At 43.2% G+C, this 121,517-nt stretch overlaps 1 protein-coding gene across 1 annotated transcript; it reads left to right on the plus strand.

Annotated features, from left to right (window-relative positions):
• The first annotated feature begins 15,203 nt into the window (after nt 1-15,203).
• MKLN1 (muskelin 1) lies at nt 15,204-114,265 on the plus strand. The gene is made up of 18 exons (XM_054292435.1): nt 15,204-15,306; nt 30,983-31,052; nt 38,865-39,007; nt 40,354-40,442; nt 46,203-46,312; nt 50,036-50,228; nt 57,409-57,486; nt 58,638-58,703; nt 66,163-66,275; nt 82,132-82,344; nt 84,779-85,000; nt 86,508-86,637; nt 94,539-94,686; nt 95,710-95,824; nt 97,441-97,580; nt 99,777-99,879; nt 108,133-108,187; nt 110,086-114,265. The coding sequence occupies exons 1-18, from the start codon at nt 15,212-15,214 to the stop codon at nt 110,205-110,207; spliced, it is 2,205 nt and encodes a 734-aa protein (XP_054148410.1). The 5' UTR covers nt 15,204-15,211; the 3' UTR covers nt 110,208-114,265.
• The last annotated feature ends 7,252 nt before the right edge of the window (nt 114,266-121,517 follow it).

A 121,517-nucleotide genomic window follows, 5' to 3' on the forward strand; every position in this document is an offset into this window, starting at 1 on the left:
CCCAGAGAAGGTGTGGATGCCCCATCTCTGCAAGTGTCTGAGGCCAGGCTGGACAGGAGTTGGAGGAACGTGGTATAGTGGAAGGTGTCCCTGACCATGGCAGGGGTATGGAACAAGATGATCTTTAAAGTCCCTTCCAACCCAGGCCATTCTATGATTCTCTGAGAGCTTTCCCCAAAAGAGCATTAAATCCTCATCCTACCTCCACAGTCTTTCCTGCTGCCCTGTGCAAGCTGGAGTCTCTTTGTGAGTCAGAAATGCTGACACCTTGTCACTGAGCAGCACGAGGGTGCAGGAAGGAGAAGATTGCTTAGCAGCACTGAATCCAACCGTGTTCCTATTATTGCTGGATTTCTGAGCCTGCTTCTCTTTTGCCCGCTTTGTCAACTTATTCACAGTTGCTGTTTATGCTGGAATTATTTAGCAGCAAAAGCTTTTCTAGTGGTACTTTGACATCCACCTCTTCTCCAAGAGGTTTGCATCTGAGATGCAGATGTGCCAGCTCCAACTGGCTGCCTGCTGCCCTGGAATTGTTGGAGGAGGTTCAGATGGAGCAGCATTGATCTGTAGAGCCCTAGGGTCCAGTGTACCCCACCTGTATCACCCAGGCTGGAACAACACAATTATTTCTACTGAAGTCAGCAGTAAAGTTTTCATCCACTCTCACTACACTGAATCAAGACCCTTGGATGGCACTGAGCTGAAACATGATTAATGGTTTTCCAAGTGCAAGCCAAAGGTGGGTGGAAAATACATCTTGGAAACCAGCTTGGGAGCACTTTGATGCCTTCTGAAGTATTACCAGGATGTAAAAATGTACCTGGCATTTTGCAACTGTAAATATGGGCTTCACAGCCACATGCAGCACTTCCAGCTGCACAGATGCTACTTATTTTTGTGTTCTCCTGGAACAAAACCTTGCTTTGTTTTTCTCACTTCCAAAACAAACTTCCTTTTCTGCACTCCCACAGAGAATCGCCACCAGGAAGAAAAGCTGCGCAGAGTTCTCTGTCCAGCAGATTGCCTCTCTGCTCCCTCCACCCTGAGAACCTGAAAGCAGAGCTGGGCTACTGTTTACAGAGCTCTGAAGCGAATTCAAAGATGTCTTGTTTCTAAATCCATCCATTTCTGATTGAAAGAACTAGACTAGAACTGAGCTAGTCACATTCGAGGAGCTCATTAAAATGTAAACAGCATTGCTTTTAATTGCCAGCGCTAAAAATTGTCATTATTTATTTTAAATGTCGAGGTGCATAAGAATATGTGTTTAATTGCAAAAAGAAGGAGGAGGTGAATTTTAAATGCACTTTGGAGATGCTGCAGCTTGAGGCCTGGCTGGGTGTTTCCATGAGGAATTGCAGTCAGCCGTTTCACCCTGCAATTCCTTCCACACAGACACACTTTTTGTACAATTTTCTTTTCTCTTTTAATACATCTGTTTGTTTGGCCTTTCTTTTTCAAAACCCTATTTCTCACCTTCTGCACATTTTCTTTCTTGAAGAAATCTGGAAATCAGTCCAACCCTTCCAGATCAGTTGTTATTGGATGTTTTTCCGCTCACGCTGGTAAATGGTTCGAATGTGTGTAATTAGTTAAAGATGCGAAGTGCTGACTGAGTGCTAGGAAATGTTACATAAGTGCAATGTATGGCAGACACAGTGTGCCATGAAAGCCATGGCACTGTTCTGCACCGAACCAGCGCCTTTCCCCCAGGTTGGCAGAGCTCCTTGCTGTCACTGCCAGAGGTTGTCAGCATCCAACAAATTAGTAAATTGTTTTAATACACATTTACAGCTGAGAAAACTGAGGCACAGAACAGTGAAGTGCCTTTTCCCTGGGGACTCAGCAGCAAAGCCAGGCATCCCAAATTCCACTGCCAATTCCAACTCCATAACCCTTGGCTGCATGGATGCTGCCACACACTGTTGGCAAAACCCTGGGGTCACAGCCCAGGGATCAGCTGGGAGCAGAGGAGAAGGATGTTGTGGATGGGATCTGGAGATGCTGCAGCTCACCAGAGTTTGGGGAAAGGCCCGCAGAGTCAGTGCACAGCCATAGGAACTGGTTCTAGGTGTGCTGACATGAACAGTTTGTGTCCTCAGAAAGGCTTCTATCCTAGTGAAGGATGGAGACCCCATCTCTTCTCTTTCCACAGTCAAGCTCTTCTGAGAAACTCCAATTTCCTTGCAAAGTGGCAGGGTTTGCTTCCCACAATGCATTTTTGTAGGGCTTGCTACACTGAGGAGGGAGAGGAAGAGCAGCTTCATCTCCTGCTGGCCAGCTCATGTAATTTCCCATCTCTTGCCCATTCCATGGGTACATGCTGGACTCAAGGACTTTCCCTGTGAAACCTGTGTGGTTTCACCTGTGTGGTGAAACTCACCTGTGTGGTGAGTACGGAGAGTTGGGACATAGTTGAGCCACAACAGGCCACTGCTCTGTGCCTAAAGTCCCCAGCCAGCAGCTGGGACATGCCACATCCACGGGATGCAGACCCAGACAGATTGTCCCTGGAGGGCCTTGGACAGGATATGCATCATCCTCCTGCCTGGCACCTTGGCTCTGTCCTTCTTCAGCAGCATCATTATGTTCCCCTCACTTCCTCCTCCTTGCAGCCTCTCCCTCCCTCTCCAAAGTGTTTTTCTTCAATCGCTTTTATAACTGTGCTCTCTTTGGATTTGCAATGTCCTCTGGAAAATCTGATTTCACACCATATTTGTATGTTTAACAAAAATAATTCCAAACACCAAAAACAAGCCATGCCCTGACTGGCGTTACGTAGCGTTTGTGATAATTGGATTCTCAGAAAGCCAAGCACTTTCTGGGTTTTAATGAGATTCAGACTTTAATTACTGCGGCCCTTTCCCAGGCATGCAGTGGAAGCAGGGAGGAAAATGACCATAATCAGGACTTGGGCATGTTGCAAGAGACAGCCTTGATGGATCGTGTTTTGGTTCCTTAATGAGGGACCATTCTTGCCACACAGTTGGAAAGCCACTTTCTCTTGCAGTGTGGCCTATATTTACACCCCGTAGGATTTTGGCCACAAACCACTGCTGCAGCCTCTCTGAAGACACTTCTTCCCGGGTGGAAAACCAGCAGAGATGGCTTCTGGTCCTGCAGGAGAAGAGAGGGAGACAAGGACATGGTGGTGACTGGCACATGGTTTTGCTGAGTTCTGCATGCAGCACAGGAAGGACATGGACTTGTTGGAGCAAGTCCAGAGGAGGGACACTAAGCTGATTAGAGGGATGAAGGTCTTCTCCCCTGAGAAAAGGCTGAGAGGGTTGGGATTGTTCAGCCTGGAAAAGAGAAGGCTTTGGGGTCACCTAATTGTGTCCTTCCAATACCTGAAGGAGCCAATGAGGAAGATGGAGAGAGACTGTTTACACCGACCTGCAGTGACAGGGCAAGAGGGCTTGGATTCAAATTGTCAGGGAGTGGGTTTAAATTAGATATCAGAAATAAATTCTTCCCTGTGAGGGTGGGGAGGCTCCAGCACAGGTTACCCAGAGAAGCTGTGGCTGCCCAGGATGCTGGAAGTGTTCAGGACCAGATTGGATGGAACTGTGAGCAACCTGGGAGAGTGGAAGGTGTCCCTGTCCACAGCAGCAGGGTTGGAACTAGATGATCTTTAAGATCCCTTCCAACCCAGGCCATTCTATGATTCTATGATTAATTCTCTGATTTTACTTGATGATGATGCTAGCACAGAGTGATCCTTGGGAAGAGTCCAGGATTCCTGCAGGACCCACAGCAGCTTCCTGCAAGCCCCTAGCACAGCTCTCCTCCTGCACAGCGCAGATCCCAGGCAGCTTCTGCCCGTAAGGCTGGGATGAGTCACTCGCTGCCTTTCTCGCTTCCCGCCTCCATCCTGCAGGATGCGGTGTTTGTCGAGTCTTATCTGCACTGAGGTTGGAGGAAGCAGATGAATGCAGTGGTTTCAAGTCTGCAGAGCGCCAGCCTCAGCAGAGGGGTGGGGTCTTTAACAGAAACACACAAACTTTATCTGGGAGGAATCAAGATTCCGCGTGGCCACCCGAGAGGACCTTCAGATTGCAATGTTCAGCCTGCATGATGATGTTCAGACGCAAGCCAAGAGAAATTAATTAAAAATAAATAAAAAATAAAAAGGCTTTGTTAGATGCTACATCAAACTCTTCACTGATGGGTTGATTTATTGCCTTATGGTGTTCCCATATCTACTCATTTTACAAAATTATAAGAAATCTCTCCATTTCTGCATTCTCAATAGCCCTACTCCTTAACTTTTGTTATCCCATCATCTTTCCGCTGGTCAGAGATTGATGTCACTCCCTGCCTTCCCCCTTGCTGTGTTCAGGACCGAAGTCAGGATTGCCAGGTAAAAATTTCCAAGACTGCTCTTCTTTCCGTTTCCTTTTCCAAGTTCCCAGCTATCTGCCTGGTTTTCCATCACTTCTGAAAGGTCACTCTCTCAGCAGTCTGGAGTACACATTGTCCTTGCTTACCACACACAAGCATATTCTTGGAATTACCTTCTTTTCTAACCACTCGCTGCTTCCGCATTCAGCCGCGCACTCTGGATGCCCACGCAGCCGCGACTGCTGCTCGCAGGCAGCAGAGGAAGCCGAGGTCTAAGCAGGCAGCAGCAGCAGTGGGTGGCTTGAATGACTCTTGACATGAGGTACTTCAGCCACCATGGGCAGGTTTGGCACCTCCATTCTGCCCAGTGCTGTGATGTTCATCATTTCATGGCATGGGGCAGTGCTGAAGGGCACATGTAGGAGCTGGGGAGGAGCTCGGTGGGGCTGGTGCTGTGAGGGGAAAGCTTTGCACAGGGCTCAGAGCATGCCTGGGAATGTGGTTTTTTGTGGCCATCCCCTCCAGCACTGTCCAGGCAATGTGACAGAGCAGGGACACATCTGCCAGTCCTTGTCCTCCTGAGGCAGATCTGTGTCTTTGATAGCTCAGAATTGTCTTGTTGCTCATCTCCCCACCTTCCCTTTTCTCCAGAAAACCTGCTTGCTTTGCCCTTTTCCATTTCCAGACCTGTTATTTTTACCCTCAGAGCTGTGTATTCCCAGGGGGAGCCATGCCTGCTGCTGCTGCTGTCCTGCTGGAGGAAGCAGGGCTGTTCTGCCTTTCCAGGGCTCATTTTCAGAGCTCTGCAGCTCTCATGTGTGGTAGGTGCTCCCCACACATCCAGAACAAACAGCAAGCTAGGAATCACAAGCAAATCTGTAGCTTTGGGGTGTGTGTAGGGACATACTCCATGAGGTTACAACATGCTCTTGAGCTTCCTTCACTTTTTCATGGAGCCAAATTTCTCATCCTTGCCAAAGATGACTGGATTCAAGGCCAAGGGCAGATCTAAGGGCCTCAGGGAAGATAAAGAGGGTGAACTGGAGGGCTCCCATGGGATCAAGGCCTCACCTTGCAGAAGGACACAGCCAGACTTAGGGCCCATTGAGACAAATCCCAGGAACAAGGTGTCTGCACAAAGGCTCTTAACCTGGGGCTTATGCAGAGCAAACTCCTTCACCCCCTGCAGGTGGCCAAGGAGCTTGAATTTCCACACCTAAGTCTGGGCAAACAGGAACACACTTGCAAGTGATGTGGAATGACCTGTGCAGGAAGAGAAGTCTCTTTCTAAGTGCCAAGACTGGAGAAGGGAAAGCTGCCTTTTGGTGTCCCTCCTGTTACAGCAGAACCAGGAGACACTGGGATTTGCCTGGCTTGCAGCACCACTTCAGGACACAACTCGAATGTTGTTCTGTGTCCCAGGCTAAACCAGCAAAGGAAAACTTGTGCTGGATGGGATTAGGAGGGAGCTTGTTTTATTTCAGCACATGTTGGGCTGATACTCCCTGGACTGTGCTTTTCCAGGTGCTCATGTTGAAGGATGTGGTGATTTGGGTCATACTCCTGTCTCTCTTCTCTGACTTTGTGTCGTGTATCCTCTTCTGGCATCTCTGTAGAGGGAGTCCTCCTTTTCAGCAATGTGGGGAGGCCCCTGAGCCTCACAGTCAATCCATGGATTGGAAAGCAGCAGGGATGGCCCTCCCACATCCCACAAACCTCTGAGCTCCACCTGCCAAACCCACACAGATGATGCCTGTGAGCACGAATCCATCCCAAGCCTCCAGCACTCACAGGACCATTGCCTCCCTCCTTTTCCCAGGAAGCAAACAGCAAACCCTGTAACCACAGGGACCAGCAGAGCATGGAGGGCTCAGGCATCAGTCCATGCCTGTCTGTGGCTCCTGGGAAATTGCTTCTGATGAGGCAGGAGAAGCTGAGCCTGGGATAAAACAAGCCTCCTGCTGGGTCTGTGGCTCTCCTCTCTTCTCAAAAAAAATGGAAGCACTGTCCTGCAATGGACTGAGAACTTCTGGATCTGTAGATAAAAAACAGCCCCGGACCATGTGTCACCCCAGCCCCTCCCAAAAAGCCTTTTGGTGGGAGTGGGGTTGGGCTCTGGACAGAACAGAGGAGTCTGTTTGGGTGGATTTGCTTCTGGGGCAACAGTAAAATGCAGCTTGAGATCCCTGAATGACCTGTACTGAGTGAAAATGCTTATTCCTCCATAGAGCATTATTTCTCTCTTAAGTGGAAGAAAAATTCCTCTCTCTTCATGGGAGCAGTATGTTCCCCTTATTTTGCACTTGTGCCTGAGTGCTAAAGAGGGCCTTAAGTGGAGCATCTATGGCCATGGAGGTGACCTTGGTGAACAGGCATATCCTTCCCCAAGCCCTGCCCTTCCCAGAACTGCTGCCAGTATTTCCACCTACAAAACCAGGAACAGACACAACAGGAAGCAATGCTCTGGAATAAAGCAGCTTTTCAGAGACTGGAGACCGGGCACAACCTCTCACCAGGAAGTGCTGGGATGGGTTGGTGGGTTTGGCATGTGGATGTTTCATGTGCGTGGCCATTTAATTGCATTTTGTCAGCCTGGGAAGTGAAAGGAAAGTGAAGGCTTTCCTTTTCCAGAGGCATTACTGCTCCTTATGGATCTCTGTGTGAAAGATCAGAGAACCACCGCGGTGGAGACGATCAGTTCCAGGTTATCCATGGTTTTTCCTCTCCTTATTCCTGGCTGTGGAGATTCCAAGTGAGAAGTTTGTACAGGATGCAGAGCATTGGCAGAAGGTGCTGAGATGGTCTGCAGCTGGCTAAGCCACTCCAAGGAGAAGGGATGGGAGCTGGCATCATCTCCATGTGGTCTGTGGCTGGACACTCCACAGGAAACAGGGACAGCCCAACAGCCTCACTGGAAAAGTCATCTTCTGCACAGATCAAAGCATGAGACTGTCCTCAAGAGGAGAAAATAACTAAAGAGAATGAGAAACCTTGGGCTGTTTAGAAGAGAGGCAGAGGGAGAATGTGCCTCCCTGGATTGGCCTGGAAAGAGTCAGGTTTGCAGAGGTGGCCCAGAACATCCTAAGAGAGCAGTGGGAGAGCACTGAATTTCATAATTTTCATATGAAATCAGAACAGGTTAAAAACCTTTGTTTGCAAATCCAGAGCTTAATTAGCAGTGAGTCATGGAAAGTGTTGTTCCAGCTATTGTAAAAAAAACAAGCTGGCACTGAAGGGTCTGCTGGTCATTTGAAAGCACCGAGAGCTTCAGCCCAAGATTCCTCCTTCCTTAATTGCACCACTCTTGGCCACTCGCTCTAAATTAGGCAGACAGGAGCACAAGAGAACTAATGCACTGCTCTGAAAGGCAAACTATTAACCAAAGTGTCTCTCAGATGTTTAACTTCAAGGAGGTGAGATTGAAATCTCATCAATTATGATCAGCGGACATGAGGAGGGCTTGAAGTTCATCCGTAACACAATTTGCACAGTAATAAAAATTAAAGATGTGAAATCTCTGCTGGGTTGAGTCTGCTTCAATCTAAGGGTGAGTTAGATGGGTCCTTGTACCATAATTCCCACTGTGTTGCCTGTGTGCAATAAGCAGTGCAAGAAAAGTTTCTTTGATGCACTTTTTTCACTCAGAGGATATTGCTGTTGAATATTTACACCACACTTATAAATGTAAGGATTTTCTGTGCAGTCTCAGGCATATTTCCTGCTTTTGGCTTCATTGGCAGTTTTCTCTTTCCAAAATTCACCCAGTTTTTCTGACTGTTCTTCTGGACTACAAACAGCTCTCTGCTGTCCCCTCACATCCTCTTCCTTTAAACACTTTGCCCAAGTTCCCTGCCCTCAGCAAACCAGTCAAGAGGAACAATGGACTTGGGGGGGACCGTGACATTCGCGGCTGAAAAACAGGATTGAGTCCTTCACTTTCCCACTGTGCTGCTGACAGAACACTACTTAGCACTCCTACCCTATGACACATTACCCAAACATTAGTTAATTATCCTGCCTGACTCCTTAGAAAGTAGGCAATTAAGTACTTAGGTTCCGTTCTCCTTGTGAAGAAAACCAGGTACAAAAAGAGGTTAACAGGGGACAGACCAGTCCTGTCCTATAGGGTGGAGAACATCCCTGTGCCTGTATCAGAGAATGGTTTGGGATGGAAGAGATGCTGAAGATCATCTCATTCCAGCTCCCCTGCCGTGGGCAGGGACACCTTCCACTGGGCTGCTCCAAGCCCTGTCCTGAAGATCATCTCATTCCAGCTCCCTACACCTTCCACTGGGCTGCTCCAAGCCCTGTCCAACCTCTTCTTGAACAATGACAAAGACGGGGCAGCCACAGCTTCTCCGAGCAACCTGTGCTGGGGCCTCCCCACCCTCATAAGGAAGAATTTATTCCCAATATCCCATCTGACCCTGCCTGCTGGCAGTGGGAAGCCATTCTCCCTTGTTCTGTCACCCCATGCTTTTGTTCCAAGCCCTCTCCAGCTCTCCTGGAGCCCTTTTGTGCACTGGAAGGAGATCTCATGTCTCCCCAGAGCCTTGTCTTCTTCAGATGTACACCGCCAGCTCTCCCGGCCTGGCTCCAGAGCAGAGTTGTTCCAGCCCTTGGAGCATCTTTATGGCTTCCTCTGGACTTGCTCCAACAGCTCCATGTTCTTCTTACATTGGGGGCTCCAGAGATGAACATAGTACCTTAGGTGGGGTGTGACCTTCCAGTCAATTCCAATTTAATTCCTCCAGTTTACAGGAGGAATGCAGAGCATGGGGCTTGTCTTACCCATCTCAGCCATCTGCAATAAAGCTGAGCCCTTCCAGAATGTGCTTAGACAGACCAGCACCTCAGGAGTGATTCAGCTTCACACAGGACGTGTCCTACTTTGATGGGCTGAATCATCCCCTGGGAAGAGGAGTCCACCTTCTCTGTAAGCCCCCAGGAGAAGGTGTGGATGCCCCAAGCAGACAGTGTGACTTGTCTCCAAACCACAGACAGCAGTGCTGCCAGGACCAGTGCTCAAGAGCTCCTGGATCCTGGGAAATGTTTTACTGCTGTCATTTGAGCTGACTTTGGTGAGCATTGGGGAGCACCACAGACAGAAAGAGGGCTGCAAGCTCGCTACTATCAATTTGATGACCAGTGCTCCATGAATTTGGGATATTTTTGGAGTGAAAAAACGCTGCAATACACTGTTTCTAATGCAGAGAGAAAACATTTAGCAAAAAGAGGAGCTTTTTAGCAACAGAAGGAGCTCAAGTCTAGTAACAAGAGCTCTAGCCATTGTGACTAAGTACGCCATAAAATGTGTAATTAGGCACTATAGCAACTATTGAATTCCAAGGCACATTTTGCATCTGAAACACAGGACAGAGCTCTCTTTGGGTGATTCAGAGGAATCATCACAACACCCCAGCACTCTGCAGTGTACAATGAGCAGCGAGTGCTTGCCGTGGAGGAGCATCCCTGTGGGAGCAGTCCTGCCTGGGATGAACACACCTGCCTGGGGGGGAAGAGATGAGTAAATATTTTTAGCCTGAGGCACAGCTGGGAGTGTCTAGTCTGCTTCCTACGAGTGCTGAATTGTGGAGTGGAGCTAAGCGTGGTGGCGCATCACACCGGTGGGCACAGAGGGAGTGGCACGGGGGTGACGTCGGAAAATGGCATTTTCCAAAAAAGAAGGACATAGAATTGTTTAAGCAAAGTCCAGAGGAGGGCCACAAAACTGGCAAGAAGACAGGAATATCTCCCTCACAAAGACAGGCTGAGGAAGTTGGGGCAGTTCAGCCTGGAGAAGAGAAGGTTGTGTGGAGATCTCATAGCAGTCTTTCAGTATCCAAAAGGGCCTACAGGGAAGTCAGAGAGGGATTCTTCATCAGGAGCTGTAGTGATAGGACAAGGAGTAATGGGTACAAAGTGAAAGAGGGGAAATTTAGGCTAGATATTAGGAAAAAATTCTTTGCTGTAATGGTGGTGAGGCGCTGGAGCACCAGTGGGAGGATGTGGATGACCCAACCCTGGCAGTGTCCAAGGCCAGGCTGGATAAGGCCTTGAGCAATGTGACCTAGTAGAAGATATCCCTGTTCATGGCAGGTGAGGTTGGGACTAGATCATCTTTAGGTTCCTTCCAACCCAAACCATTCTGTGATTTTACCAAAGGATGGAGAGTATCAGCGTGATTTGTGCCACCATTCCCATCTCACTGTCTTTCCCTGCCCTCGGGTGCCCTATTTCAGTTCAGACAGGGCTGAGCATGCCAGGGTACCAAGGAGATCCTCTTTCCCCAGTGTGGCTCAGAGCCACTTGCATCCCTTAAAAGGCATCTTCTGACTCAGATACACTTTCCTCCATTGTCTGGGGCATGTTGTTTTGCAGCTGGAGACTAGTGAATGAAGCTGAGTTACTGACCTTGATTCGACAAAAATGCACACTTGTGCTTTGCAAAACAAGCCTTTTAAAGCTGGCTTTTATGCAGAGAATTATGCCAATGTGTTCATGGAGGCGCTGGCATTTCGGGCCCTTTTCAATCTTCTGGATTGTCAGTGAGTCTTTCACTGATTTAAGCCTTCAACCAAAGGACGGATGCTGCAAGAGGCAGTGAAGAGGACTCAAGCAGGTACTGGAGTGTTTAGCCCAGGAGCAGATGCTTGGATCAGGGCCTAGATCAGAAGAGGTATTTTATTATGCTGAAGGAGGTGTTGTTTTACTGCATTGTAAGGAGGCACAGATGATCCCTCTTTTTAAGGGGAGAAATAAAACATCATCTGGTTTTAAGGCTTGTTCTCATCCCTTTTTGGTGTGGATGTGCATGGCAGCCCCACAGGAACTGGGTCTCAATGAGCTTTGCCACTTTTTTCCATCATGTCATTAAATTGAGAGGTGAAGATGAGTGAGGCCAGCTTGAGGAGTTTTGGAATTCCCTCTGGTCCTCTTTCAGCCTTGCCCACAGGTTAGGAACATTTTTCTTTGAAGGTTCTGTGAGAGGCAGCAGGGGTTTTGTTTGGGAGGAAGCTCTTGGTCCGGGTCTGGTGCAGGCAGGAGGTTTTATTCCCTTTGCACCATGAGTTAAATGAGGCCCTGGCCTTGCAGGAGGAGCTCGGTTTGGTGAGCATCGCCAAAATCTGGTAGGACAATACCCCGCCGGGCCAGCGCCCCGCTTCCGCTCCCCGAACAATGGGAGTTTACACAACTGCAGCCCACTTGAGGTTTCTGCCTCGCTTCATGGCTGAGCAACGAGACCCCAAATGTTACAGCTCTGCCTAATGTCCTTGGCTCTGTCCTGCTTTGGAAGGAAACATGCAGAGGCCTGTGCTGCCAATGCTATTTCCTCTCTCGCTTGTCTTTAAAGGTCTCTTTTTCCAACAGCTGATCGGCTCCGCAGCTCCGGGGAGGACGTGATATCCGGCTGGCCCACGAGCTGGCTGGTATGGCCGCGTGCCATGTTGTTGTTTGTATTGCTTTCATTTTTCTGGCGTTACTTGGCTCTTCCACGAAACTTGTTTTCATCCTGAACTATGTGCTCATTACATATCCAAACGCCCACGCGAGGTTTTGCATGAGGAAACTCGAAACACACGCGCGGTAGAGAAGCAAGTTTCTGATGGGGGGGGGGGGGGGGGGGATGAGATATTTGTCTCAAGGCTGACAAACAATTGTAAAATCCCCGAGTTTCCTGCAGTTGGGGTTCCAGCTCGCTGATGACAAGCATGTGAATGCTGTCTGTGCATCCTCCTGGCAAGGAGACGTGGGGAACATCTCTTGTGGTCACCTTGGCCTTTCCCAGCAACTCCAGCTACTGTCCAAGGCACACGTCCAGGGACCTCCGAGCTCTCTGGCAGGCTGGTCCCTGAACGCCAAAGGGACCTTCTGCTGCTGGGAAAGCTCTCTCTTCCCCTCTGCGGCCCCATCCTCAGAGAGCAGCCAGCCACAGGCAGCACAGATCCACCCAGCCAGCTCTGGGCTGGGAGGCACCAAAATGTGCTGGAGGGTTTCAGTGAGGTCCCAAGTGAGGGGGGCAGAAGGAGGAAAACCCTGCACAGGGTTTGCTTCATAAGGACAAGGGACCTTGTGAAGGGCCAGGAGCACAAGTCTGATGAGGAGCAGCTGTGGGGGAGCTGGAGGGGATCAGCCTGGAGAAAAGGAGACTCAGGGGGAAATTACTCACTCTCTACAGCTCCCTGACAGGAGGGTGCAGCCAGGTGAGGGTCGGTGTCTGTTTCCAGCAATGGGATGAGAGGAAACGTCCTCAGAAAATTTCTTCACTGAAAGTGTTGTCAAGCACTGAAACAGGCTGTTCTGGGTAGTGGTGAAATCACCATCTCTATAAGTATTCAAAAATCACGGAGATGTTGCACTTGGGAACATAGTTTAGTGGTGGGTTTGGCAATGCTGGGCTAATGGTTGGACTTGATCATTTTAGAGGTCTTTTCCAACCTCAATGATCCTGTGATTCTATGTGTAATGCCCCCTTTGTGGTACTTTCCTGGAGCAATGGGTCTCAGTCACTGCTGGAGGTAGGATGAGGCATCTTGGTGCCACTGGGCTCCCCACATTCCTCAGATCCAGTGTTACATTGGCAAACACAGCACAGGCCTGGACCAGCACAGTGGGGTTCAGATTTTCTGTGTTTTCTGAGTTTTCTCCCACTCTTCTATGGCCCCACCACCAGCTGGGCTCCAGCAGCTGCCCTGGTTGGGATACAGGGAGCTCATCTGGAGGCTGCAGGCTGTCCAAATCTGCAGCACAACACCGCCCTGCACATCACCCTCCTCCCCACCGTGCTCTGTCCACTCAGAGTGTGGAGAACTCCTCTTCTCCAGCAGCCACTGGTGACTGCAGAGGACTGGGCAGGCTGTGCTGGAGGGACCACAGGGCTCAGCTTGCAGCTTTGGATTGCTCTGCTTCCTCACAGCCTTCCCCGCTGCCTGTGCTGCAGATGAATAAAGATTTTCCAGGGCTGTCAGTACTGCGTATTTCACCAGCATTCCCTTCGCTTTAAGTCCAAAATGTGCTAAAAATACGCTGGCTTGGCATCCAGGTCTTGATTCAAGTGGTAACAGGATATTGGGCAGAGAAATCCTGGGGTGGTTTCAGTGTGTAGCAGCGAGCTGCTGGCTCTTCCTCCTTTTCCTCCTTCTCCTGGTTGCTATCCCCACTCTCAATCCCCTAAATTTCACATTCAGAGGTCACAGGTTTCACATGGCATCGCTCCCCTAGCAAGGCTCCGAACACTGAGGTGGCATCTCTTCCTCTGGGATTGAGAATTTATCATCAGCAAAGTATTTATTTTATTACTCCTGTGGTAATTTTGGGAGGGGAATGCCTGCAAGCTGGAGCTGGCATAAGTGAAGTCTGAAATGCCACAGGAAGGCCACAAACTTCAAAAGGCCTCGTTAGTGAAGCAGCAGAAGGAGATGCGGATGTTTGTGCCTCATCCATGGATTTTGTTGTGTTGTTGCTGAGCCCTGTGGCTTTGATACCAGTGAAAACACAGCGAACCCCCTCTGGGAAAGGGTCTTGAGATGAAGTGCTTTCTGCTCCCCCTCACTTTTGAAACACCCAGTTGATGTTCAGCCTTCAAGGCTGCTGAGCGAGTTTTTCATCCGCAGGCAGATTTTGCTGCCACATTCTCACTCACTTTCCTAAAATAAAGGGGGAAAAAAATAAAAGAATCCTTGTGCTAATTTAATCTAGCCAGGCATCCTGCTGTCCTGCCTCATAATATCTCTCCAATCTGCCATTTCCAACAGACAGTGGTTTATTGGTTTGGCTTTTTTTTTTTTCCTCCCCCTGCTCTTGAAATATCTCCCCTTCTTTCTCAAGTAGCCCAGAGCTCCCCCAGGGGTGTCCCAAGTTTCCCCCTTGCTTTGGTGGGAGCTCTGGGCGAAAACATCTCCCTTCTCCGGGAAAAACCCTGCAACAACCTCAGACAGAAAAAAGCTTGTTAAAGAATGCCCAGCTTATGTGCTGGTCCTGTCAGTGCTTCATTGATGGAGGGACTCAATGGTCTTAAAGGTCTTTTCCAACCTTAACAATTTTATAAATCCAGGAGTCAGTGCAGGATCAAACCTCACTGGGTTTCTCTTGATCTCTTTCTAAGTCACCCACCCACGAAGAGTTAGGGAAGGAACATTTGGTAATTAAGACTCCTCAGCCTCCTGAGGCACCCCCTGAGCCCCCCATCCCCACAGTGCACTTCCCAAACTTCTCAGCTCACCCCAAATCCTTGAGGCACCCCTTGAGCCCCTCAGAGCATTCCCTCAAACCCACAGCCCCTCTGAGCTCCTCAGGCCACCTCAGCTCCATTGGGGATCCCCCGAGACCCAGAGTCCCCCTCAGCTCCTCAGGGCACCTCAGCTCCATGGGGCATTCCTTGAGTCCCTCAGAATATCCCCTCAGACCCAGAACCCCTCAGACCACCTCAGCTCCATAGCAGATCCCCTGAGACCCACAGCCCCTCTGAGCCTCCAGGCCACCTCAGCTTCATAGGGCATCCCCCTCAGACTCACAGCCCCCTCTGAGCCCCTCAGCTCCATGGGACATCCTCTGAGTCCCTCAGGGAACCCCCTCAGACCCACAGCCCCTCTGAGCTCCTCAGGCCACCTCAGCTCCATGGGACATCCTCTGAGTCCCTCAGGGCATCTCCTCAGCCCCTCTGAGCACCCCCTGAACGCCTCACGGCCCCTGATCCCCGAGTGGCAGCGTGTGAACCCCTCAGTCCCACGGAGCACCCCCTCCGCCGCCCCCGAACCCCCTCAGACCGTCCCCACCCCCACCGGCGCGGCCCCTTTAAGAGCGCGGCCCCTTTAAGAGCTTGGCCCCGCCCCCCGCGGTCGCTGCCGGGGCCGCTGCTGACAACAAGATGGCGGCGGCGGCGGGTCCGGCGGGCGCTGAGAGTCGCGTGTTGGGCTACAGCCTGCACCGCTGGAGCAGCTTCTCCTCCACCTACCTGCCCGAGTGAGTGCCGGGCTCGGCGGCGCGCCTGGAACGCGCTCCGGGCTCGGGTGTGGGGGTGGCCGGGCGGCTGGGCCTGTGTGCGGCCTGTGCGGGCCCCGCGCTGAGGCCCGCGCGAGGAGGCCGCGGCCGGGGAAGTGGGAGCGGAGCTGTGTGTGAGCGGCGTTCTGTGTGTGAGGGGGCTCTGGGCAGCAGGTTTAGGGGAGCTGTGTGTGAGCAGGGTCTCTACAGGAGAGTTTGGGTGGCTGTGTGTAAGAGAGTTCTCTACGGCAGGGTTTGGGGGCTGCGTTTGGCGGAGATCTGTGCTGCGGGATTTGGGGGTTTTAGCGGGGCAGGAGGTGCTCAGCAGGGCTGGAGCTTCAGGGACAAGGCCACCATCACTCAGGGCTGTGTTTGGAGCAGTGGTTCATGAAGAGGTTTGGGAGGAGTTGCGTGGGGCAGAGGGTCTGGGCTTGCAGGTTTTTGAGTTAAAGGGCAGGGCCTGGAGAGTCACGTTTGGGGGTAGCTTTAGCACGAGATATGGGCAAAGGAAAGTTGCAGCTAAAGCTGACCCCAGATTTGGGGGAAGAACAGGCGCCGGTGTGGGAGAGGCTGGGCAGTTACTGGGTGAAACGAGAAGGATCAGTGCCCCCCCTGCCCTGGCCTGCCTCTGTCAGGTGCTTGTGGGCTCTGTGTTTTTTGGCAGCTGGGCGTCCTGTCCTGCCCCTGACCTGTGCAGTGCTGGGCTGTGTCCCCTGCTGTGTGTGGCTTTAGGGGAGAGGGGTCACCTGCTGCTCTAATGGCCTGCCTCTAGGAATTTGGGGGCTGGCAGGAGCTGTTGGAGCCATCGGTTTGCGCTGCTGTACCGAGTGATCCCATCCTCTGTTGGCATCCAGCTGCAGCCTGTGGGATTTCTCTAGTCACTGACAGGTTTGGAGTGACCACAGCGTGGTTTAGGTGTGATGTTTTTGGTTCACCTTTGGGATGAGCCGTCCTTGGTGCTGGGTTTGGGAGGACTGCTGGGGTCACAGCACAACGAGGTCATTATAGGCTGTCCAGACTCATCCCACCATCGATTGTGCTGCTTTTGCTGACCTTTGATTGATGTATCCTCCACTCACCCGCTATCAACAAGTGACGGAGTTGCCTTAGTTGTTAATTATTAATATCCTCAATTATCTCCACTTTGCAAAATGAAGTAAACCTCTAAATCCAGGTTTTTAACTGAACTCTGAATTGTTTGGTTTTTCTGTATATTTTCTGTGTTAGATGTGAAAAAGAACTGCTTTCTTCTCTTAATTTGTAATCTTTGGTGGTAATGAAGCCATCCCTTTACCTTTCCTTTTAAACAGCTTGCCCTTAGGGTGCCTCTTTGAGCTCTCTGATGAGCTTGTAGTTATTTCTACTGGCATTTCTGGCTTTTAAAATCTTGTTAAAGTGTTGGTCCCTGAGGAGAGGGGTGACAGTCCATTATTGATCTCAGTGATGCTGTACAAACACAGAGTATTGTCTTTGTCCTTGATATTCCTTTCCAAGGCTCCCATTAGTCCCTTTTGCTACAGACTCGTGTCAGGAATTAAGTTTCACGTGGCATCTGCAGTGCTGCCCAAAGTCCTTAATGCCTTCCCTGATACAAATTCCCGTTCCTGTAGCTGGGATAGTATTTTATATTTTACAGACCTGTGACCTTGCATTTGGCTGCTTTTAAGATGTTGTTTAAAAGTGCTTGTCATCAGTGCAAACAATTTTATTATCTGCTTTTAAGCACTGTAATCCCAGCAATGGGCTTGGGCTCTGGTGTGCTGACCTTGGTCTGAGGGATTCTGGTTTTGCTATGGAAGTTTTGGTTTTTGCTTGCTAACTTTTTATTCCCATGGCCTGGGAGAGAGCTGGAATACAGCCTGGATTGGAAGGGAGAGGCTTTGACCTGTGGTTTAAGGTCAGCATCTCAAAAAGAGAAAGTTTAATAAGAAATATATGGGAGAGTGGATTTTTGGGGATGGACTGAAGATGGAAATCTTAAAAATTGCTGGGACAAGACCATAACATCCTGTGGGATCAGCATGCACACACAGCTAAAGGTTCTCTTCATATTTAATATGGAGAACAAGATGATGCTTGTCTGGAAAAACTTGATCTTAGAGGATGTTTTCCATCCTGCATGACTCTGTGACATTGGGAATTCTGGTTATGCTCTAGTTTAAATAAATTTGCTGGCATAGCTAGAAAGAAACCACTTTAACCTTTAAGGAGAAAAGGGGCTCTGCCCTCATGTATGTAGGAGTGAATATACAACTTATTAAATATTATTGATTGTTGTTGGGAGCTGTGGTATTGCAGGCAGAGTGCTCAGGGAGGAGCAGCAGAGGAGTTAAGGGTGATTTAAACCCTTGCTTTAAGTAGTTGTATGGTTTTAAATGTAAAACAGAGTTCTGGAATGTAAAACTTCCATCACTGCTGACCAGGGAGGAAATTAAATGTCTAGTGACACCTCACCTGCTTATGTGATGCTGAACTGACATTGAGACTTTTCAGAACACTGAAATCATCTGATAACCTCTCTTTTAATTAAAAAAGCCTAAACAAAGGCAAACAAAAAGTGTTTTTCAAAGGCCTTTCTGGTCATGCTCTAGCTGAGGATCAGTAGCCTATTGAAAAGCACTCGTTTCTTTCAGGGACAGAGAACCTTCCCCTGCTCAATGCCAGTGCCTTTTCTCTGCACTGGGTGGTGGTGCTGGAGGATTTGTTAGTGCTGGATCCACTTTCTGGCAGCTTTACCAGAGCTGCAGCAGCCTGCATGTCTGCAAGGACCTTTCCAGACATTGAGGATTGTCTTAATGAAAAAGAAATACTTCTGTTTTTCAAATCATTGGAGATGTCTATTGGTTTGTACCTGAGTGACTTGGATATTTATTTTAGAAACTGTGGGTAGAAATCAAAGATTTGGTCTGGTAATAGTGACTGTGTTGTAGGAGAGGTTGTGCTTTTGGGAAGAGAATTGATCCAGGAGGAAATTTGGTGTTGAAACATGTGATGCTTCCAGAGATGCTCTGCCTGTGCTGGAGTGTGACGGTGCTCACAGGGGTCTCAGGCTGAGGGAAGAGATGAGAATGTTGACTCCGTGTTTCAGAAGGCTGATTAATTATTTTATGATATATATTACATTAAAACTATACTAAAAGAATAGAAGGAAGGGTTTCATCAGAAGGCCAGCTAAGAATAGAACAGGAAAGAATGATAACAAAGGTTTGTGGCTCTGGCCAGCTGGGCTGTGATTGGCCAATAATTAGAAACAACCACATGAGACCAATCCCAGATGCACCTGTTGCATTCCACAGCAGCAGATAACCATTGTTTACATTTTGTTCCTGAGGTATCTCAGCTTCTCAGGAGGAGAAATCCTAAGGAAAGGATTTTCCATAAAAGATCTCTGTGACACAGAAGCACCAGTTCAGCATTGAGAGGCTTCAGCTTATCCAGCCTGGAAAATGCTCAGCCCAGCCCATTGCCTGAGACTGCTCTGTCAGATCCACCCCTTGTCTCTCCAGGGTTCCTCCCTGGAGGAATGGAGCCTCAGGGGGAGGAATGGAGCCCCAGGGGAGGCTGCTCCCTGGTGCCTCACATGGAGCTGGCCTAGGGATTGTCCCAGCATGGCAGTGGCTTCACTCCAGTGACACAAACGAGTGCTGGTGTCTTTAGACATGCACAGAGCCAGGGAGATGGACTCAGTCCTCTCCCTTCTCTGCCCTCCTGCAGGAGTGATGAGCTCCGTCACTTTGTTTCTTTCTGGACAAGGAGGGAATGACGAGTTTCAGAAGGTAATGCAGGTTGCTCCAATTTGGCTTTTTGTTTTTTTTTTTTTTTTCTTTTCCTTTGGTGAGCAATAGAACCAGAAGCTCTAGCTCTTCACTGAGAGAAGCACTTAATATCCTGACTTTTTAGTGGCTTGTTTTCGTACCTGCTCCAGTTTGAACTTGCTCCTCAGGTGAATGAGAGGTGAAGTGCTGTGCTCTGTGTGATGGCAGCTTTGTGCCCGTTTTTACTGCCAGATTGCTGCATCCTGGGGCTGTGGGTTCTAGTGGCTGCCTCAGCCTCATGACTGATGGCATTTTGTGTTTGATAATGCACTCAGGTCCTTCTGTCACTGCTTTATGTGGCTGAAATCCCACTTCAGAGACCAACAAGAGCTTTTTGCTGTGTTCCTCTATTCACACACTTCAGTAAGGAATGTTCATCCTGTTTCTGTTGCTCAGATTTTCAGTCCTTCAAGTTTTCCAGCATGGAATCTCCGTAGAGGAAGATCAGTATATTTCCTGTGTTTGACTCCAGGATTTTTAATTAGTGCTTTGTTTATTTCTTGTGCTAAGGCTGTTATTAAGAATATAAATTGAGATTGGTTTCTTAGCTGATAATTAAATGCCATCAACAACATCTTAGCTGGTGTCACTTTTTCATTGCAACTCACATTTATCTATTATCTAACTTCAGTTGTTCAGAGGATTCCAGTCTTCTCCAGTTTGATGCCTTGAGTGGTGTCATATGCTGAAGGCTGAATAACTTTGTTGTCCCTTTGCTAGGAAGTATCTAGTTGATTTGTTAAAATACACTCAAAATAATTTTATTTTTTCATCAGTTTGCTGTATTTCCATCAAACCAGGGGAAGAAAACTTAGTGTAAGGTATTTTGATAGTAAAATATGAGTGACTCATAGGCTTTTAAAGTGAGAATGCAAATTTAACTTTTGCTTTCTAGTTATGAGGATGTAACAGCAAATTCCTGGCCAAACTAAAATGTACTGCTGTAGTGGTCTGCTCTCAAAAAAATGCACTCTAATGATTTCAAATCTTGCAAAACCTGATCCAGAAGGTGAAGAGAACACATGCAGCAAACTTTTTGGGGTAAAGTCCATAAGGATTAAAAACAACAGAGCTAAACAAACAAACAAAAAGCCCCAGGTGAAAAATAACCTGAATTCCAGCTCCTGTGCTCGCTGAGATTTTTGTAACAGGAAAAAACATATGTTTGTGGCCAGTGAGATGTGGTTCTCAGTTTCTCCTCCAACCACATGAAAATGATGACTCAGATCTGTACCACAGAGGTTCATAAATCTCCTTGTAGATGCATCCAGCTCTTGAAGAATCTCTGTTCAAGCTGAGAGCAGTCATGACTAATGAAAGGTTTATTTTTAATATTATGTTCCCTGAACCCAAGCTCTGTTCCCTTTACAAGGCAAGGATACCTTCTGCTGAGCTCTAAGCACTTTAAAGCCACCTAAACCAGACCCAAATGGTGGAAGAGTTGTAGAATTGTAACTGTGGAGGTTTTTTGCACTAATAATAAGCATTAATGTACTTTTTCTAAATTATCAGCATTTCTAGCTTTATTTCAGTATTTTGACATAGTTAATTCACTTTCCTGTTGTAGTTGCTTTGCCTTTAGATTGGGGAAGGCACAGGGGCTGGCTCTGTAGCTGCTGATGAATTTCAATATTGATCAATCCTTCCAGCATTTATTAAAATGAGCAGGGGATGCAAACCCTGGCTAACCAGAGCTGCCCCACTGCTTGTCTCTCTGAGCCCTGGGTACAGAAATGCTCTCAGTTCTGCTTTTCATCCTTCCAGTGGCCTGTGGGAAATATTTTTTCCTCTCTGCTTGTCTGTGTGGACTTTCTGGATGTTTCTAGACAACCTCATGTTCTGACAGGCATTTTCCCTCTTGTTTACATCGCTTCTGTAGCCTGTAGGATTTTTCTGTGAGTGCTGAAATTCAGCATTACAGAGCAAAATGTGTAGAAAATAAAGTTGCCTACACATTGAATGCACAACTATAAAACACTTCTTTGGTGTCTGATAAAGTTAATTAGTGAGAAAGAAAAATGTCAGAGGTGGAGGGAGTGAAAAAAACCACAAAATGATGAAGTTATGAGGGATTATGAGTTATGATACCTCTTGCTCCCCAGGTAAAAGCACAAGTGCTGAAGTATCAGGAGAAAGCTCTTTAGGTAAAATAGAGATGTTATTTAAGAGATGGGACAGGTTTATTCACTGGCAGGAGCAGCAAGGTGAAATGCTCATTGCTCAGGGTCCCTGGTGTGCCCAACCTGGCAGAACCTGCAGTGCTCTGATGTTCAGCCTGTTCTGGGATGGCATTTCACAGAACATTAACAATGTAAAATTTTCATGGGAGGTGTTAACATCATCAGATCGTGGATCATTTGCTGTGTGTGTTGCTGTATAGCCTGGGAGTTTAATAAAAGTTTTGCAGCCTTTAATTACTAATTACTGATTTAAAGACTAGTTATTAAACAGAGTTTTCCTTGGGATAAATGTTATTGTTCAGGCATCACATACAGTCTGCTTGGTTTTTTTTTTCATGGCAAAGAATATGGCTTTTAATTCTGTACATTCATTATGTTCTTATCAGATTGCTGATAGAATGATCAGGTTTATCACCACCACTGATTTTGTGATCTGATCCTGATTTTTTTGCTGAGATTAAGTGGTGTGGGTAGCACTGATTCCATCACTTACATAGAGGTGGCTTGTTCCAAAGCAAGCCAGTACTTGACTTTATTGCATGTTAATATAAACTTTATATAAACTTTATTGCATGTTAATGTAAACCCAGATGTAATTTTGCTTTTTTTATGCAATGTTATGCATAAAATTTGCTTTTTTTAATGCAATGCATTTTTTGCATGTTAATGTAAACCCAGTTTATATAAACTTTATTGCATGTTAATGTAAACCCAGATGCAATTTTGCTTTTTTTGCCTGTTGAATTCTGTGGGAAGAGTGAGCTGTAAGTTCAGTGGGTTTGAATTCCATATACACCAATTCCTGGAAGGGGAGGAGCAGCACTGAAGGTGCAGAGTGGTTTGTTGCTTTAGGTAGTTGCTATTTCAGTCATTACTTCCAACTCAGTGTGCATAATCCTTGAGAAATCATTTCCTGAATCAGTTTAAATCAGGGAGCACAACCATTTATTGAAGTTGAGGACAGCATGCCTGAATTTCAGCTGCAGGAGCAGTCTGGCTGATAGCACTTTGTCTTCCTTTGCTGGCACCTCCTGCTGCTCCTGGAGGAGGACAGGATCTTCATCATGGACAAAAATTGTGCTCTGGTCAGGTTGAATTTGGTGTTTTCCTTGGTCTTCCCTCCTGAGACTGCCTGGGTTCATAATGTCATGCTCAAGCTTTGGGAAGGTGCCTGAAAAAACATTGAAACTCCCTTTAGTACATGACCTGTGTTTTTCTGGAATCCTTTTCTGTCAGTACATAGTTTAAACAGCATTTGGCTATTATGGTAATTATATTTAAACAGCAATTTCCCAGCTTGTTCTGCACTTGAAAGTTTTATTAGTAAAGAGATGCTCTTAACACAGAATGTTAAATTGGAGGTAAAAATTTGGGTTAGGTAAATTGACCCATGAATTAGGAATTGATGAATGAGTTCCCACTCCACTCTTCTGTGACAGTGTACTATTGCTAACTTCAATTTTGTCTTCTAAAAATCCTCATTTCTGCTACAGGGTTTGGAAACTGTCAAACATGAAAGTAATTTTGGCCTGGGAACTGCTGTAGCCTTTAACATGAATTATGTATATTGATCCAAAATAAGGAATTATTCCCTAATGTCATCCAGGGTTAAATGTTTGACCTGTGCTGTGTTTTCTCCACATAACCAGCACTTAACAGGCTGAAACTTCCCAGATCTGTATTTTGTCTTCTGCATTCCCTGAGCTGCGCTGTCAGTGAGAGAAGCTTAATTTTGAAAGGAAAACTGGGAAAGTTTTCCCACCTGGAACCAGGAGGCATTTTCCATAGAGTTTTGGTGGAAAAATTTCCAAACCTGACATCAGTTTGGGCATGAGGGCACTTCAGTCTGTTTTGTTGAACACAGTCTGCTTTAAATTCTTTTACAGGCATCATTTTTTTGAGTGAGCTTTTACTGGGTGTGAGGTTACAGTGCTGATGAGTATTAAAGATGTGTTTAATATTAATAATAGTATTAAAGATGTGTTTATGGCTTACATTTAGCAATGTATATCTTTACATATCATCGCTCACTCTGGGTTTGTGTCTTCCCCTGGGTGGAATTATTACAGATATTGTGGAATAGAAGAGCATCCTTGCACTGTTGTGAAATCACGGAAGGCCTTGATTTACTTGCTGGCCTTTGTTAAGTTTTTCCATATGTGCATTAGTCAAGCAGAAATATTTTACTGAGGTTGTGATGCTTCCAAAACACAGCACAGGGAATTTACATAGATGTGTGCTAGACATTGCTTTCCTCTAATCTCCTTAAAAAGGATCTGTCCCATCCCAAGAAAATGCTTTTGGAAAGGAGAAGTGAGCAGTGCTGAAGTGTGCTGCTCCACCAGAATTTTGGAACATTTCTAAAGTCCAAGTTTTTGTGGTGATTGCTGCCTGTAGAAATCCCTATGTTCAAACACAATCCAAACTATTTTCAAGCCAGATAGGAGATTTTCTCAGAATGAAAACTGAACGTTGTTATCCAGTGGTTGTGGGTGGTGATGTTTTAAATTCTGGAGGATTTTACTCCAGTATTTTATCTATTGGCTACAAATTCAGTCAACTGAAGAGTGTAATCTCTTCATCTTTATCCTTGAGTCTTGAAGGGCAGAATTCATGCTATTCTTGGGCTTTTTATTAAGCCAGGGATTTATTTCTACTCAGGGAGTCTTCTGGTATCTCACCTAAGCTTGGTATTCAGATATCCTTGTGTGCTCAAATATCCTTACTGAGGATAATAATAATATGTACAAGTGGGTATGTGTGATGTATGTACAGGTAATAAAATGTCCTGAGTATGAAATGAGTAAAGGAAACTGCATCAGATGATCTTATAATCACTGAGTTCACTAATATCACTGGCATTTTAAGTTATTTTCTTATTAAAGAGACATTAATCAAAAAAAAATAGAAAATATCTGTTTTAGTGATCTAACAATTCTTAAATTCAAAGTTAGTGCAGAGAGAGAACAAACCTTGGTAATTTTTCGAGCTTAGGAGATTCTCAGCATCACTTAGCAGTGAAATTGCATCTAAACTCTAATCCCTAAATGTTGGGACAATTAGGCTGGTAATCATCTGTGGTGCATGAAGTTACTGTGGGTACCAACTCCAGTAAATAAGCCTGACTTGATTGTTTCTCCTGTTTTTCCTCTGTGCTAATACTGATATTCCCAGCCTGGAGCTTTTGTCACCAAGGATTTGAATCTCTCAGTGATACAGTCAAAAGTTTAATCCATGATTTAGGGTTGCTGAGTGTCACTGGAATAGAAGTTATTTATGGGCTCTGGTCACTTGGGAATGACCTGAAGTTGTGCCAGGGGAGGGTCAGATGGGATATCAGGAAGGAATTCTCTACCAAAAGGGTTTTCCAGCCTTGGCTCAGCTGCCCAGAGCTGTGCTGGATTCACCATTCCTGGAGGGATTTTAGGGATGTGTGGATGTGGCACCTGGGATGGGGTTTAGTGGTGGCCTTGGCAGCGCTGGTTTAAGGGTTGGACTTGGTGATCTTTGGGATTTCCCAACCCCAGGTGATTCTGTAACTTCCTGCACTGCCCTGCTGCAGTTTTAGTCACTATTGTTACTATTTCATTCCTGTCATGTCTCTAGAAAGAACTGATGAATCAAAATCAAACAAGTCTTGTTTTAGTCTTAGCTAGATGAGGGGAGTGATTAAAAAAATACTTCTTAACTTGCCTCACTGGAAATGTCTACAGCAGGGTCATTTACCATTTAAGGTTGGTCTGGCTGTGATGATAGGAGATTAAAAACAAAAATAAACTTTTCATTGAAAAAATTGAGAACCTGATTTTAATTGGGCTGTTTCTAGGCCAGAACTAAGTAATCCCAGGTTTGTTGTCCAGTGTGTTTTAGTCTTAACTAGATGAGGGGAGTGATAAAAAAGTACATCTTAACTTGCCTCACTGGAAGTGTCTACAACAGGGTCATTTAGCATTTAAGAAACAGTTTGATTGGTCTGACAGTGATGATAGGCAGCTTAAAAAACAAAAGCAAACTTTTCATTGAAAAAATTGAGAAGCTGATTTTAATGGGGCTGTTTCTAGGCCAGAACTAAGTAATCCCAGGTTTGTTGTCCGTTGTGATCTGATGAATATATTTCTGTGAGATTTCTAAATTCTTCAGTTTAGTTTTGTAATGCTGTATTTACTAAGCTGTTTTATTTTTTATAGAAATAAGTTTACAATATACTGGATGACAGTCTTAGACTGCTGAGGACATGAAGCAAAATTGAGCAGAAAGTTGGCCAATCTCGTGACATTATAATATTTAAAGCTGTGCTCCTGTGCATGTTCTATTCAAACTTTGTTTTGCTATGCAAGAGGTTAAGAATCCTATATTGTAAAAAAAGTAACCCCAAAACCCCCCACTTTTTTTTTTCCTGAATGGATCTGCATAACTTCCCATTTTTACTGTTTTTCAATCAAGATGTTTCCATGTCTTTACATCCTTCTGCCACTCTGAGCAGAGAACTTTTCCAGTGAGAAGGAGAGAAACTGTAGCAGAACCTAAAAAGTGTTTTTTGACTTGCTTTAGGGGACAGCTATAGGTTCATGCAGGTTTTCAAACATTGCAGCCAGGTGGTTTGAAACCAGCATGGCTTTTAGTGAGTTGTGGGAGTTGCAGGAGGAAAAAACCACCTGTATTTCTTTCCAGATCCATTGGGTTTTTAGGTGGTAAGTCATTTTTTTCCCCCTGTTTTTCTTGGTTAAGGCTGTGTGTACATTCCAGTGTCTAGGCTGGGCAGGATTATCTCTGTGGATGCTTTCTGCTGGCTGCTGTGAGGGCTCTGCATGTTTGGAATAGTTCAATCCACCACGTCTTCCAGTGGATTTAGTGGAAATTCTAGTCCATGTATTCCAGTTGCTGTATTCTTCCCAATCTCTTTTGGGATGGTTGTAGGAAAAACTGAAAGAATCATCACGTGGACAACCCTGGAGCAAGTATTTAGTCCATTTCTAGCCAGTCTGTGCTTTCCCAGCACTCTGAGGGCCTTTTTGCAGTGTAATGGTGTGGTAGCTCTGTGGTTTTGAAGAAGAGAGTCTGAGTTCCAAGTCCTCTTAGTGGAGCCTGTGCCCTTTCCTGCTCAGCTGCTGTGAATGTGCCAAGCAAAGAGAGTGTTTGGGATTTGTTTATTCTTGAAGACTTGTTCCTAAAGTCATGGATTTCCCTAATAGCAGCTCCATGAAAATATTTAGGTTAGATGCAAATTATAGCAGCCTTAAAGCTCATTTGCAGCATATTCTGCAAAGTCATCTTATTTCTCCCTTTCCCACTGGAGCAAAGGAAAACTCTCCCTTAGTGGTTGTCGTGCCTGAACCCACAGAGCATGGGGACATCTCTGTCATTCCAGCAGAGATCAGCCAACAGCTGGCACAAAGGATATTACAGTTTCTGGATTGGTAAAAGGAAAAATTATCTCCTTCCAGCAGTTGTGAGAGCAGTGCCTGCCTGGGTAATGAAAGAAACTTGCACCGTGCCCTGCCAAGAGCTTTCTGCATGGAACCATCCACTCTTCAGTGGTGGGAATGCTGACAGGGAGGTTTGGCTGCTGGGAGCTGTGCAGGTATTACAGCGACCTGATGAAGGTCTCCAGGGTGAGAGAAGGACGAGAATCTTGTTTCATGATCAGAAGGCTGGATTTATTGATATATGATATATAATACATTATAACTATACTAAAAAGAATAAAGAGAGAAGTTGCAGAGGCTGCTAAGATAAGAACAGAATAGAAAAGAATCTAAAAACAAGAGAGTTCTCTGTCACTGTGTTCCAGAGAGCTTGCCCTGTGATTGGCCCTTAATTGCACACATGGAACATGAACCAATCACAGGTGCATCCTATTGCATTTCACAGCAGCTGATCATCATTGTTTACATTCTCTTTCTGGGGCCTCTGCTTCCCAGAAGATGAACAAGTCCCAAAAAAAGGATTTCTATGAAAAAATGTCTGCAACATGCAGGCAGCCAGGTTAGGAAATAAGGCACCCAGGGCTGCCTCTGGAATTGCTTGTGTTAATAAAATGGCCCCTCCTGCTTTGCTTTTCATAGCAGAGGTGCTGCAATTCTAAAAGCAAAGCGTCCAAAATTCTCGGCATCCAGAGTTCCAGCATCACATAATCTCATTTTTTCTTTTCAGCAGAAAGGGGGGATTGGGAGCTCACTCCAGTGGAACCCCTTATCCCAATCCAGCTGTTTGTATTTTAATCTCAGTTTGTGCTGGTGCTGGTATGAGCTGAGCTGGGAACTGCTCTGATGCAATAAGTTATTTATGCAAATCTTTATTATAGCTGCTGGTGTAGGGAGGGGGAGGATCCTCTGCGAGTGGGTGGGCTGGTCCCTTTGGCAGTGTTGTAAATTTGTGCTAGACTTGATCTTGTACCCACAGCTGATGATGGGAAGCTCTCTCAAACCACGTTTCATGGGTTGCTTTTTTCACAGGAAAAGCTTTCATAAAACCTTGGTACGTGTGGTAGCTCGAGGGCTTACAAATACCTTTGTGAATGTCTTGTGAAAATGACGTGGAAAGTCGTCGTGTTAATGGAATTTTCACTTCTGAAGTTTCTCAGATTTTAATCTAAGTGTCCTATCTGCAAAGCCTCCCTCTGGGTACTGTGTAGGAGTTTTGTGATGTCCAGAAAAAGGGTTTTACATGGAAAAAGGCATCTGCTGTTAGGACATGCATTTGTTTGTTTCTTATTGCCTCACGGCTGCTGCAGTGCTTGAATTCCTCTGAGTCCATAAATTTTCCTAAACTGTTATGGTAAATTTGCTTTGTGCATATGGACTTCTGTCTTCAATGTTTGTTTAATCTTAATAAATGAATACCCCATGTATTTTAAACATTTCTGACCCCATTGATACTGCTATCTTTATCTTTCACATTTCTTTTTAGCCTTTATTTTGTGTGAGCTGCCTGTCCCTTTTCTCTCACTCTGTGGAAGGGTTTTTATCGTGTCTAGCTGTGCTGATTGAGATCTTCCTTGGTTGTGGCAAAACTGATCTTTGACCTGGAGAAGCAAACAAATCTGCTTCTAAAAATATGGTATTTGGGATCTGTCCCAGGTACAAAATGCCTCTTTCCAGCTGGGCATAATCTGACCATGCAGCAGTGCCAATTCCTGTGAGTGTGGCTCAGTGTGTGAAGAATTTATTGTCTAATGTTTAAACAAATGTAATGGAATCATAAATAAAATTTATTCCGTAGGGTAACTTGTCTTCTTTTGTTCCAGGATTAGAATAAAGTTCCATAAAGGAGAAAAGCCACACAGCATTATCTAGTTTTATCTGCCTTTGTATCCCTAAAGTATTTAATATAAGATACATATCTTTAAGTTTAGCATTTTTTTTCTCTTCAGATGTTGAGGTGTTAAGAATTTATTAAATACCATGTCTTGCCTGTGGCATGGTACAGGAGACTTCAGGTGATTCTTCTCAAAAGCAAGTGTCTTGTGGTTTCTAATGGCTAATTAGCTTTCAGACTGGCAGTTTTTATTAGAAATTTGTGTCTCAGTTCCCAAATTCTTGCCTTGGCTTAGATTGTTTTGTTTTGTCCCAGTTGTTATTAAAGGCAGGGCCAGGTTTTCTCTTGTAATTGAGCCTCTTTGCAGTGCAGATGATGTTGTTAGCTGGATGTTTGTCCCGTTCTCGGCTGTTTTGATGGCCTGGAAAGGCTCGGGATGGCCTTGGGGCAGCCCGCGCTCCAAAGGATGAAAGGAGTCTTCAGGTTTTTCGGTCTTCAGTGTTTATTAATTCTTATCTACAATATTTTCTCTCGGCCCGACAGAGGTCCGCACAGCACGTCAGCCATGAGCACACCGAGAGCCCTCGGGGCGGTCACTTATCTTAATACCCAAAACTACGTGTAAGATATTTATCTATTCTCCCCAATACCTTTCACCCTTATTGACAAGTGCACATTCAGTAAGAACCAATCCCAAAGTGCCACCACCACCACAGAAGATGGACGACAAGAAGAAGAAGGAGGACAGGACGCGCCCTAATTCCTCCATCTTGTCTCCCTAGAACCCCCCTGTACCGAGATTCTAAAACCTGTGTTTCACACTATAATTAATCTATCTCTTCACCATTTATCCCCATGTGATCCTCCCATCCTCATACAGGTGTCGTCTCCCTTGCAGGATCAAAGTCCAACCACCAGACACTTCTGGCAACGTTCCAGGACCTCGGAGCCCCCCAAGGGTTGTCTCGGTGACTCTGCACATCAGGACTGCTGTGCTGAGATCCCACAGATGTTGAATGATGTAGAGCCATGATTTTTGTGTTGGATGGGGTTGGAGCAGAGGGCAGTGCTGTTCCATTGCATTTCCCCAGTGGGGATGGGTGAATAAAGCAGCCACAGACCTGGCTCGGTGCTGGCATCGCTGTGTTAATAAATGCTGTGCTGTGAGGGGAATCAGCTGAAGGGAGGGGGAGCTTCAGTTTTATTCCTGCACTGTGTGAAAATCCGGAGGTGTTTCCAAGCCTATGGATAGACACAGGCACTTGGCCAGCTCTCAGAAGTGCTCAGATTGAGGAGGCCACCCTGGAGTGGCTCCTGGCCGTGTCCCTTGTCCCACCATGGGCCTGCCTGGATACCGCGGCTGCTGCGGTGACTTGGGGCTGCCCGGTGTGCAGAGAGCCAGCTGATTTCTGTCTGTAATGCTCAACCTCTGACTTCACCTCTTTCCCTTTGGAGCTTTCATTGGAGTGCTTTTTCCTCCAGCCCTTTGTAGTAATCCAGATGCTCGTGTTCTTTTCCTCCTACACAGCAGATGGAGATGGCAGAAGCCTTTTGATGACTGTTTCCTTCTTTTTACAGAAGTTTTATGAGCTGAGTTCGTTAGTTGGAAGTGGTGAAGCTCACAAGCCCTGTCCAGCAGGTGGTGCATTGTCACCTTGCCAATAATTATATATATTTTAGGGATTTATAGGGCTTTTTTTTAGTTTAATCTGGGGTGTGAGCTTTACTGCGTGGTTATAGAAGAGAAAGCAGATGTGTCATGTAACTGTCATAATGAATCTGTTTCATTTTAGCCAGAAAATAGCTATTTTGAATTTAATAATTACCTAAGTATTGTACTGTTTCAAAGTGAAGAAAGCAACTCAGTTTTGCTAGTTGAAGACTTGAACTTGTACTTTTTTGTGTGTTGTTCAGGGCTTATAGCTCGTGAAAAATACTTGTTAAAATTTGGCATGGCTCTGCTGGTCATCTTTCTGTGCTCCAGGAAAACTTAAGTGGGTTAGCAGCCCTTTGTCTCCCTTCCTTACTAACCCTCCAACTGCTCATTTTACCTTATTGAAAAGTTCTTACCCTACTGAGTTGTATAAGCCCATTTTTTTCCACTTCATTACAGACTTAGGCCTATGTAAATTCATCTGTTTTACATTTATGTCACAATTTGAATTTTTTTTTATTTCGCAACTTGCAGCTCTGTTTCACAACCACAAAGCTCGAAGGCGTGTTTTGATGGGTCCTGTAAAATAGCAATTTAGAAAATCTTTAATAAAAAAGGGGGAGAACCTGAGTCTGTACCTAATGATTTAGTAGTTGCATGAGAATGTTACTGATCTGAATGTACAGCACATTTATTGGAGATGTAAAATATGCAGCTGTTACTTACATTACTTTTGGCTTCTCGTTTCTTAGGAATATCTTGGTGGATAGACCAAATGATCAGTCCTCAAGATGGTCTTCAGAAAGCAATTATCCTCCCCAGGTAAGCTCCTGAATCTCTGCTGCTCTATGTAATGAGTGCTGGGTTTTATTTTAAATGTGGGCTGCTGCTATTGACATGGACATATTTATAGGCTTCCTTCCCTGAGTAAAATGCAGGTTGTTGGTACATGAGATATTTACATTTCTGGCAATTTGTGATCCTTCTAGAAGCGCTTCATTGCGGGGGAAGTTTCAGATTTCCTCCTTGGCAGTCGTGGTCATGCTGGAAATAATCAAACCTTCTGGTGAGATGAAGCTGCTAATGAGGCGTGCAGGTCCCCCTTTGTCAGCACTACTGGAGGCTGCTGGAGGTTCTTGGCCTTGAGTCCCACATCTAAGGAGCTGCTGTTTGTTTCTCCTTATAGCACGTTCAGAAGTGTGGCCTCTGCTTAGAGACACAAATGTCACCTCTTCTGCTGGTTAAGCATCTTATTAAAATAAGATTTGTATTGATTTTAGCATTTAATTTGCTTTCTCTCTATTATTAAGGTTGTTAGATTATCCAGAATAGTCTTTTCCACTTTTTTTTTTTTCCCAGTGAATATTCTCCTTCTCTCTGTGTTAGATCTGTACCTTATTACTCTGGCATGTTTGATCAGCTTCTGTGTCTCTTATGCTGCTTGTTTTCAATTCTTTGCTTAAAGCACTGATACACAGCAAAGTGACTTGCACAGTGTCCCTGTCATGCAAAGTTCTGCTTATCTACTTATTTAATCCAAGTATTCCTCTTGAGTGAAGTCTCACAGGTAAATCTTCCTGCTTTGTCTTGGAATTGTGTTGAAGATCCAGAGGCTGCCACTGAAGAGCTTTCGCCTGGATTTTCTGATCAATCCTCCTCTGTCATTGTGCCTGTAAAATTAGGTTTTGGGGTTTTTTAGAGGAGAAGGAAAGGTATCCTTTGTATTCCTTAAACCTGATTGTGAAGACTGATATTGATCCTCTTGATGCCTCTGTGCATCTACTGCTCTTTGAATTTGATTATTTTATTTATTTATATTTTGATAAAGAATGCAGAATTTTAATCCATAGCCTGAGGCAGTTTAGTCTATCTAGGAACTATGGATTGCAGAGTAATGAGTATTGAGCATGGATTGTGTCCCAGCCTGTGCCATCCTTTTACTTTCTTTTATGCAGGAAGCACATGTGTTTTTGGGGTGCTTTTGTTCCCAAGACAGGGTTGGCTCATGATTTGTCTTTGGATTGGGTTTTTCATCTGAAATGCTCTTAATTGTTGCTTAAATTCACTCTTTAATTTTCTGAGCCATCATGAACATTCAGCCCTTTCAAAAATCTGATTCTGGAATGGAAACACACCTCCTGTAAGTGGATGCTTTAGAATATTCCCAATTTATACTTAGGCTGACAAGGAGTGATGCAGGTTGTACTCAGACATGTAGATTAAGCAGGGATTAATTAGAGTGGCAGACTTCTGTACAAACCACACGAGCTTGTTAAAGAGATGTCTTCCAAAAATTTCATGTGTACAAGTTGTGACCTGAATGGAGATACTGCAGAATGACTTGAATCCAGCCCTGGAGAGTTGGGCACTGCTCTGCATGCTAAGCAAGGCATTTAACCCAAACTTCTTGGTGGGAGAGAGATGAATTAACCCTGGCATTGCCTACCTGTGTGTCACATACCAAGACATATATTGGGTATCCAGAATTAAGGCCTGGCTTGCAAAAAAAATCCTCATGTGTCAACTGAAATTGGCAGACAGTATTTGAGTTTTATTCTCTTACTTAAAGACAAAACTAACAGAAAACCTGGCTGCCTGGCTGGAAAGGACCATGTTGCTGTATCCTCTTGCCTGAATTTTTGTATCTAATAATGAGAATATAAATTACTGTGTAGTTGCTCATGTGTTCAGCAAGCCCAATCCTAAGCACTGAGTAAGAGAGAGGATGTGTTTGCAGTGCCTTTATGCTATATAAAGTACTATATACTGCAGCTAATTCTCATGTTTCTAATCTGAGTGTTTAATCATTCATGTAAAGCATTTTTTATGGTTTAATTTTCTGTAGAAAAATCAGCTGGAAAGAGGAAATAGGGAATTGAAATCTGCAGAAGAGTCCTGTGTGCAAAGAGTGCATTTTTTGTTATTTCTGTGTGTACAGAAGCAGTTCCCATTTGTGTTGTCTCATATTTGACAGATGAAAGAACTCCAGATTTGGTTGCATTTTGATTGAAATAGTTCTTGCACCTTGTCCATTGAAAGACTGCCAAATTAAATGTAGGAAAAACATTTGTATAGGTGTTCTGCTTTCTTGTTTTTTTTCCAGTGGCTTAAGTTGTTACAGCAAAATTTTAGCTTGGAAAACTTCAGTTGAAACAGTGGATGAGTGAATTATAAATGTGGTGAGGAGAGAATTTGGGGGAAAATCAAGCTGAATAGTTCATATTCCAAAAAAATGTTGATTTATACACATGACTTTTAATCTCTGGAATAAACATCATGGAACTGATAGAAAATGAAGCCTGAAGGCATTTTCTAGGTGTTGTGTTGGCAGCTCTCCATTTACAAACTGGTCACTCGTGCGGTGACGCACTTGCTCAAGTGTGTGGGTGGCCATAATGGTCTGGACAGGAAGAGAACTAAAACTCAGGGAAATAAAGCTCTCCTTGTTCCCAGCTTTATTAGCTGAAACCAGGGCTCAGGCACAACACAAGGATGATGTCCAGCATGCTCAATGTGAGATATTTTAATAAGCTCTGCAGCCCTGATCGCTCGTGTTTGTCTCCTCAGTGCCTCACCTTAATGCCAGAGTTTAGCAATTCCCTGCTGTGGTGATGATGCTGTGCTGGCTTAAGGGTAAAAATATGAGTGAGTCTGTTACAGACATCTTTTGTGAAAAATCCCTTTCTTTAGGATTTTTCCCTCTTCTGGGAAGCTGAGGCCCCAGAAAGAGAATGTAAACAATGCTTATCTGCTGCTGTGCAATGCAACAGGTGCACCTGTGATTGTTGCATGTTTACAATTAAGGGCCAATCAGAGACAAGCTCTCTCTGGGACAGAATCGGGGAGAGCTCCTTTGTTGATTCATTCCTTTTCTATTCTTAGCTTAGCAGCTTCTGAACTTTTCTCTCTATTCCTATTAGCATAGTCCTAATGTAACTTACAGCATAAAATAATAAATCCAGCCTTCTGATCATGGAGTCAAGATTCTCGTCTATCTCTTCACCCCTGAGGAACCCTTGCAAGCCCGGTAACATGAGTCCCTAAACATTGGTTTATTCCCTTCCCTCATTGACTGAAACAAAACTTTTCCAGGCAGCTTTTCTTTCAGAGCACAAATCAGAAGAACATAGGCAAAAACATCAAGATGTGTTCACAAGCTCAATGAAAATGCAGTAAATGTGCTAAAGTCCATACCAAACCTTTTTAAAAGCAGAAAGAAAATGAAAGTGGAAGTGCAGGCACTTGAAATGCTGCCACGTGACTATATTTAGTAAAGGGTTTTCCTGGCTTTGTGGGTATGGTAGAGTTAAATAATTCTCATGGCCATGAAAGCCATCAGTTGGTTATGAATGAGTGCCAGTGAAAGGAAACACATCTGACAGCTGTTTTTCTGTTTATTACACTAGATATCTTGCTTGAGTCTTGAAATAGATGACCCAGAAATTGTATATTTAATAACAAACCTGTTGTGTAGTAACCTATTCAGGCAGGAGAGGGCTGATGGGTCTATTTTTAATTCTGTTCTCGGCTTACATTGGATGTGTGAAGCAATGAGGCTGGTGATGCTGGAGACCATGGCCCTGTCAGAAAGGCTCATTCTGATGATTCCAGTGATGGTCTGATGTGGAAGACTGTGCAGAGCACTTAATTCCCCTGAGTGGTTTGATTAATAACATGTAGAACAAGAGCATAGATTTTCATTTAGCCACTAACTTAATTGCAAGAGCAATGGAGATTTTTGTGTTGTGGACAAGGGCAGCCCTTGTTATTTTGTTATTTTGTGGGTTTTATTTTTACATGCAATGCAAGTTTCACTGTTGCCTAATCAAAAAATATGCTTGAGCAGAACTGGTTAAAGAAAAAGAAATTGGTAAAAGATTGTGTGACTCTAATTGCACAGGCAGCTTGTGTAGTGCAGTTTGGAATCTAGTTCTGCATATTTGATCACAGAATCAATTAGGTTGGAATAGACCTCTGAGATCAGAGCACAACCCTTTACCAATCACCACCTTCCCAGTGCCAGGGTCCAGTTAAATGCCACATCCACTTGTTTCTTAGACACCTCCAGGGATGGTGACTGTCACCTGCTCCCTGGGCAGCCAATTCCAGTCTTGTGGAATTGTGAATTTTGAACAGTTGAAGATCATATGTTAGTGGCATTGTCCAAACAATTGGTTTCAGTTTTGTATCTGAAGAGCAGTTATCCTCTGATTTCCATGCTGCTGTGTAGGTTGTATCAGGAATTAATTTAGAGTACATTAATAAAATTTACACTCTGTTGTTTGATGCAGCAGCCTGCATATGGTTGTCATTAAATGGTAGCACAGACCAGAGCTTCAGAAAAGTTTGGAATTTGCTGCAGCTCCCAGTGTGACAAGGCTGGACTTGCTTTTTGTTGGGGGATGCACTGTAAGCAGCTGTTGGGTGCTGAAGTGCCATATGTGACTTACTCTGCATTTTGTGCATATTTACAAATGTGTTGGTTCAGAAACCAGAAGTTTTCCTCTTCTGGTGTTTTGTAGCATCTTTTTTGTTAGTGTTGTGATCTGAGGCCTAACAACTGGGCTGAGGTTTTTGCTCAGTCATGCCAATGAGTTTCTGTGTGCCATGTTGTAATGGACAAACACTTCAGTTATAATTTGGATTTTTGGAATACTGCATGAATACATGGACATTAAATGTACTGATGTTACTCACAGCAATAAAATGGAAAAGTGTCAAATATCTTGATGTATTTGCCTGAAATCTCATAGACTTGTTCTCTCTCCAGGTTGAATAAATCACTTGATCCTACAGACACTTCTGTCACATCTTTTAGAGCTACAGAGAATAGTCTGTCACAGCTAAAATCCTGGTAGCAGTCCAAAAATATTCCTGCAGCCAGCTGCTAGCAGCTCTTGAGGCAGTGTGTTTTTTCAACATTACTGAGGTTCATAGCTGGTACCCACACAGTGCCAGTGGTGTGTGTACAGAATCCCAAAAAGTACATCTCTATTTTTACATGTATCATTGAATTACAGAATAGTTTGTGTTAGAAGGGTCCTTAAACATCTCATTCCAAGCCATGGGCAGGGACACTTTCCACTAGACCAGGTTGCTCCAAGTCCTGTCCAACCTGGCCTTGGACACTTCCAGGGGTGGGGAATGCACAGGGTCTCACCACCCTCACAGTAAACAATTGATTCCTAATGTATTCCTAATGTATCTTTTATTATCCTAATAATATTCCTAATTTATTCCTAATGTATTTTCTAGTTTGAAAGTCTTTCAGTTTGACACGTGTGTATATCCATTATAAACCAGAAAAACACATACTTAGGCACAGGAATTTATAGCAAATCTCTTGTTTCCATATCAATCAGCAGATAATTCACAAAACAAGGTTGAGTTTAGCTTTTGTGCTTCTGTTTTCTGTAAGGTCTGCATGACTCAGCAGGTGGTGGGATGTGTGGAAGTGGGAAGGAGGGGGGCAGAGTTCTCTCTCCTGTCTGTAGAGTTAAGAAATCACTGCTGCCCATGTGGAGTAATTGCTGTGCCTTGCTCCCTTCCAGGCATAAAGGATTTAACTGCAGTCCTGGTTTTCTCTCCCTTAATTTAGGGTAGGAATTGAATAATGCAGGATGACGTTTGTGCCAAGTTTTTGCAAATCTTGCGTGGTACTTGAGAAAGTGTGTGTTCATGGCCCAGGCATTAGGTTTGGGATTCCAGCAGGATTAAGAATTGCAATTGCTGGTAGTGCTGGCTTCACTTTTCCAGCTTTGGGAGAAATGTGCAGTGAAGATATGATGGTGTAGGAGGAGTTCTTAGACATTGTGTACTGTCTGTTCTGTATGGGAATTTTGGCAGCGGGCTGTGCCATGTATCAAGTGCTGCCTTGCTCATTAAAGGACCATCCTTTTGCTTATTCTTCCCTTTTTTCTCTTTAGAAAATCAGTTTTCTCTATAGAATTTTTGTGGGTTTTTCCTCCTGAAGTTTGGGAAGTACTTTGAGACAACAGCGTGGCTTGCTGCTGCATAAATGGTGGATTCTGACATTTAGGTGGATGGTGTTCTTCACAAAAGTAGAAATTTGTCATTAAAAGTATTTGGAAAAGCACTAAAGCATTCTGTTGTACCCCCACAGTGCTGCTTCTGGTTTATTTTCCTAATTCTGAAAAAATTTGAGATACTTGAAGCATCTTTGACAGTAAATGTGCTGTTTGTACCTGTCCAGTCTGCACCCTGATCTGTAACTGCTCTGTGTACAAGTATTTCTCTGAATCTAAGCTTTTTGTAAGAATAGTAGGAACCAGCCATTGAGGTGAAACTTTTATCGTGGTGCTCTCCAGAACAACATCAGTGCTGCTACTAGATTGAGAATTATTTGCTTTATAGGGCTGAGAGAAAAAAAAAAAATACTGAGAACTAAATGGATGAGCAAGTTTATCTTTCTAGGGTGAGATTTCCCTACTGATGGACTTGTCTAGGAGAGTAGATACTTTCCTGAGATGTTTAGCATAGGAGGTGCTGCTCAGGATCTCCAGAAAGCAGCCACACAGATGCAGATATCTGTACTTGATGCTGATGAAAGACCAAAACTCAGGCATCATGCCTGGCTTGGCAGTGCTGCTGCTTGGAGGACAGGGCCACCAGCAGAGCCTGTGGTGGGAGGTGTCCTACAAAGTGCTGATCTGCTTGTGCTGGAGCCCTGATGACAGGGCTTTGTAACAAAATGCAGCAGGATGAGTAATTGTCATTCTGTGCTTTGCCTCTCTGGTGCACTGCTTATTTCTGAGAAATCAGGGAAGAGAGTGAAACACATTATTTTCCGATATAAAACTTGATGTGTTCTGCAAGGTGAAAAAAACCCAAGGTGTCTCCAGATTCCATCCAAGAGCTGTTTGGTGGTCCCTGATGAGTGGTGTAAGTGCTTCCCCTGCTTTTCCATGGGAACAGATCTCTTCCTCCAGCAGTGCTGGTGAAGCTGGTAGCTGTGGCCTGAGTGAAAATAATCTGACTACTCATACACAAATTGTGTCTACCCAGTGTGAGAGGGGAGCAAATGTTCACAAGGGAGAGAACATTTTCATCATTTCCCATGTAAAGCTCCTTTTCTGTAATTAAGTGGCTGAGTTTTATTTGGGATGGTTAATAAGCAGTTGGTTCTGCTGTTTGCCACACACCAAACTTTGTGTTAGTGGTTAAACAGCATCAGCCCAGGGAGGAAAAGTAATTTGATGTTCTCTTAGCATGTGGAACATACTGTATTTATCTAATTGTGTATTCAGTTTAGGTTTCATTTCAGGCTGTAGTGGGCGTTTGAATCTTCACTCTCTGGAGTTGGATCCCATTTGCCAGATTTCAGGAAGTCTTGAGTCCAACTCAAAGGAATGTATGTAAGCTCTGAATAGAATTGCTTGGCATAAGTAATTCAACCAAATCTTTTTCCTAGGTAAACTGATTTAAAAATAGTGTTTTTAAAAACCTTTCCTTCATTCCAGGACCAATGAAAAAAATCCCATAATGGGGAGGTTTCATCTTTACTTTTATTCTCTGGCTTTGTAAACTGAGTATTTGGAGGCCATAAAGCTTCTCCCTTAGCTTGTTTTGTAGCCTTGGCTTTAATATTCAAACTCACTGTTTTCTCTTCCACAGTATTTGATTTTGAAGCTTGAAAGACCTGCCATAGTCCAGAGCATCACATTTGGCAAATATGAGAAAACACATGTCTGCAATTTAAAGAAGTTTAAAGTCTTTGGTGGGATGAACGAGGAGAATATGACAGATCTCTTATCCAGGTAAGATGTGATTCCATCAGCTCTGGGAATCAGAAAGGCTGGACCAAATCCCCCTTGGTTCCCCAGCAGACACTTGGCCAGCAGAGGGGCAGAGCTGTGGCTGTGACCCTGCCATGTTTGTGGTCAGCTCAGAGAGTCAGCAATCCCAACCCTTGCTCCAGGAGCCTTCCTTACCCTGCTCTAACCACAGAGTTTGTGGAGACCAAGCTCTTGGGGATTTGGAAGAGCTGAGTGCAGCGTTGCTGGATTGCAGTTCCTTCCTTCCATGTGCTTCAGGCATAGTAAAAATGTTCCCCCAGGTAACTGAAGTAACTTTTAAAAGCCCAATCCTCTTGTCAAAACCCTGGTTGCAGCCATAAAGATCTGAACTAGTCAGCTGATCTGCCTTTGTCACATGGGTAAATAAATCAAACAGGCAAGGGGAAACCTGCATTTTCCTTTGTTTAGTTGGATTTCATAGAGTTGTACTGATAGGTAGTAAAAAAAGAGCCTCGGGGCTGTTCAGGTTATCCAGAACTTCTGAGTAGTTCCAAATGTAAATTTGCAAGGGCCTTTTAAGGAGTGTGCTGTTTCAGAAAGGGAAATGAGAGTTAAAATCCAGGAGTACAAGAGAAAAGAGTGGCAAGAACAGGTGTATTTTGGGGGGTCTATAGACAAGAAATCCATCTCTGGGGTACATCATCTGTAGTCAAGCAGAGTAGCCATGGACAAACATGGGAAATTCTGTGTTGCAGGTATCATTCATATATAGAATCTATCTACAACCCTTCCCACACTTTTACCCTCTTTATATAGATCTGTCTTGAAATTTGAATTTATTGCTGTTACAGTTGTGGGGGGAAAAGTCTTTTAGAGCCATAGTAATTATTGGCATTTAATATTGTTCCACTTCTGCTGAGGTTTAATGAAAATCCTCATTTTGGGACCTGTACTTGTATTTTCAATAAATATGGACTTAAGTTTTTTTATAAATTATACTAAGTATTTGATATTTTTAGAAAGCAATGCCCATAAATGAATCACAAAGCACTTTGTCAGGGTGATCATTTTGACACCTGATGCATCTCCCTCTTGAGAATGGAAGAGTGCAGTTCAGCACATCAGGAGCTGAAGTCTCAGGGTTCCAGGTGCAGAGGAGCAGCACTGATCCAAAGCCAGTTCCCTCCCAAAATGGCAGTGCTGCCTCCCAGGGAGGCACAGGTAGGTGGAGAGCAGCCCAGGCTGGGTCCAGCACGTGTACTGATGGTTCAGGGTGGTGTGAAACAAGGTGTGACCTAGATTGCATTTATTAGCTAGTCCTTAAATACAAGGTAAGATTTAGTAACCTTATCTATTTTTTCCCACAGTGGCTTAAAGAATGATTATAACAAAGAAACATTCACCTTGAAGCATAAAATTGATGAACAGATGTTCCCCTGTCGATTCATTAAGATAGGTAAATGCATTTTTTCAGCATTCTGAGTAGAAAATAATCTCTTCTGATACTTGTGCCTGTCTTGGCACTTGTGACTTCATTGTACTCAGGCACAGTATCCACAATAGCTGTTCCATTTCATCATCTTTTAGGCTGGTTAGATTGGAACACAGTGAAGTCCTGTTAATAAGAAATAGTAGCTTCATAATTTAGATCCTGGGGAGTGAAAGCAAAATAGAGCAATTTTCAGAAATCCAGCTGTTGAGTCAACTAATTGTGGGAGAAGCTGCTTACTGTCCTCCTATGAATTGCTGTATAGAGCTCTAAAGAAATAACTAAGCTAAATACCAGTAAAAGTTTCTATATTGACAGCCCTCTATTCTTGAAAAGTTTTGTTCTCAAACACAGTTGTAACACATAAAGCAACAGCAGAAGCCTCCCTTGTTCTCTCCCTGCTGCTCCTGTCACAATGTCTCACTCACCCCTGGCCAAGGGTGACACCCGGGGGTAGGGGAGGGTTGTACCCCTGATTTCTGGCTTGGCTGGGGTTGAGGGGTGCTCCCCAAGGCCAGGTACTGGATTTGTGATAGGAGCAGGTCAGGATATCTCTTCCTTGCTGTCTGCAGGCCTGAGAGAGCAAGAGCCTTAGAGCTATTGGATTTAATCCAAGCATTTGGAGCTTTTCGGCTTGCTCAGTAAATTTATCTTTCCCTTCCTACCTACTGAGATAGTACAAGAATGACTGGGTTTAAACTGGCTGTTTAAGGTTAAAAATAGAGCAAGGAGGTAGTTGCTGAAAAATGAGATAAGATCCTGTTGGCTAATTTAGATGAATTTAGGAGTGTTTTGATGTGTTGGGTAATTCCTTTGCCAGGACTCTGATGATAGTGGCTGTGTAGGGGCTCCCCTCTGAGCCCTTTGCTCCAGTGTGTTCTTTCTGAATCTCCTCATGTTTGTCAGGAGCTGAAAGCTTCAGGCTGGGAATCCAGTAATCATTTGTGGGGTTTCCTGTTCTTAGAGAAGCAGAGGATTTGGTTCTTCACTGGGCTGGTTTCTGGCTGCTGCTTTTGGAAGCAACTGTAGTGCTTGGCTTTAGGAAACCTCAAGAGTAGCAGAGGAATCAAGTTAAAGGTTGACTACATCAGGAAAGTTAAATGAATTTTTAAAAGATTTTTATTTTTTTATTCTGAAGCTTCCAACATTAAGTTTTTGGAAAATGTTATTTTTCAGTGGCTGAAAACTAGCAAGTAGTTCCTGGAGGGCTGAAGGGCCCAGTGGAAAGATTTTTGGCTGCTTCTTTGGATGTGTAAATTGTATTCTAGGAAAGTGTGTTCTGATGAAATGAAGTGTAGCCATGAGTTGAAACTTGTTATGAAAGTGAAATGCTGATTAATTCCCATTACCAGGATGTTTTCCTCTGCAATTACATCAGTACCTTGTTTTATTGGGATGGGATCTTCATGTAGCACTTTTCTCAAGGGCATGTACTGATAGGACAAGAGGAAATGGCCTTATCTGAAGGAGGGTAGATTTAGATTAGATATTAGCAGGAAATTCCTGATTGTGAGCGTGGTGAGGCCCTGGCACAGGGTGCCCTGAGCAACTGTGGCTGCCCCTGGATCCCTGCAAGTGTCCCAGACCAGGTTGGACAGAGCTTGGAGCAGCCTGGGATAGTGAAAGGTGTCAGGGGGATGAAGTTGGATGCTCTTTCAGTTGCCTTGCAACCCAAACCATTCCATGAATAAACATTATTATCTCCATTAATATTAGGTTTGCATTGAGCTGCCACTTCCTCACTGGTTATAGTTTGAGATGAGTTTTCCTTTATCTGTAGCCTTTCATTTCCTGAAGCTGTCTTTCATGAAGAAATTCCTGTGCTAAGACAGACCTGGAAATGGTCTTTTCACCTAAACCTATGAAAGCCTCTGGTTGATGGCTGGTGTCATTTTGTTGATGAAGTTGTGAGAGCATTTGTTGCTTTGAAACAACAGCAAAACACTGTTACGAAATTCTGTTATTTTTCAGATTCACAGCTTGAAAATGTTTTGAGTTTGTTAAAATTTCCAAGCTGCTAGCCAAAGTAACTCAAAATTTCAAGCACCGTGCTGTGTTCCTTGTACCAGTGCCAGGAAACAAGGCCAAAATCTGCCCTTTTGGACTCTCAGGGACTGACAGGGTGAAATCCAGCTATCAGTGAGGTTTGGGGGTTCACAGCACTTGCATCAGGAATGGGCTTTATGATTCCACAGAGCAGCACACGGACCTACAAGAGCACAGCAGTGGGGTTTGTATGGGGGCACGGGGCAGGAGAAACCACGGGCAGATCTGGGAGAGGGGGAAGTTCCTGCTCCAGCCCCCATTGCTCACATAGCAGAGGAGTTTCCAGGCTCATAAAACACAGAAAGAATAACCTCTCTCCTTTGGTCAGGGAAAGCCTTGCACTTGTGTTAGTTTAATTACTTCAGCTGCAGTTCCTGAGTACTGAAATGCCCACTTGTGCAGGCTTTTTGACTTACTTGACAGGTAATTTTTACATTTCATGTAGTACCTCATTAAAGAGCTGGAGAGAGAGAGAAGAAAGTCTTTATCTGGACAAAATATCGAAGAATTATCTTTTTCATGTCTGTGAGCTTTGTTTCTGGCTCTGTTCTCGTGATTCCTCCAAGCAGAGATTTCTCTGTGCTGTGTCCTTGAAAGCAGAAGGTGTAAAGACTGATTGCCATGAAAGAACTTGAAAAATGGCAGGTGTAATTCTCATTGCATGGGATTTGGTAACTTAGCTTAAAGATTTTTAGGCTTTGCTGGAACAAAAAAGAGGGATACTTTTTAATGGATATTTTCTTAATTTTGCAAGTGTACCTGTTTGTATGTCTGCCTGTAGATGAGGGACACAGAAATTAGCTTGAGAGAGATATTTAAAATTACTGTGTTTAATGCCTTTGCTATTAGTTTCTGTACAATAGAGTTGCAGTCCTTGTCTAGGCATAGCTATTATTCAGAAGTATCCCCTAAAATCATCCTTGTATGGATTAAGAAGTTTTTAAGTGACTCAAATGCCTTCTGTTTCTCAGAAGAATATTGATTTTTTTTAAATTTTTTTTTCCTTTGCTGAACTCCTCTCACTGTGGAGTGACAATTGAACTGTTCTGAGCAGTTACACCTTTTGGGATGGATTGCTGTGGTACCTGCAGGAACAAACAAAGTGAGGTGGCTTTTTGATAAAAAGTGGAGGAATTATATACCTTTAGGCCTTCAGCATCTTTGACTGTAGCACATTTCCATCTCAAAGGTGTGCAGGAAAAAGTGCTTCCATGCTGCACTTAGTGCCTCCTCTTTCCAGGTATAAGTCAGATTGTGGGTGCTCTAAAAGGAGATTTTTCTGAAGATCTGAGAGCTCCTGTGGAGGCCTCAAAAGAGAGAGGGCAGAAGGAAGGGTGAGAGGTGTCTCCTGGGAGTCAGGAGAGAAGTTCAGAAATGGGGAGATGATCCAGCAGAACACTTCAGCTTTCCTAACTGGAATAGAAATCACATTTCACTGTCAACCTTCAGCTTTGTTTCTTTTTCTGCTCCTATGGAGTCAGGTTCAGTTTCCTCTACCTGTGCAGTTCTGGGGAAGTGTTTTCCTTCCCTTCCCTGTACATCTTAATGTGCTTTCCTTAGAAAAGATTGCACCCTGAAAATCTTGTTGTTAAAAATCACCATTTCTGGTGTTTTGTTTTTTCCTTTTTGTACAAAAGGCTGTTGGAAGCTCTGAGTTAACTGGGGAGGACAAATGTCAGCAAGTTGATGGCTTTGCTTTTTCTTGTGGTGGGAGCTGCCCCAGATTCTTGTGTACATCCCAATAACTTCTTAGGGGTTGTAGTTAGCATCAAAGACAGGAGAGTGAATTGTTAATTTGTTTTCTGAGAGAAGCTCATAGAAGTTTTGAGGAGAATGGCTGAAAAGAAATGGAGGTGGATAGAGAAGGTGACAATATTTCAGTTTGGAAGTTGGTCTCACTCAGGTTTACCATCAGGAAATGGAGGGTGTTGGCCCATTTTGAGATGGTCTGTGGTTTAGTTGAGTGTTTCAGTTCAGTGAGCTGTTGGATAGACTTTGATGTTTATAGCTGACCAAATACCAAATTTAACCTCAGTTTGGCCTGCTCTGAGTGTTCAGGTCTGAGGACAGACCAAAGGTGCTGCCCTTAGATGTGGTATTGTGCCAGACTGCTGCAGTGATGGGTAGGATATCCAGGACCCAACTTGAATTCAGCAGCAGTCATGTTTTATGTGTTAGGTTGCCCTATTGGCAGCACTCGGCCTGTGCAGGGGATGAAAGTCAGCAAGAGGGAAATTTCCTGGGCAGAGAGGGTGCAGTGTGGATGGGAGACAGGTGACTCTTGGTTTTTCTGACCACCTCACTTCTCTCTCCACAAACATGCACCTACAAGGAACTGCTCTGAAAGCATCACGCTGTGTGCTAAATAATCAAGTTGAAAAAAACCTGTTTGAAAAGATGTTTTGAGAGCTGTACAATAGAAAGTACCTTCTTAGGGATATTAAAATCAGTTAAGAGTTGCATATACAAAGTCTCTCTGGATCTTGATTGTTCCCAGAAGTTACTGTGCATCTTTAGCAATAGGTTTGTAAATACACTCTCTAAAACTTAGAAAATCATGTGTTTGAACATGTGCCTTGTGCCCAAACACATTGCAGACAATCATAGATGTAGCTTCTTTGAGGTATAAATACTTAAGAACCTATAAGAGCTCAGGAACAGCTTTATGATGAGTTTGGGGTTTTTATTTCCTCAAGGAGTAGGTCAGAAAAACGTGAGTTCAGCAGGTTAATCTCAGTGGTATTTCATGGTGCCTGTTTCAACAGGCAATTTCTTAGTGGCAGAAATAGTGGAAGGGAGGAGGTGGTGGACTCCTTGCTGTTGCTGGTAACTGCTCATTCAACTTCAATGCTGTCTTTTCCTGTTTATCAGTTAGAGTCAAATAAAAAGGAAACAAAAGTATTTGAAATGAAACCACTCCATTTCACTGCAGTTTTAATGAGTCAGAGTTCACACACAAGTTTTCTGGGGGTTGGAGTTGCTTCAAAAAGCAGAACCAGGTCTTAACCTGCAGATTAACCACAAAATCAGTGCAAGGCCACAGATACTAACCCAGAGTGGTAGAGAAGCCATAGGTGAGGGGCTGTAGTGTATTTCATGGGTCTTTTAGTATTTCAAGTCCATTTGTTCCAATATTCAGATAAAATAGTACCAGCAAAAAAACTGCACAAATTAAATAAAGCTTTTTTAAAAAATAGAGTTTTTAAGTTAGAAACTGACAGTTATCCCTCCCTTGCTCCTCCACAACTTGCAGATGTTACTAATTTTGTAAAATTTCAACTACCCAAGCTTCTTGTCTTCACCATTAGGGAAAATAATTGTTGCTGACAAATGGGGAAATAAATGTACTTTGAGGAGCAAATACTGTCTCTAGTATGCTCGTGATTCCCATCCTTGTCAAAGCTTGTTGCCTCTTGGAGCTGTTTTTAATGATAATGTTTTTGCTCTTCTGCTTAAAGCAAGCTTCTGCTTTGTAATGATCTGTTGTGTTAATGTTGCTCAGCACAGGTTGCTTTAAATGACAAACTTGAACATGATGTATTTGGTAATTTTCCTAAGCTAAGTTAAATGAGCTAGAACTTAAGTCAGAAAGACTGAATTTTGTGTAAACTTTAAAATCATTCTGTTGCAATAGTGACTGATGTTTATGCATAGTTTTTCTCCTTTTCCTTTCTTCTCCAGTTCCACTCTTATCGTGGGGACCTAGCTTCAATTTTAGTATCTGGTATGTTGAACTAAATGGCATTGATGATCCAGATGTGGTCCAGCCGTGCCTCAACTGGTACAGCAAGGTAGGCCTGCATTTTATAGATGCCTGTTTGTTTGAAGATTCCCAGTCTCAGAATCTTGTGAAACTTCTCTCACTGGAGTGATGTGACCTTTTCATTCCTTGAACATCAGCTATTAAAACAGCAAACATGCAGAGTTGGAACCATGTGGCTGACTTTGACTCTAAGGGAAATTTTCTGAATTTTATCTGTTTGTTCTCTTTGAAAAACCAACGAAACAGCCCCAAGAAACCCCAAAACCACCGGCATCACCCAAAAAACCCCACAGGTAGACACCACAAGAAGGGAACACTGAGCCAGAGGGGACAATATTAGTCAAGTATTGCTATTTGTATTGGAAGTGAAATGAATCTTAAAACCAGATTCTTTTTTGCCCTCTTCTTGCCTTCTGATTCTTCTAACTCCAGTCCATGGAGTCCAGAACCTTTTGGGTTACAGATGCACCTTTTGTTACAGGGTATAAAAATGACATTTTTTAAAGAGAATCCTTGTTGGTGTCTGGTACTTTAGATGTTTCCCTCTTACTGTCTTTTTGCTGAATATCCTGGAACAGAGTGGGACTGGTGCCACTGGACTGTGAGATGAGATGATTTTTGTCATTTGTCATTAGATAGACAGAAAGTTCAAGGGTTCCCAAACTTTATTTTTATAACTTGTATTTAATTGAGTATTAGAGATGCCTCTCCTGTGGGAGGGAAGTGCACACTGACAAGCAGAACACATTTTATTGGTACATTTTGTGCTTTGGTTTCTCTGGAACAATTAATGAAACTCATATTGTGTTGCAGAGAAGACATCCCTTCCCAGCTGAGTAGGACTGAGTAGTGGAGCAGTGTGTCCTGCTTCCAGAAGGAGGAACTTAGAAGGGGATAGAGGTTGTGTGTGATTAGTTCAGGGTGCTCTGGTGTCTGGCTCCTGCCCATTTGCACCAGCATCATGAGCTGCTTTGTGGAGGATTTAAATAACCAGCACAGTGGAAGTTGTCTGGAGCTGCTTTATGGTCCAAGTGGTGTTGTGGTCATGAGTCAGCTGATGATGGAAGTTCACTTGACAGAAGCTGCTGAATTTCCTTTTGCTGGCTCTGCACGTGGTGGCGTGTCTGGCAGTTTGGACCAGTTGCTGCAAGCAGGAAGTTCTGATTTTGATTTGCTTTTTTGGTCAGGAATCATGCAGTGACAATGTCTGCATCTGTTTTGTTCCATCTTCTCCCATGGAATGGGCACTTTTCCTGGTCAGCATTGTGTGTAGGGACAGCTTCTTCAAGGGCTGCCAGCATTGTTCTCCTGGAGCTTGGAGCCCCAGAGCAGCAGTGCAGAGACTGAGTCATGGTGGTGTGAGCTCTGCTGGGATCCACTGCCAAGTTGTTGGTGATGAGTGCATGTGCCACTGATGTTCTCCTGTCTCGCAGAAGAGAGGCCACTGTTGCTGGATCCATGGAGAGGGATGTGCTGTCCCATATTTAGGGAAAGGCAGAAAGGTTGACCTGTTTCTTCCAGTTCTTGGAGATGTGGGAATATTTTCACGTGTGTTTTTGGAAATCTCGGAGTCTTTGAAGTGCAATAATTCTTCACTGCCTGCAACATCAGATGAGAGAACTTGTACACCACATTGCCCTTCCTTTTTGTTTTGTGCCAGCAAAACCTCCCTCTCCTGTGGGGAGTGGAGCTGGGGATAATGGATAAGGACTGAAACATTCCTCAGCACTTTCTCCTTGCTGTCCAGCTCTGCCTACTGCCTCCAAACAGCCTCACCCCTCTTTCCTGAGGAGTGGACATACTTCAGCACCTGAGAAGGGGTACTTTATCACTGGTACCACTTCTGATAATGAGCACATAAGTATTTTTAATTCTCTGAGTGTATTTGACAGTGTTGATGTCTTAGTCTCCTGCTCTTGTTACGTTTTTAACCATAGGAATTATTTACAGCTTCAGATCAAAGCTATTATTTGGGTTGTCATCTCTTTAAACCTGTATGACAGCATTTAAAAAGGAGCCTTTTACATACTTTTTATACACATTTTTTTGCTTAAAGCAGCTTTTTTACATTTAACTTTTGAAGTACTACTATGATGTCACTTGAATATAAACTTGAATATAAACTTTTATATTGCATCAAGTGGCCAGACTCCATCCAAGTCATTCCTGGCTATCTAAGCCAGGTCTGTCAGTCATGAGAGGCTCAGTGAAAGGGAGAGGAGACTCTGTCTCAAGTCTGCATTTTGTCTGATTTCTAAACTGGAGGATGTAAAAATGCAGAAGAATTACTGGTGTGCAGCTCTCCTTTTGCTTGCTATCCATTTGAACAAAAAAAAAATCTAATTTGGTTTTGGCCTTGACTCATGCAAGTGAAGATTTGCTTAGAGAGTGTCTCAGGCATCTCTTGGAAAGAAAAAAAAGGAGTTGTTTTTTGCCAGTTGTGCTGTAAAACTGTTTTAGCTTTAATAACTCTTTGCTGCAGCCTTGCATTCTTATCGGTACATGTCCTTGGCCTTTATGTGGGCTGGGAACTGGTTTTCTAAAAATGCATAGTTCTGGCTATTTGCAGCTGTGAAATACTGATGGATTAAGAACTAAAAATACAGCACATGGCCGTGTTTCTTTTTAGCTGCTTCAGTTTATGAGATTCTTGCTATCGAGCCATTCTTTCGAGATCATTAAATTTTGTTGAATGTCAGTGTTAGTTCCAGGTTTTCAGAAAGATTCTGTTCATTTGAATACTATAAACTTCACTTTTAGCAGTAGTGTCCATTTAGGAGTAAAATCTTTTGTCTGTAATTTGATCAGTCTTATAGATGCTTAAAGTTACATTTGCTGTTTACCATAGTAGCTGTGTGTTAAAGATGGAAATGGAGATTTTTTTTTTAATACTTAAGAATTTAGGATTGAAAAGTCTATTTAAAATAAGTGTTTCTGCTACTTATCAACCTAAAAATCAGTGTTTCTTATACATCTTGTTAGCAGCTTTGAAAATTGTAGCTCTTACTCAGAGTTTACTACTCCCTCGTGTGTCTGTGCCAGGATGTTTGACCCAGCGTGGGTTTTCTTTCACCTTTCTCACCCCTTCCCACAGCTGAGTGGGAGATGGGCAGCTGTGCCTCCATCCGTGGTGTGAAAACAGAGGTTCTGCTTCAAGATGCAGGAGAATATTTAGAAGTTAAAACTTTGGCATGCACAGAAATCCTCGGTGCTGCGATTCCAAACCCTCACAAACCCACAGGATTTGGGGTCAGCCTTCTGCCTTTCCGTGGCAGGAGTGCTGGTCATTGCAAGTATTCCCATTCTCACAGCTTTTTTTTTTCTCCTTCTGCTTCTAGAAAAGCTGTGACCTACTTACTTTTCTAAATTATTTTGTTATGTAAGAGTCATACAATCAAATTATGTAACGCTGATAGCGACGGCTTTTTCCTGCTCTGTGCTTCGTGTAGGCCTCGAACAGCAGGGCCAAGCAGATGGGGGGGAAATAATGGTCACCCCAGAGATCTGGGACACCATGCACTGTTTCTTTTATGCTTATTAAATTGGATGATACCAAATTGTATAATTTCTATACTGTTGGAAAGTAAATGCCTGCACAGCTTGTAATGTCTCTCACACAGCTTTCCTCCGTGGGCCCTTTGTGCAGCGTGGATAAGAGATCCTGTCTCTGGGCAGGGTCACGGGTAGCTGCCAGCAGTGCTGGTCAGAGGAAACATCTCCATGTCTCAGAGGTTTTCTTGTGTTCCAGTAGTACCGTGAACAGGAAGCCATTCGCCTTTGCCTAAAGCACTTTCGGCAGCACAACTACACCGAGGCTTTCGAGTCGCTGCAGAAGAAAACCAAGATTGCTCTGGAGCACCCCATGCTGACAGACCTGCACGACAAACTGGTGTTGAAGGGGGACTTCGATGCTTGTGAAGAACTGATAGAAAAAGCTGTGAATGGTAAGAGAATCAGAGGAAGTGATTCATTAGTTTGAAAAAAAAGTGCATTGAAATTTTACCTTCTTTTGAATGTTAGTGTGCTCTTAGTAGTAGAGTTGGCAGGTCCATGTGTTGTTTCATTTCTGGTGTGCTGTCAGCTTTTGGACTTGTGAGTGTGTGTGTGATGAGGGATAAAAATTCATGAAATCTCTTATTGCTGCTACTTTTGGAGTCACTTTCCCCCAGAGATGACAAGGCGGTGCACTTGAGTGGGTAAAGACAAGTTCTTCATGTAAGTGTTGGCAAGCTGAAGGTGGGCTTAAACTGTCAGCGGAGTCACTGGAATGGTGAGCAGGGCAGCAGAAGACTGGAGTTCTCAGTGGTGATCTGGATCATGGTTTCTGCTTGGAGCTCACCTCTGCGTTGGTGTTCAGGCAGAAGTTTTCAGCTGTGTCTGGATGAGGATGCTCTCTTTGCTTATGGGGAAGATAATCCTTGGACAATTCTGTGGAAGTGACTGGAGGCAGAGCTTGTTTTCCTTTGCGGAGTGAGACCTTGGCAGGGCAGTCAGTTTCATTGGAACTGCTATTAATCTTTTACTTGAAAGCTTTCTACTTAAAAACACAGTGTATAAACAGCTCTCAGCTTCTAAAAGGAGGGAGATGTACTCTCTCCTGATCGAATGGGATACAGAAAGAGTGGGGCTGTTGCACTGAAGGGACTCTCAGGACCTGTGCAGCGGTTTTGGATTGCAGTCTGATAAAACAAAGGTGCTCTTGGCTGTGGGTGTAGAGCTTTTTAACTCTGTGCAGTCATTTGTTATGGGAGACTTGTACTGGTGTAAGAGGAAAACTTTGTGTCTGATGCCAGTGGAGTTAGGGACTTAGTGAACCAATTTCATGGATAGCTGGCACCAGAGATATTATTCTTTAATTCTGGGCTAATCAGTCATTTTGTAATACCTTTGGAAAGATGCCATTGTACCTGCTTGACTCCCATCAATGTGGTTTGTACCACTGAAGCTGGAAGTGCTTCTCAGAATGTGATAGAAATGATAGCTTGGAAATCAAGGGTCGTCTTCCATGAAAACCCACCATCTTTTTGTGACTGAGCTGTTCAACTGAGCACAGTTTTAAGGAGCTTATTGCAACAGGTCTTCCAAAACTGCAGTAAGTAGTTTTCTATGGGTTTGGCTCAAGGTTTCTCTACAGACAGAGCAGTGGAGACCTGCCCTGTGCTGAGCTCCATGAGCAGCTGCGAGTGTTGAGACTGAGAATTGCCGTGTTCATCCTCACCCTCCCGAGACAGCAGAGTGTGAACAGCTTCCTGCAATGCAGGGGCATTTTGCAACTGGCAGTTTCCTCCTGAATCATAAGGGCAAGGGAGGATTGCAGGCTGGAAAAGCAGCAGGGAGCTGTTTCTGTGTGTGTCTTAAAGACACGAGTGCCTGGAGGGAGCTGATGAGCCCACCATGATGCAGCAGCAGCCAGAGGAGTGCTGAGTGCTGATGGTGATGATTTTATCATTGCCTCGCTCTGCTGCCTTGGCCATGGCTTAATCTCAGTGCCTGGAGGCTGTCCTCTTTCCACTTCATTGCAGGCTGGAGTGGAAATGATTTCTTGAATGGAATTTCACTCAAAGTCTTAGAGTGTGCTGAAAAAGTACTCTCAAAAATGGAATTTTTTTCTTGGGTGCTAATGAAGTGAATGTTTTAGCCTCATTTTTTGAGCTCTTATATTTTCATTTCTTTTACTACTTAATGTTTGCTGAGAGTGGGGCTGCTGTCAGCAGTGCTCTGCTTCTCCAGGTGTGGAAATACTGGCAAAGGACTGGCCTGGTAGGAAACTGTAGGTCTTGTATTGTTCTGCCTGACAGACACTTGTTTCTTGTCAGATTTGATGTGGATAATCCTCCTTCCCTGGTTTTTGTAATCACATCCCTTTTTGGAGGCTGAGGAGCTCACTGGCATCACTTAGGTGAGCTGAAGGAATATGCTGCACCTTGTTTTATCAGCCTTTTTTTAGTTCCAGCAAGTCTTGGTAGTAACTGACGGTGGATAATTTAGCAGGAGAGTCTTCAAGAGCATCATTAGCTTTTGTCACTGCTTCTAAGGAACAGAAAAATATGCGTGGGGATGTTTATTTTGCTTCATTTTAATCCAGCACCTGGCTAGCTAAAGCTAAATGTCAGTGTGCGCATCTCCCATCGCTCTGTTGGTCATCCTTAATGATTTTGCTTGTCTTGGAATACATTAACCTTCCTTCCCCCATGCTCCTGCCATTCTTTATGCTGTCTTCAGCTTTAAATGTACCCATTTAAAGCTCTATGGCCTCCCAGCACTCTTTGGAGAGAAGTGCTATCTATCCCGAGACACCGAGGCTGCATCCCATATTTGCTTTAAGCTGACACCACTGCGGCTTTTCACTAACTGGGTCAATCCTGCCCTTGCTCGGGACACTGTGTCCCTGGCACTGGTGCTCGTGCTGCCACATGGCCAACCCAGACAGGGAGCTGATCAGGCTGGGGTGGGGGAGAGGGCAGAGCAAACCTCTTCTGATAGCCACAACCCCCCCCCCAAAACTGCAACTGGAACATTTTGTCTGAAGTTGTGGCAGTCAGGGTGCTGAATATTAATGGTGCTTAACAGCTGGATTCTTCTTGGTAGGATGGGAATTGAGGTTTTCAGCTTTCAGCATGTTCTCCTGCAGTATTCCTGCTCCTTGTGATCTTCCACAGTTACCTGTCCTTACTCTGTTCTGTATCTGTCAAGCTCCCCAGCATTTTCTGAGCAGCCTTCTACCAGATAAAAATCCAGCCATTACTTGACAATTTCCTCAAGACTTGGGAGAAACCAGGAAACAAACAATTTTTTTACTTTTCAGCAGCCTGCTGAAAAGTGTCCCTGTCTCCATGGCATGAGGGTTAGAACCAGATTATTTTTGAGGTCTCTTCCAACCCAGGCCATTCTGTGATGATTTTTTATCCTTTTACTTTCCTAGCAGCTCTGTTGTGAAGTCTCAGTAGCTTGCTGCTTAGTCTCTAAGGTGTGGGTGTTCTTACCACTGAACTCCTGTCTGATGCGTTGTTTTTCCAAATAAAAGAGGATTAACTTTAGTCCTGTGTCTGTGTACTGTAGCTGAAGTGTAGAGTTAATTGAGACATACAGATCCTTAAATTATCCCTGAAATCGTTCAAAGAGCAACTGTTCTGCTGCAGACTGGGCATGAATATGTGAACTCCTGACCGCTTGCTGATCTGGGAGTTCATTGCCTTAAAGGCACAAACAGAAGTGCAGCGAGGTTGACAGAGATCCTGCACACTCAGTTCAGCCTAAAATGTCTTCTGGAGAGGCTGATATTTGCAGTGGTGGGTATTGACAAAGTGCAACGCTCTGCATCTCCGGCGGGCTATTTCCATAGGCTTAGTCATGTAGAAAAAGAGTAGGTGGTCAAGAATTAGTGCTGGCAGAGCTAACTCTTGTTCTTTTGCATTGCTAATGATGAACGCTGTCTTCCACCTCACATCACCAGATGATTTCTTTTGAGAGCTCGGTGGCAGGCAGCCACACTTTTCCCACTGATTCTTTTGACTTGTGCGTTACACTTCGAAAATGGGCAAATGGAAACTCTGGCAGCTGCCTGACTTCGTCTCAAAAAGAAAAGGTTCCCTAAATCTCAGCTGGTTCACAGACTCGGTTCAAATGCTTCACATTTGGATCCATTCCTATAGCTTTCGGGCCTATATTATTGAAGGGAAAAAGTCTGCTTAATATTCCTGCAGAGAGTATGTGGAGTGCAAATTGCTTGGTTGAACTGCTCACAGCTCCTGTAGACGTGGAAAGCTGCTTGGAATGGTGGAAGAACTGCTTGTTTGCCATTAGTATTCCAGGACTGAGGTGTTCCTTCTGGCACTGCTCATGTCAGTATGTGACATGTGTTTATCTGGTGACAAGTCAGTCCTGTGCGACAAACAAGAAGTTGTGATGTGCAGCCTGCAGGCTCCAGTGTCTCCCAGAACTCGTGATTCACAGGAACAATTGGATTCCCCTGGAAACTCTAGACAGACATGCATACCTGAATTTTCCCATTTAATATTGTTTGGATTTAGTTCTGAGAAAGCTGTTCTGTACACTGGGATATATGGAGGGGAGAGGCTGGCTAGAGATCCAGAGCCTCTGGGAAGTAAATGGTAGGGGTTTGTGTAGGAGAAAGACAACTTACATAGATTTGAGAGCAACCCTTGTTTCATTTTTATGAAGAACAAAGTGCAAGAAAATATTACAGCTCTGAGGCTGGAAAAAAAATTGTGTGTTTCCTTGTTTCTCCCAAGTCTTGAGGAAATTGTCAAGTAATTGCTGGATTTTTATCTGGTAGAAGAACCTTTCTCTCCTACAGTTTTCTTAAGAAGGTAGTTTGTGACTCAAAAAGCCTCAAACTGTTTAGGTATTTTGACTACTTTTCTTTGGTTTGAGAAAAATCTTAAAACCTGAAACCCCAGCTCCCAGAAATTATGGGCTAAATGTCATTCTGTAGGTTTTTGAGCCATTGGCAGTGAAGTGAACAGATTTCAGCAACCCTACCTGGAGATGTGTGTTGTCTAAAAACCCCCAAACTTTATACAACTTGCTCCTGATTGGCTTCAGCAAGTTAAATATTTTTGTCCACAAGGTTTGTCGTAATCCTTTCTGGGTAACCTGCAATTGGCTGGCAAAATAAAGACTTGGCTTATCAGGGAGGCAGAATTTACCAAGCTTTAATCATGGTGAACTTCGTGTTGTTACATCCAAAATGCGTCATGGCTTACTGCAAAGGGCTTGAAAATAGTACAAAGTTGTTTTTTTGGCTGTAATTTTAGTAAACATGGACATTGAAGTGAGACCTCTCCGGAGCGACAGAAAACACTTCATTTAAAAACTTCCACTCAGCGCTTTCTTTTTTTTTTTTTTTTTTTTGACAAGAGTCTTAAAATTTATTTTAAACTCCTGTTTCATAGGGAACAGCTGACAGACCTGAGCAGGCCTAGCTGTGAGGCTCAGAGCCTCTCAGGAGCTTTGGAGACCTTTTGGTCAGCAGTGCTCTCCTGACAGGGAACATAAGGAGTGCGCTGGCGTAGGTCTGGCGTCGGGTACAGGATCCACCTCGAAATCCTCCTTTTTTTTCCCTGCTGGTGTCAGACAGGTGGTGATTCAGCTTCCAAAACAAGCTGCTGCTGGTTAGCAATGCAAGTAGAGTGAATGTGGAACTGCTTCCAGCAGAAGGAAACATTTCTGGGAAGCAAGCTGGACTATTTCCAAACCAATGTCCCATGGAAGACGAGAAGCATTATTAAAAGAGGCCGAAGGCACAGTGGGGGAGAAGTGTCATATCTTGACAAGTGCAGCCTGTGGGTGTAGAGCATGGGAGAGAGGTTAAATCACCCTTTCAGATCCTATGTGGTGTAATTCATCCTTTTGAGCTATTTATGTCCAATTATCTATTGGCTGCCATAGGGATAAATACGGTTTTGGTTTCTGTCTTGCAGACCCAAGGCTGTAACGATAACCAAAAAGCTGCATTTCTGTCTGGGTTTGTGGCTGAGTCACTGTGGGATTTCTTACAGCACATGCATTTATTTGTTCTATTAGGCCTGGCTTTTCTGAATCACAATTTATGAGATCTCAAGCTTCAAGCCTCTAGTGTGTTGTCCCAGCTTCATAAATGCTGAAGAAGTGGGAGTTAAGAACCCTGCTATTAAACCCAAAATAAACCACTTTTCCTTCTACATACATTGAGCAAACTTCTGGCTTTCCTCGATTACCTAATGTGGGGGGGAGAGCTGCTGGTTTTGCTGCTGAGGTGAAAGTAAAACCTGCCCTGTTTTCAGAGTATTTATTTGGAAAAACTTGCACAGCTGAGTTTATGGAAGTTTTATATTTTCAGACCAAACTCATCACTTTTCAGGAGCTCTTGAGTGCCCTTGTTTTCCTGTTGGATGGTCTCTAAATGGAGCTTTCATCTTCTCCCAGGAAATACTTGCTGGCTCGGGTTTTAATTAAAACCTGGATTTCAGTCACGACAAAGTACAGGATGCCAGGAAACACTTGAAAATTTTCTCTGAGCCTTGTGTCGTGCTTAACAAAGATTTTTTACCTTTTCCTAAATAAACAGGGATGCATTCAGTAAGGATCATTCTTTTTTGCCTATATACCTCCAAAGGGCTTTTGTATAAATAAGCAGAGGTGTTCATCATTATTAAATTCTTATTGTTTTTCTTCCAGGTAGTGCATTCATACATGAATAGAGCAGAAACATTTGTCAGGAAGAGCTTGTGTGTTGGGATGGTGGGTGATGGGTGGGATGTAGCCAGGCAAGCAGTGCTCAGGTGCTCTCATGGTTTGTTGTGTTACAGAAGGTAAGGTAGGTGTTTCAGAGGAGACATTTGAAGAACAAAAGCACCAAGTTCCCCACGTGCAGTCCCAGGGAGTGTGGGTGTTACAGCTCTCCTTTACAGAAAATTGGTGTCTGTGTGATGGACTGCTACCGTCTGAACAGGATTAGGAACTGGCCTCTGGATGCTGAGAGGTGGAGAGCACAAGGGGAGTGTGGATAAAGTGCTGCTCACAGAAATGCTGCACTTGGCACATCTGGCCCAGCATCTGACGCCTCCTCTGTTGCTCTTCTTGCTTAACTCTCTGAAGAGAATGTAAACTCTTGTTTTGTTTTTCATCCAGCACTTGGTTGTCCCATATCACAGCATTTAAACAATCTGCTCTGCCTCCCTTCTCAGATGGAGCTCCAGAGATGCTGTCTGACCTAGTTTTAACTCAACATGCGCTAAAATGGTTGAATTTTATATGCACTGGCAACTTTCCTTTTGCTTAAATAAGGAGGAGGGATTCTATTCTTAATTAAATGCACCACACTGGAGATTTATAGACACTTGGCACGACCTGGCAGGCAAACTGGATAATTCCTGATTGATCTAGTAGCAAGTATTCTTTTTATTTTAGTGCTCACACATTTAGTTCATTAACAAACTAACAAAAGTTTAACAAACTAACAAAAGTTTAACAAACTAACTGACACATAATGGAGAACTCACTGAAAATGGAGGCTTTGGAGTGGCATACTGGATTGAGTTGGACTGAAGTTACCCACATTAATAGTGATTTTGCTAAAATGGAAGGATAAATGTTTCATCCAGCAAAATTTTTGTTTTGCAGATGGCTTGTTCAATCAGTATATCAGTCAGCAAGAGTACAAACCTCGCTGGGGGCAGATTATCCCCAAAAGCACCAAAGGTAAGGACATTTCTTAAGATAGAACTCATGTACTGCCAGTTCTGTCTTGTTCCTTTGAGAATATGGAGCAAGAGAATGATGCAAGAAAGTCTCCTCTAGGAGAGTTCTAGGGAATGGTTTCTTCTCTGAAAAAGTTGCATTTGTCTGCACATTCAGTGAAATTCAGCCTGCTCTCTGGTTGAGTAAGGAGCACTGTAGGAATACTAGTTATACCTTCAAGAACAGCTCATCAGTTTAGTAACAAATCCCAGAATATTGGTTAAACATGAGAACAGCTATCTGTGTTACTGGATTTAGCACATGGAGTTGATGTAAGTTCAGTTTAAACTGAGGAGTTGGCAAATAAATACATTATCTCAACAGGGAGTATTTTAAATGAGGTGCATCTTTTGAAGTCCTGATCTGTTACACAGTAAATCCAAACTGCAGAATCTTTTCCATTCCTGTCTGCCTTGAGAGGAGAATTGTAGCAGCATCCTTAACTGCAAAGTACAGAAATCGCTGTCACAGAGCAAATGCAGGATCCAAGGTGACAATTGCCAAGTGTGGAGCACTGTCCCCAAGTCCCTTGGGAGGGGTTATCTGTGTCATCTGTCCTGAATGCTTGAGGTACATAAAGTGGTTGGAAAGCTGCTTTAATTGGACAGTTGGAATTCCCTTATATGTGGCAATAGCTGGTGCAAAGCTGGCTGTGCTCTGTGGTGTGCATCACCTCCTGCTCCCATCCCAGGGGTTCATTTCCCTGCCCTTTGAGTATCTGTTCTCACAGCTCAGCCCTCAGGCAGCTCTCAGGTGTGGAGAGATGGAAGGGGAGCCAAAGGGTGGCTGTGTCATCCCTTCTGGAGAGCTGCAAGGACAGCTCAGAGCTCTTTTGTGTGCACCAAGTGTGTCAGGAACGTTGGAGCTCCTCTCCAAGGCACTGAGAGTTGCAGTATTCACTTCTGCCCTCTGTACTGTCAGTCACCAGCTAGTTCAATATAAAACTTTGTACAGTTTTATAATGCCCAAAAAATATTACCTGCAAAAAGTGATGTGCTAGTGTTTAAGAAAGGGTGAGTTACTCTCTTCCTTTGGTTCCATGTTGAGTCTGTGTCTTCCTTTGGTTTAAAAATCTTAAAATGGAAAATTCTCTCTTCCTTCTTTTTCTGAAGGTGATGGGGAAGACAGTCGGCCAGGGATGAGAGGTGGCCATCAGATGGTGATAGATGTGCAGACAGGTGAGTAGTTGTTACATTTCTTAACTAAATTATTTCATCTGTTATTTTCCAGATTAATATGCAAATGTGTTTTTCTTCACATACTGTGTTAGCTTCAGGTTTTGAGGAAAAAAATTACTCTTTCTAATAGTTGGATTAAATGTTCTGCTTCCTCTCTGGATCTGTATTCCATCTGCCTTTCTCCTTCTTCCCTAATAATTCTGTGTTATGCCTTAGCCATTGTCTTGTCTTAACTAAGACAAGAGCAATTGGTTTTAATTTTTTGTTCCTCCTACCATCTTAGAGCAGGAGTTCAAACAAGAGAAGAGAAATTAGGGAAAATAATTTCCCTTATCTTCTACAGGCTGTGCTCAAGCAATAGATCTGATGTGTTGAAACATTCCTTGTATTTTGGTTGGAATGGCTTCTAATTCCCACAGCATGCAAGAAACTCCTGTTAAATATAGTTCTTTAGACATCCCTTGCAAAAACGTTTCCTGTAGCAGTTTAAGGAATGGCTCAGCCTCTGTTCCAGAGAACATACAGAGAAAAGAAAGTGGGGTGGTGTATCAGGAGCAGTTCCAGTGATTGTTGTGCTGCATAATTTTTTATATCTTTGTCTGTTACTTAATCAGATTTCTGTGCTACGTCAGTCCCTACTAAAATAAGGAAAGCATCTGCCCAAGTCTTTGCTGTGTGAGTGAAAGGATTGTTCTTGGGAAGGGAGAACAAGATCAGGGCGTGGGTATTGGACAGGAATATAGGGTGGCATTGAAGGAGCTGGCAGAAAAATGCCCATGGCCATATCTGTTGTGGTCACAGGACAGGGACAGAGCATGTGACAGGACAGGACCTTCCAGAGTAATTTGCTAAGTCATGGTGAACAAGCAAAAATGCAGCAGTAGCTGCAGCCTCTGGCTTTTGCTCAGAGGAGTTACTGCAACTGGAGGAAGCACTCAAGTTATTTGGTGTAGGAGAGTAAACTTCTTTCATTTGGTGGGAGAGGTTTGAGATTGATTAGAACAAAACAGTGCTGGAGGGTTTGCTGGTGTTTGTCTATGCAGAGGCTGGGGACGCTCCCTAGTGGCCTCAGGAATTAGCAGTGAGTGTTTCACAAGAGCGTGGAAGAAACATGATCCTTGTCAGCTTGGAAATGATAGTCCTGCACACCTCCTGAAAATAAAATATCCATGGCAGTGTGAGCCTTCTTTCCATTGCTCTTCTCCAAAGTCCCACTAAGGTTGTCAGCTCTGCCTTTGACTTCAGTTTCACTCTGCTTTAACAAGGCACTGAAACTCATCCATATATTTGTTAGTATTTCTTGATACATTTTATATGTATTAGATCTGCTTTGGATCCATGTGTATATTTAATATATAATAATATTTATGGAAATATCTGTATAATACATTATATTATACATGTATGTATATGTATTATACATTATAATATAAATTATCAAATAGGTACAATTTAAAAATTTTAATTGTTTTGCTTACGCAAAACTGGCTGGACACTGCCTACAGAGGTGGAGTCCTGGATCTCCCCTCCTCAGGCTGGTCCTTTCCTGCTGTAGCTCTCTTTACATATGGTGGGATACCTTCCCAAAGTTTCCCTGTGGGCTGTTTGGGAAGTTGCTCTCAGTTTTGCATCCAGGTCCACTGGGGCCTGTAAAAGCTGAAATGTTTTTGAGATGATCAGTTTTGCCATTTCATTTAGCTCGTGACAGGCCAGGGGAAGTTCTTGGGGCTGTTTCCCACTGCTGATTGCTGGAGTTTTCCTTTGGAATATAGGTGGAGTTTAATGAGCTGGTGGGAATGTAGCCAGGTATGTCAGGATGTGTTTTGCAGACTGGAGCTGGAAAGCTCCCTGGCTAACCTTGGACAGATCCAGTGCTAATGGAATAAGGAGCAGTGGTGTACTCTTCCCTTCAAAGACATCCTCCCTCCTTACTCACACACTTGCTGAGTGGGATTTTTTCAGGAGAGTTTGGCAACTGAAGAAAAATCATCTCACTTTGCAGTCCTTGTTAAAGGAGTTTGGTCCTTCTCAAAAATCAGTATTTTCTTCAACTTCAGTCTTTTGGAAGTGAAATGAAACCGCAAAAATCATACTTACAAGGAGATTCTGAAGTTTCAGATCATGTAGAATTAAGTATTGGAAGCAAATTTTCATCTCTGATGTCCTGATCTGCTGTAGCTATAAATGAACTAGAAATGGTTCAGTATTTTGATTAACCTCAAAGAGATTTTAACCACTTACTACTGACTAGAAAAATAATTCTAATTTATTTACCAGCTGGATGCAGGTGCTGGTGTCAAGGTAGAGGATATTGGTTGCTGAGTAGCTGAAATAGACCTTAAGTTGCTGCTTGGAGTCACTGAGACTTTGTTTATCTGTTTTGGGTGGAACATGGATCAGCTTGGTCTAAACTGCCTTTTAGCATGGTTTGTCTTTCACTTAGAGTAGGCTGAAAGTAACTGAAAGAGAATTTAGCATCTCTGCTGGCAGCCAGTAACTTGTGCTGGAGCTCATTTCCATCTGGTACTCCTGCTCTTAATACCTGCCACAGCTGACTGAGTAAGTGCAGTGTTCCTGATGCTTTGGAAATCTCTTAAAGCAGTTTGAAATGGAACTGGAGGCATTGTGGGATGCAGAACTGAGAAAGCAGCCTGATGTCTTTCTATATAAAAAAAAAAAGAAGTTAAAAATGGGAAGTTGGTGATTCCCTCAATATCCTCCATCATTTTAATCACATTAACACTGAGACTGGAATGACTCTGGATGGGAGAATGAGGAAGTTTGATTTGGTTTTTATGTGCAGAAGCATAAACAAAGAAAAATTCACATTTACAGCTGAAACCACTGTTAGGTACTTTAAAGCTTTAGGCTGCAAATGAAAACAGAAAGCTCCTGTTATTCCTGCTTTTCCCTGCAAGGTGCAGCTCTCTATGTGGGAGGCTGCAGAGTTCTCTCTGCTTTTCTACAAGGAAGGAGAAGCATTTGAGTAGTTGCAACCCAGGTACATAGATTAAAACAAAATTATCCCCCAAACAACCTCAAAAGTACACAAGAACAGTGTTGTGTGCTGCATGTCAGGCATGAGAAGCTGTTTGTGTAGGCCCTGGGGAAATACTGGGGCAGTAACACTCAAGCTCTTGTGCAGAACTGTGTTCCCAGGGAATTGAGCCCTAATGCAGGTTTGGATGAGGGTGTCAGCATCTGGCACTGGTTCCTTATTACCAGCTCTTTGTGTCTGCCCCCCCTGGCCTCCTTATGGATCAGATATGCCGCATGTTTCAACATTCCAGGGCTTATTCTGGAGGAGAGAATGGGTAAGTGAATTGCCAAAAGCAAGTTTCAAGGAGTGATGTTGGTACTTAGGAGCAGTATGTGTGTTGTGTTTTGGAGATGGGGTTTATAATTCCATAGGCAAGGTGGAATTGATCTGTTTTGCTCTTACAGGGCAGACACAGTGAATGACAGTGCAGTCCATAAAGCCTTGTAATTGTTTTGGTAACAATAGAAATAGGGAGCATGTAGAAATCATTCTATTAAAAAAAAAGATATTTGGTGTTGTATCAGGCTTTCTTAAATGTTGAACTTTTCCCATGAGCCTGCTTTAGAAATAACAGCAAAGCAACCAGGATGATTTTTCTTCTGTCTCCATTTCTCTTCTCTTTGGCAAGTGAAACACTTTTTTGAGAGAAAACATTAGTGAAATGGTCTTTATTGATGTGATACCTCTGTTCTCTCACCGAAGTGCAACTGCTGTGTAATTTTCGTTGTACATCATTTTTGCTTTTCCTTTCGTCCAGAGGAATTCCGTTTGCTTCCTTCCATTAGATAAATGAGGATAAATCTGTAGGTTGGGAACAGAGGGAGATTCAGAGCACTGGGCCCAGCGTGCCCATTGTGTACGTGGGCAGCACAGCAGAAATGACAAGGCTCCTTCAAAAGCAGCATGGAAAGATGAAAAAGATGAAGAGAGAGCAGCAGACATGAAGGATGCTGTTTTGCCTGAGGAAAGCACTGCTATCCATAAGATATTTAAAGACAAGACTTGTGTACAGGATGAAGGGATCTCAGAAACAAAACACAGATGGCTTCTAAGCTCTGAAACACAAACAGCTGCTGAATCCTGGAGGTTACTCAACTTCATGGGGCTTTCACATTTGAGACTGTGTGCCTATCCTTAAAAAAACCCCTTGTATTCAGCCAACTTGTATCCAGCTGAACTGTGGCTCAGAACCCAAGGAGTGTGCTACTGCAAGAAGATTTAAGGCTGGTTTTATATTTGTGCTCTTAAATGCTCCTCACAAAGTGGGCAGCGCTGCTGGCACGTAACTAAAGGTGTGGGTGCTGCTTGGAGAAGTGACATCCTTTTGTAGAAGGCTTTTGAGAGATCTTACACCTTGGTTGGTTTGTTATTTCTGAGAGGAATCCTTCAGGTTTTGATTGAAAAAGGTTCATGGGAGGATCCTAGAGCTGTCCTAGAGCTAGTGGTGAGAGCATGGAGATAGCCAGGCTCATTCTGGGGGAGCAGAGGGATAAGATAAAGGACAGGAAGGGAAAATCCTGTTGGATATTAGGAGGAAAAATTGTAATGAAGTGAATTAGTCATTGCAGCAGGGATCCAGTCTGAAATGTCCCTCCTTGGACAAAGTATAACTGAATAATTCCCTGGGCAATGTGGTCTCTGCTGAAGTTAGCCCTCCTGTGAGGGATTTGGGGGATGACTGATGCACCTTGCAGAAGTGCTGTAGATCCACAATTTTTTTATATTCCTTAGATAACTGTTCTAGCAGAGACATGGAAATACTACTTGACCAAAGAATGTAGTTAAATATGTCAGCAGGACTGGAATGTACTCACTGAGGAAGACCTCCTGTACCAGAATCCCACCAAGTATTTCAGCACATGGAGAAAATACAGATAACAGGAGTTTGAGAACTGTCCCTGAGAATGTGTCTGAACCTGGACTGAAACCACCCCAGGAATTTTGATATTTCATGAGTTGGGGAAGGCTGCTGTGCTGCTTTTCTGAGAAATAGAAATTAAGGAGAGATTGACAGGAAATATGTGGATTGTTGGGGATGTACGTCCTCTAATTTGAGGACTTCTCTGGCACCTTTTAATCATCTGGAGAGTAAGGGAAGAAAAGAACTCAGACATTACAGAAAAATTTTTGACTGAGCAAGCAGTTTAGAAATACTCACAGAACATATTTAATTCAAAGTGTTGAATTTGTATTCAGAAAAAAATGTAGAGGAAATAAGCTGAGGATGCTGGAGGAGAAATTTGACTTCCTAAACGTAGCTGGTAAAAGCTTTGGGTAAATATAATTGCTTTCATGTTTTTTTTCTTGTTGCCTTGCAGCTAGGTTTGAAAATTCTCCTGCTCTGCTCCTAAAGCTGAATAGAGACTTACTTTAATAAAGCAGCATCAATTTGCTGTGTTCCATATTGCTTGGATGCAGAGGGAGGATCCTTTCCTCCTTGAGCTCCCCAGCGCTACCAGAGCTATATTGGTGTGAGACTGCTGGGCTGCCCCACTGCTGCTGCCTGGGCTTTGTGGCCTCTGTCCTCTTCTTTGAATATTGGCCTTTCATATCTGTCCTGGTTGGGTCTCTGCGTGCAGAGTGAAAAAAACCCTCCCATAAAATCTGAATTAACAGCTAGAATGCAAGCAGTGATACTGGTTGGGAAACAGAGTGAAGCTCGACTTCAAAAAAAACTTTAAAATCCCCAAAAAACTCAAACCCAACCAAACCAAAACAATCAAACCCAACCCCAACTAAACAAGAACAATCCCACAAACCACCGAACAACTATTTTTTTGCTTTATACCATGGGAAAGCAATTACAAATTTTAGGAGAACTATAAAAAGTTATTTACTTGACATTACCAGCAACAGATGCATTTATGCATTAAGAAACATTCCTTTTAAAACATGAAACCTCCCTCTAAAATATGTATATACTTCTGCAATAAGGCAATAAACAAAAAATTCTTTTCTTTGGGTCTAAATAGTGATGGAGCCTTTCTTTCATGTGAGCTGCAGTTTTACTTCATGATGTAAAATGGGTCTGGCACAGAGTCCATGTCCAGTTGTGTTCAGGGTGTTGCTCTGGGGATGCTCAGCACCAGCTGGGTGCTCCTGCTCCTCTCTCAGTGCTCACATTTAATTCTGTCAGCTTGGGTTAGGTAACTTCCAAAATCTGAGTTTTCATCAGAGTCATTCAGGTTTGCTATTAAATTTCATGTGAGCCAACAAAGCCTTTCCAGGCAGGCCTGACATTTTGGCAAGGCCCCAGGAGGATTTTTAGCTGGTGCCAAATCTTTTATTTTTCTCGGCTATCAATGAAGCTGTTGTGGTAATGTGGGTTTTGTGAGCTGTGAGAATTTATGCTCACAAAGGGACCTGCTCTTTGCAGGGAACACTGGGAGCTGGGAGCCCTGAGTCCAGGAGGAAGGGTAATTAAAGTTAATGAACCAGGGTAACCTTTCCATGGTGATGACCACTATCCTGATGGTAGGTAAGGGTCAGGGACCAGTCCCATTTTATAATCGTGCTCTAACTCCATGTTTTAATTGGTGTTGGATTAAAAATTGGCCATTACCTCCATAATGGAAGTGGTTTGTGGATTTTAAAGGAGTTTTTCAAAGCTCTGCAAGTCTTGAGGAGCTTGTTCTTCTTGAGCTTGGCTTTGTGTTCTGTTTTAATGCAGTCTAAAAATGAAGTATTTTTAGAATTTGAGACCAGATAGTGCTGTTTCTATAATGGGAGCAGTTTGGTTATCTCTCCATGGCAGAACAGAAACTCCTTTCTTAAATGTTTCCCCTTTTCAAAGGCTTCATCTGGCTTTATCAGTGAGTCTGGGAAGCCTTAGAACTTGCTGTGGGTTTGAGGTGACAGCCCTGAGATACTCACTTAAATTTGTGACTCTTGTACTCACTGGCTTTTGTGGCATCAGGTAAGTTACTTTATGCAAGGCATTTCCCTTGAAGAAGATTTTGTACTTGATTTTTCTATCTGAGGGATGGACTAAACAGAAAAACTTTGCTGCTCCTATCTCCAGAACGTTGTTGATGTATAAATCCTGCACCAAACAGGGCACAGGATGAGATGTCATTGATAGACTACATGCACAGGATCCAAAATGTTAAATATTGTTCATTTGTCTGTCTGGAATTTTAATCAGAAGGCTGTGGGTTTGATTGCCTCTTATGTAAATGTGGAAATAGAAAATGACTCTGAGAATTGGCTGTCTATCAATCCTAAAATCTTCCATTACTAAACCAAACCACATTTTTGTGTTGATGACTAGTTCCATTCAAAAAGCAGTGGTGTTTTAAGTAAAAAAAAAAGAGTTTAAATTTATCTTCTGATAGTTTGTCTCTGTCACAGATGTTTTGTAGGCATTAGCCTGTTTAAACACATTCTCTTTTAAAAATTAATTTATTTTTTTTTAAATAGAAACTGTTTATTTGTTTGGTGGCTGGGATGGAACTCAAGATCTGGCTGACTTCTGGGCATACAGTGTGAAGGAAAACCAGTGGACCTGTATATCCAGGGATACTGAGAAAGAGGTAAGTTCTGCAAACATCATATTTTTGAAAATACATCAATGGTTGCCCTCAAAAATGCCCCTCCTAAAGTACTTGTGTAGAAGTGCAGTATAAGAGTGAGAGCCACAGAGTTCAGACCTTCAAGTTCTGAAGAGTTTTGAAATGCTTACATGGGGAAAAGATGAGCTGGAGGTGGCTTTGAAGTGCTAAGAATCCTGGAGGGGAAAGGTTTATTTCTCAAAAGCAGAAATGATCGGCCAAAAAATCAGCTCAGCAAGTAGAGCATGAGTTAAATAATTTTCTGTGGCTGAACATCCAGACTTATCACAGAATCACAGAATGTTTTGGGTTGGAAGGGACCTTAAAGATCATCCAGTTCCAGCCCTGCTGCCATGGGCAGGGACACCTCCCACTGGAAGGTTCCAAGAACTTGCTAATGAACATTTCAGACCTGATCCTGGTGTTTGAGCTTCAGAAACCAATTGTTTATTTTTTTAACTTCTGTCAAAAATGAATAGAAATGGACAACTACCAGATGGAAATCTAGAGGACAGGGGTTACTGCCAAGGGCTACACAACCCCGAGAGCTTTCGTGGAATTCATTTGAACCATTTTCCTTGGCCTCTCTTGCTCGGTATTTGACGTATGAAACCTGAAATGAATGTGGCTTGGGTTATAGGACCAGACAAAAAATGTCCAAGACCTTTGGCTTCTGTAATTCATTTCACTGTACATCTTCAAGTTTTGTGTGGATATTGTATTTTGTGTTCATTACTTCTTTGTCAGAGGAAAATTCATGCCACCTCTTCTTGGAGGTATGAGAAGTTTCAGATCTCACCACTTTTTGACAAATTCAGGAGTTGATTTCCTCAGCTATTTGAAAACAGTATAAAAACATCATTTCTCATTTGTATTTCTCAGTTTCTTGTCATGGCTAATTTTGTGAGCTTCCTTACCAGATTAAATAACACTTTAATGGTCTCATTTTTTTTCATAGCAAAGGTTTTTTAGAGGTTGTGATCAAGTAGGACAAATAGCCTGAGCTGAAAAACAAAAATCTCACAGGAATTTCCTGTAGCTCTTGAATCTCTGTGTCATGTTCTTGCTGATTGGAACATCCTTTACAAAATGGGCAATAACAAAACTGAATGTGATACTCTGGTTTCTGTCATAACAGAGCTGTGGAAAGGTAAAATTGTTGTATTTAGTCAAAAAGAGGCTGCTGTGTTTTTCTTCCTGCACAAAGCAGTGTGGGTCAGTCTGGTGTTTAAGGGATGCATTTCCTTCTTGCTGGGGTTGTGCCACATCCAGTTGAGTTTCTCTAAAGCTTAGGAGGCCTGGCTGGGATGGGGGAAAGGAGGAATGCACAAAAGGAGAGCTGTGGAGGAGACACAGTGGAAGAGTTGTGATTTTATGTGATTAAATGATTATAAAGGGATTTTGGAGGGAAAATGTTAGCAGAGTGTTATGGAAGCTCAGTAAATTCAGATGGGAAGGGTCTAGTGAGGAGAGGAAGAAAGAAGAATTTTTAAAAGTGGAGGCTTGCTGAATGTGTGAGGAGTTTTGAAGAAGGGATGTACTTAATAGAGAAAAGTGTGGAGAAACATGGCTTTGGAAAGGGAATTCTGGAGGGACTCTGTGACAAACTTGTGAGGTGGGGCCCCTGTGAGCCTTGTGGAGTTCAGCAAGGCCAAGTGCAAGGTCCTGCACATGGATTGGGGCAATTCCAAGAGCAGATAGAGGCCAAGCAGAGAATGGATCCAAGAGCAGCCCCGAGGAGGAGGAGGACTTGGAGTGTTGGTGGTTGGCAGGCTCAACATGATGATGTGGAGTTGAGCACTTCTGCTCTGGAGCCAGGCTGGCAGAGCTGGGGGTGCTCACCTGGAGAAGGCTCCAAGGAGAGCTCAGAGCCCCTTCCAGTGCCTTAAAGGGCTTCAGGAGAGCTGGAGAGGGACTCGTGACAAAGGCATGGTGTTCCAGGACAAGGGGGAATTGCTTCCCAGTGCCTGAGGGCAGGGTTAGATGGGATATTGGGAAGAAATTCTTGTCTAGGAGGGTGGGCAAGCCCTGGCACAGGGTGCCCAGAGAAGCTGTGGCTGTCCCTGGATCCCTGGAAGTGTCCAAGGCCAGGTTGGATGGGGTTTGGAGAAACCTGGGATGGTGGAAGGTGTCCCTGCCCATGGCAGAAGTGGAACTGGATGGGCTTAAAAGTCCATTCCCACCCAAAGCATTCCATGATTCTGTAATACATTCAGCAGTGTTCAGGAGGCCTCCTGAAGTACAATTCAGGTTTTTGGTGACTTTCTGAGGTACAGTGAGCTGCCAGCTGCTGTACTTACATCACTAGAAACCAGCAATGGGTTGTGGGTTTTTTTTTTTTCTGAAGAGATCTGGATGAAACCTGATTTAGAAATGAAAAGGTCAGTCTGAAATGTTGAGCAGTATATTCAAAAACAGAGACTCCAGATGTTTCTCTAATAGGGACATCAACTGCTCACAAACAATTTTCAAAAAGGAAATGTCTGTTGACGTGGAATTTTAAAAAATATTCAGAGTAGATTCCAGTGGAGCTTAATCTTGTTTTGTTGTATTGTGCTAGTTCTGCTTCTGGCTTTTTTATTCTAATTAATCAGTGACAGTGGTTAAATTAGCCACTTAATAATGAAACTTGGATAAGAGTGAAATATGGTGAAAGTTGCATCCTGTCCAGTGTTATTGTAGGGATAATGCAGAGTAATGCTTTGGGACAAGGCTACTGGGAGCTTCTGTTGCAGTGCATTAGGAGAACATTGTGTGACCTTTTAGAAAATGTTTTTGCTGCTGTTTTTCAACATTTTTCAGTGAGGTGTCTCTTTGTCACCTGAAGTTGCATTTGTCTTTTTTAACAATTAGACACCAAAGCTGATTTTTTCATAGCTCTTTTTCATAGAATCATTGAATAGTTCAGTTGGAAAAGCCCTCAAAGATCAACTCCAACTGGTTCTCCCAGCGCTGCCAAGGCCACCACTAAACCATGTCCCCAAGTCTCACATCCACATGGTTATTGAGTTCCTCCAGGGATGAGGACTCCATCACTGCCATGGAATGCCTTTCCAGGGATAGAAAACCCTTTCAGTGAAGAAATTTTTCCAAATATCCAAGCTCAACCTCCCCTGGTGTAACTTGAGGCCGTTCCTTCACCTCCTGTCCCTGTTCCCTGGAGCACAGCCCGACCCCCTGGCTGTGCCCTCCTGGCAGGGACTTGTGCAGAGCCACAAGGGCCCCTGAGCCTCCTTTGCTCCAGGCTCAGCCCCTGCCCAGCTCCCCCAGCCCCTCCTGGTTCTCCAGGCCCTGCCCAGCTCCCTCAGCCCCTCCTGGTTCTCCAGACCCTGCCCAGCTCCCTCAGCCCCTCCTGGTTCTCCAGGCCCTTCCCAGCTCCCTCAGCCCCTCCTGGTTCTCCAGACCCTTCCCAGCTCTGTTCTCTTTCCTGGATATGCTCCAGCTCTTTATGTCTGTCTTGTAAGTCTGGACAAAATGCTCAGGGCTCTGCTGGAGTAGCTGATCACCTTCAGGTCTGCAGGACCTGCTGCTGAGCACACCAGCACTGCTGGTGGACAGATAGACAGACCCCACCATCCCTTCAGAGTATGGATCCAGCAGGATTCCTGCTGTGCTCATCAAATCCTCTTCCTCAAGCCTGAGTCCTTCCAGGGAGATGCTCCCTGGAGCGGCTCAGGACCTCTCAGCTTCCCCACAGCTTCTGTGTCTGCAGTGTGTGACAGCCCTGTGAATCAGCTGGCACAAGGCACAGCCAAAATGAGTTTCATTTAAGAGCCTTTAAGAGTTTCTACCCTGAATCAATTGGAATGTTCTGACAAATGCTGTTGTCTTCAGTGTTTTTTAGTGGCTGTAGATCAGCAGACCTCTTCAGGATTAGGGAATAAATAGTTTTTAAAAAACAAACCATGTCATTCCTTGGACGTTTTTACTCTAGGCCAGTGTCAGTTATCAGGGAAATTTCATGAGTGTGTTTTGATGTCTATTTCTAGTTTCCAAGCAGCAGCTTTCTCTTTTGAAGTGTAATTTAGTTAAAATCAGTGCAGGAGGACAGTTTTAAATGTAGGAAAGACTTTGTTTGGTGTAAATTGATAGTCAGGGGATTTTGAAATAGGATCAAAATGCTGAGGGGTGTTGATGCCTCTGGAGATCAGATAAATGAGGCTAAAGCAGTGTGATAGTTGGCATATTTTGTGTGTCTCTGGTATTCCTGTACCTTGTTCTAGTATTTCCTAGAGATAAGAGATGGGGGGATCTCCCTTCAAACAGTGTCACTGCACTGATTGGTACCTTCTGTGCTGCTTCTTGGGAAATGCATTGACTCACCCTCATTCTGGCTTCTTCAGAGGAGAATCCTGCTCACAAATCAGCCATGTGAAGGATGTGGAAATTGTGTAAATGGGTTAGGTTTAGGTGACACTGTGTTTCTCTCAAAAATTGTTGGAGTATTTCCTTACCAAAGGTAGAAGTGAAGGTCTTGTCATGGTTTAACTGCTTGAGAAGATAAATCTTTGCTCACAGTGAAGGAAAGTGTAGGTCAACAAGTGCCTCCCTTTCAGTAGGTTCAAAATGATGTAGAAAATGGGTATACTGTGAGGTGACAGTTCGCTGTGAACAGAAAGTGCCTTTCCAGGATGCTGAAAGTAAAAGCTGACAAGTGTAGAAAGATCTCCTAATGGTGAGAGCCAGGGGGAATTTCAGCTGCTATTGTATTTCCAGTTAAATTTGCTCCAGTCTCTGCATGCATTTCTTTGCATTTGTTGACATGGATGAATTTACCCAAAGCTTTCAGTGTCATGTTACCACAGAAGCATTTTTTGTAGGAGTTTGTCACACCTCTGACTGGTTTTTTTGGATGTGATGCAAAAGTACATGAGCATATCAATGTAAAACTTTTACCCTGTGCTGTTTGAAGTGTAGGAACTGAACTAGTCTCAAATATTGACTTCTTCCCACAGATGGTGATACAGTTTGGAAGACACATCAAGTGACTTGAGGGGCTTTTTGTGGCAAATATTGTGATGTTTACAGACTTGATATCTAATACAGTGAGTGTGCCATGTCCTACTGCTGAGCAGTTGCAGTGGTACAGATGCTCAGTTGTAGGAGATTCCTGGTGCTGCAAAAGCACATAGGGAGAAAGCAGCTGTCCCTGAAAGAAACTTGGATACTGCAGACGTACCTCGGAGCCAACTCCCTAAATAGTGCAAATGCCTACAAAAGTAGGGACAAAGACAGCAGATGCTGGAGTGAACTAAATGAAAAGTATCCTGGGCTGATCTTAACTATCACAGGCTAATGGTTTATTTTCCTCTCTATTTAGTAGCATAATGGTTTAAAATGTTCTAAGCCAGTATTCTTTCACCAGAATGTTTGAGAGAGACTTTCACATATGCCTAACTGACATCCCCAGTGATTTCCACTTAGGCAGCCTAAAGCAAAAAAGCCCTGTTGAGGGAGTAGCACCTCAGCTTTTAAATACTTTATTTTTAAATAAACATTTTGGGAAAGCAAAAACAAAAAAAACCCTGTTGAGGGAGTAGCACCTCAGCTTTTAAATACTTTATTTTTAAATAAACTTTTTGGAAAAGGTTTTCAGCCTTTAAAGCTAACTTATGTGCTCATGCTACCTTGTGTGCCTCAAGAGTTCTGTCCTCTTAATCCTGGTTTATTTGTCTTTTTCTTTTTTATTAACTTTGACATTTTTTTAAGGAAAAGATCATCCATATTTGAAAACAGCTTCAGGTCTTAAGTTATTCAGTTTCCTCACTAGGTGCCTGTATTTCTTGCTTCCAGCATGAAAAAAAAGCCCAGAAAAGCAACCAAACTTCAGTTATTCCTCACACCAGGTGTCTGAATGTGTGGAGGTCCTTTCCTCCACACGCTGCTGTTCAAGCCAGTCTCGTGGAGAAAGGAGCATTAAATAAATCCTTGTGCCCGATGTTCTGGAGGCTGCACAACTTTGGCAGCCCTGGAGCTTGTGCATGCCAGTCTTCAGCTTATGCTGAATTTCCAAGCCATCATAAAGCTTTCAGTTGCAAAGTAAAACTACTTTTAGTCCTTGGAGTAATGCATCAGGCAGAGTTGATTTGTGGCGTTTATGTTCCGATAAAAATCACCACTTCAGCTGCAGCTTATGATGAGTTTAATGCTCTGATCTCTGGTCTGGAATGGAACTTTATTTTACTTACATGGCTTTATTAGGACATTATTGCATCATCCTAATGCATTTTGCAATTCCCTGTGTATTGTAGATGAGGCAGTGTAGAGTCATTCTTGGGTGGCTGTGGATGCATCCTGAGGGGAAAATGACATTACAGGATTTTCAGGTAAAGATTTAGTGAAGAGGTTGATGTTGGTACAAGGAATTCTGATTTATATCCTTTTGGCTTTTAAAGACACAGAAATATGCACCTGTGAGATGAGCCAGCTGGAATGCCAGGACCCCAGCATTTCACACTGAAGGGATTAAAAGAAAAGGATTTTAAAGAAATAGGAGAATATGTAGAGGTGGAAGGAAAACTTAACTCTTTTGCCGGTGAGTGAAAGTAGCTTCACACACCAGTCAACTTTGCTTTGGGAGTTATAACGTCTTATTTCAGCTACACTGAGAGACTTGTTACATTCATGTTACATTAACGTTGCTCAGTCTGTGCAAATACAGAAATCCCTAAAGAAATATCACTTATCCCAAGGTGGTAACATAGGGGAAGCAGTCTCAAGTAGTATCACAGACAAATCTGTAGCTAAATTGTCTGGATAATTACGTGCTTAAAAATGTAGTAAGTTTTTGTGGACCTTGCTGCTGAGGTATTTCAGCAACTGGGTTTTGGAGGTAATTTGGAATTGAGCTTTCTGGAGTGTCTCAAGAGAACTTACTGGCACAGTGACTGGTGCAATGATGTGTTGAATTGAGATCCATCTGAAAGAGCTTAGTGTGTTTAATAGGACTTAATCCTTGAATTTTCCAGGGCTTGCATGTGATGGAGATGTTACTGATACTGGGCTCTAGGAAATTAAACTGCCAACTTGCCAACACCTTCAGGTGCAAACAGCTCAAAACTGTCTTCACTTTCTCAGGAACATCTGAGAGCCTGTGGCTGTCAAGGGATTTAGACTTAGAATTTCATGTTTGTTTATCACCAGCATCTCAAGGACAATTAATTACAAAAAAAACAACTTCCAAAAGTGTAGCCTTGCTTGTAACCTTTGTGGCTAAACAGTTTATAAGCAACCAGTTAAATTTTTTTCAGCTTTCTGGTCTGCCAGTGGGGCTGTAGCTCAGCTGAGTAGTTTGTGTCTATGGAAAAATCTCTCTTGGCTGGACCTTTGCTGGCCATTGTTACTGTTAATGAGAGGACAGAGTGAACTTGTGATGCATGCAAAAATGACCTCATTCAACATCCTGCAATTGTTAATGGGGTTAGTTAAATTCGGCACACGAGGGATGTTGTCCTGAGGGCCCATCTCGGAGCTGGTGAAAGCTCTGGGTCTCTGGTGGCTTGTCTCTTACATTTCATCAGCCTTGCTGAAAGCAAAGCTGAGCACTGGATGTGGAACAAACTGACAGTTTACTTGGTAAAATTTAAGAAGTTGAAATTTTTTTCACGTTTCAGCAGTGTGAGCAGCGCTTTGTTTGCAGGTGAATTGTGCCTTTTGTTAGAAATAGCACAGAGCTGATGTCCTTTTGCTGCAAGGTCATCCTGTACTGGGGTATTCCTTCAGTACTTCTCTTGTTTGCATTTGTAAGCTGAATCACAAAGGTTGGATGACTTTTACTTTTGACTGTAAACTAAAGCCTGCACAAGACCTTCATAGACATTCCTGCAACCTTTTTCAAATAAATTAAAGAATTACAGAAGAGTTTGGGTTGGAAGGGTGGAAAGATCAACTCATTCCACCCCCTGCCATGCACTGGGACGCTTTCCACTATCCCAGGTTGCTCCAAGCCCCATCCAGCCTAGCCTTGAGCACTTCCAGGGATCCAGGGGCAGCCACAGCTGCTCTGGGCACCCTGTGCCAGGACCTGCTCATCCTCCTGAGCATAGAATTTCCTTCTAACAGCTGATCTGAATGTCTTTCCTTTCAGATTAAAATTGTTCCACCTTGTCCTGTCACTATCTGCCTGTGTAAAAAGTCCCCTTTCATCTTTTTATAACCCCATTTTAAATACTCAGTGACCACAAATTATTTCCCCCTATTTGCATGCTTGAAGATGTGGGAGCTTTTTTTCCTTCCCACTGGCTTTTAAGATGTTTTTCTGCAGCATAAGATCCATGGTGTTATGAATTGCTGGAAGGCCTTGATGATACCTTGGTGTGAGAGCAGGGAGCACAGGAGATCCAGGAATGTGGCTCTGCACTGGCAATTCCTCTGGCAGTGGCTGCCAAAGCTGTTCCTGCACTGTAGGAAAACTCAGGCAGCACAGCTGTCAAAGCACAGAGTTGGTGCTTTGGAAAGTTCAGCTGTGAGGACACACTTGGTCTTTACAGGTGCCTTGGTCAGAGCACATCAGAAGCCAGAAGATTGTATATTAATTCATTCCTTTATGAAAATACTCTTAATTTAGTTATTTCTACAAGCAGGTGGCAGGGAGGCTAATAAATATTAATTTCATGAGAATAGAGCATTATCTATTTGTTTTCAAAGCACTGAGTCTGTGCTGTGATAAACCTGTGCTGATCCCTGGAGGATGGAGCGAAGACTTGGAGTCAAGTTTGTGTCAGACTGGAAGGGTTGAGCTGTCAAGGGTCATCAAATCCAGCCCACTGCTGTCATAAGGATTGTGTTGTATGATCCCTGAGCCTGATCATTTGACTTATAAGCTCATTGAACCCTCTTTCAAAAATAGAACATCAGGCCATTTATTTTTTAATTCTAGTTTAAGCAGGGAAAGTCTCTTTGTGGCAGGCTCAGCTCAAGGCCATGCGGCATCAACAGTGGGAAATTAGGAGTGTCCTAAATGTGAACATGCTTTTAGAAAGGGGAAAAAGAAAGCTTCGTGCTGTTGAATTTTATTGTTTTCCCACCTTGCAGAGACGTGCACACAAAACTGTGTGCTGAAAGCTGCCTCTGATTTTAATCTGCTCCATCATGTCTGAGTCAGATGCCCAGAAAGGACTTTGCTGGTAAATCTATCCCGTGGCATCGCTGTGGGAGGGCACCAGTAAGCAGATTAGCCATAGCTCAGATTCTGTGTCAACTGCCTGACCAAGGGTGTCTTCCTGTCTTGGCTCTGCCTGGACTTATTAATAGTTAATTAGAACTTTTTAATATCCAAACCTAATATTTATCATAAGGCATTTCACTCTCTTGTGTGAAAAATTGTGTAAATTCATGGCTTTCCAGTACTGGTCCTGAGGAGTTTTCAGCATGCTGACTCTTAGATAGATTCTGATCTATTTCTTAGATTTCACAAAATATTTTTTGGCAGAACATATTTAATTTATATGTAACAGTTTTGTAGAGAAGCTGTGGCTGCCCTGTCCCTGGAAGTGTCCAGTCCCAGGGGCTCGGAGCAACCTGGGGTAGGGGAAGGCAGAGGAGTGGGACTGGATGAGATTTGAGATTTCCAACTTTTAACATTCCACTATTCTTGCCATTATTTATTAAAGTAACAGATATTCCAACTTAATTTTAAAGCTCCTTTAGCAGTTATAAAGAATATTTCTGAGAACATGCAAGTTCATCAGCCACAGAAAGGTTTGGGTTGGAAGGGACCTTAGGGATCATCTAGCCCCAAACCCCTGCCATGGCCAGGGACGCCTTCCACTAGGTCAGGTTGCTCCAAGCCCCATCCCACCTGGCCTTGAACACTTCCAGGGATTATTTGCAGAGTAATTTAAAGAATGGAGTGTACATAGAGTATCCAAAAAATTTTTTCTGGAGGTAAACTCCCATCTTATAGTCCTGGAAACATTCAGTCCTTTGCTGCATCTACCCTGTGTGACATGGAAAGGTTTTTAATTCTTGTGTTGGAACTGTCTGGTCTTGGACATCAAATGATACAGGTGGCACTGATTTCTGCCATCATGCAGAGTAGGAGGTTGGGGTGTGCTGTTTGAGGGAGGGTCTTTCATGCTGCAGAAACCCTTACAGGGGGCTCTGAGCCCCTGCCATGTGCCTGTGCTGGGCTGCTCTGGCCTTGAGCACGGTTGTGATGCTCCTGTTGTGTGACTGGACATGCAGGACCCTCCCTCTGGTGGTTTGGTGCTCCTGGCACGTCATCAGTGATTTCATGGGTGATAGGAATGATGCATCAGTCTGCAGCTCATGTTTTGTGTTTAGGGACCATACAAATCCTCCATGCTACCATAAAAAAAGAAAAGATGAAGTTATTTTCTTACATTTCTGGCACCTTTAGGTTATGATAAACTTAAAATGCCTTCTGTGAGTAACCTGTATGGGATGAAAATGTTTTATTTTGTTGTATAGCTGCAGTTGTTTCTCTTGCTGAATTTAGTGCTCATCTAGAGCAAAGCAAATCTTTGCAGTGGCTCAGATTAAACATTTCGGGAGCGCATTAGCTCTGGACTGGCATTGATAAAGCACTGACAAGCTCTAATCTTAAAGCACATGGACTTGAATTAATGCCAGGAATAATATGCATTTCCTTTCATTTTCAAGTTTGTGGAGAACTTTCCCCCTTTTTTTTTTTGTTATTATTTTTGGGGGGGGGGAGGGGTGGAGGAGGAAATGAATTATAGTCCAAAACTGGGAAATGAGAGCAATTAATCTCTGCAGTTGTGTGTAGGCAGGAGGGACTATTTGTTGCCTGACAGGCTGCTCTCAGGACTGGAAACAAAGTAGGTTGTTTGTGTCTTTTTATGTCCTCGTCCTAGTTTGCTTTAGGACAAGAGCATTTACCTCATGACGCTTATTTTTGAACTTCATACTGGAGGCAGTGTTCACATTCCACTCAGTCTTTTACAGGACCAGGAACGGAGAATTAGTCAGCTGTTCTTTGTTTTTATTTCCCTGACTCTTGAACAGGATCCAGGCTTGCTCCTGAGGTTTTTCATCTGGATTGGTCTGAATAAAACAGATTTTTCTTGCAACTGAAACCCCTTTATTTGCAAAAGGTTATGATAACCAGAAGAAGCCAAGCTCCCCCGGTTTTTGTTTGGGATGGGCAGTGGAACCGGCTTCCTGCGGTCATGTTCTCATTAAAGGAGGTTCATAGGACATTTATTTAAAAACAAACCAAAAAATGAAAGCTATCATGTTTGTGCCTTAATGTAGCATTCCAGGATGCTGTTGCTAAGATGATGCCTGCTGATTCTGGCATAAATAGTGGTTTGAGCAGACCCTACCCTAAGGAGTTGAGTCCCAATCCTTTCTCCCCTGTATAGGAACAAATCAATTATTCCAAGGAGGCGGTGTTGTCTCTCGGTGCTGTTGTGTTGCTTTTTGAAAACGTTTTGTAAGTTAGTCCTTAAGTGGGATAATTGCTTTCAGCATTTGCAAGTTAAATGAAGAAAGCTCTAATTAGATTTTATAAAGTGGCTTAGCATGTTGAGAAGGCTTTTCATAAAGTATACTGTGTATTCACTTGGCATTGCACAATTGAATTTCGTGTAGCACTGACGAAACCTAAAAATCCTATTTGGCCCTGGGTGCTTAAAGGATTGAAAGCCTTTCTTAAGTGCTCCTGGCCATACAGCCTCTCTTCCTTTCCCCACCATCCCACCCTCACCAGGGCATTTATCTGTGCTGGAGAGACCAGAGGAGTTACATCAACACCAACCTGTTTAAAGAAGAGCCTTGGAGCTGGGCATAAAGCTTGGTATTTTGTAGCACTTCCAAACAGGACCCTGCACATGGTGTTTAATCTGTTTTAGCTGTTATTGTGCTGTGCTGATTGTGTGGTGGGGCTGGGTGGCACGGAGCCACTTTGTTCAGGTCACTCCTGGCTCTGTGCAGGCACTTATTGAGTCCCACACAAGCCCAGCAGTGCCTGTGCTTAGCAGTTTTTGGTATTGTTTGGTGTCCTGTAGGTTAGAAATGTGATATGCTAATGCTTTCCTCTTGCCATCACAGCCTTGGCAGCAGCTGAGGCACTGGCCAAAGCAGCCTGACACACTTATTGCCATCTGAATGAGGACTTAGCCCAGTCACAAGCCCCTTTCACGTGTGGTTTCTGCAGTGTATGTGCCAGGAGCTTTCTGATGAGAGTTGGAAGGAGTCCCCAGAGGCAGAGTTTGTTCAGGTCCTTTGGGTGCTGTTGCTGGATGTGGCTTTCAGAGTCTTATGGAAGATGGGCTCTGTTTGGGGAGTGACACTCTGCTACCTCAGTCAATCAGTTTGTGAAGCTTCATCTGCAAAAACGTGGATTCCACATGTAACAACTTAGAAGAAACCAGATCTAAAGTAAAGTACTTAATTATAAAATCACAGAATGGTTTGGGTTGGGGTGGACCTTAAAGACCCTCTAGTTTTACCCCCTACCATGGGCAAGGACACCTTCCACTAGGCCAGGCTGCCGAGGGCCCCATCCACTGGCCTTGAACACTTCCAGAGATGAGGAGTTTTGCACAGGTTTGTTATGAGTTCAGACAGTCACAGAAACAACTTCTCAAAACTGTGACTTGGTGATAAGACCTGAATTTGAAGAAGAGCTTAGAGATCTCTAGTAAGATCCACTCAGCCTGAGACATTAATTAATGGATCATGATCAGCCTACGTCCTGGCAGGAGGATAAAAGGGCAATGCCCTGTAGCCATGCTTAATCTCTTCACCCTTGGGTTAGAGAGTCGTCTCTGTCATGATCAGTTTTTCTCACTCATTACTTTTAAAGAGTCAGATTCTTTGAACACTTGCGGAATCAACAGATTTTCCAGTTTGAATTGACTGGATTGCTGTGTCCATGACAAGGTGGGGCAGAGTGTTCCCCTAAACAACAGGCTGCTGTTGTAACCACACAGAGCTCACGGCTTTGGATAAACCCTCAGAGCCACCCACGGGCACTTGATTCATCACATGTGCCTTGAAGCATTTTACTCTTTTGTGGTGTCTTTGTAACTGAACTCTGTGGTTTTTTGAAGTACATATGAGCTGCAAGGGCTGCCATGGTCAAGCTGAACTCAGAAGTGAACACGGATTTGGACCTTTCCCCTTTTCTGCCTTAAATGTCAAGCCAGCATGTATCACTGTTAATGGAGTTATTTACTCATTTTGGTAAACAGGCTAAGGAGAAAACTTTGGCAGGTTCCTTGTGACCTTGTGAGTGGCGTGCAGGCAGAAATCCAGTCTTCTTGGAGAACAGGTTTCAAATTGGATGAAGTTTCTTGTATTACAAGAGACAGTTTTTGGTAGAGCTGAAGTTCTTGCATGAACTTGGGGTGATGAAAATTCTGTGTCTGTAGAGATGAAATGTTTAACATAAGAGCTCTTTAAGAAAGCAGATTTTTACTGTGTGAGATGTGGCTAGGATGTAATTAAAGAAAGAAAGGTATCTTCCCTAAATTCTTTCCTCATTTTAAAACAGTCCTAGGAAATCTGGATGTTGCATATTTAGTGTAACAACTGTGGTTTTGGTGCCATTGCCTTGAAATGGGTATTGAGTTGTGAAGTGTCTCAGCCTTGTGTCTCTGCTCAGACAAATTTTGGTTGATGGTGTAGCTTTTCATGGCAAGGCAGATCTGGAAATTGCTAAATTGGAGATTTACTCCTGAAAGTGCCAAAGACATTATTTGAACAAGTTTGAGAGGATTTAATTTAGTCCACATAGAGATGAGAGATATTTTGTATTTTCTAGGAACAAAAATAATTGTGTTGTTGCCTTCTATGTAATCTTCCTTCATGACCAAAGGCAATCAGTGAGTTTTTTGCTGCATTTCAGGATTTTATGCTAATATTTCACTGCTATCAGTACTTTTATTTTCAGAAAATAAAATTATCCTAATTACCATGAAGTCACTAATCCTCAAAGCTGTAATCATTGCTGACATAATGCTTCATATTGACAAAATATGAACAATTGAGTTCACCTCTTCACGTCTTTTGAGTTTCTGTAAACACTTTCCTGGAACCATTTCTTAATCAAGAAATTGAATTCTGTAACATGAATAGTAAAGGCTTTTGGCAACAAAGATGTAATGCTTCCTTTCTTGTTTTATCCAATTTAGTGATGTGCATTCCATTAGTGTACTTTAAATTTCAATAGAATTTAAGTGAAAGGGTACCATTATGAAGATATTTTTCATAAGACATTCCACATAAGGTAGTACACAGAGCAACTCTTGTGCTGATTATTTGGTGTGTTATGGCTACTCTTCTTTAACTATAAGTCTTCAATAATGATTTTAAAGATTTGCTGTATTCTTGCCTACTTGCCTTATCTTTACTTTTCAATGACTTTGAATAGATTTTTTTTTTTTTATGGAATCCCAGAATTGTTTGGGTTAGAAGGGACCTTAAAGATCATCCCATTCCAATGCCCTGCCATGGGTTGGGACACCTTCCACCGTCCCAGGTTGCTCCAAGCCCTGTCCAACCTGGCCTTGGACACTTCAGGGATCCAGGGGCAGCCACAGCTTCTCTGGGCACCCTGTGCCAGGGCCTCACCACCCTCACAGGGAAGAATTTCTTCCCCATATCTAATTTAAACCTGCCCTTTGTCAGTGGGAAGCCATTCTTTGTGTCTTGCACCCAGCTGTGTCAAAATAAACTACAGAATTGATCTCTACTCATGATATGATGTTTTTCATCTGATATTTTGCACATAAGGCTTTGCAAGCGTTGATTTCTAATGTTTTGGTGTACCAGCACATCACTCTCGTGCTTCAAGAAGAAGCATATGAAAACCCTTAAAAAGAGATTCGGGATGCAGAAAGGAAACTGGCCAGGCCTGCATAATCATCATCATAATGTCATTAAGTAAATTACTCCATGATTTAACTTGAGCACTCCTGGATGGATTAAGCCCATAATAATTTGACATGGGGCACTCTGTGTGTTTCTCTTGATGATCATAACTCAGGGCAGTTCTGCTTACCGTGGGAAACTTTCTTTCAGCTGGAGCCTGGGAGGGCCATATCTATTTGTGAAGGACAGGGAGTGCTTTTGTTACCTTCCCAGAGCCATTATGGGATATGATTGCTTGGGGGAGTGTCTGCTTATCATCTGTTAGAAAACAGCCTATTAATAAAACAGAGCCTCTTGTAATAGAGCACTTCTTAATCTTCTTCCTGTGTAGTTATTTATAGGCCGTGACATCTTAATTTGCCTCTCATGTGCATCGACTTCTGTTATTTTAAAAGATCAAGTAGTTTTCACACGCCTCTGAGGATCACTTCTGGGAGAAACTGTCTGTTTTCTAAGGAATCTGACAAAAAAGGTTCAAATCAGAAGTTTGTTGTGACAAATGCATTAAGGTTTTTTGCTGGTGTCTTTCTAAAGGACAGAAGTTATGGGATATGCTCTTGTAATTAGTATGCATTTGATTACAAGCAGATTTTTTTGAATTCCCCAAGGATTTCTAGCTGGTGCTAATACTTAATTTCCCTTAGTAACCTACCTGGAGCAATATTAAATTCATTATTCTCTTCATTTCTGTGGTGAAACTATCTGTTTTCTAAGTAATCTGACAGAAAAAGGTTCAAATCATAACTTTGTTCTGACAAATGCATTGCAATTTTTTGCTGCTGTCTTTCTAGAAGAACAGAAGTTATGGAATGTGCTCTTGTAGTTAGTATATATTAATAATGTATTTGATTACAGATTTTCCTGAATTCCCCAAGGATTTCTAGCTGCTGCTAATACTTATTTCCCCTTAGCGACCTACCTGGAGCAATATCAAATCCATTATTCTCTACATTTTTCTGGTCCTTTGCTTTCTCAGAGCGGTCCCAGTGCCAGGTCCTGTCACAAGATGTGCATTGACATCCAGAGAAGGCAGATCTACACCCTGGGGAGGTACCTGGATTCCTCTGTGAGGAACAGCAAGTCCCTGAAAAGTGACTTTTACCGCTACGACATCGACACCAACACCTGGATGCTGCTGAGCGAGGACACTGCAGCAGATGGAGGCCCCAAGCTGGTGTTTGATCATCAGGTCAGCCACACTCATGTCACCACATTGCTCTTCACACAGAAAAGCAAGGCACAGTTCTTCCCAAGAATATTTCTGGGTTTCACATTCTATGAACCTCAGAGAAAGGAAAAACAATTCTTATCATTTGCTGTGCCTGTGTTTGTGTAAAATTAGAATGCAGTATGGAGATTGGTTACTCAAAGTGATGGTGCTTTGTTTTCTTGGCCTGCCAGGGCCAAGTGTGTAGCTCCACGTTTCTCTTCACAGAGAAAAGCAAGGCACATTTCTTCCCAAAAATTTTCTTAGCATGTTTGCTGTGCCTGTGTTTGTGCAAAAGTGGAATGCAACATGGAGATGGGTTACCCACAGTGATGGTGTTTTGTTTCCTTGGCCTGCCAGGACCAGGTGTGTGTGTGTGTGTGTTGGGACTGTCACTGACAGTCATGAGATTCTGTGCAGTGTTGAGTGCTTGGCAGATTCAGTTTAGATGTAATGTAATATAATGCAATATAATATAGACTAATATAGTATAATAAAGTAATTAATTAGCCTTCTGATAAGATGGAGTCTTCCTCATAATTTCTCCCTGCCACAGGGCTCATCCTGTTTCAATGCACTCATCATCCTGCTGCAGGTTCTCAGTGTTTAAAAGTCAGTTTTGATTGTAGTCTCTGTGATTTTGAGGTGCTGTAGCAGGTAACAGAGCAGGGATGAAGAGAGTGTGATCTGCACTCAATTAAATCCTAATAGCAGTGCTGCTCAATGCCACTGGCTGCTGGGGCTCTAATCAAACCGAGTCAGAAGAATCATAAAAACCTTTGCAAACAAATACATTTTATTAAGACGCGTTTTATTAAAGCCCAAAGCACAGTTCATCTGGTTTTAATCAGTCTCCTTGAGCTGGGTTTGCAGATATGCCTTGCCTGGAGGGCCTTGGGGAGCAACTTTTAAAGCTGTGTATGCTACCTTTGGAAGAATACTCCAAGCAAGCTGCTGGACTGAGGCCAGCACAGGAGCAGGATCCTTTCCAAATTGGTTACCTTTAAAAATTGTAGAATATGCTTTCTTTGTAGAGCTTAAAACACCTTAGAGGAATGACTACTAATCCTTTAAAAAGTCACATCTGTCCACGTGTTCGAATTGAAAACTTCTTTACTTATGTCGTGTTCAGTGGCTTTTGTCTACTTGAAAAAGGTATTTTGTTCTCAATTGATTTTTTTTTTTTTTTTTTTTATGAAGCATTGCCAAGAAACAGCACATCAGGACTCATTTTTAAAGCAGCCCAGGATCAGCTTTTATTGGTACTGGCTGTTTTGTAACCAAAGCTGTTGTTTGCCAGCACAATGTGCCTTTCTGCTGACACCGAAAATTAAAGATACACCATGTCTGCAGAACAAAAGCCAATCAGTCTTTCTGTTCTATTAATAACCTGTGCCAGTCTCCCAGGTGTTGGGGAAGAGGCACAAGGAAATTGTCAGCTGGCAAGGCTACTCTGGGTACCTTGCTTGCCTCTTGAAATGATTCGTTTTTTCCCTGTTCTGTCTCTCAGGGAAGAAGGGCCTCACTGACTTCTGTCAGTCTGCAGCTCTTCCTCTTCTCTCCCTCAGCACCTACTGCAATGGCAGTTTTTATTCAACCTTCAGAAATGTGCTGCACTAGAAGTGTTTTGTGTAGGCTTTGCTGAGTAGCATCTCTATCTTACTGTAATCTTGTCTGTTTGTTGGTTTGCTTTTTTTTTTCCCCTTCTGGTATTTTGTAACCATTTGCACTTTGTCTGAAACATCACCTGGAGTCAGGGGGTTTGGTTAATTTGTGCTGCAGTGCTCCTCATGGGTGCCATAACCTCAGTTTAGGTTTGGAGATTAAACAGGTTTCTGCTGCAGTCCCATGAGGAATCTTTGCCTGGGTTAAGTCCCTACTTTGTGTTCCAGTAATGGGGTAAGAGTAAATGTGGTGGAATCTCAGTGACAAATCACAGACTGTTTTTTGCATCAGTTGATTGGAGGGCAGTGAATTAGCAGTGATTTTGAATTTCTCCCTTACACAACCATTGCCAGAGGTGATACTCTGTTAACTCTGGCTATAAGGACGTAGCTTGGAAGATCCCCATGGATCTTTTCTGTGGAATCTATGGAAAAGAGCCCTGTGAATCCTTGTAAAAGACTTTCAAATACTTTTCCCTGAAATCAGCAGGTTTTTTGGGTGATGAAGGATACATTTAGTCTTTTCTTTTGCATATTAAATGGCATGTAGAAATTAGACTTGTGTTTTAAATTTCTTTTAAGAGATTAATACCTGACAACCATGAAGGCGTGTGTCCTATTTGTTGGAGGCTCAGATGTACAGAGCATTGTCTTATCTTAGTAGGCATTGCTTGCAGGAGAGGAGTGTTTAATATTAGATCTCAAAGTGTTCAGGTCTTACCTGCTTAAAACTGCTTCCCTGCTTCTTGCAGATGTGCATGGATTCTGAAAAACACATGATCTACACCTTTGGGGGCCGAATCCTGACCTGCAATGGCAGTGTGGACGACAGCAGAGCCAGTGAGCCCCAGTTCAGTGGCTTGTTTGCTTTTGACTGCCAGTGCCAGACGTGGAAACTTCTGAGGGAGGACTCCTGCAACGCCGGACCCGAGGATATCCAGTCCCGGATAGGACACTGCATGTTGTTCCATTCTGTAAGCATCCACACCCTGCTTTGATTTATCATGTCTGACTTTAGGGAGAACATCTGGGTTTGGTTTTTCTTGCAAATTTTGAGCTTTTTAATCTCCTGAGTGATGTGTTGTCTCAGTTAATTCAATGTTTGCTGATGCTGCTTTGGTAAGTGCAGGAGGTGCTGATTCAAGTTTTGGAGCTTTCGTGGCTCCAACTGAATAAAATTTCAAGTAAAAAATAAGGTGAATTTTAAAGAGTTGATTTTAATATAATAATAGTAAATAGAAACAAAGGCTGTGGTTCATTTTGATCTAAAAATGTATTCTTTTGAATATCAAAGAGCAGTTTAGAAGCTTCTGTGTTGTTACTGGAATGAGACTTAATGGATGTGCATTGATGTGCACAGGCCTCAGAGCCTTTGGTGCTGGAGCATCCAGCTGCTCTTTGTAGTCCTGAGCAGCTGCAAACAGCTGTAAACAGCTGGGATTATGGACACTTCATCCAGAGCTTCTCCACTCCTCCTGGAGAAGCAGACGGATGGGGGAAAGGTGTATATAAGCATTTTTTTCTATGTTGGGTATATGTTTCCAGTTGTGTTCATCAACCACGTGTCTATTTAAGAGTACTAAGGAGAATTGAAATGAATGTTGTGACATTTAAATATTTACTGATACCATCAACTCAAAACCCACCAATTTGAAGAAATTGCTGATTTTATTTCTCTTGCCCTGTCAAGTGAAAGATCAGAATTTTTACAGTGAATACTGGGCTTTCTGAGCTTTTAATTTTATTTTTGTTTTGAATGGTTCTTTAAAATCTGGTGGAAGAACATATTGCCCCACAAAATTCTGCACAGGAACTTGAGGATCTTTCAAATAGGAGTCCGTGGTAAATGTAAGAATACTGATTTCTGTAAGCACAGGTCATGGAAGTTTAAGTCCTTTTCTGTTTTCTCAACTATTTGAAAGAAAAATAATCTGCCTCTCACGGACTTTCCACTTGGCAGACTTGAAAGAAGCAATAAACCTGTTATTCTTGGCTTGCTCCTTGCCATTTGCCTGTACTGAATTTAGTAATGTGCTGGTGCTTGGATGGTTTCTCCTACAGTCTATCTTTTTCTTCCTGTTGTGTTTTTAACAGTGATTTTATGATGGACTTTAGAGACAAGGCCTGGTAATTCTTTAATAATAAACCTGAAAGATGAGCTGCTGCTTTAATGTGCTGAAGTCAAAGCTGGATGAGGCAGGGCTGCATCAGTTACCTGAGCACAGTGATGTTAAACTTAGAAGAGACATCTCTATTCCTCTTTGATTCATTAATGGCTGCCCCTGGATGTGTTCCAGGCCAGGTTGGATGGGACTCAGAGCAACCTGGAATAATGGAAGGGGATTGGAACTGGATGGGCTTTAATGTCCCTTCCAACCCAAACCATTTATGACTCTGTGATAAATATTGCTGTTAGTGATCACAGTTGACCAACATACTGTCTTGCACTCATAAAGATTTTTTTTTCCCCTCCTTTTCCAGAAAAATCGCTGCTTGTATGTGTTTGGTGGCCAGAGATCAAAGACTTACTTGAACGACTTCTTCAGTTACGATGTGGACAGTGACCACGTGGACATTATCTCAGATGGCACAAAGAAAGATTCAGGGATGGGTGAGAGGATAACAACATAATCATTTCCCTTGGTAAAATGAGAAATATACTGTGAAAGATGAAATATTGTGAAAGGAGAAATATGGAGGTGAAAGGCCAGGTTCAACTTGAGGGATCAGGTTGGCATCCTTAACTAACCTTCCATACCCAGGTGAACTCCACACTGTACAGGTTAAACTTCTGCCAGCTCTCCTGTTCTTTCTGTCATTCGACACTCTCCATCTTGAGCACAATACAAATAATTGATGCATGAAACCACACAGCACCTCAAAAGAAAAAAATACACAAAAAAACAAACCAGCAAAATAAGAACTAAGAATACCTCTTCTGGAAACTCTAACAAAGACAAAAAAAAGCTTCTTTAAGCCTGGAAAGGAGAAAATAAATTCTGATCTTGGTAATTTTCACACAGTGTAAATTGCCATAAGATAAAGATAATCTGCAGAAAGGCAGGTAGGGTACTCAGAGGCAGAGAATTGGAGTAGAGGCACAGAAGTTATTTTCACCAGAAAGATGAGACCAAGCTGTTGTCCTGTTATATTTGTAATACATGTCAGAAAAGGGTGAATAAAAGGAAGAGGAGGGAGCAGGGCTCCAGTTCTGTGTGATTCATAGCACTAGAGTTACAAATCCTGTGTGTAGTTCTGTATGACAGAGGTCTTTAAAAACACCCAGAAGGCCTGTAACATAACCATGAAGAACTGATTTCATGCCTTTTCTCCTCAAATGACAGAGAAAAATGTTCCTTTCTTCCCGAGAAGCCTTTCTGCATGTATAAGCACATCACTTTCCTGTTACAAATACCCTGATCTTCATCCTGCCAGTCAGAATTTGAAATTTGAGTTGCACTGTGTACCACTATGGGACAGAAGTTATGAATATTTCTCATGTTTTCTATGTTCAGTCCCAGCCTTCTCTTCTTCTAGTTACTAAAAACCCCAGGAAGGTAATTAATCTTCAATTTAGGCTGCCCTCCTTCTTTTGATCAGGCTTAACTTTTAACAAGTAATTTTACTGAAATTCTGAAGTCAATTATTGGTGGTGACGAGTTATTGTTTGCTCATTAATTTAGTTATGCCAGTAAGGGAGAAAAGTGCCCAAGCTCTAATTCTCTGGAGTCAGTTATTTACTCAAGTGCTTCCAAGAAAGAACCAGCTCATTTTGTTGACAGTCTCCTTTATTCAGGTGCACGTTGCCTGATGCTGCTCTGCGCACACCCACGTTCCCTTTGTTGTCCTCAGAGCTTTTAAAGAATAGATTTTCTTTTCTCCAGGAAATTTGTAACATTCTGCATTTTGATCTTTTCAAGTTACATATCTTCATAGCCTGAATCTTGAAAATATGTGGCTTTAAGCTGACACCTTTGTCTACTTCAGGTGCAAAGATACTGAGTTTGTCAGGACACTGAGCTCTGCTTTTCATACATGAACTTCAGTGTTCAGTAAAGTAAATGAGAAATGAAGTAAATTTTTAGCCCTTCTCCCCATTCCCACAGGCCCTGAAGTGATGAATAGAAGATTTTTGTATTTTTTTAAATGAGAAAAAATGACTCACTGGAAATAATTCACAAGTAGATTTTTTTGGTTTACTGTTCTCCTGTGTGTGGAAAGTAAACAAAGAGATTTGAACGTTTCCATTGCTTTTGAAAGAAAACACTGAGTTAATTTGCATTTTAACAGGAAGAGAACAAAATGCTCATTACATTCAGACAGCAAATGTTGACAGCACTATTTTCACCCCAAAAAAGCAAGTCTTTATTGTGCTCTTGTTAGGTGGTGATACACCATTTTGATCTGTCTGAACAAAGTGATTGCCTGCCTGGTGGCTGTGAAGTTTTAAGCTGCTCAGTGTGATGAGTCAAGTTGAGGATGCCTGACCTAGATGTTCCTATAAAGTCCCATGATTACATTTTGTTCCTGGCTCGCATGTGGCATTCAGTTCTATTCTTAGTTGAGCTATTTTGATTTTTACCCTTTCTAAAAGAACTTAATTGTGCATTTGTTTAAATATCTCGTGGAGTAGGGAATTTTTTTAAAAAAGTAGTGAAATAGATAATAAGGATTATCAGTAACACAGAGTTTTTGCTGTGCTATAAAACCGTGGTAATGATATGTTGGTTTTGCTGCTTTCATCTTCTGAGATATTTGTGCTGTTCAGCGTTTCTTTGCTTTTGTTTGTGCCTCTGATGTTGATCCTGTGACCATCTCCTTGGATGGCTGATGTGTTTGGGAGTGATGGGTGATAAGTATCACTTAAATTTTTTTAATTTGAAGTAAAATACATAATTCTAACAAATTTAGACATGCGCCTGTGGTGATGTCTTGTATGTGAAGGAAGACAACAGAGGTGCAAGTTAGAGGTGTTTTAGTACCGTTGAATGGAGAGTGTTTGGAGGAGAGACAGAAATGTTTGTGTTGATGGACACACTTTTAGAGCAGTTTTATATTTTAATTGCTTTAAAAAGCACATAAACAACACTCAAGCAACATAACCCCCCCAGCAAACAAAAATGGTGTGTATCTGAAACGTACAGGTGGTCTGGAGATGCCACCAGTCCCAGGTGTCCCTAAGGGCTGGACTGGGACCTTTCCTGAGTCCCTTAGTCCCATGACTAATTGTGGACAGTCATTTCAGCTCTGAGGGAGCTCATGGTATCATTTGTGGTTGAGGTTTCTGTGATAATCCCCTCTGGCCCTGACTCAGGTGGTGTCAGAGCTCCTGCTCAGAGGGAGAATTCCTTCTGCAAGAGGATGTGCAGAGCATCTTCTATCCCTTGGCATCAAGTAACTTCCAAAGTCAAATGTGAGCAAGCCTTTACAAGTTCTTGTGGCTCATTGTAGTGTTGAAGTTGTTCTTAAGGACAGCCTACACATTTTAAAGCTAAGCCTAGATTTTAAGCTCCCAGGGCTCTTTTGGGCAGGTGCTCACTTCACATAGACAACTGTGCACCTGATGGATGGGGAATTTCATGGTTAAGTACCACGGACAGAGGCGACACAGCCCAGCCCAGGAAACGAGGCAAAGTCAGAAAAAAATTAATCAAAATAGGTAGTACAGCTGGCTCAGCATGGCTGGCATCCAGCTCAGACAGGCAGCCTCAGGGTGTCATTTTCATCACCTCTTAGTGACACCTGGCATGTTGTGCCTGTGTTCAGGTAAGGTTTGTGGCCAGCACATCCCTTGCCATGGAAATGTTTTGTTTTGTGCTTTTCATCCTGTGAGGTGCTTCTCAGAACTAATCCCCAAATCCTTTCCTCTGCCTGTGAAGGTGAGGAGGGGCAGAGGCAGTCACCAGATCCTAGAGATGCCTTGCAGAGCTGCCATAGCTCAGAATTCCATTCAGATTTACTGACTGATTGTTTTTTTCCAAAATCTCAGAGAGACCCAAGCATTGAACATTGGATTGTTGCTTTGTCAACATGACAACCAAACTGTTCAGATGGTCTCCTTAGCTGCTTCTTGGCAGACTGCCAGATGCAGTCTCATCAGGAAAAATCCAAGAGGATAATCATTATCTTGCTGTGTCAACAGCTGGCCTGGTGCTACCACTCACCACAACTTGCTCCGTTAAAGTCTGGGGGAGGTGCTGCTTCCCCTTTATAGGAACTACAAGGAGTGGCTTGGAATAATTTGCACCTACCACTTATTAAAAATTAATCCACTGGGAGGTGCCAGGTTCTGGTGAGCAGCAAAATCCATGTGATGAGGTTTTCTCCCAATTTTGTGATCACGAGGCAGCACAAGGAGGGAGGATACTTGTGAATTGCTTGCAGTGGTACTGGCAGTCACATGCTCTGAGGGTTTCATAACTCAGGTGGCACTAAACCCTGTCAGTAAACTTCCTTCCCTTATTTATCCTTCATGAATCCTTCAGGAATGGCCTGTGCACTAGAAATTTATAGAATTGGTTTGCCATTGGTTTGTTTCAAAGTGTGTAGAAAAATTTGCACTAGTATCCCCTCAAATGTAAGAGATGAGATTTTATTTGTAAAATGCTGTCCAGTACTATGAGAACCACATCTGTGTAACCATAAACTTGACTTTAGGTTGCCCAGAGAAGCTGTGGCTACCCCTGGATCCCTGGAAATGTCCAAGGCCAGGTTGGATGGGAGTTGGAGCAGCCTGGAGTAGTGGGAGGTGTCCTTGCCATGGCAGGGGGTGCCACTGGATGATCTTTAAGGTCCCTTCCAACCCAAACCACCCTAGAATTCCACGAATTTCAATTTCCTGCTTTGCAAGCCCTATCTCTGTGTTAAAGCTGTTTTCTTGCTTCCATACTGGCAGCAGCCAAGGTTGTGCTTGAGCAACTGTAGCTGTTTGCACGCACAAGCCAAAAAATATTCAGCTGGCTGAGATGATCACTGTGATCCCGTAAACTCCTGTAAGCAGGGACTGTGGCAGAGGGAACCTGGCTGTTCCATGATTAGGTGTCACTTTCAGAGAAAAGCTTTTCCTGTGTGTTGTGTTTAAATTGAAATTGCACTGTACAGAGCTGCACAGCATCTCCTCGGAGCTTGCTCAGGAGTTATTGCTTGCTTATGGAACTGGCTGCAAACTCCAGGCCTCTGTGGCTGAATATTGTTTTTAAATATTGAGGCCACAAGCTTTTAATTTTTACTGTGTAAAAATGAATGAAAATGCTAAGTTCCTGGGCAAGGATTCAGACCTCTTATTTTCAGGTAGTTACTGCCTTTCTACCATAGGCTGGTTAATGAGATTAAGGGGGAAGAAAACATTCTGTAGCACAGGAAAAGCATTCACCATCTTCTAGACTTGTTAGGGTTGTGTGGTGTTCAGTGATTTCTCTCTGCAGCTTTTCCTCTTCAATAAGTGATGAATTGTCATAGGAGCCAAGTTAATACCACGTAGCCACAGGCCAGTGTTAAAACACCCAGGGCCAAGTCCTCAGTCGCTGCTTTGTCCCTGGAGCTGGCTGCCCAAGCTGACCCAAGAGGTGCCCTGAAAGGTGTGGAATTGGTGGGGATTTACTCTAAAGCTGATTTTACATCTCTGTGAAGAAGCACAAGTGAGGGAACTTGCATGGAGCCTTTCTTACACTTCATTCACCCTTTGGATCTAATACATTGCAGGTAACAGATCTGGAAGTGCTCTGCTTCTCACCCCTTGTTATTTGACTTTTTTCTCCCAAGTCCTAAAATTTAACAAGATATGTCCTAAGCAATCAATTATTGTCACTGCTATAGACCCATGTTTACAGGTTCAAATCAATTAGATTTCCTTCCCAGTGTACATTTCGTTACCTAAATGTCACAAGAATTTTTCCGATGTTTCCAGCCCGTGTCCCTCTCTCATACTCCAGCCATTCTCCTTTGAATTCTGTCCAACATTTCCTGCCAGTCTGCTGCACTTGCAGATGATGAACCTCTCTTACCCCCTAGTGGAAGTATTTCAGTCCTGAGGTTTTTATGGAGCCCTTTTGCTCTGGCAAGGATCAGACTTCCTTGGGAAACATCTTTTTGACGTTTCTGTTGGGTTTAAAGCATCACAGCTTTTCCTGCCCACTGCGTAGTATCTTGTCTTACTGTCTATTTATTTTCAGGGACTTGTTTATCAAATTTGTGTTACGGGGCTTTTTTAAGCCTTTGGACACTGCATCCAACTTTCTCATTTTGTCCTCCTCTGCAAAAGACCAGATGTCAACTCTTTCTTGCCTAAGGCACTACTTAAATACAGTTTCTACCCAGTTGCTTAGATAGGTCACAGAGTTTATGTAAGTTACACCTTGTCTCTGGCCGTTAGTAAATGTGGGGATTTATATTTCTGATACTTCTCTAGGCATTCTGCATTTCAAACAGTCTCAAGAAGAGATTGATTTACAGCTGAGGGAAGCCTGGAATTACTTGACTTGAATCTTGGTTTGATTGCAGTTGCTGCAGATGAATTCTATTCTTAATATCAAGAGGAAAAAACCACCAGCACTGAACTTTGGCAGCTTTTCCCTCCTTCATTATTTAAATAATAATTTCAGCTTCGGGAAATCGAGCAGAAACGAGATACAAAATTAATTTATTTAACAACATTTCAGGAGGAGGGATGGGACTTCCATAGACGAGTTTCAGATGCTTTGAGTATCAATGGTAAGAGAGCAGCTATGTTCCTCATGATTATAATAATTTTCATTTCAATGAGGTATTAGTGCTCTGAAGATTTGCACAGGTTTTTTTTTTTTTTTTTTTTTTTTGTAATATTCCCAGCTTGGTCTCAAATGTTCAAAGCAGCAGATAGGGTTGCAAAGACATTTTCCATGTGCATTAGCATTGCTGATCAAATTTAGATGGTTCTCCTGCCAGAAATGTCTCAAGCAGGCCTTGAATTTAATCCTTTTGGGTCAGCAACTTAGTCCCTGGCTATGCAAGCAAACATATTGCAGGATATTTTTCAAAAATTAGCAATTTTTAGTTCATAGTCATCTTTCTGTTCTCAATTTCCTTATGGGATGACATTCACGGTCCTCATTTGTATTATTTAAAAACTAAGTTCTTTGTGGTTTGCAGATAAAACAAGGTGTGTAGTCATTGTTGTGTCAGTGTTATTTCCTTATTTTTTCTCTTTTCTACCACTCGTTTTGCTTTTAAACTGGATTAATTTTCCTTTAAAATGTTGTGGCAAAATTGGAGGCCAAACTAGACAGGTTTATGCTGATGTGGGCTCCAAAGCCTCTTCCTCCTGTAAAATCAAAAGGAAGGATTTTGTCAAAGGAAGTTTGAGAATGAGTTATCCAAATATATTCAAGTTTCTATTTAAATTTACATGGGAATTAAGCATTTAGATTTTTTTAAAGAAATGCTTAGGTTTTATGGTGCTGCTGACTTCTTCAGTAGGGGCTAAAATTGTAGAAAACCAAATTCTACTCAGAATTTTTTAATTCCTTTATTGCTTTCCTGGCCTAACAAATGAAAAGAGTGAAGTGTGAGAATGAAACCAGTTACAGAATGGGTTTCCAAAATACCATTTTGTGTATTCCCCAATAGCAGTATTAAATATTTTATTAACATAGGGCTCTTTTTCTAGACCGTGGGGGCAGTTCAGTTAATTGCAAGGAAGAATTTGCAAAATACAAGAGTTCTGAGAATTTTTCATGCCAAAATCTTGACCAAAGGCCAGGAACCTTTACCAGCCTTTGTAAACTGACCCAGAAAGAGAAAGGGGACAAACAGGATCTGTAAACAAAGATCACGTGCCCTTCACAAATACATTTTGGAAGGATGGTTGCCTAGGGAAACAGGAAATGGGGAATTACACAACAAACAAAAAGGACTGCCAAACAAATTTGCTGACCTTTTTTTTTGGGGAATTATGGTGAAAACTATTGGAATCCGTGGGATTTCACCATATTTCCAAATCTGAAGATGGGACAGAAGAGGAATAGTTTGGTAATTACGCCACAATTCTTCAGAAAATCCAAAAAGCTTCTTTGATATCTTTGTCCTGCGGGGTTATGAGTATAGAATTGAGAGGTCATCTTGAATTTTTTGGAGTTTCCCAGCTTTTGCAATGAAGCTTTCTGGAATCAATGCTTCCTTTTACAGATGAGATAATAACAAAATCACTCCATTCATGTTTGTAAGGGTCATCTGGTCATTCAGCTCTACATTAGGCAGCCAATCCTCATTTCTGAGCTGGTCATCTCCCAAATGGCTCTGTCCATATCTTTTCCTAGGAAACAGCAGCTCTCAGAATGGTTTGTGTTTTCTTCCAAGAATCAGAGATAGGAAGAGAAGAAAAGAATTTTCATTGGACTTGGCTTTAACAGGGAAGAAGTTGGGCTCTGCATGGTGATTGCTGAATTGCAGGGGGAAGGAAACTCATTTGCTTGATGTTTGGATCCCTCCTGCATCCTGTGATGTTTCCAGCATGTAAGTTTTATTTTCTTTTCTCAGTTCCAATGACAGGTTTCACTCAAAGGGCCACCATTGATCCTGAACTGAATGAAATCCACGTCTTGTCAGGGCTCAGTAAAGACAAGGAGAAGCGGGAAGAGAACGTGAGGAATTCCTTTTGGATTTATGACATTGTGAGGAACAGCTGGTGAGTCCTGACTTCTGACTTCCACACTGACTTTATTTAGAAAGCAATCCTGTCTCTATAAGGCAGCTCTGTAACCTCTGTTAACCATGGAATTGTTGAAAGTTGTGAAAGACAGCTGAGTTCCCTTTAGGCACCTCTTTTTCCCATTGTCTTTAGAGGTAATAATGGCAATAATCCAAATGAGAGAGGGAAATCATGTGAACATCTTTATTGGAGCCAGGTGGAGGGGATGAGGGGAAGTGAGCAGTTCAAAAAAGCTTTTCCTGCAGGAAGGGTTCAAGGCCAGGATTCAGGTCCAGTGCAGCAAATTCAGACCAGTGTAAGTTGTTAATAGCAATGTACATGGCTCTGGTTCTTAGAAACTGAGGAAACTGGTGCAAGTGAAGGGTGATGGAGAGGTCTCTGTGCCAAAAGGGGTATTCTGAGAAAATATCTCCTGGTTTTGTGCTTAGTAGCTCCTTGCCACTGTTCCTTTCCAGAGGAGCTGGCAGAGATTTTGTGTTCAAGGCCTCTTCTCAAGTGGGGTCAACCACTTCAAAGGTGTGAGTGTTGTTTTTTAAAAGTGAATTCTCAGTTATAACTTAAGTCTGTTTGGAAATCACTGACTGAAATACCACCTCTGCCATAATATGTGGTCTAAAGCTCTGCTGGGTCCAAGATGTTTTCTTACATAATAAAAAAATACTTAATGCTGACAGTTCTGTAGGCAAATAATGTAACATCTGAAGAGCTCCCCAAAGCTTATGACAAATAATTTTCTAGAATTTTTTCCTGTTTGGCTTGTGCTTGAGGACTGTTTTCAGCCAAGATGACCTCTGATAGCTGGCTGGGTTCTTTGTAGAGGGATGGGATGGGATGGGATGGGATGGGATGGGATGGGATGGGATGGGATAATAGAGGACAACATAAAGAGAAGTAAGAAAATCTTTGGTGTTTTACATCATTTGTAGCTTCCAGCCTTTCAGCAACTTTTTGTGCTTCCTGTAGGTACAACTAATAATTCTTTACTGCTTTGAATTTCAGGTCTTGTGTCTATAAGAATGACCAAGCAGCAAAAGAGAATCCAGGTAAAAGCCTTCAGGAAGAGGAGCCCTGCCCAAGGTTTGCCCATCAGCTGGTGTATGATGAGCTGCACAAGGTAAAAAGTGATTTTTAATTTTTCAAGTCTTTTTGTTCTGAAGATGTAGCTATTTCCTTAAAGATGGTACAATAAATATCCTTTTTGAATGTTTGGATTAATATGGTGAATAACTCTCACTTCTCATATTTTGAAATAAGGTTTTAAACTCCTTTTAATGTCAATATGAGGTAAACATGAGATCTGTTCTCACACTTCAGAACACACAAAGCTTCATTCATTATCCTCAGGGATTTAATCTCATCTGTTGGTGAATAAATGAGAACAGATAGTTACCAAAATTTCTAGGAAAAGATGTGTTTGAGTGAACTAATCACAGCTAAGAATCCTCTGAACCAGAGGTGCTTGACTTTGCCCTGCATGTCAGAAGGAGCTGTCATTCCTTAACACTGTCAGACTCCAATGGACACATTCATACTTAAATGGACTTAAAACTTGGTTTAGTGCATAGGACAGCTCAGTAAACTTAAAGCTTTGTACATATTAACCAGTAAAGCACAAACCCACAGATTAGGTTCATAAACTCATGAATTTAAATTACTGTGACACGTTTACTGCTCCTTTCATGGATTTTTCTAAAAATTCTCCCTAGTCTGAAGCAGTCTGAGTTAAAGAAAAACATCTTTTAGTCTTGCATTCTGTGGGGTGTTAATCAAATTTGGGAAACCCAGCTAGCCCAAAACTTGAGGGATTTTAAGGAGGAATGGGTGCGGATTCTGTATGGGGAAATTGCATTGCTTGTTGTCTTCACTGTGATGATACAGTAAATGAGTAAATACTGTTCTGCTTTTACTTCTAAGTGTAAGGCACCATGAGAGAGAGTAGTATTTTCTGAGTTACTCTGAAGGTTGCTAAATCATCCCAGTTGCCCAGCTTTATCTGAGGAGCTGTTTGATGTGCTTGTTTTGAAGAGTCTTATTTTTAGAAACCTCTGTTCCAATGACCTTTCTAAACTCCTCTGATATAAATAAGGAGAGCCTTCAGCAGTGGGATGCAGAATACATTGTTTTGAGTGATTATTTTTAAAGCCATGGGGAAAGGTAGGCTGTTGGACTTGTTAAACTTCACTATTTGAAGGTCCTTTGTAGCATGTTTAATATCAACAGTTCAGAGTCTGAAATTACCACACGATGGGAAGAAAAATGGAGCAAAGAAATAAACAGTTCTTTTGTGACATTTCCACTTTTCTGGAAGTTTGCCTCTCTCTGAGTCTAGATTGTGCTGGGCTGGGCTTGCTCTCACTTTACTTTGGATGTCTTCAAGACTTCCAGCTCACTTTGTCAGTGCTTAAGGATTTATCATTTTTATAGCTTTTTCCTAAAGAAAGAGTTTGCATGAATTTTGTATGTTCATTTATAAATATCACAGGTATCTGCTAAAGAGATGTTGTAAGAGTACAACTCTTTTATTATCTTAAGATGTAAATTGTTCAGGAGAACTTTCTTCATCTCCAAGTGGACAGAGTGAGGCTGATAATAAGATGGAGCAACTTGTCTAAAAGGCAGAGTTTATCCCACCAGAATAAAGCTCTGCAAAGCTGCTGACATAGTAAATTGTCTTTGTTCAGTAGATTTACACAAACAATCAATTTTTTGATCTGCCACTCATTTCCTTAGGTTCATTACTTATTTGGAGGGAATCCTGGTAAATCCTGCTCTCCAAAGATGAGATTAGATGATTTCTGGTCTCTGAAGCTCTGTCGACCTTCAAAGGAATACCTGCTAAGACACTGCAAATACCTCATCAGAAAGCACAGGTATAGAAGCAAAGGTGGTTTGCAATTTCCTTTTCCAGATGTCTCCTTTTTTTTCAAGTTGCTAACACTCAAATATCTCATAAACCATTTTGTGAAATATCATTTTGTTGGTTATATGAAACTAGATGATCTTCAAGGTCCCTTCTAAACCTTCTGCACATTTCTTGATTATTCTTTTAAATTATTTTAATAAAAAGCAGTGGGCCAGGGCTAAACTACAAAATTAACTTGATTCATTTTGCCCATGCTATTCTAAAAGTAGAAAAATCTGATTATTGTGTGGGGAGTCATGGGGAATTTTTAGATTCCCTTTTCACTGTGCTGCTCATCAACATGTGTTTTGGTGCTGTCACCTCCCAAGGAAATGGAGTGTGTTTTGGAAACACTGCTTGGAGATAGTAACAGCCTGCAAGGATGCTAATGAAGTCTGGGGGCTGGATGCCTTTGCACATCTGAGACTCAACCGTGGTGAGGTCATCAGAGTTTCTCATTCAGAAACTCCTGAAAGAGCTCACTTAGGCAGAATTCAGCTACACTGCAGTGCTTCTTGCACTCTGGATGCTTCAGAGCTGCCTTTTATTTGCTATTAAGGGCAACAGCTTTTCAAAATCAAGCTTATGGTGTTGCCTTAGTCAAGAAATTGCAGCAGTGAGAGAGCCTTTCAGGACCCAGCAAATCATTTGAAAGCAGTAAATAGCTCTCCCTGCATTCTGGGGGAGAATACTTTGTTATCAGGCTCTGCCAAGAGTTAGAAGGTCAGGTTAAAATACCTGATGGTATTTTATTTCTGAGGCAGCAAGCAAATTGCTGTACTCAACTCCCAGCCACTGTGGCTGGGTGAGACACTGAGATTAGCCACACAGTAGATGTGAATACCCACAGGAATGAATAAAGGCCTTGCCCAGTTATCTGGGAGGCTTATTAAACCCAGATGTGATGGTATGGAAATGCAGCTGTGCAGAGACAGCTCTGAATTATTTGTTTCTACTTGCTTAAATTGCACTTGAAGGAAATGTTGCTGTGTGTTACCTGGCAGAAGTTTGGGGTTTATGCACCGTCCTCCCATTTTTGGGGTTTCTGTGAAGGAGCCAAACCTGAGCAACCAGGAACGGTGGGATGGATGCCTGGCTGGGGCTGAATTGCTGTGGAGTCACTGCCTGCCCTTTACCTGCACTGCCCCAAACTCTGGGTACAGAACAGATGCTGGCCTTGCATCCACAGCAATCCCACAGCATCAGCCTGGGTCCTGTTTTTCCTATGAGCTTGTTCAGTACCAGTCAGCCAGGCTGGGCAGCTGGGAAGGAGCAAGGTGGCAGTGGTTCCACTCAGTTAAAGCACTTCAGCTCTCTGGGCCATGGTAGTGTCATCTGAGAAAATCTCTGGCAGTGTCTGAAACCATGTGTAGTGACCAAGCTGTCAGATGCATCAGGTCTTTGTGCTCCCTGTGCTGCTCAATCACTGACATCTTTAGGCAGTTTCAAAATTCAGGCTGCACATGTCCACTGTGGTATAAATAGCCAGGTAGATGACCCAAATTAAAAAATAACAATATGATAAAATGACAAACAGTGTGATGCTGCACTCAGGGGTAGGTGAGAGGAGGAAAAAGATGATTTTAAACCTCATCCTTTCCAGGCTTATGCAACCAGCTCAGTGCTGCAGGGAAGCAGCTCTGCTCACTGAGTGTGCTGAGCCCAGAATCATATCCTGAGGGCTCTGTTCACTTCTTGAGGGAATTCACAGAAGTTGCAGTTCCTGTTCATTAAAAGACAATGAGGAAATAAGGGTGGTGGTGCACAGGATTTTTATGGAGCTGTGCTCTTTCCAAAGGTGGGATGTTAATATCCCAGGGACTGAAGTGCTCAAGGCTTGCCTGTGTCTGCTCTGTGAGATGCTGCTCACATCTTACTTCATTTGTGGAAGACAAGCTGTACTTGAGATTTTATATTTATATATTAAGAAGTTTCTGTGCATATGCTTTTGAATATTTTTATTAAGGATGTAGTACTTTGCCCTTTTAACTCCTTTACACCCCAAAAAAACCTCTTCCATATTTCAGTCTGGCTTGAGATTCCATCAAACATGAGGCTCACTAATGTGGTTTTCTTTGGAAATACTGGGTTTGTTAGATGGGTTTGAACCAGTTTAGTCCTGAAGGATATGGCTGTGCTCAAGTTTTCTGTTTATTCTCTGCAGGTTTGAGGAGAAGGCTCAGACTGACCCTCTCAGTGCACTGAAGTACCTGCAGAATGATTTATATGTAACTGTGGATCACTCGGACCCTGAGGAGACAAAGGAGGTGAGGATCAAAGAACCTTGTCCTAAAGAAATTTAGAATGCATTCTCATTGAAAGTTTTGGGCTTCTTAAACCTGGGTTTTATTCAATTGGTAAAAGCTCAGCAGGTGCCAGACACTTTGCTGTGTCACGTATTTCTTTGCACTTCAGTCAGACTGTTTTGGAAACAGTCACGTAACAACTGCAGGTCCAGATAAAATAGCTTTTGTATTCCTAAGAGTGAAGGCTAAGCCTTGTTTTAATTCCAGTGTGCTGGTGTGTATTTTGGGAGCTTTAATTGAAATGTAAACTCTCTGAAATGTCACCAGTCTGTAGTTGGTTGTGCAGTAGAAAGGGAATAGAAACTTACTCATGCTCAGGCTTCTCAATATTCAGCATCTCTGGGGAGGGGAAGCTTTTCCAAAGATGATCAATAATTCTTGAAGTAGTTTATACCTATGTACTGCTTGCTACCCTTAAAATCTTATGTCCTTTGCCTTTTGAATATTATCCAGTAGGCATGTTCTTTATTTATTCCAGGAATTTGTTCCCATTTCCTGTTTTGATTCCAGTACTGCAGTGCGTGTCACTTTACAAAACAGATTAAAGAAATAGTGAGAAGTGTCAGATAAGGTGGTTGATTTGACTCTGGCATTAATTTCCACATGGAGTTTGGGGCAGCCAGCTGAGATGTGCCAGCACTCAGCCCCTGATGGGTAGATAAGGAAGAGTCTGGGGTTCTTGCTGTCTTCTTTCCTTAATGACATGGGAAGGGATTCAACAGTTCCATTTATAAAATCACGATAGGAGGAGGGGCAGTTCTATTCCATGCTGAGTCCCTGGATTAAATCTCCTAATCTGGTGGCTTTAACTTGCTACTTTAGCTAAAGAAAAGATTATACAGACACTGAAAGGTCTTGGGGCAGAATATAAGAATATTCTTGTGTGTGCACAGGATGGAACTGTAGGGTTAGAATTAGGAAAAAGTTTACTCTTATCAGGATCTTGGAAGTGATCACATTTGTCATAAATTCTAATCAGTGTTTATAAACATGTGATTCAACAAAAAATTTAAATGCTGTGACTCTCTGTTCTCTGTAAATGGTTTCTTGTTCAAATTGTTCCATATCAAGTAGTTTCACATCCTTTCTAGTCATGTCTAGCATAGGAAAGACAGCAGATGATCCTGCATTTCTCAAAGTAGGAAAGGAGATTTTTTTTTTCCTCAATATGTGTCATCTTCCCAGTGTGGTAACACTTCCAGAATCTCTGAGGTTGGAAAAGACCTTTAAGGCCATCAAGTGCAACCATTGTCTCAGCACTGCCAAGGCCACCACTAAATCATATCCCCAGGTGTAACATCTAATGGCTTTTAAATACCTCCAGAGAAGGGGATTGTACTTCCCCAGGCAGCCTGTGCCAGAGCTGGACAGCCCTTCTGGTGAATTTTTTCCTGATACCCAGTCTTAATTTGAGGCCATTTCCTCTTCTCCTGTGTTCTATTACTTGGGAGTGACCCTTGCCCCAGCTGCCCCCTCCTGTCAGGAGCTGTGCAGAGCCAGAAGGTCCCCCCTGAGCCTCCTTTTCTCCAGGCTGAGCCCCTTTCCAGCTCCCCCAGCCCCTCCTGGTGCCTCAGACCCTTCCCCAGCTCCATTCCCCTCCCTGGACAAACTCCATCCCCTCAGTGACTTTCTTCTTGTGAGAGGCCCAAAACTGAGCCCAGAATTCAAGGTTTCTTCTTCCTGTTCGAGCCTGTACTAACCCACACAGTACAAGCTCCCATCCTGATGCTCTCTTTTTCCCTCCCACTCCTGTAAGATGTGTCCTGTGTTGTCTGATCTTTTTTCTCCATGTCACAGCTGTGTGCTGGTAGCCTGCCTCTCCTCTGCCAGTTATTCCTAAGGAGATTTTGCATCTCATGGCTGGCTGGGCCTTTTTATTATTCCCTGAACAGCAAACATCTGTGGTGTGATGAGCAAGCTCTTCTCCTAGTTGCTGCTGCCTCCTGTCGCCCACAGACCGAGGGAGCTGCTGCAGAAGCTGCATTTGGGCACATCTGGCACAGAAAACCCTTTAATATCCTCCTTTTCCTTTTCCCAGCTCAGTGTTCAACTTGTCCAGCTTGTAGGAATGGAGAATTTACATGCCTGCATGGCCCCTCTGAGATTTTGGGGAATGTAGAAGCTGTATCATACCCGTAGAAGTAGAATAAAATGTTTGAAAAAAGAATTGCCCCTTTTCAGAGAGCTCACTGGTGCTCTGAACATTAATGATCCAGTGAATGAGCTTACATAGCTCAGTCCAGCTGAGTGAATATATTGTGGATTCTTTCTCTGCAGGCCTAATGTCTGATCCAAACAAAATCCAATAGCTTCTGTCTGTCGTGCTGGGCTGTCAGATCAGCACTCACCATTCAGCAGAATTAAAGCTTCCATCCATCCCAGCCATCTCCAAAACTCATCTAACCATTTCTGGGACGCTTTGTTGTTTGGGTTTTGCTATTTTGTTTTTTGTTTGGATTTTCTTTTTTTTTTTTTTAATTATTACTCATTGTGCTGATCATAAAGCCTTAACATCCAGAGCTTTTTTTTCCACTGGGACAGATCTGCCAGGGCTGTGGCACAGAGCCAGCTGCTGGGCTGGTACTGACTGGGTGCATTTCCAGCTGACGTCAATTTACCTTCCGGTTATCACATCGAGTTGGCTTTTTGCTCTGGCATTGCGTCTTCAAATAGCTCCTGTGCTTTCCAAAGGACTGACTGACGCAGGCATTTTGGATTCCATATCGAATTTCAAGCACCAGTTTGATTGTGTCTCTCAGCCCAGACACCTCCATACCCTGCCTTTATTTGATTTGTATCTCGATTAATAGCAAAGGTGATAGATGTGATTGGCTGCAGCCATTGAATGCTGTAAGGCATCTTAGAACTTCAGGGAATCAATTCCTGCCTGTTTTCCCTCTTTCCAGGGCAGCTGTTAAATTTGGGAAGGACCAGGCTGAGTAGTTTCATCCCCAGCTTCATGCAGTAATTCTGGAGAGTGGCCTGTATGGCTTCATGTTTTATGGATGGAGATCTGGGTGGTGTTATATACCATTACAAGCAGAATTTCCCCTTGTGGTGAGGCTTGCTTGCTTTGTAATAGAAGTAATTCCTTCTGACTTAGTTAGGCAAGTCTGTTCAGCTGTTTGCAGTTGCATGCCAAGGAAAACAAACAGACTGTTCTTGAAACTTACTTTGGCCTTAGTAACCGATTTTGTTTAAAGTAGCATGAATGATTGATAGTAGGAACATACCCCAAGATTTGCATTCTGTTGCTGTGAATTTTAGGGACTATTTTTTCCCCCTTTTTTATTACTCTGAAATGAAGTAGATGCCTGCAAGTAACAGGTATTGCATGGGTGCTTGGTTTAGTATCCACAGGCTGTGTGCTAGCAACTTCTCTGCCCACAAATGCAGATCCAGTCTTCAACTGTGATTCTGCTTGGCATCACTTAAACCTCCTCAGTCAGTTCAGGGTTCCCAAATCAGTGGATCTTTTTAGTGGCTGTGGGTCAATAGCCCTGACACTATAGGAAAAGGAGGGTAAATTTCTAGAAAAGGGGGAATTTTGCCTTTGATTTAACAGATTAAAAGTTGTATAAATGGGTCATTTGCTGGTGTAAAATTTTCTGCTGGCATGGCTGTTCCTCTCTGTCACACACAGATGTGAATTTGGTGGAAGATTACAACAGCAGGCTTTTAAAGATAAGAGGATGGTCAAAATAAATATCAAATTGAATTCCAAATTTTGTGTTTAGAGAAAAACAGGTGCTGTTAAATCACAGAAACATCAGTAGTTCATGTATAAAAGCTAAAGATGCTCCTTGAACACTGCAGTAATCATACCCAGAACTTTGCTGCTGTTAAATGGGCTGCAGTAGAAATCAAGATGACACAAAAAATGTCCAGTGCTTTCCAAGTATGAGAGAGCAGCATGATTTTGTACATGGAGATTCAACAACTGATGAAGCTCAATCCCATGATTGTTGTAAAACAGATACAAAGCACAAGGAAAACTCACAGTATGTTTTTCTTGGAGCATGACAGGAGAAAGAGCAAGGACCTGGAGGCCAATGTGAGGCCTGACTTGCTTGTAGACTGAGGCTGGAGGCCCCTGTTCAAGGCTGCTTCATACTTTCCATTCTTAAGACCTTGTCTTTAATAAATTTGACAGATAAAGCCAGCAGGGCCCAAAAGTATTGTTTGAATCTGCATTAGACTGGTATTTCTGGGAAAACTGAAGCCCAAATGGGAAAAATAGTTCTAGGAAGGAGCTAAGAAAAGCCTGTTTCTCCTCTCTGTGTCCTGCTGTGATTCTTTGTAAAGCCTCAGAGCCTGAGTGCTGCAGGAGCAGGGGCTTTGGAGCCAAGGAGCCTTTACAAAAACAGCGTTCAGCCTTCCCAATTTCAGCAACAGCTCCATCCTCAAAGGGTCTGAGCTTCCCTTTGCCTCTTTGAGCCTGTGCTGGGTCTCACCAGCCCCTGAGAACTGGTCAAAGCTGAGGAACTGGTTTATGCTGTGATCTGAGCACTCTCACACAGGCATTACAGAGGAGGAGGAGGAATTGTGTCTGATTCACACAACTGGCCAGGTATCCCAAACGAGAGTTACTCATTCCCCCTTAATCATTTTGTTTGTGCAAAGGCAGAGGTGTGCAGCAAATATATAAAAATAGACATAGTATATGTTCTTCTGTTAGTTAACCAGATCTGTTTATCTCCAAGGAACCCCTGCCTCTGCTCAGGAGGTTGGTTGGATCTCCAAGAGAGAGAGAAGTTAATTGTGTAACAAAAGGAAATGCTGTCTTTGGAGTGGAGGCTTAATTTGGAATGGATGAAGCCAGTGAGCCAGAGGGATTGTCAGAAGAAAATGGGTGGTGGTGTGATTAAAGCAGTTGGATGCTTCTGCTGGATAATTGAATTCTGCTCTTGTCTCCATAACAGAGTTGCTGTGTGATATTAAGCAAATTGTTTTTCCTAGATGGTCATTAATTGGATGTTTCATTCTGGTGCCTGATGGGAGAGATGTGAGGTGTGATTTGCTTGAGGGCCATGCTTTTCTGCGAATTCAGAAGCTGTTGCATAACACTACATATTTTGAAAAATCAGATACTGTTAGTTTCAAATAGACCCAAAATTAATCAGAGTTTGAAGTGCCATCTGTTAGAATAACAATTAATATGATAAGAAAGTCAATGAAGAAATTAATTCCTTCTTTAGAGCAGAGCTTGTACTTTGTGAAGAAAACAGTACATTGGATATCTGCTGGGGATGGTGTGTAGGAGACCTGGTATGGAGTGAGCAGTAACTGTCCTGCACTTTGGGAAAAACACAGGGATCCTATGGGAGAGAACATTGTAGGGTTGGGATTGTAATACAAATGCAGAGTGAACCAGCTTGGGTTCAGCACTGTCCTTAACTGATGTTCTTAACTCACACGCTTGACTTTTCTATCAGAAAGTGCTTTTCAAGTGTGAGCTGATACACAAATTAAATTTCAAACCAAACAAACAACAGCCCTCAAGGTTAACTCAAGTGTGGCACCATCAGTGGAGAAGGGAACAAGATTCTCCTTCCCCACAAAGCTGTAAAGAAACTCATAGCCATGAAAATCCATCATGCCTGCTGCAGATGAGGCTGGAAACTTGGCACAGGCCATTTTCAGCGGGGTTTTGGTCTCAGCTCAGCGAGTTCTTGGCTGAACCCTGCTCATGTGGCCTCTTGGTCGGGCACCTGAGCCCCAGTGTGGCTTTGTGCTCCCAGCAGGGCGTTGCTGCAGGAGCGTGGGCACCCCTGGGAGCGCGTGGCACCCGCTTTATCCCAGCTTGGTGTGCCACCAGGCAGCTGGCAGCGGGCCCTGAGCCATCCTGTGGGAGGCAGGGATGGCCAGAGCCTGGCATTTGCTCTCAGAAGCTGCAGTGATTTAGCCACGGGTTTATTGGAACTTCTGGAGCTATTTCTACTGGGCAGCTGTTTGAGTTCGGTGCTGCTGGGAAGCCAAGCTGCTCTCACAAATGAGGCTCTCAGTGGAACCCACGTGGGGCGTTGCAGTGATTTAGTGTGAGCAGCCTTGCCCTCAGGAGGGCACTTGGCAGCCCCTTCCCCCTCATCTCCAGTTTGTCAATCCTGTGTCTGTCTCACCATACCCTCCCCACAGGATGCAGACTTACCCCAGTCCTTATTTTAGCCTGATTTTCCCCTTGATGTCACATTGAAACTGATCTTACTGTAGTGTTTTTGTAGCTTCTTGCACTTGGTTGTAGATCTACTTTCTGTAGCACCTTTTTTTACTTCTTTTCCTATTTTTTTCTACTTTTTGCTTCTGTGATTTCTGGCAGTTTTGTGTTTGGCCATTGTTCTCTGCAGCCCTCACTCCTTTGAGCTTTCTTTGTAGAACTTGCTTTTCAGAACGCTTAATTTTTTTTTCTAGTGCTTTCCTCATATGTTGCTAGCTGATACAGGGCATCCCAAAATGGGCTCCTTATTGTAGAGGAGACTTTAAAACCTTGATAACAGCAAGAGTTTTTTATTTAAAGATTCTGCTCCTTTTCATGCATTTGTCAGTTTTTATTATAATAAAGTGATACTGATCTGTTGTAGTGCCTAAGTGAATTTTCACAGAGCCTCTGCACCTGTTCTGTATTGCTGATTTTTCTTGTTTATGTTGATTTGCACTTGGCCCTGGTGAAATGCACCTCAATCCATCATTATAATTTGCATTAAGTGGAAAAACAGTTGGAAGGCTGTTCCATGCTGGCAGTCAGTCTGAGTGTGGTGTAAGGTCTGGTGATCCTGCCCTGTTCTGGCAAGCAGGTTATCACTGAAAACCAGGGTGATGCTGACCCTGGGGCACAGATGAATCACTCCTGATTCAAGGCTCCATTTTGATGTCAAACCATTGATGGCCACCCACAGAAAAGGTATTTGACCTGTTTGCCTTTCCCTGTTGGCTTAATCTAAGTAATGCCTTGACAATGTGCCTTAAATACCATATAAAAGTGTTAGAATTCCTATGAAAGTCAGAATGGACAAGGTCTATTGCCAAGTTCCATCCCTAGGGCCTTCTGCCTCATAGGAGAAATCAGATTGATGGGCTTCAACTTGTTGTTGCCAAATTCACATTGGCTGCTACTCATCACCTTCTCCACTCCTACATGCCTACAAACTGTCTGTGTTCCCATTTTTTATTGAAATTGAAATTAAACTGATGGATATGTAATGCCTGGCTATTCTTTCCACTCCTTCCCTGAACATATTTGCTTCTCTTTTGGTTTTTTTCCTCCCCTCTTTTCCTTCAGGCTGTGCGCTGAAAAGACACACAGGCAGGAGACACAAGATTCCAAGGCTTTAAGGAATCAACTCTTTCCTTGCAGGAGCATGACAAAGCACTAAGCTTTGCTGTTCCTTGGGTTCCTGGAAACAGCAGTCAGGGGCAGAGGAAGACTCTGTGGTCACCATCTATCAGTGAGACATGAAGGGAGAATAAAACCATGAATGTGTTAAGTAAAATGTTTTTATTCATGGTCTTGATGTTCCCAAACAAAGAATTTTTATTTTTAGTTAAGAAGATATTGCCTTAAATTTGTGATGTGAGATCTCTGGCAGTTCAGAAGGGTTGTTATTAGAATCTTAGAATGGTTTGGGTTGGATGGGATGTTAAGGATCATTGAGTTCCAAACTCCCTGCCATGGGCAGGGAATGGCACCCATTAGATCAGATTGCTCAGTCCCATGTGGCCTTGAACACTGCCAGGGTTGGGGCATCCACAGCTTCTCTCTGTGGGGGTAGAACTTTCTCTGTGTTCAAGAAGTTCATGCTCACTCCAGCAGTTACCCTGTTTTTGTGGCATCTAATCCCTGGCTGCTGAGCCTGTACCATGTTAATCCCTGGGAATGTTAGTGTGTGGAAGGGACTCTACCTTCTGGCAAAGAGGCAAAAAATTATGTGTAAAAAAATGAGATTTTTAGGGCTCTCAGACAAATGCATTTCATTGCATCAACTCTGCTCTAATTCTAGGAAAAAGCATCTAACTTGTGCCAAGGTGACAAATTGTGGTGCTCATGTGAAAGTGCCTGCTGCTGTTATTCATGTGTATGGCACAGGAGTTGGGAGCATTGTGTGGAGAAAACACAGCAACTCTAAAGCTACTTGTACTTCTGTGAATCCCTTGGGGTTTTTGCCTTTGTGGTTAATAACACTTTTTTCTTTCTTTGTCCCTTTACCTCTTCTTCTGCAGTTTCAGCTTCTTGCCTCAGCATTATTTAAGTCTGGCTCGGATTTCACGACTCTCGGTGAGTATTGTGTGTCAGAGGAATTACACGATGTTCTCTTTGATAATTACTCTTAGTTTCTACTGGTTTTTATATCAAATGCTATAGTTCCTATGAACATTGCAGGCTCTTTTCAATATGCAAAGTGCCACTACTCAGACTTTTGAGAGGTTATTTATAATGACCAGTGTCCAATACGTCAAGCCCACATTTAAAACATCTGTCAACATCAGTGGTTTTAAACCAATGCCTCCCGGGATCATTTTGTGTCTCTTATTACATCTGATCCTTCGCTGTTACCCAAGTAAACAGAAGCTTTGGTCAGAATAAAGCACCTCCTGTCATGTCACTTTGGAATCTCACAGCATGGCTACAGCTCTGTTTGCTGTGATAACTGCAATTCCTGGAGTAGTTTGGTTCGCTCTGTTCTCTGCAGAATGAGTTCTTTGGGCAGGGTGTCAAGAGGGGAGAAAACAGTGGCGTGAAGGGCTGGAAACAGGAGGGCTGAGCCAAAGCCATGATTTGTTTCACTGCTCTGTCCAGTTAACTCTTTGAGAGATCTCAGAGACACATCCTGGGCAAGCTGTAGGAAAGGCACAGGCAGAAATGATATCCTTGTACTGCTGGGGTGTCCTCAAGTCACTGAACTCTTGCTAAGAGAATGAATGACTTCATTTTTTGATGGAGGTATAATTCCCAATCTGAGAAACTGAGGGAAGGTTAAAACCCACTGCAGTTCTGCCCTGCTGGATGAGGAAGCTCTGCTGTGTTCCTGTGGTTTGGAAGATATCAAGTTGACTGATAGGATCAACTTCTTTTAAAGAAAGAAAACCCAAATTTCAAAAAAGAGGATTTTTCATAGACTCATGGAATGGTTTGGGCTGGAAGGGACCTTCAAAAATCATCTCATTCCAACCCCCTCTGCCGTGGGCAGGGATGCCTTCCACTATCCCAGGTTGCTCTGAGCCCCATCCAACCTGGCTTTGAATACTTCAGGTATGGGACATCCACATCCTCCCTGGGCAACCTGTGCCAGTGCTTCACCACCCTCAAACCTTTTCCCTAGTTTTAAGCATTTTAAAAGATGAATTAGTTCTTGACTCAGTACAATAGTTTATCCAGATTTTGGATTTACAGATAGGAGGATATGTACATCAAGAGGTGCTTTGAAAATAAAAACCCCAGCCCTCCTTGATTTGATTAACTTGGTTGACTTTGATTAAGTGAAGAGTGAGTTCACTGAATTAAAAAGCATTCCTTTGAGATAGCGGCAATGGAAGTAATCCAAAGTGGAGAGATCATTGTGTGCCTGCCCTGTTGTTCTTGCTGATGGTTTTAGTGTAGGATTTGGATAAACAATGCAAACCAAACCCTGCTGTGTTGGGAGGCAGCACTCCAGAAACCAGTTTGCAAAGCTCCTGTGTGACAAGATGCAGCCAGGTGCAAGTCCAGGGAGTAAATACCAACTCTGAGTTGGGACTCCTGCTGTCAGCACAGCTTTTCTCAAGGAAAACTCCAAGCAATCCAAGGAGCAGTTCTGGTTATGGCAGTGAAGATAATGAAGAAAGCCCGAGGACAGAAGAAATGAGGCCCCAAATAAAAATAGCTGCATGGATTTTGTTTTCTGGGACATCAGAGCAGTCCCCTGAGAACTCCTGCTTCCCCCGTTTCTTCAGGGCTGTCAGTGAGCTTGACAGACATTTGTTTATTATTTTTTATGGCATCTTGATGGCAGTGCTGGCTTGGGGTGACGTAATCTCTCTATATGTGCTCACAGTAGTGGGACAGAGAGCTGGCAGCCTTATTAGTGGAGGCAGAGGGCGCCGTTAACATTTATCCCAAATGGACAATTCCACAGCTGAATGGAGTGTTTGGGATTGGGAGGAGTGACTTACTTTCCCCTTTCCTTCCTCCCCCAGGATTTTCAGACGTTGACCACACGTATGCCCAGAGAACTCAGCTGTTTGACACGTTAGTCAACTTCTTCCCAGACAACATGACCCCTCCTAAAGGCAACCTGGTGGACCTCATCACGCTGTAACGGAGCAATCACTGGACACATGGAAGAGGGGAAAAGCATCCATTTTCAGTATTTTAATTTTTTTACTGCATTGATTGACTGCTGGGATGAAGTTAATATAGTAACCCCTAGGTGTTTGAAAGGGGTTTTATACTTGTATGGTGAATCCCTGGAGCTTTTCCCTTGGAGTAGGTTAATAAAATGTAACTGACGTACTTCTGACTAAATATATATATTTTTTCTGACTTTGGATTTTGAGTTAGCAAATGTAAGATGAAAAGGTGGGGGGAAAAAAGAAAAAGAAATAAAACCCAGTCATGCAGTGATCTTTTTGCCTATGGGGGAAAATTTGAGATATGTGAGTTGTCTGGGATTAAAGATGATGGGTTTTATTTTGTGTTTCCTGAGGAAGAGGGGGAAGAGGTTTTTCTTTCCTCATTTGTAACTAGTCATGATGTGTTGCTTTATCCCACAACTCCATCCTCAGCAGCTGAATAACCTGGTGGCAGGACACTGGCAGGTGTTGAGAGGATGTAATTTATGTCCTGAGTCTTGCACTCACGGTGTGTTGCGGGAAGGCGAGCGTGTGTTCCGAACCGTCTGTCTCCCCTTCCAGAGCTGTGTGACAGTCATGTCTAATTGCTTCTGAGACTCCACCTAAACTGACAACCCACATCCCTGTCTCCTGTTCTCTGGGGCCTTCCACTTAAGCCTGGCAGGCAAGAGGGAACCTGAGATACAGCTGGAAAACAGGAGTGCGGTCACTGCCCACATGGGCCCCTTTTCAGGGATTGATCTCTTTGCTGCTGTGCTCATCCACTGAGAAACCCTGTGGGTCCTCAGCGAGCCTGGCAGAACTGGGTCTTCCATCACACACATCCCCAACCTCTGCAAACCTGCCCCCAGGTTGGGTGTAGGATTTCTGAAGCAGATTGTCTTCATTTCCACGTGAAGCGTTTCTGTGTGCGTTTGTCCGTGTGTACGTGTACAGGGCGTTGCTCCCAACAGCTTGTCTCCTTCCCATGTAAGTGCAACTCCCTTGTCAAAGCATTTTAGACCTAGATCTGAATGTGAGGGAGGCCTTCTTAGCATAAATCTCTGAAAATGAGCTGATGCATATGTATAGAAAATGTATTCTTCCTTTTGCTGAAAGCCTTCTTTATAAACACTGTAAGGGCTTGGTGCTGCACTGTGAGGTTGAATGAAGGACATGCATACCCAGCGTTAGAAACTCTGCATTCAGTGTCTGTGAGCATTCAGTACACACTGGCAGATGTAAATATTTATATGAAACTGCAAAACTTTCTGTCCAGCAGTGTTCATGCCAGTCAGGTATCGTTGCTGCACCCGCTGTGGCTCCTGTTGAACTTGGTGGAAGTCCTGTGTGTGCAAAGATGATTTGGACTCTTGAAATAAAGAGTTAGTCAAGTGTCTTTTTCAGAGCTCGAGTGTCTGCTTGCTTTGATTGTATTGCCTCTTTATCATGTTCTTTGTGTAACTTTTGTAGTCCTGGTGCATTAGAAATAAATTTCAAAACCTCATACTAGTGTTTAATCACTTAGAAAGGAACAGTATGTCAGAGGCCAGGCTTGTCTTCAGGGAGGACTGTACAAATGAAGTGTTTTTAACCTGTCACTTGAGACTGTTCAGACACTGTGCACTTCAGTGGATGGCAAATCAGATGTCTGCAGAAGAATTCACTCTGTGTGGGGAATGAAATCTGATGAAATTGTTTCTTTGGAACATGGCAGGTTTTTTTCCTATTGACACAGAAAGTTTTACATCACTGCTGGGCTTTGTGGTGTGCTACCTGTGCTGAGGCTTTGTTAAGTAATGCAGAGTTTATACAGTACAAATGTAGATACTGGGGGAATGATCCAGCTGAGCTGTTGCTTCCATTGAGGTCAAAATGAGCACTTTTACTGCAACCAGCCAAAATTCTGCAACCTTTTAGTACTTAAATTTACTGCTGCTGTGCTCCTTTACCACTTGATCTCATTGCTTGTGTATGCTCAGCCTCAGTCAGATGATTAAATACTCTTTGTGACAGTTCTCTAATTAACCAAGCTCTTCATAAACTGTTGTGTGTCCACCTTGGATGGCTGAAAGAACCCAAAAGATACACCTTGAGAAGCCCTGGTGAACAGGCAGGGGAAGTTCAGGAGCAGCCAGAGAGCTGTGAATGGCATTGCTGGTGAGCAGTGCATCGTGTCAGGTCGGATTTGTGTGACAGGAATTCGATCCAAACTCATTGTCCTCTGCGCCGGGGTGCGCGCGGAGCCCGGCAGCCTCGGCTCCGTGTTCTGTAGCACGGTGCAAATCAATGATTTGTTTGAGCCAGGGGAACGTGGCTTCTGCAGGACTGACAGTCCCAGCTAACGAGAGCACTTCAGGATGATCAAATATTGACCTGCCTTTGTCCCGAGCAGATCGATGCCGCTCGCACCGGCGCAGTTCATGGATTGCAGCTGCTGATTAACCAGCAGAAACCTCGCTCAGCTCCGCAGTATTTGTTGAGCAGCAGAGGCACCGTGTGGCCAGAGAGGTTAATCCAAAGGGAAGGCTTCTTGTGGTTTTGCCAAGGATCTTCCCTTCTTTTTGTCCTTAAAGCCAGGAGTCAAATGATCTCTTTGCATTGATGTATGCTATGTTACCTGCTTTAAATTCTAACCAAAAATTCTGAGCAGTGAAGTATAAATTTCCTTTTAAAATCAGCCACTTGTTGTCAGGCAGTGACACAAGCAGTCTGAATTTCATTGCATGCTGATCTTTAAAGACACTGATGATATTCCAGGAAAGCATCTGATGTGCTCATTACAGAAAGCCCAAAATACAAACAGTAAAGAAACCCACTGGATCAGGAAACAGCCACCTGAAAACATTTCACAGCCCAGTGCATGCGAGGTTATAAATACCCGAGCTGTGCGTGAGAAGTCTTTGAACCTCACCATCATTGCTTGCAGGCTGTGTCTGAGGCTGCTCCTTAGCTTAGACAAGACAAACATACTCTATTTGCCTTTACTTTAGATTATAAGGTGACTTTGTGTATGAACTTGACACCACATAATCTTTGCACTACAGTGAGTAGTTCTATCTGTAAATTCTGTGTTAACTTGTAAATAAGGTATTGCGAAGGAAAATGTCGTTCCTTGTCAGAGAGGGACTCATTCTTCATGTTTTGGGTCTTTAAAGCCAAAGTTACAAGGTTCTGGTATGTCTTTTAAACCTAGAGGAAGTCAGGGTGGGGTACAGACATCCAGACTTCACTCTTGATTTAGCTTTTTAAAAATATCCTGTGAAATCCCTATGTTTGGTTCTTCACTGACTCTGACCCTTAGAATAACCTTGAGTGAATCATCTCCTTGGAAAACAAGAAATTATTCTTTATGTTTTTCCTATCAAGTGATGCATTTTCTTAGAGAAATAGAACCCTTCAGAATTAATTTTTTGGTCACTTGGATTAGGTAGAATTAAGTGAGTTTGTTAATGTTCCTCTTACACAACCCCTCATAGTAGGCATGAAGTGGAACTTGTTAAGAGTTCTCCCAAAATTACTTCTCCAAGCATGTTCTGCTCTTGCAGTGTGATCCAAAATGTTGTCATGTGGCAGAAGGACTTTGTTACATGTTGTTAAATGAGATTATAACCATTTTAGCCACCTTTTTGCCTCTTTTGAGGATCCCATTAGTTAGTATTGGTCCTGGGAAGGCCTGAAGGGTGATGCAAAACATTCATTTAAATTAATTGTAGTTGTTATCTTCTGACTCTTTATATTTGTGATATGTTTATTCTTATAATCTCTTCCTTTTCCTGAGCATAATGAGGAAGGAGAACTTTGTCTTGGGTAAGTTCAGTTTGCCCTTTCCCTGGGTGGCATCTTGCATGGGTAGTTAAGGTAGTTGTACCCAGTTGTGTAAATAAACCTCTGGAATTTGGTTTTTGTTTGCCTGGGCACCTGGCTCTGGGTGTACATGCTGGCTCAGGGATCATGCTGGAGCTTCCTACCAGAACTTCAGTTAGCAAAGTCTTATTGTGGAAAACCAGTCTGGGAACACCCAGTTGGAAAAGCTTTTCTAAGGCACTGCAACTGAAGTGAAATCAGAGATTTTCCTAAAGAGCATAGAAAACCGTCCCTTTTTGGAGTAGCAAAGTTAAATTAAATTGCTGAAAGCTTTTGGTCATTGATAATAATTACCCAGCCTGAAAATTGAATGATTCATGATTACAGTTTAAAGATTGAGGAGGCAGTAAGCAAATTAACTGGACCCACCTGTTTGCAGGAGGGTGGCAGAGATGTGGGGCTGGTGGGCAGGGATTGCCACAGCTCAAAAGTGTGTTTCTTTAATTGGCAGCCACAAGTGTCCAGGGCTCCATGAGCTGTTCCTTCTTCCAGAAGAAGCTCCTTCCAAAGCCGAGTAATGACTCTGGAAGAGGGTTTTCCATGGGGCTTTGTGGAACAGCTGTTGGCTGAAGCATTTTCCTGATGTGTGCAGATTTTTTGAAGGGAGTTTTCTCTGTCCCAGAGTTCTGTGCTGACCTGGCTGTGCTGTGCCAACCTGCCCTGGTGAGTGATGGGTTCAGGGCAGAGTCCTGAGGAATGCTGCAAACTTGTTTGCTGCTCTTACTGTGAGGAGGATGAGCATTAATGCTGCTTGTGTCATGCAGGAGGGTGGTGGGTACCTGTAACACACATACCATCAGCTCTCTTGCTGCCTCCTGCATTTCAGAATCGAGAAATAAATACTTTTGTAGAGCTTACTGAATGAACTGTAAATTTTAATAACTTGTGTACAACCTCCATCTCTGTACAGGCAGTAATTCTGCTGATGTAATGCTGTGCCACTTCTGGGGAAAATGGCAAAAATTAGCAGATATGTTTCCATTCGGTCCCTTTGTTTTTAAAAGTGGAAAAATGTCTTGTGAAACTTTGAAGTCCCTGTGTATGCTTTGAATTTTAGCTTATTAGTTGGCTCAGAGTTAAGGAATGTTTGGCTATTGTCAAGTGAAGTCCTGACAGTAAAAGCAGTTTATGTATGTCTCTGGAAGTGCTTGTGTTGTTTTATAGCTGTACTTACTACAGAAACAGAGGTGGACCCAGTTGAAAAATTAAAATTACTGGTGTTTTAATTTAGGGGAAAGATTATAGAAACTCTGAGCTTGGCCTATTTTAATAAGTACATGAGTTAATTTGGAGATGGGTCTTATTTTGTGAGAGGAGAGTTTGAGAACAGCTATATGACTTGTTCTTGCTATAGATTGCTAGTAGTATATAAGCTGTAAATACTGTTGAAATGTAAATGTGCTGTCAGAAGCTTGTTGGTGTATCTAAATGCCTGTGGGAATGGGAGACCCAATCATATCCTGTCATGGAAAAGGTTATTTTGGAGATTATTCCAGTTGTGGTAATGGCTTATAGGCAAAATCCCTCTTTTACTGAAAGCTTCTAGTATAATGAAAAGTTGGAGTGGAGAAAGTAGGTTAAATGTACTGGAACCAGGATAAGAGTCCATGGCTCAGTGCTTGGATAAATTGACTCCAGATGCTTTTGTCCATAGTCAATGGCTCCAAACGTGGTTTTGGAGTGGAAGCCAGTTAATGACTTGCTTATTGCTGCTGGAGAGTCCTACAGGGGAGCCCCATGGGGATGCCAGGGCAGAGTCACAGAGCTGCCTGGATTTGGGATTATCCATGTGTGCTTTGGTTGTGTCCTAAACCTCCGAGGAGGGGGCAGTGGCTGCGTGGGTTGTGTGCAATTCCAGCTGCGTGGGTTGTGTGCAATTCCAGCTGCAGAGCTGAGGTGTGGAGCTCTGCAGGGCAGCGCCTTCCCCAAGCACAGATCCTGAGGATAACACATTGCTGCTGTCTGCTTTGCTTTCATGGGCTTGGTTTGATAGGGGTGAACTCCAGGTATTGCTGTGACCCAAATTCAGTGCTGTGTTTCCAATTGAGCTGCTATCGGTGCTTCACCTTGGTACCCTGAAATCTCAATTTATACTTGGTGCAGACACAGCTCCATGTTGCCTTGGCTTCCAGCTGTTTGCTGTAAGTCAGCACAGCTTTTACTGATGACCTGGAGAGTGTGAGTGTTGTCAGAACTCACTCAACTGTTCAGCTCCAGCATGGAATTGCAGTTCATTCCTGGAAATAGGGATATGAGTGAGCAGCTCAAAACTGGCTCTGTCAGGTTAGATGTTTGGGTTTGCTACTCATTTTGAAAGGAAAGTCTTATCATTGGCAGGTGTGATGGTTAAAGCATGACCCCTTGGTTATTCCCCCATTTATTCTGAATTTTCTTTCTCTGTGTGGCTGTTCACTCCTATTAAAATGCTTCAGACTTCCCTGAGTTAATGGGTACCTATGGAGGAATTAAAGGTTAGAGCTGCATAGTGGGTATTGAGGCATCAGTGTCTCCACATCATACTCGTTCGTTTCCTTTGCAAAATTCCTCCTGCTGCCTCTGAAACAGTCAGGAAGGATCCTTGTGATTTACATTGTTCTTTCCAGGGCTGTTTCTCACCCTGGGTAAGGACAGAGAAGCCTGGGAGATGATTTCCCACTGCAGCACACACTTATTTACTTGTGCCCTTCCATGGCCTCACATTCAGTGCTGTGATGCTCCTTCCCTCCCATCTCAGGGTTTATTTTGTGAAGAAGAAAAAGGTGATGATACCAACCCTGAAGTTGTCCTAGGTTCCTGCACCTGCTCTAATCATCCCAAAACTTTCATGGATGTTGGGGTGTTTGGTTTATTTCTGCAGGGTAGAAGGAATGAGAAGAGAAATAATCTTGGGGTTAATACAGGGGTGCTGAAGTGAGTAGGTGTGTAAGGTGTGCTCTGTCTTTGAAGGACTCTCCTAGCAGTAGCTTTGCTATTTAGAGCTGATTTTACAATGAGAGCTGGATTGTCTGGCTGTTTTTCAGAGAGAGGTGATGCAATATCAGGATCTTCAAGTCCTGGAGCTTCACCTCAAGCTTCAGCCCCTTTCCACCCCAGACACCAGAGAGAATAATACAAATTTTGTTCTCTCCACAGGAGTTGTGAGGAAGCCAGTTGGGCTTAACCCTGCTCAAACAGACCTGAGCTGGTGCAGCCCCATTGGCTTTTGGATCAGGTCTGGCTTCCCTAAGGGATTGTTAAAACCTAAAAATGTTTTGAGCTTTCTGATGAAATCTGCCAGTTCGATTAAAGGAAATTAAGTGCTTTTTAATTAATATGATGGTGGGGAGGCTAGACCATAACAGTGGCTCTGGTGGTTGCAGTCATCTCCACATCCCAAATAGCAGTGGATAGGTTTTATTCCCCAATGATAGGAAAATATACTTTAAATATCCTGACTTAGTAACCAAGGGATTCAATCAATTACTCAGTGTTTCACTAAGTATAGAAGTGCTGCTGTGTGTGAACAGGGTCTGTTCATTAAAAAAAACACTTTGAGGCTGAAAAGTGATTTTTTTTTTTTGAGGTTTTGACAAAAACTCAGCTCTTAAAAGGGGAAAATGGAGGAGAACCACTGTGCTGCTGACTTGTTTTCCCCTCCTGTCAGCTGTGGTCATCGGGAATGCAAACTAGCAGTGCAGGGTGAATATTGCCTTCATCTCTCCCTCCTCATTCCTGTCCCTCCCGTTGATGTTTTGATGTGCAAAACACTCTTCACTTCAGAAGCTGCTGTGCAGGCTAGTGGAAAGGAAAACAAACCCCTCGTTATTAGTAGCTGTTGCCATTTGCTAAAGCTGTATTTTCTGCTGCCTTCCAGCACTCCCTCCTCCACAGCAGGAAATGAGGGGGTGCTGGGGAGACCATAAGCCAGAGAAAAGAGCTTAATTATACAAACAAACGTGTTCCTGGGAGTCTTGCGAGTTGGAGGCCCCGAACCACGCAGACCACTTTGCTGAGGGACAGGAATTGAAAGTCTGTGGGCTCATTCCCAGTTAATTGGAGGTGACATTCCCATCCTTGTGGGCTGGTGGTGTTGTGCATGTTGTGCATTCAGATGCTGAGATGCAGCGTGTCTCGTTTTGGGAGTGTTGAGCCTTGTTAAATGTTTGCCCTTTGAAATTGCTGCAGTTGGAGCTGGTGGCATGGACAGGACCTGGGTAGCTTGGGCTCAGACACCTGATTGGGGTGGGGTTTTGAGCTGTTTGTTGGGCTGTTGCCTCTACTCTGATGGTATCACTGTAGTGTGTGATGGTTTGTGTGTCTGGACCTTCAGTGTTCATTATCTTGTCCTTTGCACCCCACTGTGGTCCCCAGAAGCTGGTTCTCTAGTGCTGGAAGTGTGAGTGTCCACCCCCTGTGCACAATTCGGCCTCTCTGTTCTGTTGTGGCGCCCAGCTTGGAGCGTTTGCACCTCCCCAGCAATCCTGCAGGCTCTGGTGTCCGTCTGGATTCCCTTTGGTGTCTGTCCTGCCGTTGTTGTCCGGGACACCTGAGCACAGGAGAGCTGAGCTGAGAGGTGTGGACAGCCCTGGGCTGGAAAGAAGCATCCATGGGGTGGTGAAAGCTGTGAACTGCTCATGTGTTTTAATAGGCAGGGCAAATATTGACTGCTCCTGTGCTGAGCCCATGGTGGGTACAGGCACCTTCCCTGGACTCTGGTGATTCCCCTTCCCACCCTTTTCTTTATGGATGATCTTTGTTCTGCCTGGAGTGTTAATTTTCTTCCTTGGCATAAATCATCTTTGATGATTTCTGGGTTGGTGTGTGAGCCCCATGCTGCACATAAATGAATGAGTGACACGAGGAATATTTACAAATGTAGTTATGTTGTATGTAATGTACATAAGGAGAGAATGTATTTTGTTCATTTTTTTCTTAATAAAAATGTATATGCTAGCAAGGGTGTTGATTTAAGATCTCTTTGTTCTCACATTGCTTCAGAGAGTGGAAAAATGCCTGTGAAGGTCTTTTAGTGGTAGAGAAATTGTGAAACTAGTGGCACATTACATCTGGCCCTGTTGTCTGACCTCACTGATGAGCTCAGCCAGTATCCCATAAATCCAGCATGTTCCACACATTCACAGGAACTTTTTCTGGGGGGAAGCACAGAATTAGAACATAGGCTGCAGCAAACCACTGATTTTTATTATCTGACTGCAACAAATTGCTTTTTTTTTCCCTTTACATAAGCAGAAACTTAACCTGGAGCAAAATGTTTTATTTTGGGTGCTTGAAGGCCAATGGAGTTGCTGAACTGCCCACGCTGCTGCTGCCCCTCTGCTGCCCTTGGGTGATGCCTCTCCTGCTTTATGTGTGAGGTTTGATTCCCTCCTCCACAGCCTGACCTGAGGAGGGGCTGCACACCAGAGCGAGTTTGGATGAAATGCAGGAGTAAATAAGGCTGAAATGCAGAAATAAAAAAGGCTGAAATGGAGAAATAGGGGTGAAATGCAGAAATAAGGGTGAGTTGCCTTTCCCTCTGACAGCCTGAAGGCACCAAGAGCTCAAACAAGTGCTCAGGCTGTGGTGGGGATGCCCTCACCATCACCCCAGCTTCCCACCCCTCTGAATCCTCTGATTTTTACATTTAATAGGTTTTCCACCACTGTAATACTTCCTTCTGCACAGGAAAAATACAGGCTTTTCCATGGCTGGCTACCTTGAAGGTCTGGCTTGGTTTTGTTCCAGCTGTTCCAGTGTTTTCCCATGGAGCCTCTCCAGAGCAGGAAGCTGTGGCCCTGGAACTTGTCCTCTGACCTGGCCACCCCTCCTCACTCATCCAGAGACACGAATCTTTTACATAAGAATGTTTATTGACAGAAATACATGATGCTCTCAAAATATATTTGTAGGAAAATGCAAGAATAATCTCTTACAATCCAGTTCCTCAGTAAATTCCAGTGTAAATCAGACTCCTGTCCCCATGAGAGGTGCTGCTACACACAGTATGTAAGAGCTCTACTATATGTGCAAGGTTCAACAGGTAAAAACCACCTGGGGAATTAGGTTTTCCTTCACCAGTCCCTCATGGATTATGACTTCTCTGTGTCTTCTGTAGGCAGCAGTCACAGTATCAACCTCATCAGCTGGGTCACGGCACTGTGAGCGGGAGATAAAATGCTCCTAAAGTATTTACACGTTTCCTCTTGAATCTGAAAATAGAAAAGTCTCTTGCAAGGACATCTGAGCTGCTTGTAAAGCTCTCGCCCAAAGGTAAGAGCAGGAATCTCTTTGTACAATGTGTGGGATGTTAAAGCTGGTTTGGGGCAGAGAAGAGGAGCACAGGGAAGGGAGGAGGGGCAGAGAGGAAGGAAATGCCTGGGTAAATCTTATTTTTTTATTGATTATTTTTGGTCTAACAATTATGGCTACACTCTACGAAGGAAAGGGTTAAGGCCAAAGATGCTCATTGCTGCATTTCCTACCTGATTTTTTTTTTTCCAAAAAAAGAATGTTCTCAACATTAAAAAAAAAAACAAATGTACTGTTTTCTTTTCCTGTGGAAATAGTTCTTTTAAATAGGGGAAGGAAAATCTACTATAAAATATTAGTGGTTTAAAAATATGGTGTCTGGAAAAATAAATAAATGTACAATTCCTATTCAAATATAAATCACTATAAGCACTTGCTGAGCAGTTAACATCCTCACTGGTCTCTGCTCGGAAAGATTTAAGGTTACTTGATCTCAAGCCTCTGTAGGATTCTCTTGGAAAGTCTTTGGACCTGACTCATTAAAGCACTTTGGCATCTCTTTGCTGGGAAGGGGGAATCTTTAGGCACATGCCAAAGCCTGGAGATGCCATCCAGGGGTGTCCTCGTGGCAATTCCAGCCCTGGTGGCCACAGCATTGCTGCTGCCCTGTGTTTTCCCTGTGTTTGTTTTCTGGGAAGGACAGAAATGTGAGGAATGGACCTGCTGCTTGTCTGTCAGGGCAGCTGGGAGCCACAATGCTCACAGGAGCAGCTGTGGATGCCCAGGTCCATTCTCTGAGACTCACAGCCATGTTAAAGAGCCGAACTTGATGCTGCCAGAGCAGGGACAAAGCTGTGGCACAAAGTTACCTGGGCAAGAGGTGTTTTTCTGCTTCATGTCAAATTTGTATCTCCTACCAGGCTGGCCTTTAGCTTTTTCTTGCTTTTTTTTTTTTTGCTTTTTTCAGATTTTAATTTTTTTAAAATTTATTTTATTTGTTATTTCCCCTCCCCTCCAAAATGACTTCTCCATAGTGCAGTGCACAGGTAAGTGAAGTGTGCGGAATACATTGCTAATGAATAGCAGGAATATTTACATACAAAAATAGAAAGGTTTGAACACTTCAGACTCTGCCCTTCAGTGCAGGACAGAAGGGGGAAGAGCCACTTGTATCTTCTGCCAGTTCCTGTCCTGGGGCTGAG

Source organism: Melozone crissalis, unplaced genomic scaffold (assembly GCF_028551555.1).
Source record: "Melozone crissalis strain CALT ecotype California unplaced genomic scaffold, PUWL_Pcris_2 ptg000110l_1, whole genome shotgun sequence".
NCBI lineage: Eukaryota > Metazoa > Chordata > Aves > Passeriformes > Passerellidae > Melozone > Melozone crissalis.

What these genes read in the sequence shown, in the direction of transcription:
- MKLN1 (XM_054292435.1), top strand. Translation starts at nt 15,212, where the DNA reads ATGGCGGCGGCGGCGGGTCCGGCGGGCGCTGAGAGTCGCGTGTTGGGC. An exon ending in CTGTCGATTCATTAAGATAG is followed by an intron (nt 40,443 to 46,202) that starts GTAAATGCATTT and finishes TTTCTTCTCCAG; the next exon opens with TTCCACTCTTATCGTGGGGA. An exon ending in ACTGCATGTTGTTCCATTCT is followed by an intron (nt 85,001 to 86,507) that starts GTAAGCATCCAC and finishes CTCCTTTTCCAG; the next exon opens with AAAAATCGCTGCTTGTATGT.